At 39.3% G+C, this 144,179-nt stretch overlaps 1 protein-coding gene across 2 annotated transcripts; it reads left to right on the top strand.

Annotated features, from left to right (window-relative positions):
- Positions 1 to 6,782: 6,782 nt before the first annotated feature.
- LOC111229380 (tumor suppressor candidate 3) lies at positions 6,783 to 75,955 on the top strand. 2 transcript variants are annotated; one of them, XM_022755695.1, is made up of 10 exons: positions 6,783 to 6,911; positions 32,201 to 32,370; positions 40,108 to 40,225; positions 44,615 to 44,755; positions 48,475 to 48,615; positions 48,871 to 48,960; positions 59,639 to 59,702; positions 64,893 to 64,967; positions 73,625 to 73,715; positions 75,707 to 75,955. In XM_022755695.1, the coding sequence occupies exons 1-10, from the start codon at positions 6,807 to 6,809 to the stop codon at positions 75,720 to 75,722; spliced, it is 1,011 nt and encodes a 336-aa protein (XP_022611416.1). In that variant the 5' UTR covers positions 6,783 to 6,806; the 3' UTR covers positions 75,723 to 75,955. The 2 variants fall into 2 exon arrangements, with proteins under 2 accessions (XP_022611416.1, XP_022611417.1); XM_022755696.1 differs by lacking the exon at positions 6,783 to 6,911 and adding an exon at positions 17,490 to 17,538.
- The last annotated feature ends 68,224 nt before the right edge of the window (positions 75,956 to 144,179 follow it).

A 144,179-nucleotide genomic window follows, 5' to 3' on the forward strand; every position in this document is an offset into this window, starting at 1 on the left:
CAGAGAGTGAAGTACTGCAAATCAGTCACGAAAATAGAAGTCCCACGGGCGAAGGGGAGGAGAGGGAAAGAGATTAAAAATTGAGACCAAGAAAGTTGGGGTGCTCACTAGAGTCTCAAACTCTGCTGCAACATCCCCTGGATTATTGTCAGGACTGGGTTATTAATATTCCACCACGGCGACGTATTTTCTCAGTTTCATTCCTCCCGGTGGGTCGCTTGGTAAAATCAGGACTCCATACCGTGGAGGTCCCCCCCTACCTCCGGTCCCCGGTTTGTCCGTGCAGGGGACGAAGGGAACAGAAAATAAATAGAAATAGAACAGAATGTTTAAAGCTGTGGCTTTTGCGCACTTGACGATCCGGTACGTCTTTTTTGTTGTTGTTGTGGTTGTTACATCTGAGTGAGAAATATTCCCCCCTCGGCTGGAATGAAGCCGGGATCTTAGTCTCTCCTGTCAGTCGTGAAACGGATAAATGCCGTTATATCCCGCTGAATCCCAGTAAATGTGAGTGTGGTGTTGTGTCTGCTCGTGCTGTGGTCGGCAACTGGAGAGAAGGAGTCCGGATCAGACAGCTGATATTGTGCCTTGCCTGGGCGACTTCCATGCGGCAAACCGCCAGAGATACCAGCTCCCCCCGAAAGAAAAGAGAAGGAGAGAGAGAGAGAGAGAGAGAGAGAGAGAGGGAGGGAGGGAGGGAGACCTGGTGAGAGAAATACTGAAGAGAGGAGATGAGGAGAGCTGCGAGAGTTGAGACGAGAGAAGGAATGAAGGTTTATGCTGTATATTGTTCCAATGACTGACGCACCGGTGTGTTCGTGAGTGTGAGTGTGTGTGTGCGTGTGTGTGTGTGTGTGTGTGTGTGAGAGAGAGAGAGAGAGAGAGAGAGAGAGAGAGAGAGAGAGAGAGAGAGAGAGAGAGAGAGAGAGAGAGAGAGAGAGAGAGAGAGAGGGAGGGAGGGAGGGAGGAAAAAAAGGAGGGGGGGTCTAATCAAGTAGATGAATCGAAAATGCTGCTTTGCCACAGAAGACAAGAAAGATTTAAATGCAGGGGCTGTTGGAAGGCTGTTGCAGAAAGTCTGGGGTTGTTGCCTCTTGTGCCTGTGTGTGTGTGTGTGTGTGTGTGTGTGTGTGTGAGAGAGAGAGAGAGAGAGAGCGAGGTAGAGAGAGAGAGAGAGAGAGAGGGATGTTTATGTGTACCAAACTGATTAGCTGATACAGTTATATTTTGCTATATGAATATATGAATAGATTATATTTATTTGAGTAAACAAAACAAAAACTTCTTTCTTTCTTTCTTTCTTTCTTTCTTTCTTTCTTTCTTTCTTTCTTTCTTTCTTTCTTTTTTATAGTGTAAATTTTCCTCGTCTTTCTCCTGTGTAATAAGGTGTCGCCGCCTGCCGACCACTAGGGCTGTTTATTATCTGTCATACACCTTTTGAATAAGGAGAAGAGCAAAAGAGAAGAGTCAGTGAGGGAAGAGCAGTGCTTAGAGGAGGAGGAATAGAGACAAAACACAAGGAGGCGACAAAATTAGGAGAGGAAAGGAGCTAAATGAAGGAGAGAAGAGCAGTGAAGAAGAGAGAGCATGAAGAGAGGAGGATGAGGGGAGGTGTGCTGGCAAAAGGAGCAGAGGAGAGGGGAGCAGAGTAGGTGAGAAACAAAAGATGGGAGGAGAGCGGTGGAGAGGAGAGAAGAAAAAGACGGCTGAGTACAGGGAGGGAGCAGAGATGGTGTGGTGACAGGAGAGGCAGGAGACGGGAAGAGTGGAGAAAAATTTGGGAGAGGAGAGCAGTGGAGAAAGGGAAAGAAAGGAGAGGGGCGGAGGAGGTGATGATAAAAGGAGGAGATGAGATAAGAAAAAGAGGAGAGAGGGTAGAAGTCAGGTGACAAGAGGAGAAGAGGAGTGGTAGGGAGAGGAGAGACACACTATTAATGTCCATCTCTACAGTGTCATTCTGTGTTAGTGACAAGTTCTGACCACCATCCTGTTATTATTTCAGTATAAGGCAGACTACTTTCTTCAGGGTCTGTGATACACACATTAAGTTTTATGATAGAATGTCACAAGATGAATAGTGTGAAAAAATAAACAATAAACTGAATTGCCTTAGAAACAAATTAAAAATGTTGGAGGGCAGAATTTTAATATTCCTTAAATCATTTAACACCACACTATTCATAAGTCAGAATATGAAATTTAATTACCTTTTTTTTGATAAAGTGCTGATTGTGGTGTGTAAATCTGCAGACCTCTGCTATCTTCAGCAGTTGTATTTTGCTCATAGTAATTTTTACTCCTGTCCTCCTGACCTATCATATTAGATATGACAACTGCAGGCGAGGCAAGACAGGTAGGATATGCTGAATAATGTTCTCTCATAGACTCAGACCTCCTCTGCTAGTCAAGCGGAAAACACCTTGCCATGCTGTAACAAGGAGGGATATGATTATCACTTCACCCAATCATATTCTGCTGAGGATTTCAGCCACACAAATTATCATCCTTTTTAGAATTTATATTTCATTTACATTCTGTAAGTCTGTAAAAATCCAAACATTGGGTGTTTAGGTTCATCACCAGTTACCTTTTATTTCCCAAAACGGTGTATTCCAGTTCATAATATATAATTGAAAAATAGAAGTCAAATAAAGTGTAGTGTATAACAGACCACAGGATATCCTAAAACCAAATGGATGTATGTCTGAGTTTGACACAGCCAAAAGTGCAATTTATTTAGTTTCAACACAGTTTTGTTGATTGACAACCCCCATGACGCCATCAATGTTTCTCTTCCGCGAATATTTTTCTGCTGCAGCTTCAAAGCCTCTGCATTAAGGTTCATTTCAGCCCTTTCTGCTTTATGCTGTTGTGATGTCCTATAGGCTTCAAGTACAATTGGCTTGTGTTCAATTTAATGCATTTGCCTTTGAGACTGAGCAGACATGTGTTCACACTGAGGTACTTGATGAACACACACACATAGGTAAACACACACGCGCAGCCATAGGCCTATTGAATTGCACACGAGAGAACACTGAGGAACATTTGTTGAGGGAGTCAGTCAGAGATAACGAACATCATATTAATGAATGCCTTACTCATTCTCTCTGCTCCTTCTTCTCTCTTCTTTTCTTTCGTAGCTCTCTCGATACATGACTCTCTCTCTCTCTCTCACTTCCCCTCTCACTGTCTGTCTCTTTGCCTCCAATCCCTCTCTATCCCCAGATCTCTCTTGCTCGCTCTCTGCCTCTCTCTCTCTCTCTCTCTGTTTCCCTTTTGATGTTGCACTCTCTCAACCTCTCTCTCTCACTTGCGATCCTTTTCTATTTCCTGCTCCTCTGTAACTCAGGGACCCCCACTACCTCCACCTCCCCACCACCATCTCTCTTTCTTTTCTATAAACTTTGTGCTGTCGGGCAATTAATCATTTTTCCGAGGCCTCGTTATTTTTTATAAGGGAGCGGCTGACCTCGGATATGGGCACCCAGTCCTGTGCCAGCTGGAAATGACATCACCCGTCTCTCCCCTCCTTCTCTCTCTCTCTCTCTCACTCTCTCTCTCTCTCTCTCTCCCCGTCTCCAATCTCCCCTCTGCCTTTCCCCCTGCATTTTAAAAAACCATAAACAGTTTTCTCTCCTTCCATACTGTCTCTCACTAGGCTTTATATCTCTGCTGCTTGCCCAGATATGCAAATATACAGAATCACCCTCACTTATTTCAGTGACTTAATTGCAAAGTTAAAGCAAATATGGCTAAGTACTATACTAAATATAATTTCCTGTACAAAAGGCTCATGAATCTATCATGTGAAACCATTTTCTATAGGATATTTTCAACCAGGCAAATGTGGTTTTCATGTGTGAAAACATGCGTTTCACAGTTGCCCTTCCTTTTCTATGGATCTCTCCTTGCTCCTTTGCCTCATGGTGTACTGACGGCTCCATCCTCGTGGTATTTTACCTGCCTCACTATACTCTCAAGAACCACGATGCAGCTGTGCAGTGGCAGTAACAGGCTTCTCTGTCTCTCTCTCCATCCCTCTGCTCTCTCCCTCTCACAATGCTCCTCTAGGCTGTGATCAGATAGGAGCTTTATTCTTCTGCTCAAATGCAAAGTGCAGCTGTTTGCTTTGCTAGCTGTAGAGAGAGCAAAAGCTCATGGGACGGTCACATTATTCCTGTTGCCATGCAGCACAAAGTTTGACAGCAACTTGCAAGTTACTGGTTAGCATTAGCTGGCTTATAACATATTGGATGCACATGAAAACAGAGATGAGTCAGCGATTGCTTTGCTTGTTGTTTAAGACGAATGACTGAGGGAGTTCCAGGTTTCCTCAGTAACCTTAAGAATTATTCATTTTCATTAGTATTTCATTCATGAAATAAAGCGAATTAATGTTGGGAGAAGAAAAACTCTATTAATTTTCTTATATAGACCAAATACTTAATCATTTAACCTTTCTTAGATGCAATCTTTGGTACAGCCTATTAACTTATGTGACCTTTACATTAAAAAAGTTCAGGAACATCAATACTATGTAATAAACATGTGAGGCAATTCCAAGGGAATCATTTGACAAATTTTGCAACCAAGCCCAGCAAGTCTGGGAATGTTTCCATGATTGAGCTGCTATGAAGCGAATGAACTGTAGATTAACAAGACTGCAACACGTACTGATTGTTTCACAGTGCATTGGCTTTAATATTCCAACATGCGTTTCTTTTCTGATGTGCATGTATGTGTGCATGTGTATGTGAGAGAGAGTTTGTGTATGAAACAGTTTGTTCTTTCATACATACATACATACATACATACATACATACATTCCAGCTGGTCATTAGACCTTGCACAAGCCATTCATGCATCTATTACTGAGCCATTAACCCCCATCTTTTCACTCGCTTGCTGGAGGGATTCATTCTCACTGCTTGTTTTGCTGTAACATATCAGCACACAAATGGCCATCTACCATAACATCTACCTCAGTGTCCAATTACATTGATTTTGTAATCAGTGTTTTTCATACCTGCTTGTAAGGTTATACATTAGCACTCCCTGCTTTGCTGAGAATGTCCAGTACTATTTTCAATGCATATGTGTGTGTTGTGCATGTTATTGTGCATGTTATGGAATGAGATGTTCCAAGGGAACTGACTTTCAAGAATGAAATAAATTGGCTTTTTTGTCTGTATTAGCTTTTTTTTCTTAATTTAAGGCTTTGAACAGGTCTATCAGCACATTTCCAATACAATTTATTACCTGGGAGTACTATTATGTGTCTAAGAGCTGAATTGAGTCAAACGAGTGTGTACCACCTCAGTAGGCATGCAATCTAAAAGACAGACAGGAAGCCTTTTTTGCACATCAGAGAGTGAATGTAACAAAGTAAACTAGATTAGGCACTTCCTCTCTGTTGCCTCTGGGTTATAGATACAGGGAATTATGCCAAGTAGCCAGAAAAGTAGAAAACCATGTCCAATGCAATGCAATTCAGTACAATATCCATTGTGATACTTAAAGGCGTAATGGTTATTTTTTGCTGAGAGTGTGTTAAGGTAATGGGGTAGTAGTTTCTTGTGGTGTTGCATTGGACTGCATGATACTTAAAGGTGTATAACATCTGTATACATGTGTCAATTACAGTATCAAATAAATTAAAAATCCACAGTCTGCACTTAGGGGGATGAAGGTAGTGACTACTCCAGCCACAGAAACTCTGGCGTTTCCGATTGATGGCAAATGACCCTAACACAGGTGCTCTAAGTGTGAAAAGTTTTATGCACTCACACAATATTACACACAATATTTATTGCAAGGCTAATGTACTGCATTACATTAGTCACGAATTGCTTAGGTGTAATTTCATGGGGAGACAGGGAGACAAGTCATCCCCAATGGTTTCACATAAATCATTTGTCCCCCTCAATTAACTTTATCAAGTGTCTGTGACAAACTCACCCCTCCCAGAACATATGAGCAAGAGAAACAGAGAGACAAAACTCTGCGGTCCTTGGCTCAGGCATCACATTCATTCACACTTTTGACAAATTGCAGGCCCAGGTGCAGACCAGGAACTTAATCAGGGGGAAACTTTCACTCAGTCACTTGTTCTGAGACTGAAACACATTCACAATAGAAAATTAACCAAATGAATTAATCTACAAAATGGCAGCATGTTGATTAAAATAATATTGCTAATCTTGTATGGTGACTTCTGATGAATATTCATAGACAACTCTCAGTCAGCTGATGTGGTTCAGAAAACCCAACCTAACATGGTGGTTTCTGCTTTGGATTCCAACCAGAAACTATATGCAATTATTTATACAATCAAATCAATTAAGTCAATAATCATTGACAAAGCCACTTGATACTGCTTTTTGTTGTTGCTTTTTTTCTTTTTATCATACAGATCAGAATTAGGCCAACAGCCCTGTTGTCAATACACTGTTTAGGTCAGGATGTTAAGTGACAAAGTATTATCTAGTCCTACATACTACAATGTACGCAGTGTAATAACATTACATATTTGTAAATATCAGGCTGTAATTACTGTGGCCTTAGCAGTTTCCATTAGTCTACCACTTGTCTAATGTGTTATTAGTTGTTACTAGTGTGTTACTATCATGTACAATCTATGTACACTCTATGGTTAGTATAACATTTCTGTCAGTAGCGCTGGCAGGCTCAAAAACTACAAAACCCAGAGGCGTCGGCGCTTCAATCCTCTTTACTCTGATTGGTCGAGACAAAATCCAATCCGCGCGCGGAGACGTGTCTCTCAGTCAGAGCATCCTTCCGTCATGGCGTCTTTTTGGACGAAAACCTCCGCTAACCTGTCGGTCCTGTCGGTTTTCTTCCTGCTGCTGATATGTCTGCCACCCGGGGGAGGACAGAAGAAGAAGGAGGTAACGATTCAACCGTCTGAATTAATTTTTCGGCGAATATTGTTGTGTTGTATAATGAAAGGGGTGTACAGGTTGAATCTGCTGCTGTGCGTTAAACTCGTGAGGGTTAGCCAGAATAGACAGGAAGTTAGTCGCGGCTAATCTCTGGTCATCTAGTCTCTGGGGAAAAATAATTGCTACTCATATTATGTAAATGAAAAAGACACTGCTTACATATTGTCTTTTTAATATTTTGTGGTGTGTGACTGAGCTCTACTCGCTTTCTGCATCAAATATACGTACACGGTGGTCAGGATAGCAAGCTAACCAGTTAATGTAGCCTAGCTACTGTATTGTAGATATAGTAGGCTATATTGTTATAAACGCTGCTGTGTGGGGGAGCACCACTAACATATCCCTACGTGTTTACATTGTTTATTCTTTGAGAGAGATTGAGATTAGCTTCACTACTTCAGAACATTACTGCATTATCGCCAACAATGATTTTATTTTGAAAATCGTGAATACAGGAAGTGCTGTGTTTTACTTCTCGGTAGCTTAATAGTGATGTTAGATGATCCTTGCGATAATCACACAATAATCACAGTAATGGCTAGCTGCCTGCTACCCTTATTTCAGGTTGCTGCACAGCTCCGGAACAGCTGCATTTCACTACTGCTTGTTTAGTGTGAGAGGCTGTCTTGCGGTCATTTTATTGAGGTGAAAGTAGGTCTGTTTCAGCTGAGGAGGAAGCTGTTATGGCTTGCTTGCTCGATATGACATTTGTCGCTGAGCTGTAAAGGCTGTGTCTCTTCACCTGCTTGTAAGCTTTGTGAATCGAACGTAGTGGCTCATGATGTTAGCAATATGCACCCTTATGATAGTATTGTCACTCATAATCAGTATGTATTGGTGATAGGTTTGCATCTTGCGGTGTGACAGCAAGATGAGCGGGTGCTATTTTGTATGGGAGGCCCAAAAGAGAATGAAATCTGTTACATAGAGAAGTTGTGATGATTGAACAGTGGTAATCTTTGTGATTATTAATCAGATTTATTGATATGTCCATGCATGCTCTGATCTTTTTAAAACAATTGGAGTAAACGCCACTATCTGTCATTCATGTAGTACTTTATCATGTATGTTTATTTGATGACATGAAACAGCATCTTTATTTTATTAGAGTATGTGCTGGTGATTCCTGCTTTTTGTTATTGATATTTGTTATAGATAATTTTCTTTATTTTAAATCATAGACATTGCTTCATATACTATACTATACTATACTATACTATATACAGTATATACTATACTATATGTTTTAACATGAAAGTACTTTTGAAGGTACATGAAGGTACTTTTTTTTACCTGTGAGACCCACATTTTGGTGCCATTTTGGCATCTAAAACGAACATCTTCTGTGATGTACAAACGTCAGATTTCACACATTTATTTAAAAAGAAATAAAAAGTGTGTCCTCATCATAGTTTAGTAATGCACCTGCTAATGATAGGTCCTAATGCTCTGTGTGGCACCTCTCCTACATGGTTTGTGACAGCACTTTTAGCTGAAATGGCAACCACATTGGATGGTAGCACTGGAAATGGTTCCTGCATTCAGTATTGTAGCTGTGCAGACAAGAGTGTGAAGAGAAACACAGTGAAGACAGAAGCATCACATTGCTCTGCTCAGGTTTCCAGTTAGATAATTTTGCGATAACACTACAAAATCTTTGTAGTCAACCATGCTGTTATCATACACTGCCACAGCAAATGAAAAAGTCAGTTGCTTCACCTGTTAACATGAGGTTCTAATCTGGGGATGGTCGACATTTAGTGGGCAGCCTTAGTTTGTTTTAATATCGTGTTATGGACCAAGGGCTTTGAACCAAGTCACAGTGCTGTTGTGACTTTACAGTTGCAACGCCTCATCAACACCTTTCTTCTCAGCTGCTTTTGCATATAAATAGAAATTTGATTGAGTGGACAAATTGTGGAATGAATAAATGAAGGAGTACATGACAGGTGAACAAATATTTGAATGAATAAAGTATTGAATATGCCAACAAATGAATGAACAAAGAGCTGACTGAGTGGACGAATAACCTGATGAATAAATGGACAGATTAACCATTGATGGAAAAGCATTTGAATGAGTGGGCAAATTGATGAATATAATTGAGACTGACATATTTGCCCTGCAGTTCAATGTAAACACTGCATTTTTTCTATCACTGATTTTGATGGCTTGCGTGATGTATGTGTAATTAATACGTTATAATCTTACTTCTTGTAATTTTGACATTTAGGAGACTTTCTCAGATAAAACAGCGACATCTTTAGTCATGTTTATTTTCTTATTACCTGCATCAGGGAGTTATAGTATAGACACGGGGAACATTTTCATTTAGAATGATTATGTAAAATCAAAATTCATTTGAATTAGAATTATTTATTAGATAGATAGATATAAATTATTTATTAGAATTACAAAAATTTCTAAAAATATAACATATCGTTATGTCTTGCAAAATGAAACACAAAGTGAAGACTTAAATGGTATGTCTCTGTCAACGCTTTGTGGTAAAAATCAAAAAGCACTGTCTCTAACACTTGCCATTAGAAGTTTAAAACTTCAGTTTTACTTTCATTAATGAATACTTCCTATTTTAAACTCTTTTAACCCAGGGACAGTCTGCTAACATCAGTGCTTATTTTCAGCAATGCCTCCCTTCACATTCACAAAAGTACACTAGGGAACTGCCCATTATAGCCACAGTCTGCTGTTAGGCAATGCCCGTCTCAAGGACACCTCTACATTATCTAATGAGTGACAGAAAAAGCATTTCTCAATCACTTACCCAACTGAAATTTATCCAGCTATTATTAGTTTGAGTCTCTGACATTGAGACAACTGTCTTTAAAACTTAAATTTAGTTAACTTTGGTCCGTCCAGTCTGAAAGATCTGAGTTTGACTCTGCACCTTGTAGCAGACAGGGACTGGGTACACATGCTTACACAAGCACACATAGACACACACACACACGCAAACACACACAGACATACTTTCAATGAGCCACAGGAGAGATATTGAGGGGTTATAATGTGAGAAATGTACTTTCCCCGTTGACTGCCTTGGGCCATGGCAGAGAAGGTGGAAGAGGCAGAGGAAGATCTTATTTAGCTGAAAATGGACAAAATGGTGAAGCAGCATTTTGTATTCATCTCACCAACTTTGGCTCTACCTCAGTGCCCTTCATCTTGCCCTGGCCACCATATTCTTTAACTCTCTAAGCTGTAGGGCCGGGTAACATGGGCTAAAAGTTATAATAAAGGCCGTCCTTTAACATCAGTTATATCAGTATTTAAATCCTGAGTTAGTTTTCAAAGCACTGTATATTTATGTGTTTATGTGTCCCATTTCCTCTCCCAGTTTCATCAGTTAGTCAATCATTATAATAATTAAATTACTGGTTTAACAATATGATAACTATGTAATTATTATAATGGTCTAACCATATATGGTTAGAATGACAGCTACATGGTAAGCTAGATCATGTCTTTTTTTCACTGGCACACTTAATGCATTTGCAGTCCAGTCTACCTAAAGGGGAAGGGTTGAGAAAGAGCAGAAGAGACTTTTGATTTAAAAACATTGGTGTCATTTTGTTTTGATGTCAAGTAGGAATTGCTGCTGTTTGGATTCATTTTTGTTGGCCACTTTTATAGTTTTACTGCTCATCTAACAGATAGGAACCTAAGGCCAGGAACACACTGGATGCGTGTCGTGTGTGTGGTGGCTGCAGAATTTTGGTGCCCATGTTAATGGGTTAGAGCATCATGGCTGCGTAGCATGATCTAGAGATTCAGCCTCTCGCCTATTTTTCACGTGTGATGTGTGCGTCTCCCAGTAGAAATAGAGAAAAGACCTGTTGATGTCATATTGACACCATACCAGCAACATTACATGAAACTGACACTATCCACTAGGGATGCCGCAATCACGTTTTTTGCTGCTAGAGCTGGCTGTAGCAGCAACGCAGCAGAGATGCAGCCGGTGTGAACACACATTCGTACTTCCCTGCAGCACTTCAGCATTGTCAGCCGCCAAGCTCATGCAACGCAGGCAATGTTTTCCTGCCGTAACTGTGTTTGTATTTACTCTTATTTGTCACACTTTAAGCAAGCAGAGTGTAAGACCAATTCATATCAAGCAAGGACATTGGTCTTGGTGGCTAATTTAATGTTGTCTACAGGAGGTTACAGTTGTATTTATAAAACCATTTTTAGTTGTGTAATGTCAATTGACTCTGTAATGTTGATTCACAATTTCTTTGTTTTTCACCAAAATCAAATGGGACCAAAACACTGCTGGGAAGGTAATGAAATCTAACAAAGTAAGGAGGCACAACTACAAGTCCTCTACATGAAAAAGCAGTAGAAAGTGTTGAGTTTGTGTTACTGGTGCAAGGAATGAATGGTTTCACTACAACTCTGGATTAAATGCATTGGTGCCTCTGTCTGTCAAGAGCAGGAAAGAAGGAGAGAAACAAAACTCTCCATAGCCATTCTACTTCATAGCGGCATGCTAGTCTTTTAAATACCTCCCATCGTTGCCTGCATGAAATCACATCTTCAGCAAATCAGTTAACTGACAGAGTTCAGTTGAGGGTGGTCACTGTCACACACTGGCTTCGTAAGGGCAGAGTGTGTTGCCTTGGGAATCTTGCTTCATGAGTTTGCAATGGAATTTCAGATCAGCATGGTACAGTACAACAGTCTGCAGCAAAAGTGTGCTGTATCATGCTGATGGAAAATGGTATTACTGTCAGAGCCAGACCTCAGAGCACTGATAGTGACAGTTTTTGGCCTATGTTATTTATGCCCTAGGAAGTTTAATGTGAAAGAAAGCACAGGAAACTTCCTTTTTTCCTTATTTTCCTTTCCTTAGAGCTAATAAGGATCGACGTACTGGTGGGTGGAATATAAAGATAAAAATGGAATCTGAAAGGGAGAAAGTTAAGTATCAAAATTGTGACAGATGGTAAGAAAGAAAGAAATAAATTAAAAGAAATAAAATACGAAGTTAGGGCAGCAGTGTTGGACCCCTGCCTTTTTAAATCCTGCTATATGCCCCTCAGGGAATGAAAGAAATAGTCATGGAGAGAGAAATAATATTTATATCCCTTCAATACTCCCTCGTTCATCACCCCAGCTCTGCTAGATATTATATCTAGCTTGTGTTGTGTTTCTGTCTTAAGGCTGACTACAGCACAAAGAAAGAACCAATGTAAGCACTTCCTATACCTAGGCATATGGAGTCAGGGGAGGTAAAGAGAGAAAAAAGTCCAGGGCAGCGAGTCTGAGGCAAGGAGAATTATATATCTAGAGAGTTATATATCTACAGAGAGATAGAGATTGCAAAGTAGCGGGCTTGCTACCACACCCAGGGACCAGTCTAATAAGTGGATCGGAATAATAAGAGACTGCTACCTCTGCACACTGAGGCGCAATAAACTACCGGGTGGGCCCTTCAGGGCATAACCCAAGCCACTTGCTGAGTTTAGAGTTGGGCTTATGAAGCTAAACACTATGTAAGCACTATTGACTCTTGGTTTTCTAGGTGACCCGTTCATCGAAAAAATAAACCATAGCGCACTGTTTACACAATCTGCACTGTGTCTTTCTGCCCATGGATTTTTGAGTGCAGGCAGATACTATGAGAAACATAGCCATACCCATTAATTAGCTCCTTTTAATATATATCAAGCTTTTGACTTGTTTTAACAATGTGATGTCATGGGATTGTGTTTAAATAACATGCCACTCGGGGGACATTTCGCATGTCATGGCAATACATTTTAAACTTTAAGCTCGTCATTTAACGCTAATGTGGTTAGGGTAAGGGATAGGAGGAGGGTCGGGAGTTAGTAGAGACATGACATAGCATCAAATGACAGGCAAAAAAATTTATCAGTATGCATAAATGAATACAGATAATGTGCTAAATGACATTAGGAAAATTACATGTTATTCATACGCATTTGGTGAGAGCAGGCTGGTTTTAAATGTATACTTATGTAAAATAACTAGCATCATTTTCTCCAGACCATCTCTGTTCTTACAGGGAAAATCTGTTGCTTTGCATTCAGACTGTGATGTAGATATGTTGTTGCTAGTGATCATACTGAGTGTTATCCAGCATGGAAATTTCAATACTTATGTGTGGTGTGTATACTTGAATTTGTCAGCTCTGTCTGCCTTGTCTTCCCTTGTCAGGAAACATAGAGAGAACAAGTGGGAGGACAATAGGGTTGTCACCAGAACCGATACTTCAGTACCAAGTCGATGCCACGTGACACTCGTGGTATCGAAGGTACCAAAAAGTACCGACACATGACTAGATTGATAATCACCCTCTTAGGAAGTAACATAAGATCACATGCACATAAGATCGACATCGTGTTCAGGGAGGCAGTTGAATAAAGTGCGTGCCACGCCAGTCGCGCATCAGCTCTCATTGCGCACAAGCAGGATGTCATTAACTATATGAGCAACTTATCTCATGGTGCAAAAGTGTCTTACCTCAAAAGTGACAGTAATCTACCAAAAACATGTCTAAAAGAACATTAACACTAATTGCATCACTGGCAACATTTGAGTGACTCAGAACACACGTGAGCACAGTTTCTCCGAATGTCCACCACCAGGCGCAGTCAAGCTGCAATAACAACTGGAAGATGCCGACAAGTTCAGGCACACAACTTGGTCCAGCTGCAGCACCTCGGCTCTCGTCTCGAAAGAAAAAGCCAGAAGAGTCGCGTATGGAAATATTTTGCTTTTCGAGGCGGATGATGAGGGGTTGATTTTAGACCCGCAAAAGCCAGTTTGTAAACAGTACCTTCGCACTTTCCAAACCACAGTTGAAATGCTGTGCAATAAAAAGTTTACCGCTTATATTTTAGCAAAGTATTGTTTACTTTAAATACTTGAAGGCTACATGCCACTGTTCTTTTTTGCAGTGTCAAAAGTTTTTTAATTTTAAATAAAATTAATAAAAAATTTTTATTATATTTTAAATTCTTGAAGGCTACATGCCCCTGCTTCTTGTTTTTTTATTCGTATTTTTCAATTAAGGAGTGAAAGAGAGTGCATGGAATTCATTGTTTGTTTTTTTGTTTTTGTTTTTTTACTGTGGTATCGAAATAGGTATCGAGAATCGTGGAATTTCACTGGCATTGGTATCAACTACTACATTTTTGGTATCGTGACATCCCTAGAGGACAATGCAACAAAGGTTCCTGGTTCCTATATTGAATCATTGCACTTACAAGGACACAGGGATGCCCATCATAAATAATTAGGCCACTACTTTCAGTAGTCATAAAAAATATTTATGAATCAGCCCTAGAGACTTAAGAGTCCTTTCAACTGCTCCAAGCTTTCCACTGACTTGGGAGCTGTTTTAGCATGTACTAACATTTGAGTTTTAACATTCATAAATAATTCATATGAGCTTAAGGGCTGTGACATGTTTGTGTTAGGATGAATACTGTAGGACTTGAGCTAACATAGGTGTGACTATTATTCAAACTATCAAACTAAACATTTAGTTTTAACAACTGCATGATCACCAAACAGTTTATTGACCAATGGAGTTCAGGCATACTAAAATATTCTGCACAGCCTCCATGTAAAGTCAGCTCTAAACTTTGTATTCATGATGTGTAGGGAAAGCGGATTGTAGTTCCAATATTGCCCCATGCTGTGTAGGTGCTGGTGTCAGTGTGTGGAGTGAGGATGAACAAAGTTGTTTACTGTCTGTGCACCTGCATGTGTAAGTGTGTGTTAGTTACAGTCATCTGTCCAATGCCAGACACCACACTGGGCTTGATTGCTGCCAAATAGCACTATCTAGGTTTGTCTTTACATTTGTTTTTGTCTGCTACACCAGGCATTTCCATTGTTAGTGCTCTCACCGAGATGACAGACTCTCCTTTCATTGTTTAGTTTCCTCTTTTTTTTCTTTTCCACCTACTTTATCACAGTCTTTGTTAATTTCTTCCCATTTCTGTCTTTTGTCAAATTGATCTTTTCCTATGGTTTTCCTCTTTTATTCAGGGCCCAGTTTTGGTTGATTCTCTCTGTCCCTTCTTTCTCATGAAAATAAATGTGGATGTTTCAAGGGCTCAGAAAAAAAATGAATACTCTATCCAACCTCTTTCCCTTGTGTGTTGCCAATATAGCCCAAACTGCAGCTAAAAAGCAGCCATAATGGTGCCATATTTTGCTCAGTGAAATGTTTCAATGTTCTCCCAGTGAATTCAGGGGTGATTTGTTTGGATCTCGCTCATTAGCCGTAGTCATCTGAATTATTGATGCAGTAGTGTCAGGCCTGCTTTCCCAATGACTGATGGCCTGTGTTCCCAAGTCATTTTCCTCCTCTGTTATTCCTCCCTCTCCTCCTCCTTTTTTTCCTCCCCTTTCCAACACTTCTGTAACTAATTTTCTGAGTGGCCAGAGGATCTCTATCTACCGCCCTCAGTCCCCTTATCCACCCCTTGTCCCTCCTGTGTCACCTCCCCTCTATTTTTTTTCCTTCAACCACCTTTTCTGCACACCTCTTTGACATTTCTATAATTATGTAGTGTCATGAAGTGATTTCTCTCTTTCCTTTCACTCTGTTCTCTACTTTTCCCCTCTACCGGGTCCTCCCCTTGTCCTCTTTGCTCTCTTCTTCCCACCTCTTGTCCCTCCCTCCTAACGCTTTTTCCATTTTCCTGACATTTCTCAGGCTAATTTCTGGAACAGCCCTGTTAAATCGTAGAGGAGTGTAGGGTATGTCCTTGTTGTTATGACCATTAATTTCTCAGTGCCATTAATCAGAGGTATAGGAACTTTCTCCCTCTGAAATGCATGTATGTATGTTATCTTTTGCTTTTGCTTGGTAACTATTAAATCAGTCATTTACTCAATCAGAATTTCAGTCTCTTACTCAATAAATATTCAGGCATTAGGCCTACCTCTCAATGTCACATACATTTGTTTAGTCATTCTAGTTAACTAGGGCTGCCCCTGACTAAAGATTTTCCTGATCGTCTAGCAGTTGTTAGTTCAAGCCGTTAGTCGAATATTTGTTGTACATTTATAATATTTATATAATTATTTAAATATGTATATACCAAGGGCGTGGTTAATGCTGTTGCATCATACTACGTCTCTATGCCCTGTTCATTATTTTATCATTAAATATGCCGAGTGAGACAAACCCATGCTCGATTACATTACTGTCTAATAACTGCTGGGACCAGCTGTGTAAATGATGTCTATACCTGACTAACTGAGTGACAGTGTCACCAGTTACCAACCAATCAAAACCTCAACATTGAGTTTGTATTTTCTGAGATACATTTAAGTTGACGCAAAAATAATATGGAAGGATGCCTCATGTAAGCCAGTCATTCGACCTTATGAAAACCATATTTAATTTTGTGCTATGTTTTCAATGCAGCATTTTGAACCCTCACTTAACTAACTCTACTTTCTTGACGGCGATGTTAACCTTGCAAGTTGCATGGGAGTCTTTCCTATCTCTACGTGAATGTAGCAATAATCTTTCAGTTAGTCACTGACTCGCTGATTGACTTCTGTTTGACTGCTGAACTCGAGCATGCTAAGATCTCAGTGTTGTCTGATGGTTGTGTCAGGCAAACTAATGCTGAGATAGATAGTAAGACCTTTTGGTTACTGGACAGTCTGTCTAACCGCTAATGGCTAACATACCTCTTCTCTGATCATTCATCCCTGCCTGTCTTCATCATTCCTTATCTCCAGAGGGAAATGTTGTCATAACAGTAACCCCCCCCCCCCTTCCCCCATCTTTCTCTTCTCTGTCACTTTTCTTCTCATCCCATTTTTCATTTTCTTTCTTTATCCCTGAACTTTCCCCACTCGTCCCCCAATGCCTCTACTCCATTCCTCCCTTTGCTCCCTCCTGCTGTTCCCCTGAACACCCACCCCAACAGTGACAGTCCTTGCTGTATAGCTGATATGAGGTGGCATGCCATCCTACTGTGTGTGTGTGTGTGTGTGTGTGTGTGCGTGCGTGCGTGAGAGAGAGAATGTGTGTTTGTGTGTCTGTCTGGCTTCTGGCTGATAAGACGTCACACTCTTATCCTCCCAGACAGACCTGTGTCGCCATGACGGTTCACAGGCCACACACACACTCGCATACATACACACAGGAATGCATACAAACACACAAGTATACAAGTTAACACATATGCACTTATATATACGCAGTCTTGACTGTGCACTGGGTTGTTAGATATAGTGGAGCTTTTCCTAATGCTGTGTATGTGTAGCTGTGTGTGCTTTTGAGACTGTGTGACTGTGTGAGTGTGTGTGTGTGTGTGTGTACGTGTGCGTGCATGTGTGTGTGTGTACATGTTGCCTGTCACCGATATCTGATGATTCTCTCTTATTAAACTCTTAGTCTTTCTGCTTCACTGGCAGAAAGCCTGTTAACACTCTGCACAGGGCTAAAGACTATATGTGTGTGTGCGTGTGTGCGTGTGTGTGTGTGTGTGTCTGCATGGTAGAGAAGCTGTCATAAGACTGCCTTATTGAAAACACTTGTCATGAGAGGGTAAGTACAGATGAGAAGGGGGAGTGAGGGAGGCAGATTTCTTCTTCCTGGAGTTCTGCCTAGTCTTATTTGACCTGAGGACAGTGCTCTTGTGGTCAGAGTGAGTTCTTGTTAGGTAAAGCTACACCTACAAACAATCGAACTGGTTATGAATTATTGAATTATGTTAACATAGCCTTTTGAAAGTATTTATTTGTCCAGGGAATGTCAAGTAATCACCATGGTCTTTCTAGCTCTTCTCCTGCTTCTCATTCACTCAGTCAAACACAGTCACACCAGGGAGAGCAATATTACAGATGCAGCAGGAGGAAGGTGTGGTGAGGTGGTGGGGTGAAGGAGGGGGGCTCTAACCTCTAGGCTTCGTTGGTTATTAAGGTAGAAAAATTCATCTGAAAGTGAAAGTCCTGAGAGAAGAAGTTAGAAAAGTACTCTCCCTCCTCTGCCTGGTTGCATTGAGATTTATTAGGAATTACAATTCTGTCTAAGCTTGCCTGTCTAACTGACAGGTTATTTATGACCCCAAAATAAGTTATTAAACACACACTACACGCACACACATGCACACACACAAACACGCACGTGCGTAGCGATACGGTAATATAACGTGATGAACTGAAGCAGTTTAGCATATAGCTGTAGTCAGGATAAATGCTAAATGCCATTTAGTGTCAGACCTGGTCTCTTTCTCTTTCCTTCTCAATTTCTCACTTTCACTCCTACTCTTTTTCTCAACCCCTTTTTTGTCTTTACTTGTTTTTCTCTTTTAGAAAGGCACGTCATTGGAGTGGTTGTAAACATGTAGGATACGACATTAGGACTTTTTTTTTACACAAGATAATTTGTTGCAAGGCATTTTAAAGGCATTCCTGAGATTTATTATAATTTTTATTGGCATTTACCTCTACATGATAAGCAATGTCCATAAGTAATCTGTATACTGTATGTTTATGCTTATGTTTTTATGATTGTGATTTTGTTTCATTTTAATGAATTCAGGGGGCATGTTAGATTTGATGAACACTAAGACTCCCTTTTTTCCTGGCGAAAAACAGGGCAAAGGTGATGCATCAGCTGTTTCTTTACATGCAGTACTGAGGCCATCACTTTCCATAGTCTAATTAAAACATTTTTTTTAATTCTGTGACTGGAAAAAATGACTATCATGGTATTAAAACTTACATTAATGTGGCTTAGTGGTAAATATTAAAATATATTCTAACTGATTATGTAAAAGCCAAGTCTTTAATGAATGTGTTCAATGCGATCACCACTCAAAACAGACCTTGTATGCACTGTAGTGCCTAAAGATAGAAATAAAGCATGGATGGAGCCAGGTTCTGAATTTTTCCAGAGTGAGAAACGTAGGTTGTCAGTGCAATGCGCATGCAGTGATGGAGTTGCTTGTTAGTAAGGAATGAATACTAATATTGATGGCATTCAGGTGTGAAAACGATGGCCGTTATATAATTGAAACCAAATGCCATTGTGATAAAATTTTAAACCATATAAGTTTCTCTTTGCTGCTTCAGTCAGACCCTGACACAGCTAGAGCTTTAAGCCATGTAGCATCTAAATGTCAGTTATTTCAGACTGAGTCTGATACAGTGATGGAGTCAGCAACTTAGCTATCACTGCATAAACCCTGCTGCATCAAACTCAGGCATGTGATCAAATTAGGAGGCAAAGTTGTTTTTTCAACACCTCCAACAAGCCCACCATCACTTAACTTATCACTGCAGCAGAGGAACAGGGGACAGTAAGTGATGAAAGGAGGGAAGCATTATGTATTGATAGACAGTAAATCAAACACAAGCAATAAACATTATGAATATAATCATTTTCAATCTTTGGGCTCAGGGAATTCATGAAGTCATCTGTTCCATATTCTTTCCATTTCTACTAATGGAGGGATATTCTCAGGTGTCTTTGACCTGATTTATTTTAAAACATGGTCAACAACAGTCTCTTCTTGCTGCAGGAAACAATTCAACTTTTGGATGCATGATACATAAAATGTGGTCAAAAACAGTTTTCTCAGAGTTGACAAACGCCCAGCTGGAATGCAGTAAAAGCTCATCATGATTCTAACTATTGTCTTCACCGAAATAAACAAGGACAGTAAGAGAAGGCTCTTTGAACTATGGCTGATGGCATGGCAGATCATGTCTTTAATGAGGAGCTTGATTTGTGATGATTGTTGCTCCCCTTGTTTCAACCGAGCAACTGGTGGTCACTCCCCTTTCCAGCTGTTCAGATTATTGACCAGCCAATTAGTCTCACCAGCAGAGCTCAGAGCATGATATGATTAGTGCAACTAGCTCACCATCTCCCTTGTGAGACTGACACCACTTTGCAGTTGGCGGTAAGACAGCTGTAGCTTGCTGGGCTAGAAGAAGTTACATTACTGTTACCACAGCCTGTAAGTCTGCATTCAGCGTAGTTGGGCAGGGAGTGAAGCTTTAATGCATGCATTTTTTTCCAGGCAATAAAGCAAGAAAGGTTCTGGACAGCAGTTTTTCTCTAGTGGTTTTATTGCCAGCTCATTCTGAAATGAGCTCTTTAGTCGGGGCACTAGCCCATTCAGGTCTAACTGCTTCATCAAACCAAGGTTGTGATAAAATGTCAGTGCAAGTGTCTGGTGGTCATTATGTAAGACGTTCACAGGATGTCATGTTGTACAATGTCTTCTCTCAGTTCTCAGTTTTTACAGTATGTATGAACAAAAGTCTTAACAAAAGAGACAGCCTTCATGTAGCAGCAGTCTTCCTATTCTCCTCCTTTAGCTTCAATTTTGCAGTTTATTGCTCATGGAAAATAACTGTACGCTTCTCAGCCATAATTTTTTTCCACAAATTGCACACCACTCATCGTTTTTGGCAGCCTGTTTACCTCAGGTAAAATTCTATTTTAAGCTAACTATATGATTAATAAGTGTTTCCTTTGCAAACTCAAGTTAGTAATACTTCAAAGTCAGAGAGAAGAAGAAAACTCAGGTCTGTGTGTCACTGAGCCATATCACTTTGTTTTTTGCCACTAATAGTTTGCATGTAAAGACAATGAATAAAACCATATGTGCAAGTAAGTGAATTTTATTCATGCCAAACGTTTCAGAAAAAAAAGCTTTAAAGGGAAACAAAATGAGACAGGCAGACCAGACAATATGTAAAACATAGATACATACAAACTACAAAGTAATATCATTAATTATGGAACTTATCAAAAAGGCCAATTTCATTTTTATATGCTTTCCTAAAAATTCTTTTCATAACAGCTGTCCTCATGCTGTCCCCTTATAACCAGTGTTGTGACATACTCTTTGTAAGGTATAGCTAATCCTCCTAACTGCACTCTGCTCATTGTTGTTGGCAGCATATTTACCTGGGGTAAATTCCTGTTTTAAGGTAACCCATGTAGGTAGTTAGTGTTTCCTTTGCACAGTAAAGTCCGGTATGCGTGTGATATTTTTGGAGCTTTCTAAGAAGCTGCTATTCTTCCAACAGTCTAGTGAGACTGAATGCTCACCTAAGCAGAAGCAAATAACAAATGTGAATGGCTTATAAGGCTAATTAGGAGCACATTAAGCTCGTAGTTATTAGGCACTAATACAAGTGTTGGCTTCCAGAGGCTAATGAGGTAGCATACAAGGCCAATTACACTTGTATTTCTAATATCCTTATACTGTATGTGCATTGTGTGCTTGGCCCTGACTTTGACCATAAAAAATGATCACTGCAGGCAGATTGGCACAGTCTGCTTTGGAGGACAGGTGCATAAAGTTAAAAGACAGATAGAGAAGAGTAAATGGAGGGTTTAGAGCTAAAGGTCACATAGTAGTGAGACACAGTACAGCTAGGACGCAGAAAAGAGGAGGGCAACTGACCTGATAGTCAGACAGGCTCGCAACTTCATGACCTTTAGTGAGTCTAAAACCCTCACTTCCACACCTCCACATTTTCTCTGTCTTTTGCTTTTCACATAAGCCGGCAGTTGCCACCTTTGTGTCTCTGTCATCTTGAGTTTCCTTTTGAAACACCAATTACTGTTGGTACAGTACTGCACACAAGCAAAGTGAAATCAGGTCAGTCCTTCTTTTGTACCTCGAAACAAGGATGTGACAGTTGAGACTTTTTTGATTTTTGTGTTTGATTGGACAAAGATCCCCAGTGGTTAGGAAGGAATGATAAATACAACTGAGATGTTTGCTTTAGTCACAAAATTGATTTTATAATGCAAGCATTTAACATTCAAAAGTTTTGATACCTGTTCCATAACCTAACATAAGTGACTGTGATCAAAGTCTGTGAATTGGGTATGGTGCGAGTGCTTTTTAATACAACAGGTAAACAGTATTGCTAATCTGCTGTATGTGTTCTCGGTCTGATATTTGCCCTAACATTTGTCACGTCCCCCTTTTTCATCTACTTGTTTACTATAGCTATTGTTTTTGTTTTTTTTACCATACCTTTGTCAGAAAAGCATAGAAATGCTGTTTATCCATTTCTTAGGCCTACTTGTACACACTTGGGCGTTAGCTGCTAAGGCTGTAGGAAGCTATAGTCCCTTCCCAATAAAACCTTTAAAGTGAGCAATGACAGAAATTAGAATATTTGTATTAACAATACCTCAGAGCAAAAACTAACTTTGATGATTGTTGATGGAGATTAGTGGCTTCTTCGTCATGATTAAAGGAAAAAAAAGAGATTAGCATTGTAATAAGCTCAACCCCTGCAGTGAAATTATTGCAGCGTTGAGGTAATGCTGGCCCCTCAGAATTCATACTTAATTATGGGTAACAGCACTTGTATATATAAATAATTTTCACTTCTTTCAAGTCTAAGTTTAAGCTTTCGAGTGTCAATTCTTTTTATTGAGATACATCTAAACACTAAATGGAAAGTACACTAACAACTAACCCCTGCTAGTTCTGTTTTCATATTCAGGAGAGACTATGCTTTGCACCATAATGGATTTATAAATATAATGAAGACCAGCTAAAATGGGGAAAAGTGACTGAAGTCCCTTCTTTTCCTTCTTTCTGGTGGCATCCTTCCATTTTTAAACTGTGGCATTGAACTGAGCTCAGTTTGAACATCCTTTTTCAGAAGTACTTCTGAAATATTTTTCATTCTAATTTTATGTGAGATGGATTAAGAAGGATGCTGCTGTACATCAAGCTGTGCCTCATTTTCAGTTTTCTCTTCAGTGCTTGATTAAACCTTAAGACCACCCACAGATGACCTGTGCTACTGAAATTACTAAGTGAACGGAATGGAAAAATTGGGACTCTTTCTGCCTGAATCATTTGATCACATAACACACACGCGTAAATGTTTGAAGCCAAGCACTTAATGTAGGCAGACGAACGCTTTGCACACACACAGCCATGCTGAGAGTGCGACCCCAAACATGCAGAGTCTGGAATTTGTATGATTACTCGAACATTCATGGATAATTCTGTCCAGAGCAGCAAGTTGATTATGATTTTACTTTGGCCCACTTCAGAGTAAGAGGGAGAGTGAGCTGAAGTAAAGATAATAAGGCGCGGAAAGACTTGATGGTAACATGTCCCCTACATCGTGATGAATTAGCCATGTCTCGGGGAGATGAAGGAGCCCTCATATTCGCTTTGTGTTCCTTTCAAATTCAAGAGAATGGCTCTTCTCTGCGACTGACACATCTCTAGGGCTTCATTTATGTCTTCTTTTTTAAAGATTCCCAGTAGGTTTCAAACTAGTTCCAAATACATTTTTCTTTATCTCTGTTTTTGCCCTCCAGTTGGTTTTGATTGTTTTGTTCTTTCCTTTTAATAAGAGTAGAAAAGTATAATGTTGGCTATGCTTTGGATGCTTTCTAAAGTGTGATTATTTGTTTTTACCTGAATTAGAGTTAGAGTTACTCTTACCTCCACACAAAGGAACGTTTCTTAATATATTGCCTCTATGCATTTTAGGTCAGTTAATTTCATAAATGTGTAGCAGCAGCCATGTGGAGAAGTTGCATGGCTTGCATGACGCTTGCTTCCCTGGTACCTGGCTTAAAGGTACCACAGATGTTGCTGTACAAGACAGAAAATGCATTTCTTAATGAGCTGCTTTGCATTCCCGCATAGCCCTTCAAAGAATATGAAATCGTTTTTTCAAATCCCATGATGCATATTATTATTTCTTTTATTATTTGTTGGTTTTGGGATCATTACAGAAATGTAACAGCGATGATTGTCCAGTTGTTGGAGCCAAGGTGAACATTTGGTACGTGGCGTTTGCGCTTAGACATTAAACACATTGCAGACTGTGTATAACAGGCATAACACGCATGAAAAGTATGTTTGAGACACTGGTACTGGAACTGATTTGGAGCTTGAAGGGTATTAAAGAAATGACATTCCAAAACTGTCACATTAATATTGTCTTTGCCCAGTAGATGTTAGCAAAATCTCACTTTTAGCATGATTTTATTATAACATTTTGCAGCTATAATCATGTTTAGTTGTGTTTGGTATTACCAGCAAAAATACTTACATTAGCTTAACCTTGGTATATTACCAGAAATACTAACATTGGCTGCATGTCAGTGCTGCATCACCATATTCGGCTGTGTAATTTATGTCTGAACTACTTTCTCGTCTTATTTTTTAACTTTCTATGTTTGTTCTTTTTTTGCTTTCTGTTTCTCTCTGTCTCTTTCTCTCTCTCTCTCTCTCTCTCTCTCTCACACTTTTAACTTGCCCAGGTGATTTTCCTTCTTTTTCTTTTCTCATCACTTATTTTCCTCCCATTTTTTCATTTACTTTCCTCTCCTCCCTCCATCCCTCCATCTCTTGGCTTTATTGCAGGGGAACAGTATAGTGACCATATGCTCCCTGAGTATTTACGTTGACTCACTATTGTTTTTAGAGTGGGACTGGCCCCTTGCCCTGTGTGTCCATCCCCAGTTTTTATTGGGATGCCTTTATAACAAAATCAAACTGCACTGATGCCCCATAAACCCAATTTGTGCTTTCTGCTTTCCCCAGAGAAATGATATCTGCAAACACAGGGAAAAGAAAGATAAAGGGGGAAGGAGGGGTGAGTAGAGGTTAAGCAGAATGACTAACAATTAGCTTCGGCATTCTGCTACTATTTTGTGACGGGTAGAATATAACTAGAATGAATTACACTCACTAGTCCGTGGATGGGTCAAATGACTGGAGCACCTGGTGTGGGTGTAGTTTGGCCACATCGTACAATGCATTGGGGAGATGAATGAACAATGCTCTTACCTTGTTCATTCCCTGCACAACAAATAACTTGGTCAAGCTGTGCAGATAGAAATAAAAATTAAAAGCTCAATTGGGAATTACAAAGTAACAATACCTAGAATAGAAAGAAATGAAAAAGTAGTAATTTTACGTGAAAATATGTCCACCAGAGAAGCTGTTAGTCCTGGCAGCTTGGGATGCGCCAGGAACATGCATGCATGCATGCATGCAACACACTACCAATGACAGGCACACAGAGAGGGTCAGTAAAGAGATTGCCAGCAAAACCTTTATGATTTTTTTTAACCAATGTAGCGGCCCACCACCGGGATTTGTTATAGCATACGTAGTGACCATTCCAATTGTGGCTGTTACTTAGGATGGGATGCTCATCAGCTGCACTTCATTCAAAGGATTTTAACCAACATTATATTAAGGTTTCTAACCGAACCATCCCAAATTACCTGATGCTAAGGCCTGGCAAGGGGGTCAATGTAGGCCCGATGGCGACACTGGCGGAAACCCTGATGTGATCTTAACTCAGAGACATAAATGTTTTTCAAATTTAGTTTTATGGTCATAATTGAGTTCTGTTGTAATGTGATGTTCTCACTGTGAGAATTCAATGCCACCATGAACATCTAGTGCATATTCATTTTATCATATTCACATTTTATTTCAGCTTCAAAATTAGACTTATATCTCCTAACTGGCATTTAAACTGTCTGGAAAAGTTTAAAAGTTAACTTGATAAAACTCGCAAACACCCTAAACCAACAAACACAAAAGACTTCGATGGGAACCCTAGGGAAAGGAAATGACAGAAGATTTAAAATGTCACACCATGTGCCTGGGAGGTTTAGAGAGAAGCTGTAATCTGTAAGCAAAAAAAAAAAGACAAATCTTTAGATATTCTATAAGCATCATGGAGAGAGACAACCGCTGGCACTAATGGGGGGGAAAGATATAAAATAAAATAACATCGCCGGAGGATGACGGACGGGAAGACACGTGGACAAAGGCAAAGGAAATATGCATTTTTTCAAATAATTGTTATTAGGCAGATAAGCTGACAAATCCTCCCTCACCAACACCCTCCACTGACAAGTCACGGTATTTCTGGGAATCGTAGATTATGGGCTGACAAATGTCGGAGCTTGCAAAATGAAAGCATGTTGGCTTGATTTAATAGAGGTGAGAGATGAAAACAATAACACTGACAGACAAAGTGACTCACACAGATATGCTATGAAAATGTGTGGTGGTATATGTTTTTACATCTCACCCTATTAACTACTCACAGGATTTCACTTATTGCCTCCAATGTTGTGTGTGCGTGTGTGTGGGTGGGTGGTGTGCTAGAAAACAAGCAAACTGCACCAAGACACATGTTAGCAATATGGTTGTTAGGAAAGCTGAACTGTTGCTTATTGTGTCCCTCTGCTCACTTGTTCATGCTCTCTGTCATCTTCACGTCCCCTCTCTCTATTGTCCGTTTTGTTTTTTCCATACATTTTCCTCTCTTCTCCTGTATTTACTCTCCCATTAATCAAATCCTGAGGTCCTCCTCCAGCTTCATAAACCTCTCGGTCACCTTCTTCTCCCATTTCTCATTTAATCCTTCCCTTCTGTTCCTTTAAAAAAAAATTATAGAAATGAAATAAAAAAGAACATCCAATTTCTGAGTAACTTTGCTTTTTTTCTCTTTCCTCCTTGTTTGTTCTGCCCTCCTGAGCTTCCTTCATGCATGTGTGAAAGTTTTAAGTATTTTTGCTTCAACTCAACACAAAGTCTCCAACTCATCATAAGGACACCATGATTACCAGAAATTGACTTGCAAGTTTTTGTTGGTTTTACAAAAGGGCTGTGTGTGGTGTGTGTGTGTGTGTGTTGGTATGATGTGTAGTCCGGTGGTGGGTGCATGGTGGGGGTGGGTGGGGGTGTGTGTGAGAGAGAGAGAGAGGGTGAGGGATGAGTCTTTGTTCCATGTTATACGAAGCCAATTTCCTGTAATCCCCCTTTCAATGGGAGAATTGGAGGAAAGTGTATAGCAGCCTGATGGCCAAAACTGAGACCCATTCACTTACAATAGACCTCTGTTTAGTCCGCTCAGAGCAAAGGATTGTGGACTGAACAAACACTTTGAGCTTTTCATGTGGAGGGTTCCCAGATCAAACCCATGGCTGGCTGGGGAAATCTAGACTACAACTACAAACTACAAGGCACTTTAAGGTATTGGGGGTTTGTCAGCTTTTAAAATACTCAATTGACTCATTGTTTGATTAAATGACTCAGCTGACTGACAGACAAACTAACTAATCACCCGACTGCCTGCTTAATTCACAAACTGAATCTTTGAATGACTGACTTCAGCTTATCGATTTACTATTTAGCTGATTTGCTAACCAAATAAATAATTAACTGGCTGAGTGGCTGACCATTTTTCTGACAGCTTTTGGGCCGGCTGGCCTGCTGGCAGAGTGACTCTATGCTTGAATAACTGCTTGGCTGATAAACTAACCGTCTTCTCTGATGCCCCTCCATAACCTCTTGCTGTGTGGTCATTAGTGCATGAGTCAGTTCTGCCTTACACTCCATGTGTCATCCTTTTATTTTTTGTCCCTTCATCATTTCCTTTCCTCACGCTTCTTTTATCTCAACTCTATATCAGTTTCTATTTTCTCTTTTCCTCAGCTTGGAGTGCTTTTTCTTTTCCAGTTGTTGGTCTCTTCATAACTCTTCCTCTACTAGTGAAAATATAATTTTTTTATTTTAAAGTCAATTTTATTGTATTTTTTTAGCCACAATTTCCGGTTCTCATCTACAGTGACTTTGTATTGCAAGAAAGGTGAAAACAACAGGGAGTTGCTCAAAAGAAGATAACCGGAAAAGAAAAAAAGGAAAAAAGACAATCGGAAATTATGTGGAAAAGTGGGTATAATGAATAAAACAGAATGAGAGCAAAAGAGTAAATGGGGAACTATAGAGAAATTTAGACCTCAGTTCAGTGCTACCAATACAGTCTGCTGCCTATAGTGTGTGTGTGTGTGTGTGTGTGTGTGTGTGTGTGTGTGTGAGAGAGAGAGAGAGAGAGAGAGAGAGTGAGAGAGGTCATGACATTCATAGAGTGAGTAACAGAAAATCAGACGGATAAAGCAGGATATCTACAGACCATTTGTGCATCTTACTCACTCACTCACTCACTCACACACACACGTGCACAAATACACATGGTAGATGTGATTCATTTTAGTGCCCTCTGTGCTCAGTGGGGTGGAAATAAATGTTTTTAATGGTCCCGGGCTGTTTGGAGTGCTTATGTATTGTTCGTGTTTGTGTATGTGGATCAGGTAAAGTAGGGAGTTATAACACTGATGTGTGGGAGTCACTTGAAGGTCTAGCATAAGATATGTAAATAGCTCTGTGTAGGGAAAGGTTCATTAAAAGTGTTTCTAACTACTTTGTAGTTTACAGGCATCATTTTGTCTTAATACGTACAACAGGCATTACTGTGAGCTCGCAGACGATGGCCATATTTACCTCAACTAAAGAGCGAACCAAGTCTATTATTGTTAGTGGCATGTATTTTATATCTTGTTCTCTTTGTTTTTGTAAAGGCAAATTTTAGTACGTTTCCCTGTTTTCTTGCCTGCTTTTACAGTATATGCTATTAATTTGCTGTCGATGGTGTTTGCTGGTAATGCAAACTTCCCTAATGTTTACTTGTTGTAATGCTAAACTCTGATGTATCTGATATAAATGTACATAGCATCCACAGCGGCATTACAACAATGTACTCATTCAGTACTCCTATTTCTGAGATTCTGTCTTTAACAATAATACTATTCAAACTCATTAATCAGTCCCATTTGTTTGTACTTTGCCATTCTTTTTCTCAATATGGTATTGATCACATTCGCCAACATGTTTCAAATGAAAAACCTACCAGTGCTTTATTTTTTAAATTCATTACCAGCCACCATAGTGCCGTGAGTTCTGTCCTTTGACTGCACAAGTGGATTCTTGTTAATTGGGAGACAGGGTGAGTTTGAGATGTGCTTTTTTATCATTATCATGGTAAAAAATTTTAGTTGGAATGAGTGTTTTTGATTTTGACACCAGCTTCTGGTAAATAATGTATTAATAGCTGTCATCATACTCTACAATAGAATTATCATATCACTTAATAAGGTGATAAATGTATACTGTCACACAGAGTTAACACAAGATATAGAAATTACACCCAACCAGTCCTAGGAGACCCCTGGTAGTGGGCAATTTTAATCCCAAATTTATATGGATGATGGCCTGTATAGTTGCTAGTTTTCAGTTCTTGAATTGGTAGGACAGTTCATTTTAAGACCTCCCAAGCAGGAGCTTATGCTTCAAAACATGCCCTATATTATAGCAAATATTCTCTCTTGCCAGCTGCCCTCCATTGTTTTTCAGCACCTTTATCATCACTTACACTTCCCTCACAAGTAGTACTTTGGTGTATTTTCAGCACTGTGTGTGTGTGTGTGTGTGTGTGTGTGTGTGTGTGTGTGTGTGTGTGTGTGCGCTTGCGCGCGCCTGAAAAACATGAGTAAGGCAGTGCATCATTACAGCATGATTGGCATCCAGGACTGACAGCTATCCTTTTGGGGCTGAATGCACATGGGCAAAAACTTGGTAGATAAATTCAAGGCAAAAAAGAAAAGGTGCACAGAAAGCACTTTGTACCTCCTCTGGATGTGCAATCCCATTTGTGTGTGTTTGTGGTGGTGTGGTGTACTCCTTTTGTGCAGTGTTTCTTAGTGAACCTCCCTCATTATACATGGCTTGTTGGTGAAGGAGTGTGTTTTGTCGGAGTTGAACAAGCAATACAGCAGAAACACGTGTCGTACTGTCTTTCCTTCTCTGTCTCACTCTCTTTTTTCTTATCCTCTTCCACTTTTGTTCTTTGTTTACTAGAAAGATTTAGTCTACAGCTCTGCTCTGTCTGCAGCCAAGCATATGAGCTTGTGTGTGTGTGTGTGTGTGTGTGTGTGTGTGTGTGTGTGTGTGTGTGTGTGTGTGTGTGTGCGTGTGCGTGTGCGTGAGACAGAGAGACAGAGAGAGAGAGATTTTGGAGTGAGGTGCAGTGCTAAATTATTTAGCTACTGTCTATTTGATCCAATACTAGTGGACTACTGGGTAGAGAGAGGGATTGAGAGGGAGAGATGGAAAGTTACTGTACATAGACTAGCTTGAGACACTCAGACCATCATGCGTTATCCTTTAAGACTGGTTCAAATTACAGACTGAAAATTCATTTTTGAAGCGCATCCCTCCTGTCTGCTGCCCTTCGGCTCTGTATTAAATGCCTCCCCCCCTGCACAAGCGAGACTTGCATGCACATGTTGGGTAGCAGCTGTGAGCGAGAGGCACGCAGAATGTTGTGCCCTAGTTGACAATGTCAGCACACTCAGCTGGCTCAGTTGGCAAGACATTTTAATAATATATTTATATATTTTGATCGACGCACACAATCTTGTGTCACAAGACCTCCCAAAACCTTAACCCACAGCCACCACTGGAGGTGCAGGCTGAGGAGCTCTCAAACTCATTTTTCATTTCACAATCAACACTACAACACATGTAAATCACAAAAGTATTCTATTTGAAGTTGGCACGAGCTGTATATTTTGGATATTTTACACATTACACCTATTTTGTTCTCTTATAACTGAGTCTGTCACGTGACTATTTTGGTCCAATGATCGAGTGATCTTGCCTGCAGTAAAAATTAGGCTAGTTTAATTAGCTCAAGATGGATAATGCGGAGCCCCTGGACACATTCAAGTCAGCAGATTTGGAAGATTTTAGACCCCCTCACCCCAATAAAACACCAAAACCAAAAATAAACAAGGCTGAACTGGACTGTGGATTTGTAAAGTCGTTACTCCCCTAAATCATATATGTTGATATATTAGTACACAGTGCACCAGTGTACTACTCTTGCCTACTTCCATTTATTCTCTTTCAACTGGAATGTAATCCTTTTTGCCTTGTCCAACATCACACCAAGGTTAACTGTATTACTACTAGTAGAATGAGAATGAGTATAATGATTTTATGAGTTGAAAGTGTGAAATGAATAGCAGACAACAACACTCTTTGGGTCATAAACATAAACAACATGTTCTCTACCCTGAGTTATTTATTCCTATTTAGAACATGGTAGTTGCTTTAAAGTAATGGGCAAGAAAAGAGAAGAGAGAAAAATATATTTATCAGTGTTTCTGTATATACTAAAGATGCAGAGATGGTGGACAAAAGTCTTTAATGAAAAATGTATGACAAACCCTCAACACAAATTTAGCATAGTCTAGTTCACAAAAAAAAAAGAGTTTTATGCTGTAAATTGAAATATACTTTCCGGACAGATTTTTTTGCTGTACAGTTTGATCAGCAGTGTTTGGGGAAACAAGTGTTTCATCAGCAGTCTTGTGTTTCATCAGCCATCAGTTCAGAGCTCAAGTTTGGCAAAGGAGATGCTAGTAGAGAGCAAGCAGTGTCCTGCTGAGAACTTACACATCATATAGTAGATTTACAGACACACACACAGTACAAGGACACTTGTGCACATGCATACACAGTCAGCCACATCAAATCATTACGTACCCCACTGCATAACTTTGCCAGAATAAGCATTTCAGCTTTAGAAACCTTGCAAAGGCACTAGCTGATGTGTTTGTGTACACATGTATGCTGTGTGTTGTTTGCCTTAAGCGTTGTGTTCTGACGCTAACTCTGTTGTGACCTTTTGGCTAAGCCGGACTGGATTTAATCAACGGCAGACTCCTACAATTCACACACAAAAACAACCGAGAACTATGGCTTTTCTGTGCATACGCACACACCTAGACTACCAAGTTAGGACTCCTTTTCTGTAAATAATGGTTAGGTTTGTTGTATTCCAGATTTTTTGCATCCCATTAGTCAATACAGGCCAGGAGTCAAGCCTATTAAAATTTACATCCAGGAACACCTTTCCCTGTATCAGCCTTGGACTCTGAAAGCAGCCAGTATTTACTGCAAGATACCTCCTGGTCATGTAGTAGTTGGAATATTATAGAATATAAGAGACATTGCTTGAATAAGAAGAATAAGAAGAAGTCAAGGATTTTGATATATTCTGTGGGAAATCTTTCTTGGGACTGTACAAATAGATCATGTTATATGAGGATACTAGAATGTCTTTGCAACTTCTCTATGCTGTCACTTGACTGTACATGCTTTTCCCCCATGACAGGAAAGTTTTTGACATTTTAAAGAATTAAAATGCCTTTATTTATTCTGTCTAGCTTTGTTGGACTCACAGGAATTACTTTTTCTGTTTGAGTCTGAAAATCCTAACGGGAAGCATTGTCCTCTCTGCCCTTTCACTGTCTGTTTGTTCAGAACCTGCTGTCAGAGAAGGTTGACCAGATGATGGAGTGGTCCTCTCGGCGTTCGGTCGTCCGGATGAACGGTGACAAGTTCCGTCGCTTTGTCAAGGCCCCACCCAGGAACTACTCTGTCATCGTCATGTTCACTGCCCTGCAGCCTCAAAGGCAGTGTTCTGTCTGCAGGTATACACACACACACACACACACACACACACACACACACACACACACACACACACACAAGGCTAAGGCACCTTCTTTAACGTGGCATACCTCCTACCATAACAGCCATTTCTCTGTCATTCTTTTGATTGCTTGAGATGACTCTCATGTCCTCCAAGTTTACTCAGTGCACTGACGTTCACCTACAGTGAAAAAATCTTTGAACTCTCAAGTCACACACACACACACACACACACACACACACACACACACACACACACACGCACACAAGCACAAATGTCCTAGAGCTCATCTGATATTTCACATACCCTGCTTGCATGCACATATATAGACTTGCACACCTTGGGAAACACAGAAAACAGTATTATATAATACAAACCTGTGAGTCACGTTGATATTTGGATCAAAGGGACTCCAGCCAACCATACTACTAAAGGCGAAAGAATAAGTTCCACAGAACAAGGCCAACAAGACCTGCTTACCCACTTGCATGGTCAAAGCATTTAATACATTGATGAGATTTTCCAAAAATCCCAGCAGCAAGCTTTAAATTGGATTTTTATTAACAAAACTAGGCTTGCATCATGTTTGCAGCAGAATCAACTGCAACATGGCAAGGTCAAACACTACCTCAAAATGCTGATACAAGATTAGAAGTTTGATTTTAATTTCTAGTTCCGAATATAAATGAATCCCCATCTGAGTCAAATGATTTTAACTGCATGTCAATCCCAGTGTTTCAGCACCATGGACAGCTGTGCACACAACACTGGTACACTGGACTCTGGAGCTGTCCGTGGTCCTTAAAGTTACTTTGTAGTCAGTGAAGCCATTAGAACCAGTGTTGGGTGTGGTGTTTTTCTAGCATCATCATGTCTCAGATGCCAGATGAGCACATTTACAACACTGTGTTCTGTCCTCTCATTATGAAACCAACTGGAGATAAGAGACAGACTACTGGAAATGCAGCATGAGGAGCTGAAATAAACAGTATAAGACTAAATGCAAAATTGGCTGCACTCATATACCGTAAATCTCGGACTATTGAGCGCACCTGAATATAAGCCACACCAGCTAAATTTTACAAGAAAATAAATTTTGTACATATATAGGCCGCACTTCACTATAAGCCGCAGGTTTTCATGTTGTAACATGAGATATTTACGTACACAGAAATACATTACACGGAAGATTTTTTTTAAAGATTTAATTCAAGACGTGCTTTTTTTCAAACTGCCTGTACGGCACCAACACGGCCGGCTTCTGCCGTCTTTTTACATTGACTCAGTTCTTCCCACTGCCACCTCCAAAGTCTCACCATCGATTCATTGATATCAAGCTTACGTGCAGTAGCTCTATTTCCCTCTTTGACGGCCAAATCGATTGCCTTTAACTTAAAAGCCGCATCATATGCATTTCTCCGTGTGTTTTCCATTTCCAGTTCAAAATCAAAATCAAAACTACCGTGTCTTCTTCGGTGCATAATCTTTCCCCACATGTCTGTCTCACTTTTGCGCTTCCCGTTAGAGCGCCCCCTGGAGGCCTTTGGCCAGTAAAAATCTATAATTTAGCCGCATCGTTGTATAGGCCGCAGGGTTCAAAGCGTGTGAAAAAAGTAGCGGCTTATAGTCCGAAATTTACGGTATTTATTGTAGACATTGTGTTTTAACATTTTGATAATCGTCCACTACAGTCTATGGCATCAAATGATGAAAAGGGACAGAAGCTACCATTTGGATTGCATACAGCGTGCACACAGAGGACCCAACTTTATTATTTTTGAATGTTTTTCACAGGGTCATGTGAATTGCAGTCAGTCCTGCTCTTTCTCTGGTAGAATTAGATTTGGTTTTTATCATTCATGCTTGCTTTGATTGTTTTTCATTTCATTTTTACTGTTGATTTCCCTTTTGCATTCATATTTGCATCTCTGTCAGGCGCTTTTGAATGGGAAATTTGCAACCAAAGATGGTAGCTGCTCTGATGTTCAGGAATTACTGATTTCCCTACAAATCACTGTGTCTCTTTCTGAAAAGTGTTATTATTTGGTAAACCTTGGTTCGAGTTGTTCAGACCCATATCAAGAAATAAACAAACGTGGAAACTAGGCTTGTCACTCTTTGTTGAGTTATGGAATATTAAATTTCAAGTTACTTAATACACATTCACCACACTGGAATGCATGTTATACAGTATGTTTGACCCATGTCCTGGTGTCCAAGTGGAAGTCTAGCTGGTTGATGAAATCAGTACTGACCTTCTCCATCCTGACCTGGCCTGTTACTCTAATCAGCCACTCTTGTATTTCATCAGTCACTTGATTATATAACTTATTCATCACTCATGTCAACACCCATCAGCTACCTCTCCTTTTCTCTGTGTGTGTGTGTGTGTGTGTGTGTGTGTGTGTGAGTGTGTGTGTGTGTGTCTCCCTCATTTTTCTCTTCATAAAATTGCTTTTTTGTTGAAAACAGGCAGAACTGACACTTACTGTATTATCACAAAAGACAGACAAACTTAGTCTTTTTTATTTCTCTTTTATTCCTGTGCTCTGAAAATTCAAATTCTATTTTTTCTTTATTGGCAGAGGCATAATTAAGCACACAATTGCAAAAGCCGGTTGTACAAGGAGGTTTACAATTATATTCACAAACACTCTCAAATCTTACCACTTGCTATGGGCTAATCTTACTCACTGGATGTAGCCTCTTGGTATGAGCCAGTCATTTGTGCACCTATTTCAGGCGTCATTCGTCTTCCTTTCCACTTCCCTTGCCTGTGACCATTTTCAAATGGAAAATGGCAAGTTCTGATGAAGATCTGAATTGTGCAATTGCACAGTCGACATATGGCTCTGCTGTTTTTTTGTGGCGTTTTCTTTGCGGGGATTAGCCGCTGTAATGACAGTGCTCTCCTCCCCATGTGCGAATGTTTGGCACCATTGCTGCATCCTGGGCTCATCGCCGCCCGAGATGATTGTGGTTTAAAGAAATGCAAACAAGCCAAAGCGTTTTTCCCTAGTGGCAGAATAATAATGGGTGCAGCCAGACTATTCTCCAGTGCTGACACAGCGCTGTGGAGATCATGGCTATGCAGGACTAGCTGTGGGCTGACCCTTGATACATGAAGACACACACACACACACACAGACACACACACTGATTCACTGATCAATCGACTGGTGATTGAAAAAGGCTAGTTTTCAGTCTGGTCGGCTCAGATATGCGATTCTCTGGCGGTCAAATTTACACTCATGCATCACATGATGGTTCGTCATGCACACAACAGCACAGACACAGCTACACACACACACACACACACACACACACACACACACACACACACACACACACACACAACATGCTGTTGATGTGGAAATTATTCATGATGAGTCCAGAAGACACAAAGCTTGCAATTTGGAATACTGGCCAACGTAAGCCATGGAGGAACAACAATGAAAACATTTGAAATGACAAACTCAATCAGACACTTAAAAAACATCAACTCGCAGCATGTTGAATTTCAAGAAACTAGCAAAGGCAAAACAGCTAAAACTAGTCCCGCATCGCTTACCTCACCTGTACATGATGGCGACCTCGCTTAATTGCTGCTGCTATGATACAATAGATTTTTCCTTTAAGAAGTTACAAAATTTTTGTGTAGCTGTCAATTATAGTTCTTAGAAAGAGGATCGGAATCAGCAGGTCAGACTTTTCAAAGAAATCTGAAATCAGAATCGGCCAAGAAAAATGCAATCAGTTTAAACTTGTGAGGCCGAGCATTTTGGTGTGGGTGTCGGACTCCACAGGTGTAGCGGGGCCCCAATTTGTGAACCTCACAAATATAGCAAAACAAGGCCACACACACACACACACACACACACACACATTTTAATCTGTTTATCTCAGAATCAATTTCTCTTCCTCTTAACAAGAAACCAGCCTACTTATTTCTATTAAATCACCAGATGCATTTGTTAATATCAATCTCTCATTCACCATTATTCCTGTCCTTTTACTCCCTTTCTTTACTTCTATCTGCTTCTTCTTCTCTTTGATTGTGTGCCAAACCCCCACCCCCACCCACCTCCTTCCCTGCCGACCGGCGCTTATTAACACAAGCGATAGCATCGAATCATTAGTGAAACAGAGCGACAGAGAGAGTAAGAGATGGATGTTAGATGGTGACCAGAGAGTCTGCGTTAAGAGGACCATCAGGCAGTGAAAAAGATGCCTAATTACTGGGGTCCTCACTCCCACATCACTCTTAAGCTTTGTCCCAGTTTCATACTACATACTAAGTGTTGTTTTCACACAAGAAATGAGACTAATTTAAGTATACTAAAAGATGACAGTTGTCACACTGTATTCATTTTTCAGCTAAGTGTCGATGGTATGGTGATGTTGAAGTATTTTCACAAAATGTATCAAGCGACTGGAAAAAAAATGGCAGATAGTGATGCAACAGTTCAGGCTGAACACTGCACCAAGAACAGAAGTAGAAGAAAAGTTTTCTGCTGGATGAAACTTGGAAAAATACCTCTTCGTTTAGTTGAATGATAACTACCGTATCCAGTGGGGTCCAAAAGTCTGAGACCAATATACTTGTATTTCTTCTTTGGTAACTAGGTTACATTTTGCAGGTTTCACTGCAGTTTTTGACTTATATGATTCAGTGTTATTGTTTCTCAGTAACTGCTAACAAGAAAATTTGAGTTTAGCATGACTTGACACACACACACACACACACACACACACACACACACACACACACACACACACACAGTATAAGCAGTTACACATGTACACTTACACATACATGTTGTTATGGTATAAAAGTTTAGAAAAAACTTAATAATAGTGGCTACATGATCAAAGGTGAGAACAACACGTATTGCCTGACAACAGTATGTAACTTTATTTTCTAATGTGTATCAGTTAAAATATGCTAATCATATCTTACTGTGGAGAGGTAATGTCTGTGCCCCACACTCATTGAACAGCCTGGCAGCAGTGAAAAAATATTTCCTTCTAAAGTTTTTAAGCAAGCTCCACCCTTCTAATCAGTCAGAGAAAGCTAAAGTCAGGGGTGGGAGCTCAGAGGTGTCAATCAATGCATTAACGCACTTCTGGTATGGCTGACTCATAGGCTATCAAGCTCCCATTTCCTGCATTAGCTGAGACAGCGATTATGACGAGGATTTAGGAGAAGGGCTGGGCAGAGTGCAACAGAGCAGGGAGAGGGAAGGGTGGGAGGAGGAGAGTAGCTTGATTTCGAATCTCATGCTAGCACTAGGCTGATTTCCAAAACTTGCATATTGCAGCTTTAAGCACAAGCTTCAGTCACACACATGACAATTTTCACTCCCACATCCAGCACATTTAGTACTTAGTAAATAAACACCTTGTCATAGAGATGATAGTAACACATAACACATATATAATATATAATATAACTATTATATTATTTACAAAATAACATAAAGAAGACAAAGGAAAAAAAGTAGCAAATATACAGTATAAGAGATAAAGACAGAAGACAGGTCACATCAATATATACTGTAAATATATAATTGATATAATGAATGTCACAATAAAAGACTGAATTAATGTTTTGAGTTCACAGTGGTCTGTAGCATTTTCATTTTCGCACTTGACCATAAAAAAATATATAGTTAAAAGACCTTTAGTCATTTTTAATTAATTCATATGCCTACCTTGTTTTGCTGGTTAATTTATGTTGCCTGGGTGAGATAGGTTAAGAGAAAACTTTGTACACATTGTCTTTTCCCTTTCCACACAAACCTGATGCTCAAATGTATTCAGGATTCAAGTACTGTAGTTAACACCGGTCAGGTTTGTTGTACACACACAGAAATGAGCAAAACTGAAAAGTAGCTTTGATGGATAAAGGTGAGTGCTTTTCTTGTGACTTGTAAAGCAAGCAGCAAGAATTTATGTTTATCATTTGTTTAATAGTCAAAGTTTTACAAGTTAAAATATTCTTTATGGTGAATAAGCAGATATTGTTACACTAAAATAAATAAATACATATACCACGAAATGTCATATGAGGAATATAGTACAAGCCATCAATTAAAAGTGGTTTAACATTCACAAAACACAATGTTTTAACTTCATTATTTTGCTTAATTATTGAATAAAAAAACTTAACCCCATCAGTAAAATATTCTTTTATCATTAGGACAGTTGTCAGGAAGCTAAATAAACAACAAATGAATAAATATCAGTACAGTAAAAAGCCAGATCTCAGTGTCACCTAGACAATTCCAGCAGAGTGGTGTTCACAGAAAGAGACGAGCACCACTGTAATCCCTGACAGTCTGCTGGCCTGAGTTTCAACTTCATCTCTGCTGACTTTTTTAAACTGTAGACACTTCAAAGGACCCATCCTAACATTAGTTGCGAAGATAACAATGTAACACCACTGCACATAACAGATCCTGACAGACGATTTCCCACTAATTAAAGCAACACAAAAGGCAGTTGACATAAGACACAATGTCAAATTGAAGTAGAGCATCATACGGGCCTAACTAAAGTCAGAAACAAGAGAGAGAGAGAGAAAGGGAGAAAAACAGAGGGACTGCTTCTTGGCATTTAACTTTTTATCTTGTCATACAGGAGGACAAGACTGATCTGACCAAGGCTGGTTAAAATAACTTCTTCATTAAGTGTAATTTGAAGTAAATAGAAATAAAGTGACAAATGAAAGAGATTACACGTCATAAGACATCACCATGGATCTAGATTACAGTTTCTTTTTCTCCCTCCATTGTTCTTCTCTCTTTCTCCTTCTCAGTTGTGGATTTTCTGGTGATATTGTCCTCCATTTTCATACACCTTCTGTCTCTTCATGAATAAATGCATTCATTTCATCCTTTGTGAAGTGCCTGTGCCCATGGCTTCTCAGAATCAAAATAACTCATCCTGTAAGACAAAGAGCAGCTGAATAAATGAAAAGACAAACAATATAACTGAGTACTTTTAAAACATAATTGACAACACTGTAAACAAGACATCTAGGGTACTTGGTCTATTTTGGCTGCCACAATATTGGTTCCATTCTGATGACAATACTAGATTTGCAAAAGATGATACAAAGAGTAATTGGTGTTTGTGAATAAGGAATGTTTAATAACCTTTTTCATTGCAATTATGTCCCTAGTATAAGTTTTAGTTTTAAGTGAAGTTTTTACTGCAAATTAAACATTTCTTTATACGACATGTCTGCCTTTTTTTTTTTTTTTTTTTTTTTTTTTTTTTTTTTAGGCTTTTAACTTTATTTTCACAAAACTTGAGAATCCACATTTTTTCAGCACTGTCTTTTCAGGTATGAAGATGTTCAGTGTGGTCTGGTGAAAAAACACCAGTTTGAATCAGAATGTTTTCCAAGAATTGAAAAGCCTGTTAAAACACTTCAGTACTAGTTTAAGGTCATTGTCGTGCTGGAAAATCAGTCCGCTAGACAATTGTTGTAATATAGGTCTGAAATTATGATTCATTATGTTTTTAGTATATGGTGACACCTGACTTCAGTGATGTCTGCAATCAACCAGGTTTATTTGCTACAGAAGAGATCATCTTGAATAGAGTCCTAATTATTGGCATGGTACTTGAAATGTGTATCTGAGTATTTACCTACATGTAAAAACATGAAATATTTTGTCTTGGCTTTTTTCTTGATATTTGTTTCTGTCTCATTGCCATTTTATAGGCAGGCGAATGAGGAGTACCAAGTTTTGGCAAACTCGTGGCGTTACTCATCTGCATTTTCCAACAAGCTGTTCTTCACGGTAGTGGACTACGATGAGGGAGCTGATGTTTTCCAACAGGTAACCAGTTATTTAGAGTTTTGTCAATCCCATATGTGTTCACCCAAACCTAATGCCATTTGTATACCAACCTGTGACTTGAATGAAACATGCTCACACAGTAGTGTGTAACCCACAGAAAACACCACTAGCACTTGCAGCAACTGCATTGATTGGTTTAAAATCTGTTGGCTTCCGATTTAGTTAATCAAAACTTCCCTTCCACCTTTAGAGAGGTGTTTTTTTTATGTGTCATTAGGATGATTCATTTCACAAAGATAAAAGTACTAGACAAACATATTAAACACAAAAAGCTAATGCTGAACGTGAATGCCGAAGGTAATTTGCTCCCTAAATTAATAGCTGCTTGTGTAGTAAAACTGCCTTTTTTTAAAAAAGAAAACTCCAGGGGTTGTCGGGCAGAGATTCTGGGGTAATATCAATCAACTGCAAATATGCCTTTTCTTTCTCCTCATCAGTCCCCATTCTCCTTTCCACTGTGGTCAGCCATTGTTAGACACAGCGCTTCTGCTGTTCCTTCCTCTCCATCATATTCACGGCCAACTTTTTCTTCTCGTCCTATCAAACCCTGTTATCTTCAGCATCTCTTCTCCTTTCTAAGTTTCATTCTCTCCTCTTTCCCTTATTCCCTCACTTCTACCCCCTAGCTGATAGTAAGGAGCTGCCTCAGAGCTTCAGCGGTAGTCCATCAAACAACCTCACAGAAAACCTTTGAGAAAAAGGCAAAAAGTACGCCAATAAAAAGTCACACACATACACACAGGTATTTATATGCATTGAACACAGTGCAATTCCTGGACACACACACACACACACACACACACAGACAAACACAACGCACATATTGATATGGACAAACAAGGAAGCATACAAGCACAAAGCTAATTAAATGCTGATAAACACATGCAATCAACACACATTACACACTCCATTCTGAAGCAGAGGCACTGGTGAGTCACCTGTGTCAGGTAGGTAGCTGTTTTCATTCCAGTCACGCAAGGAAAAGACGCTGACAAGATGTCTTTTGATTTACATTTGAGAAGCAGGAACAAGAGGATTAAAAAAAAACAAAAAAAAACAAAGACTTAAACTGTTAGAATACTTTCAGATTCATTTTCTGGTTTTCTACTTCGGCTGTGTTCAGGCTTAATGCCAAGCAACTTTCAAAGCTCTGACACATAAAGTGTCAATGGAAAGATGCAAGTGAACTTCAGTAATTGTAGGTTTTTTGTCTGGGAAATGTGAACTGATTCAAAGATGCATTTGTCAGTGACTGGTTTCATCATAAACATAAGGCTCACCAGTCTGTCTGTAATCCTTGTTTTGCACTTCTACTGTGCCATAAACAAGGGCTGTAGATTATTCTCTTATTAATTGTGTTCAGCTGTAGATGTGATCCACTGTGATGAAATGGATGGATGACTGAAATAAAAACAGGCTAATTATTGCTAATGCTAAAGCTTATTCCTTCAAATAGTGTCAATTTTTTACCTACTTTTGATCCAATGACATGCTTCTAAGTGTAGAAGCACACATGCCATTAATGGTCTACCATAGGTTTTGACTGAGAGGTAACAGTTATCACTTCATCATGATGGTCTAAGACTTTTGGACCCCTCTGTACATAAATTTGAGTTGCGTTCAACCAGTGAAACCAAAATGGAGACAATTAGTGTGCTCCCCAACAAACTGGAAACAAACAAACAAAAAGCTTTTGAAAAATCTAAGTATAAGTATTATTCGCTTTAAAGACATTTTTGTCACTAGAAAACTTCCTCTCTGTTTTTCTCTAGTGTGGCTGAGTAGTGCTGAGTAGGTTAAAAACTCTTGAACACAGGCAGTACCAGAAACAGGACACTTTCTTCAAGCAGCTTTACCCAAATACAGAAAAAGATACAAAATACAGAGGTAAATTCCCTGTTGTCCTTTGTTATACTACACTTTATACTCTTAGAACTTTAAATAGCTATCCTCAGTTAAAAATAGTCTGGTATTTAATATTTAAGTGTCTTTAATATTTCTTACTCTTTTTCCTCCAGTACTTCAATTGTTCCTTCTTACTCTTTGGGTTTCTTGCAACTTCTTTCGAATATTTCCTCAAAGCTGTTTCATTTTCATGACTCTATCCTCATCCATTCTTGTCGTGACAAAAAAGGCTGTTGAAGTTTGTGTTCATGGGTATTTTTGCATATGTTGTATGTATACACATTCTTACATGTGTGTGTATACATGAATGCATGCACACATGCCTCTAACACATTAATCCCCTTATTATCACTTAAAAGTTGGTGGATAGAAAAATAACCTACAACTCTCCTCTCCACTCATTATTTCTATGCGTTCCTCATTTCCTTCCTTTTCTCCTCCTCTCCATGTTTCTCCAGGTGCCTTGGGGAAAACAGGAGAGAGTAAACCAGTTGACTTTATTGTTGCTGATAATTGTAGGGAGTCCTGGGATTTGGAGTTAAATAGGTGTGAAACATAAGGGGGAGGGTGCGGATTTAGAGAAAGAAGATAATCAACATCTTTTGAAATTCCTACTATATGCAATTGTCTTTATTTAGCTGTGTGTGTGTGTGTGTGTGTGTGTGTGTGTGTGTGTGTGTGTGTGAGATGTGTTTATTTTTAATAGGACAGACAGGAAACAGAACAATGCATTTGTATAAAAGAATATATTTATGCTAAGATAGAATTATTGGAGATGTCTTTCTGTCCAGTTATTAGCTGTGATAGCCAGCACACACCCACTTGCTGTCTTGTAATTAGATCAGTACACACACGCATACACACAGAGAGGCATATAACATGATAGAAATACAATGCACTGGTGTTGTTCCTTATATCTACTGATCTTTGAGGGTTATTTTTTGTCATCGTTCCTGTGCCAAGTCATTTAGTATTGAGTATCTGCCCAGTGCAGAGTCTTGACTCGATTTTTATATTTCCAGTCAGGGTACAGCAGCATAGTGCAACTTTAAAGCCAATCAAATTTGGGTAGGTTGTTTTGACAACTGAATAGCTCTCCATAATATAATATAATGTGTATGACAACTTAATTGGTTTTCTATAATTTTCAAAGTGTCTTATAGTATTTTGTATAATGTACTTGAGGAGTGTGAATCTGGAGATGTTGTGGCTGGAAGGTTTGGACAGGATTTGGACAGCTTCGCTTCATTTCCCAGCAGGAACAAAATTTTAAATGCGGTTTCCAACCGACAGCAGTGCTTTAGAGGCACAGTGTACCTGCATAATGCCATTCAAAAAGAAGCAGAGTGAGCTTTGTTCTTTGATGCTCGCTGTCAGTAAGGGTATCTTCATTGAAATTGCTGGCTGATTTAGTTGTTTGTGCCACTTTGCGGATCACTCACTCACAAAACGTATATGTATATTTGAAATAGGTTCATAATATCCCACTATAGGAATACATACATACATGTGTGTAGTTATGACAAGTTATGGAAATTTAAAGATGACTGTGCTTGTCTGACGAAAAAAACAATTGCATTATTTCAAGTGAAAGGTACTGCTAGAATAAACCAGTTTTTTATTGTATTTTATTGTTTTATATATATTATATTTCTTACAGAGGCACTAAGTCTTAGTCCACAGGTAGACAGGTATTTATTAGAACATGGGATTTCCTCCTTCAGTCTTAAAAAAAAAAAAAAAAATCACTGTCCATGTGAAAATGTAAAACACGCTGTTGAAAGCATGCCAAACCAACAGGCGGCAATGTAATCCTAACCGCAAAAAACAATTTGTATAGGCAACGCTAAAAACTGAGTTTCTGAAAGTCTGCACACATGGCTGGAGTTCTGCAAAAGGTCCGTTTTCATTGACATAAAATGGAATTTGAATGTGGCTCAGGAGCGGATCATCCACTAATTGGAAGGTCAGTGGTTCGATTCCCAGCTCCTTCAGTTCGCATTTCCTTGGGCAAGGTACTGAAGGTGTGTAAGTGTGTGTGTATGGTAGAAAAAGGCCGCTGTATGTGAAGGAAAAGCGCTGTATGAATGTGTGTGTGAATGGATGAAAGTCAATTTTCAAAATTTCGAAACCTATGTACAGTGTATGTAGATTGTTATTTGATGGGCATTGGGAATTTTTAGCTTCTGATGTATAGAAATCAGGTAGAATCACATAAAAAAAAAGATCATAAATTTAAAAAGAGAATAGGCTTCAGAATTGAATTTTAAGGACAGCAAGCGATTAAGTATATAGGAATGATTAACAATGGAGACTAAAAACTTTGACACATACAGTATAATGCAAAGGTGGAGGTGAAGGTGAACCTATGATGATTAAGATATTGTGATCTATGACTGTTTGACAAGTCAGAGATGACATTAACTTCATATTTCCATCCTCATTTTCTCCCATTTTCTCTAGTTGAACATGAACAGCGCTCCAACCTTCATGCACTTTCCAGCTAAGGGAAAACCAAAGAGGGCTGATACGTTTGACCTGCAAAGGATTGGCTTTGCTTCAGAGCAGCTGGCCAAGTGGATTGCAGACCGCACAGACGTTCAGGTACTACATACACAGATGTTCACCATACAGAACATAGAGTAGGACACAAACACAAAACACCTCTGTATTAACTCTGTATCATTTTCTGATTGTCAAGCGAAAATCCCTGCAGTCACACGCTCACATGTTATGTGTTACTGTGGTTACCAAATTATCTTGCGTAAGTCTGTAACTTACAGAGATCTTTTTTAATTGTTGCTAAATGAGTGGAGACCTTCTTCAACAAACTGACCAATACAGGCAAATGGACCTGTTTTTTGTTTTTTTTCTTTTTACACTGCACCAAGCAGGTTAGGTGTGAACCACACTTTAGTATTTGTAACGGCAGATGCAATGTTGTCATAGCCTTTTAAGCTTCAGGGAACAGGGTGTTGCACATGGACATGCAAATGCCTTTCCTTGGAGGCACTTAAGTTGTTATCTCCTGGGAGATCAAACCTTCACCCTTTTGACTACAGTATCTGCTTTCCTGAGCAACATGTCAGCCAAGTATGAGCATACATAGTCCAAGTGTCCCACTGACTTTCTGGATCTAGATTCAAATGGCTATCTTTCATTGAAGGAGAGGGGAGCACTTTCACTAAGTGCTAGCTTTCAGGCACTTCAGTGTGACTTTACCGCATGAATAGAAAAGAAACAGAAAAGGAAAAAAAAAAAAAAAAACAGGACAGATATACGATCAAAAATATGTATAAAAACATACAGAGATGAGTAAGTTTGTGTTATGAAGGAACTGGAATGAAGGGGAGTAAGTGAAGTTTGTGTTTAAATTTAGTGCCACTATAGTATGAAAGGCTGACAATAAGGATAGATGGTGAAGGTGGAGAGCTTTGACTGCTGTGTGAACATATGAGACATTAGCTGTTCTGTTGCATAATACCTTCCCCTTCCAAAATAAAACTCAGAATGACTTAATGTAATATGAGACTCTTTAGGGCATTATTACAGTGGTTTACATACACTGTACATTATTAGAGCTCACCGTGTCTTTGTTGTATCTACTGTATCTCTGTTTTTTCTTCAGCTACAATCACAACATAAAAATGACTAAACATAGACCGTGTTGATTTTGCTCTTCTTGTGTTGGCCAAAAGAATTAGAATTTTAGTGTATAACAAAATAGTGAAAGTAAAGCAGCCTGACTACTTTATGGCACCACTGTATATATTTTGTAAATTGGAAAGGGATGCATCTCTTTCATTTTCTTCTCATTTCCTGGATTATAGGTGAGGCTGCAAACTCGCACAGTATGTGACATAGAGACTAAATCTCGTTTTCTCTCACTTTTCCTTCCTGAATTATGCATACTTTAAATCCAGTAACACTTCAGCTGCAGCAGATGGTACACATATTTTCAATGGTGACATAATCACTGTTGGTGGCACATACTCTATGTGTTGTATCTTTTCGAGCATTTTTACCATTGCATCTGTTAGTAGCAAGCACAGCATGTTGTCAGTTTAGCTCTATGGCCCCACACATGCAGTTTCTTTTTGGGTGCACAAATGTTTCCTACCTATTTAGTTTAAGGTGAGATATATTTTTTTTCCCCTATTTGACACACAAATGAATGTGTGTCAGGTAGGAGAAACCTTTACTGGTAAGAAAGAAACACAGCTTCTTAATGGCTGGTCAAACACAATCTAAAATGTGTTCCATCACAACTATCAAGCATGTTTGTTACAGATTCAGTTACCCACTTGGTTGCAGCAGGGTGCCAGGTTTCTCACAGGAGGGTGGTGAAAGAACCTGAAGAACCTTTTTTGCAAGAGAGAGTAAGAAAAAACAAAATGATAAATAGGTAAAATGCAGTATGAAGTATGAAATTCATTCCATCAATATTTTTTTTACTATCACTTGAAACTCACCTAAATGCTTGCTTTCTAAAGGGTCAGTTTACCCAAAGAAATAGTGCCTATAAAACTGCCAATACAGAGGTTTGTGGATAATCCAAAAATCAATTTTTTTTTTTATGTTTTCACAAATGTTTTCTAATAATACTGATATAAGATATCTTATAACCCTATTAGCAACAAGGGAGTTTCTTTTCACTGTGTATTAAACCTTGACCAAGTGTTTAGACCAGCAGCTTTAAGGGAAACACACCTGTCAACCTCTTATTGTACTGCATAGTGCTCTTGATGACGTTGTTTTGTTCCTACGATCGAAATCTAGAGACAAACTGTATTTATTTATATGCATATATTTATATTTAGAGAGTGAGAGAGAAACACATGAAAGTTATGATAGAAGAGTTTTAATATAAAGACCTGAACAATTGATATGATATGGTCATATGTTTATGGTTAATAAAATTCTGAAGAGCCATTCCTCAGAAGAACATTTTGTTATCTTTAAATTTTTTAATAATTTTTTTTCGATATCATCATTTTGTACCTTCTGAAAATGTTGTTTCCCCTCATTCTTATTTAGTCTTGTGAAGTCTTACCATTGTCTGTGGGTTATCACGGATGAAACACATTCCAATGTGTTCCAATGGGGGAATAAGTGAGGGCTTTAAAACAGTTGACAAAACTCATGTTTGAAAATGGTAAGAACACCATATATATATATATATATATATATATATATATATATATACGTATATATACAATTGAAACTGTTTATTGTTTTTATTGAAAAGACCTTTTCCTTAAACGACATAATGAACACATTCAGGGATCATTTTCAGGATAAGGACATGGTCATGCACTTGCCTGTAACCATGCAGTGACATTTAATGTTTCCTTTAGGTGTTTTTTTTTTTTTTTTTTTTTTAAGACTGTTGAAGCAAAATAGCTCACAGTTGGCACATTTGCACATAAAAGAAAAGCACTCTAATGCTTTTTTTAGTGTGAATGGCATCAAAATTTCACTAAGCTTTCCATGAATAGATATCCACAGCTTTGTAACCTTTTAAAGAAAAATTCTTTTATTCCAAATTTCTTTTGTGTCAAATGAAAAGAAAAGAATGAATCAAGGTCAGATTTAACATTGAAGCTTTAAATATAAATGCTGCATTGTCTCCATCCTCAACTACATTACTCTCTTCTTTGTTTATTTTTTTTATATCTGTTTAAGGTAACCAACGTATCTAATCTCATAAGTACACTTAGTAGCTCTTTGAGCTTTTAAAGTGGACCTTCAAAGATCAAGATGGAACATCCTTGTCCATGTCTGCTATGTTTGACTTTATTATATTACTTATATTATCTTATGTTACATTAAATTATATATTTAAGGTTTTCCTCACTTTATGTTGTCAAGACAGGGTCAGAAATCATTTTTGTATAATCAGGATCACACACACACACACACACACACACACACACACACACACACACACACACACACACACACAAACACACACACACACACACACAAACACACACACACACACACACAGACAGTACTACAAGTTATTATCCAGTTATTGTATTTGTGGTTTGCAAACTATCTATTTGAAGGGACAGGTGTTTCTCTTTAAGAGTTTAGTCAATAGATTATAGATTCAGACTGTGCCAAGTTTATTCATCCTGAATTTTAAAAACTTACTGGTTTCCAACCCTGCAAGCTCTTGATCCAGACTGGACCCATTGAGTTAATAAATAAATACATCTATACATTTACTATAGTGATATATACAGTGACTGAAAAATGTAAAAGTTATATTATATTCATATCTTTCTCTCTCTCTCTCTCTCCCTCCATTCCGCCAGATCCGTGTCTTCCGTCCTCCCAATTATTCTGGGACTATTGCTTTGGCTCTGTTAGTTTCTTTGGTTGGAGGTCTGCTGTATTTGAGGAGGAACAACTTGGAATTCATATACAACAAGACTGGATGGGCCATGGCTGCACTGGTATGACACACACACACACACACACACACACACACACACACACACACACACAGGGGTGTAACTGAACTGGAAACAAGTTGAATGGAGTAACGTTACCCCATAAGAAGATATACTGCAGGCTTTAAGTTCGATTTTATGTCATTTTGTTGAGATGGATAAATTTCAGACTGACTAAGATTTCCATTCTAATGATGTTTAATTCACATTCCCCCCTGTCTTTTTTTGTCCCTCTCTCTGTCTCTCTCTCTCTGATAGTGTGTTGTTTTTGCAATGACATCTGGTCAGATGTGGAACCACATCAGAGGTCCTCCCTATGCCCACAAAAACCCCCAGAATGGACAAGTGGTATGAATCACATTTTTCTTCCTTCCTATATATATCCATGCATTCATCCATCAATCTGTTTTTTTCTGTTTTCTTCTTTCTATTCTTTTACTTTTGTCCTTTAATCTAACCTTCCATCTCTTTACTACCTTCTTTTCTCTTTCGTTCCTTACCATCGTCTTTCCTTCTTTTCTTCCCTCTATCAGTATTTTCTCTACAGCTGGTACATGTGTTTTCAAGAAAAAGAAAAAGAAAAAAAATCATAAGGTTAAACTTAATCTGTCTTACAGTGTGGTGAGTGAGGCTGTTTTAGATCAGTGATAGGAACATCTGTGAGGCTTTTGGCCCAGAGTAAAATACACTCTGTGCCATTACCACCTGCTAACAGGTCAGTGACGGGACAGTGTGTTGTATATGTGCGAGTGTGTTACTGGGCAGGTGGGAGCAGTCATTGTGTGTTAATGTCACCCAAGAGACATGTCAGAGTCATCTTAGACCAAGCAGAGAGAGAAAGGAGGCAGAGAAAATGTCTTTCTTTCTTTCTGTGTGTTTTATAGTTACTCTGTGTTTTTGGGCAATTGCCACACACACACACACACACGCACAGAATTTGCAGATATAGTTTTGCTCTGGTCATCATTTAAGTTTGTTCACTCAAGTGTGAAATTAAAATAAAAATATGAACAAATCCTAGAAAATTAGGGAGGAGGGAGAGAAAGTAATGTGTGAGAAAGGTAGGGACATGGAAGAGAGAGAGGGGAAGTGAGTGAAGAATTTAACTTAAAAACGTGATTACACGTTTACGGTATTATGTTCTCTGATACACGCCTTGTGTGCATTTGCACGCGCACACAAATCCTTCCACAGTGAGTGATGCATGGGGTCACGGACAAAAACATACAGAGCAGTGCAGTTGTTGTGGCAAAAGTCAATTCACATCATGCAGAGACTGAGGAGGATTGGTTTTCCCTGTAGCCAGTAGTCTGGAAGATGCGCACAAACACACAGCAGAGGGGACTGCACACACACATTCACACGCTCATAAAGTCAAAAGGAAAGGCAAAAAACTTTTAAAAAAAAGAAAATCATCACAACCTCCCGCTGTGAGCAATATCAAACTATATTTGATATTAGGATCAGTGTAATAGTGTAGGGCGGTCGTCCAGTAATCGGGAAGTTCCTGTTTCGATCCCCGGGTCGTCCAGAGAGTGTCGAAGTGTCCTTGTCCTTGAAAAACAAACCCTTAACTGCCCCTAATGCTGTGTCATCAGTGCACAAGAGCTTTGTGTGGTCGATAGATACATTTTATTTCATTCCTTTCTCTGCTACCTTTCTCCCATGCATTCCTTCCTGTACCTGTATATAATAATGCGCTCTTTTTTCTCTTTCTTCCCAACTACTCTTTCCCTTTCTTCTCTTTGCCCTCCCTTCTTCATCACTTTTTCACATCTCTGTCTGTCTTCATACCATGTTATAGTCTTAATAAGAAAGAAGTGCTGTCAGCTAGTTGCTGCTTCGGTCCTGTCTTCATCTCTTGTTCTTGCCTTTGTATGGACTGAGCAGAGCGATGAGGGCAGCATTAGCGCTTTGACATACTCAAGTGTTGAAACAGCATTTTAAATAAAGAGAGAAATTAATCCCCCAACTTTAGAGCGCAATACCCCTCGGCATCTGATTCAAATGCAAAGGTGAGCAGGTCATAAAAGATTTATTATTGAGCATGCTGAAAACAAATTATACCAGTTAGGGCAGCAAGGCTGAGGATCTGGCGAGATGTTAGGGTATATATTAGGGCCACTGTTTGCCCTGTTTAAGTTGGGAAACTACTAGTTGACCCAGAAAGCTGAAAATTCATGGTTTGAGATTTTTCCAGCCACAAAGGCAGCTCCTGAAACAAATAAAAGGAAAATGTTTCCAAAAAAATCATAAAGATAGATGTCATGGCAGATGTACCTAAGGTGTACCTAATAAAGAGAGTTTTTTGTGAAATTATGTAAAGGCATTGAGAGCTGGCTCCATTATGCTTTTCTATTATTAACTTCTAGTTAAGTCCTATACAGGCCCAGCCCCCAAGGCCTCATTGTATAACCTTAATTATTCCTCTTTAACAGCAGTAGCCTCACTGATAACCCCAGTGACATACAGTGCATGCTCTAACCCAACCACATTTTCTTCAGCTTCCAGGCCAGATTGCTGTTTTGCAGCCATTCAACCAAAATAGCAGTGGGGATAGCTACATTAGATCCTGTGTAAATGGCCTTCATCTCCTTCTTATTTCCTCTCTCCTTTCACACCTTTTCCACCTTTATCCTTCCCCTATGCTCTCTTTAAATCCCTCTTTTCCACTCTCCTCCTCTGACAGTGAATAGCTTCAGCTGGGCAGATGATATTGAAAAGATACCTGTCTTATCTTTCCTGTTCTCCTTCCCCTCTTTTTTCATGTTAGTTCCTCTCACCTCCCTGTCTAATCTCCCACTCTCCTCTCCCTCCCACTCTCCCCAGACAGTGTAATTCCTTTAAAATGATGAGCGAGCGAGGCCAGGTAGACTATATTGAAAGGATTTGTCAACTGACGAATGTCATGACCAAGCAGATGAAATTGTAGTGAGCGTCTCACTGTGCAGCCAAGAAGATACCGCTGGCTCATTTTTGCTGACACACATACACACAAAATTGGACATAGACACAGTTTTGCTTGGACAAACGTATACACACACTACAACAGACACACATGAACCATACTCCCATGCACTACTACAAACTCATACTACAAAATATCACAAACATGGTCACACACACAATAAAAGAAAACAACGTTATGTATTAAATATTATACAATTACCAAAATTTATTTGAGGTACTGATATTAACAAACTGTAACATGTTCCAGCCTAGAAGGAAAGGGATCTCAGGCAAGCGACTCGATATGTAAACGTTAACATCAGCGTCGGGGAGTCCCTCGGCCAGTGTCTCTCTCTCTCTCTCTCACGGTTTTTACCATGAGCGACCACTTCCTTCTTTCCACACTATAGGCTGATGGCATTTCCATATTTCCAGCTGATTTCACATGATTGGTTGATGGCTTTTGGCAGCTGTTGGCAGCAGCCCTTTCTACATTACTGCTAACCTTTCATATTTTAAAGAAACACTGCTGTCACTTTTATTGGTTCTCTGCAAATAGTTGACTTTTGGCTTGGAGAGGGCATGAGTGTGTTGTGCGTGTTAGTGGGTGTGAGTGCTGCTTTATCTTTTTGCCTGTACCTGCACAACTCTTTGTGTGTGTGTGTGTGTGTGTGTGTGGGGGTGTGGGGGTGGGTGTGGGTGTGGGTGTGTGTGTGTGTGGGTGGGTGTGGGTGTGTTCGTGTGTGTGTGTGCGTGCGTGCATTTGATCGAGAGAGAGAATGCTTTTGTGTTTATCTGTGTGTTTTGGGCCGATATGGAGTGAATTGAACAGTGTAGTGAAGCAGTGAAATAAATTGTCCTTTAGGCTGGATATTTGTTCAGACCAGTAGACATTGACCATCCCTCTCTGTCTCTACACTCAGTTGCTCACACCCACACACACTCACAGCTGTATACAAAGTGATTGGAGCCATTGTTTTTTAGCAGAGAACTGTAATTAAGAACCATATATTAAACACATATGTCCTGAGAGAGAGAGAGAGAGAGAGAGAGAGAGAGAGAGAGAGAGAGACACAGAGACACAGAGACACAGAGACACAGAGACAGGTGTAAAAAGAAAAAAAATAGAAAGAGATAGAAAGGTTGTGACAAAACACAAACCATATAGTTCCTGAAAGAATACAAAAAAGGAAATATCATATTATATTTTAAAAAAAAATATATATATATATATTTTGTCAACTGACAAAAAATATATATATATATATTTTTTTTTTTTCTTGGCTGCACAGTGAGACGCTCACTACAATTTCATCAAATATATATATATATTTAAATGAAATTTAAATGAATGTACGTTTAACATATCATCATATTGGTAACACCAGAAAAGCCATCAAGGTGAAATATTTGGCTCTAGAAGCTTTGTGATGTAGTGATTACTCACAGGGCTAGTTGGTAAACTGCTGTAGCTCGCAGATGGAAGAACGCAGACACAGAAGATGGTAGCCAGCCAGACTAGCACTAGTCACTCACAATAATCCTCTGAGCTTCTTTTCATTTTTTCATTCCTTGGCCTCTTAGTTGCCCAGGCATTTTTTTTTCTCAGGACTATACACCATTTTAAAAAGTTGAGTTTCTAGTCAGCTAGTTAGCTCAGTTGCTAGTGGGACATTAGGTTTGCTCACTTAAATGAAAAAAGAATTATTTCTACCACTGACTCCTGTCTCATGACTGTCTGTGAATTTCCACTTTTGTGGAACAGTTTTTACTCAGACTCAGAGGAGGTGAAATGAAAGTGAATTGTGCAACACAGCCAATTAGCTACAATAGTTTCCTCTATTTTGGACTCTCTTGGGCCTTCTTCAAAGGTCAGTACCATCAAGACGGCTTGGTATTGATCAGTGGTGCAAATTTTTGAGTCAAAAGTTGCATGGATTTACTTTACCCTCACAAGCATTCCATTACAATTAATAGATTTCACTGCGGAACTTTGCAGTTTCAAATGCTGGTGGGACTGGGTTGTAGTAGGGTAGGTAGGAGTTGCTCCCTCTGTCTTATACACACACCCTTGGAAAATGAATGCTAGAAGAGCTGTTGGCCACTGAGAAGGTTTATTGGAGCAGTTGGGATTTAACTGCCTTGCCCGAAGGCACCTCAGTAGAGGTAATAACAGAGTAGCAAGTTTTGTTTGGTTGTCTGTTTTGTTTGTTTTTTCCTTTCATCCCTGTCTAGATTTATTTGAACAATCCATGGATTGAACCAGCAATTCTTGGAGTCAGAAGCCTGTGTGTGTGTGTGTATTAGTGTGTATTATTGTGTGTGTGTGTGTGTGTGTGTGTGTGTGTGTGTGTGTGTGTGTGTGTGTGTGTGAGAGAGAGAGTGTGAGTGTGAGTGAGTGAGTGTGTGTCCCAGAAAAACAAAACACAAATAAAACTTAGTCTTTGGAGGAAATGAGAAGTCACCTCATTTTACTGATTGACATATTTAGAAAAAAGAAAACGGGTTTGAAATGGCTTTAATTGACTCTTGGGTAATTAAACTGAACTCTCCATGGAGTGTGTAAACACTGAACTGCATAAACAGTGAGTAGATAATGAGAATTTAAAGCATCACCTGAATCCCTAAAACAGACTACCATATTTGTTCAAATGAAGGGTTCAGTGAACTTGCCCATAGTCCCTCTGCTGTTCTGGATAAATCATCGCCATATGCTCTCAGATCTGGTTAGTAAGACATTAAATCATTGATGTGTAGCACCATATTTCTCTTTTAACTGAGAGATATTTAAATTCCAATATTCTAGCTATCAATCAGAAAACGATCTATTATCTTCAACTTAATTCTTTCAACATTTTCGGTTGATTAATGACTGAGCTGTTTCGTGCTTCAGTACAGGTTGTGTGTTCATTGCCGTTTACAGGTCTGATTCAGTCTAGTTGTGTCATCCTGCAAACATCAGTCCCTCTCCCTTGTTTTTCACTTTCACGCTCTTGCTCTCATTTTTTGTTGTACGTAGTTAGCTTACTCTTACCCAGAGTACCTTGTAAGGTTCAGTTCCTAGATCGCCTATCATTACAGCCATTCACAGTAACACACACAGTCAAACCTATCCTTTGTTTATATAAATGAAGCATATATTTCCACTCCACCTCTCTTCCTCTCAGTTACTTACTCTTTCTCCCCTCTGTTCTTTCTGCTTTGTTGACTTTTCATTTATCCCTCTTCCTGTCTGAGTGCCTCCTGACCTTTACCAAACAAAACACACACAAACACACATTCACACACACACTATACACACAAATACATGATACCGGATGGAAAAGGATGAATATAGCTATTTGTAAAGGTTATCTGGCCCACAGGTATTAACAGCTAACACTACAGTGGTTTGGTTTTAAAGAGAGAGTAGTCAAGTCAAGAGGAGGGAAAAAGTTTGCTCATTGCTCATATGCTTTGAGTTATCAGTGTCGAATTAGCTTGTCACTGATGTCAACTATTACATTTTTACTAATACTTTTCTGTGATATGCAGCAAGGTGGATGTGACACGTTCAGAAAGTCATTGACAGCCACTTCCCAGAGCTTATTTTCAGCCTCATTTTCATACAATAATACACATGTGAGATGGCTATGACCTTCTTCCTCTGTGTGTATGCGTGTGTATCTGTGTGTGAATATAAAAGCATATTATATTGCTTGCATTGGTGCAGACACCTAATTTGCTTCAAAGTCTGACAAATGAGCTGTTTTATGCAGTTCTTATATAAACAAGATTTTTTAATGTCAATGTATTCAAATGAGTGCATGAACAGAGACACACACAGGCTGTTCACATCTTCGTGAACACACACATAGTGCATTCAGAAAGTATTCAGACCCCTTCACCTTTTCCCCATTTTGTTGTGTTGGGGTTGGGTTTAAGTCAATCTCACAGACACTGTCCTGCTGCCATAAATACTTTCCAGCGCACCAAATGTGTATAAAGTCTTAGTTAAAAGAAGTCCACTATCTCAAACAAGATAGTGGTGAAACACGACAGACCTCTTCTTAAAGATGTGCTTTTGAGGCATGTATTCACACAGTCTCCCAAATAAATTAAAGTTCAATTCAAACATCCACATGGTCAAATCCAGCATTTACAGATGGTTTAAGATGTATGTTTGAACCTGTATATTATCGACCATGATATGGAGCCAAAAAAAGCTGTTTTGTTGATGGGCTGTACATCAGTGAAGGTCCTTATGTGATTCCGCGGGGAAACCTTTGAAGTAAAGTTCTCTTGCCTTGTTTACAACAAGAACATGGTGGTAATTTGGTGGTAGAAGCATTGGAAGCTGTCCTCATCTATGTAATTGGGTGTCTTAACAGGTTAATTTGTCTCCGTCCATTTTCATCTAAACTGTATAATAGGTCCCTTTTTGCATCATTTCTGGCTATATGCAGCGCCAAACCATATTTCAAAGACTGCAAGTGTATGAGTTGGTATATGTAGGTAACCGGTATGCGTGATTAGGTCGGAGAGAGAGCGAGCTATAGAGTGTGAATGTTGAGTTACCAGCTCTTCCATTCATCTCCATGTTAGATACACGAGCTATGGTTTCTTTTACTACCAGACCACCTCGATGTATGTCCTTTTAATGAGCACACACACACACACACACACAGTTTTGTTCACATAGAAAAATGCTCCCTAAACAGTCCACTTCACAAACACACATTCACTCAGTAGTTTCCAGTATACACATGCATAGCTACACTGAAACACGCACACTCTCAGCTCTGCACACTAATGAATGGAACTCCTGCATTCTAATCCATCAGATTAATTGGAAGTGCCTGGCCATGGATTGAGGAATTTTTCATCCCCCAGCACTGCTCTTTCTCATAGCCTCTATCTGCATTTTCTGTTTATGTTGAGAGGGGTCACATGCAGAGAACAGTGTGTTGAGAAGTAGTATGAAGTAATGTTTGTTTAGTTTTGGTAATGAAAGAAAAAATCCCTCCCTTGGAAAATAATGCACTTGTTGTTCCTTGATGTGAGGTTTTTACGAGCTTTTCAGGAATTATTTTGTGATATTGTTTGTAATTATTTTTTATTTCTTTTGCCCGGTTTCCTTATTACCTGCCATATCTACTCAGCAATCATTTCCACTATCTGAGGGACTGAGCTCTTCTTATTCAATTAAAGTTTGCATCTGGAGTAGTTAGTTAGTCTTTTGTAACATGGCACAGCTGTGTCTTTTTCACGAAACAGCTTTGCTTCCTTACCCTGCAAGTATGTTTTTTTTTCTTGTACAGTTACTGAAGATTTCACAAATATTCCCTTTGTCTTTTAATCTTTCCTCGTTTCGAGATCTACAAAATCTCTACAATAAGTGTGGTTGTCCACATTTGCATGAGTATGCTACCATAAATAGGTAATATACCACAATATAAGAAAAACTGCTAGTAGTAGTACTGTTTGACTTTGATACTGTTAATTTAATGCAGTTCAATACCGTTATCAACTGTATCCTACTCAGTTTGTGTTCATAGAGAAGTGGTTATTCAACTCAACGGTTCTTTTGTTACACATTTCAAAGGCAGGGTTAGGTAGGATTTATTGCATTGCAATTGAGAGGACTGGATGTGGATTGATATAGCTTTATAAACTGGTAACTCGTTGAATGTATAGGCTGATATGAGAGTTGAGAAGTCTCTCATTTCAAATGAACAGTCGAGATGCATTTTCAAAATTTTCAACAGACAAGGGCATTTTACATTACATTATAAATCATTTTACATACTACCATAGTACCTCACAATATTTCTAGTCAAGTCATTCCCCTTAATTTCATGTGCATGCTTGTCCAAAGGCCAAATACCATTAAGAAGGTTGTGCCAGAAAGCTACAGCACTAGATCTGTCTTTGCTTGTGTGTTTGTGTTTTTCCACAGTAATTTACGGTCAATGTTCTATCATATTTGTGCTTGTGAGTTTTACCTTTGATTAACCTGGAATTTAACTAACATTTTGAGAAAATTAATAATGTATTATTAAGTCCAGCTTTTGATTCGAAGATAAATTCCAAGATTCATTTGCAGTTCTTTGTGTAGTGAATAGGAATGCAAGAAGTAATCTCCCGCCAAGTTCCAAATAAAGACAACTTTTTTTTATTGTGCTAATGAAGAGGCTTTGGTTTGTCAGTCAATAAGGAAAGCATCTTGATAACAATTCAAAAACCCAGGTTTGGTATTGAAGACAAAAGGATCTGTCTCAGCCTTGAGTCTTTGTCGTCTTAATGTCTGCTTTCAAGTGCAAAAATTCTCCATTTCTCTCCACTGAAGCAAGAAAAAGCTGTCCACCCTTTACTCCTCCTCCTTTGTCGTCTTCTATTCATCTTTCCATCCTTATTCCTGTCTAATAGCAAAAGAAATGAACACTGGGGCAGTCGAGCGGAAAAAGAGACCCTAGATGTGCTGTAAACCTAGATGCGAATAGTCTGCAAGGATTCAATGTGAAACAAACTGAAAGACTTTCTTCCTCTGTCTCTCTCTTCTTCTATTTGTCTCATTTCCACAAGACTTCCACTTTGTCTTCCTTTGTCTGTTTCTCTGCATCTCCCCATCAGTTAGAGGAAGATACCAGTAAAATTAGGCCTCTGTCATCCTACCAGAGAAGCTTGCTTGGGATTGGAGACACTGCGCCGTTACACTGAAGGAACAGTGTGTCCTTGGTACTGACTGTGACTGACAGTGATCTATAAAGAGAAAATTGATGTGATGTGTAAGCTTGGTTTGCTAGTTAGAACACCTTTACAGACAAATTCTAAGTGTAAGAAAATTGGTGAAGGCCACAAATTCTCTTAAATCCATCATATGGGCTTAACTCAAAGAGTTGCTCCCTCAGCTCCACATCGCTTACCTCTTCTTCTTCCAGCCAATAAAAATGACAACATGTAACTGCAACATTACTGATTCCAGGTAAATGATTGTGCCTAACTTAAACCATGTAAAGGGCAGACAAAAAAAGCCAATAATAACATCTTTTGTATCCTCAAAACAATCAAAATATAGATAGATGATCCTCTGTTCTGTCCGTTTCCTGGAACAAAGAAGAATTGTTGACATGCGACTTATTTGGTTACTTGTTTTGTTCTCTGAAAGATTTTGAAGCAGCATTAATGCAGGATAGATGCATTAAGTTTAGGTTGTACAGTACCAGCAAGTTTAGCAGTGGGAGTCTGCATTTCGAGGTCAGGCAGTGAATGTGAGTTATTGCATTCGTATGTGTGTCTGTGTGTGTAAGTGTTCCTGAAGGGTTAGATTGGCCTCCCTGCCCAGTCAGTGAAAAGGGAGCACCGCTATACACCTACACACTAGATGAAGGAATTCTTTGTGGCTCACAACACACACACAGGCACAGGCATGGATACACTGTTAAACTCGACATAATCTCCCTCATGCATTTCACAACACCATATGTGCTTGTGTCAGACACGTTTTATCGTGTCTGTCATGATAAAGCAAAGAATGAAATTAAGCCAGGAACACCATTGTGGCTACAACAAAGTCCAGGTTTGTTTATTTCAGGGATGGATATTGCACTCAAAAGATAAAGGGTTGTCGGGCATCATTGTAGATTCATAAACCATTAGAAGCTTCTCTCTTGGAATGGTACCAGATACAATTAAAAGTTAAACAGCTCGTTCATTTTGGATTTTTTTTTTTTTTTTTTTTTTTTTTTTACTTTTACCCTTTTAAATTTAAAAAAAAAAAAAAAAAAAAAAAAAATTTTTTTTTGTCTTATGACATTTACGCTCTGTAACTTTAAAAAAAAAAGAAAAAAAAAAAAGAAGAAGTTATGACCTTTTTACTGGTAATTTTCCGAAATCCCTTTCTTTCAGTGTTTCCAACATTTCTGCTGGGTATCTCCAACCATCCTGTTCTTCACTGTTCATGACTAAAATTATCTATGTTTCTTTATTTCTTCAATTTGGAAGTTCTACTGAGCATGTTACCCAGTGTAACTTTTTGACAGTTGAAAATGACAATGGTCACCTTACGTGTCTGTCTCTCTCTTTCTCTCTCCCACAGAGTTATATTCACGGCAGCAGTCAGGCTCAGTTTGTGGCTGAGTCTCACATCATCCTTCTCCTGAGTATCCTTTCACCGCCGTGTTTCAGGGATCTGCGTGATTAGAGTTTGTTTGTACGTGTGTATGTTTCATGTGTCAACATAAATGGAAACATGGTGCTGCAAAAATGCGAATCATCCAGACAAATTTAACTCTCAATGAAATGTCCAGCAGCTCATCTTGGCAAAAAATTTCTTTAATTATTCATTTGTTCACACACAACAGTTAGGAAGCCACCTTTTATATGTTGGACACAGCCTTCCAATTTTGCCATTCTTCTACATTTGTTTTCTCAACACGAAAACCTCTGTCATCTGTGTGCACTCTCCATAGGGAGGCAGCCTGCTGGACTGAACAAACAGACAATACAAAGACAAGAGATTGTCCTCTTTTAAGTTCATCTCCTTGCCTGATTTGTTCCAAATTCAACCCCTGATGATAGGCTGTGTCTGTGTGTATGAGTGTTTGCTTGTGTACTTGTTTGGCAGGATAGATGTTTCTGTTTGTGTTTGTCTACTTCTCTGTCTGCTTGTGTACCCGTGTGTACTTGCACTGGTGCTTTTCTATGTGTGCGGGTAATGATACTGTTCATCCCTAGCTGTTGTGTTCGTCCCCATGGGAAATAGCAGGTCCAAGGTCGCACCTGCTGCAGAGCAATATTTGTTTGTCCACGCTCACGCAGTTTATTTTTTTATTTTCTGCCCATCTGATTACATCTAAATGAAACACACACGCACACATTCACGCCTGCTGAAACGCCAACACGCCTACCCTGTTGTCTGTAACCTTGTGTAATTCCTCATACATGCATGTACACACACACAAGTGCCAAAGCAGTTCATTAACTATACCATTGTAGGATGAGGAAGAAACACAGATATACAGTTCAGATGCCAGTCCAGGTGTTTAGTCTCCAGGCTTTACATTCAGCTTTACATAAAATAATAGGTTTGCATCAATATAGAAAGAAACCTGTGGGGGATGTAGCCCTTTCAACACATAGTGCTAAATGTTTAGGCCTTCGTAAGTAATTGGACGGATACAAATGTAGTCAAACAAAATCACCCTAGATAACATTTTGTTGAAAATCCTGAACAGTCTGATTGCCGGAAGTCTTCAACCCATAGACATCACCAGATGTTTGTATCTGCCCAGGTGATGCTCTCCCAGGCCTTCGCTGCAGCCATCTTCAGCTCTTGCTTGTGGAAGCGTCTCTTAGTTTTTAGTCTGGTCTGTCAAGTAGAACGAAGCTCTGAGATCAGGTGACCGACTTGATCGATGAAGGATATTCCTCCTCCTCATTGTCCCACTGAACGATGAAATGTTGTCCAAGGAGTTTTTTGATGCATTTGGATGTATCTGAGCACAGAATACTCCTGTATACCTCTGCATTCATCCTGTTGCTTCCATCAGTATTGAAACCAGATGATGTGGTAGCTTTGGGTCATGGGCTGTTGCTTTTTTTTTCTTCACACTTTCCTTTTTCCATCATTTTGATAGAGGTTGATTTTTGTTTCATCACTCCATAGAACTTTTTTCCACTTTCTTTTTTTTTGTGAACTGCAGCCTGGCCTTTCTGTTTTTGAGGCTTACCAGGGGTTTGCATCTTGCGGTGAATCCTCTAAGGTTATGCCCATGAAGTCTTCTCTTGATCGTTGACAAGGAAACATATCCGCCTACATCCTGGAAAGCATTCTTGACTTGCTGTGCAGTCATAAAGGAGTTTTTCTTCACTGTGCAAATGATTTTCTGCTCATCCACAAGACTTGTGCTCCTCGGTCTGCCAGGTGTTTTGCCATTTTATATTTTTCTTATATGCACCTGCTTCTTCTAACATTAAAACAACACAGAAAGAAACATATTGTAGCCAAGTGTCTAATTGCCTTTGAGCCCTTGCAATTTGGGCACCATCTGTTAAAAGGGCTATAGTGTATCTCACACACAGTTCCTTCAATATTGACTTAAACCTACTCAAATTAAGGCTGAGACTTGGAACTTTAATGTGTTCTGTGTTGTGTTCTTTATTTTACTTGAAATTGTATGTGCTGAAGTACAGAGCCTCAAGAACCAATTCTGTGTGACTGTCCAAATACTGACTGTCTAGACTGTATGTATTTTTCTCAGGTGTACCTTCTGACACGCACACTGACATATTGACAGACAAATACAGCCATATCATCCCTCCAAGTTTGATGAGTTGAGCTTGAATCATGGCCCTCTGCGTCAACTGGAATTTCATTTTGTGCTTGCAGGGGTTTTCTCTGCGTTGTGCCTGCTTTATATTCCGATGACATCTTTAAACTTGTAAAATCAGTGTGAGTGGAGTGGAGTGGAGTGGAGTGGAAGCAGTTGATTGAAATTTTGTTGCCAATGAAAAGTAGAATTACAGCTTTCAGCACCCAGATTTTCAAACCTTTTGTTTTGTTGATTTGCACATTAACAAATATATGCCGGTTTGACTTGTATATCAACTAGTTAAGCAGGAAAAAGGTACATTTTTATTCCAAAGGTATAAAGCACACACAACTATTGTGTGAATATTTTCCAGGATGATTGGGTCGTGCCACGGTGGATACAATTAATGCAGATTGCAGAGCTGGCAATAGGATGATCAGAGTGGACAGTTGCCATGGTGGCAGCACACAGTGTTCTGTTCAATCTAATGTGCTTCACACATGTCTGATGTTCTGTTGCTGCAGACAGGTGTTGGTTTAGGATGTCTTGAGGCTCAGGGAAAAGTCTGTATTTATAATTACTATTCAATGCATTTGCATGGTCTAAATCTCTGTACTGATAGTTCTCTATTCATTATCATGACTTTACTATCATGCTGTCGCAAAGCTTCCTGTGACCACCTAAACTGGCACCTTCCATGGTTCAGTTCCATTGCTGTACATGGAGGTATCTCTAGTTTTTGTGTCTCACCAGCATATCGTGTCTTTTACCATATCATCAAGAGGATGCCTCGGTTTCTGCTCTGTATCTCCCCACGTAGCAGCCTTTGTTTGTGCACTTCATCAGCTTTTCTTCAGTTATGTGGATTTGTATGCAGAGCATGATGAAGAGAAGAATCTGTAATTAGGTCTGAAGCCATGTGAGGCTGTGCTTTTCAGTGATTGTACAACAGCTTAGACGTTGAATGGAGCAATGCTTGATGTTCACAGTATTGTATGAATCATAATCAAATATTTATGTTATTATCTCAACAAGACATACGGTATAACTCTAACAATAGCTAAATACCACGATTGCATTCTACCAATGTAAGTCTTAAAAATGATCAGTTGATTTTTGAGTCAAATCAAAAATGTCTCAAGGGGCTTTAGAGGCCCACGTCATCATTGGTTTCCCACACAGTCAAAGCTCTCTACAGCGAGAAGAGACACTCTCAAAACATGTTAAAACATGAAGACAACAAAAGAAATCCTTTCAGAGGAAATTCAAAGCTGAAACTGCAATCACAGATTGGGAAAAGCATTTACATGGCAGTAAAAAGGTATATTTGCAGGTAATTGATAAGTCAACATAGGCAGATGAGAAGTGATTTCACCTACACATACGTAGTCACAGTGACATTTTGTCACAAAATCCTGGCTGACTGGCAGTATGTTTTGTTCATCTTTGCAACAATTACTTTTTCATCCCCTCGTCAACAAGATTCAAAATCGGCTCAGTCAGGATTAAATTGCTTTACCTTTCTGCAACCGTGTGCAATTGTAGTGCATCACAATGTACACTGCTTGAGAGCATAATGTTCAACAGATATCAGGGACATGACCATGTAACATCAAATATGCCTCCTGTTTATTTGATGATTTAAATGGATATTTATTAGAGTTGTCTGTACATTTGTGCATTCGCTCATTCGTGTCTTTTTTTTTATATGCAGAGTTCGGAGGAGGCACACAGCTTCAGTCCAGGCATAAGGAAAAAACAGCTGCATTCATAATCTAGGTACTGTTGCAGATATGAAACAAGCATCACTGAGGCTGAATATCCACTAAAGTGCTGTTCTAATTATTGACTGTTAGTAACACATTTGAAATTTGAAAAACCAAAAGTGCTAAATGTTGCACTGTGTCTAACACTTAAGAATCAATATTCAGACTTTCACAAACTTTAACTTCTCAGAAAGACATAAATATTCTTGTCATGAATTTACATAATTTGTGCCACAATGTGGATGGGACACACTGTTGTAAGGCAAGCTTAAATTTGTGCCCAGTACACGGAAAGTATCAAAGTAAATAAAAAATAAAAAAGTCAATACATTTTCATTGTACAATGGACAAAAAATAGAACTGTTACTTCAGATGTCCCAGGAATGTTGAGTGGATAGAAATAAATTTCTCCCTTTCATCCGACCTTATATCTGAGAGAAAGTGTGTGTGTGTGTGTGTGAGTGTGTGTTCGTTCGTGTGTGCGTGTTTATTTTGTGTTTAAAGGCAAGGTTGTGTTGTATCACTGTGTCTTATTGTGTGTACATACATTGTAGTTTTGTTGATGTGTGCTCACAAAACACACTAGCAAAAGGACCCTTTGTTAGTGTGTTTTCTTTGCAGAGTTGACTTGACATCACCTTCTTTTTTTCTTTTTTTTCTTTTTTTTAAATCACTGAACTTGAAATCCATTGTGATGTTTTCCTTCCAAGGGTAAGGCTATACCACTGAAGATTTATTTGAATAGTTTAAAAAACTCTTTGTGTTGGCATGTGACCCCTTATCCTCTCCTGAAGAAAGAAAACACAAAACTGCCTGTGACGCTCCTTTTAAAATACTCAGGGAAAGGGAGAGTGTCCTAGGGAGAGTATCTATCAGCATTTCCTCCTCTTTTATTTTTAGTTTTCTATTACAACATACAGTATAATGCAATGCACCATTAAGTATTGGCCTTAAAATTAGCAGTTTAATTAACTCCTCTGACACAGTCTTAACAAACATGAAGGTTATGACTTTTTAATTAGTCTCTATTTATTCTACGACTGTTGTACTGGACTGCATATGTTGTTCAAGTGTTCATGTCATTGCGTCCACATCCTGTACATATGCTTAAAGCTACAAGACGACATGCCTGCTGTTCTCGCTAATCTGCTTGAAATGTGCACATCTGTGAGTGCATATGTGTGTTCAGCAGTTCTTACTGGGGCAGTATGTACTTCCAGCTTCTTCCTCTCCTGTATGGGAGTGTGTTGTTTCCTTGACAACCTTGTCCCAGATGCTGCAATCACCATGGGGATGGTGCTGCTGAATGAGGCTGCCACCTCCAAGGGAGACGTTGGCAAGAGGAGAAGTAAGAAGTTGTTCTCAGTATTCTTTTTTTTTTCTTCTTGTTATTCTCCCTTTTCTTTCCATTTTCAAGCTCCAGTTACTCAATTCTGAGTGAAGCAATTGTAATAAATGTGTTTAAGGTGGGTGGCGTAGTTGATCATGCTACCTTGTAATTACTAGGTAAGTGATTTATCCTTGGAACACCCAGTGTGTATGCATGAAAACCCATGTTTTAAGAAGTAGCACTAATGCTGGAGAGGTTCAAATTATTATATACACTGTAAAGCATTAATTATTATAAGATGCAAAATACAATAAGATGTGTTAGAACTGTAACTGAGAAAAACATAAAGGGACAGTAAAAAGTTAAATAATACACAATAGTAATGACACATTCAGATATTGTTTGTGTTTATTTCATTTTTCACTTCTCCAGCAAATTTTTCAGCCAGCCTCAATCAGTGCGTGTGCGTGTGTGCGTGTGTGCGTGTGTGTGCGTGTGTGTGTGTGTGTGTGAGAGATTATGAGTACATTGTACTATGAATTTAAATTAATATATGAGGTAGGGCCAGAAGAAAGAAAAAAGTGTGCGTGAATCGTGAATCTGAGTGTGAATGCCGTGTATTATGAATCCATGGTGTGTGGGAATGAAAAAAAAATTGAATAAATAAGTAACATAGATATCACCAACATCAATAGTCACAGTAATAATATCACAGATTTTTTATAACAGATATGTCATCAATATCATTGTAATATATATATGTGATTCTTTCAAATGAATTGGCTGTGAAAAAAATCTTATAACCAAAGGCAAGTCACAAGTTCAGCTAACAATGCTACATTATTCTGGCCACTGTTTTCAGGTTGGTTTCCTGTGAGAAAAGGTCATCTTCTGATGATAACATTAACAGCCACTCAGGAGATTATCTGTCAGACTTTCCCTGAGTGCTGAGAGCATTATCCTTCTTTAAGATTGGACTCGCCAAATTCATAAGCGCTTATGTCTTTGCGAGGCCTATTGCTATAACTCTCTATCACTGGAAAATAACATTTCATTACCTGGCTTCCCAACCACTGCAGGCTACACTGAATTGGACAAATGTTTTTTTAACTCCGTCTTATGCTTTGTGCTCACATGTTTTGTTGGAGTATATGTCTTGTTTGTGTAACTGACACTTTGACCAGATGCTGTCTCTTTTTGGGTACACAAACATCTTCTATGTGTTTTGTTTCAGCTGGGATGTTCCTTCCCCTGCTTGGCACATAAATTAATGTGTGTCAGGTAGGAGAAACATTTACTGGAAAAAAAGAAAAAAAACACAGCTTCTTAATGGCTGGCCAAACACAATCTGGAAGGTGTTCTATCACAACTATCAACCATGTTTGTTACAGATTCAGTTACCCACTTTGTTGCAGCAGGGTGCCAGGCTTCTGACAGGAGGGTGGTGAAAGAGCCTGAAAACCTGAAACACAGACAGATTTTCAAGCAGAATTATATTAACAGTGTTTCAGTGTCAAGAAAGTAAGATGGAAAAAAACAAAATGTTAAATGGACAAAATGCAGTCATTAACAAGATTAAAAAAAGTATACCATTCATTCCATTAGTATTCTTTACTATTAGTTTAGACTGCTTTCAATAGGGTCAGTTTACCCAAAGAAATAGTCCCTGTAAAAACAGTTCATACTGAGGTTTGTGGATAATCCAAAGTAACTGAGGCATTCTTTCTGGAAAGTCAGTTTGCTGTTGATTGTATTATGTATGTATGTATCTATATATATATATATATATAAGTGTGTGTGTGTGTGTGTTTTCAAATGCTTTAAAATGGTACTTCAGTTTCAGAAGATATCTTGAAATCCTACTAGCGAAAGGTCAGTCGTTTTTCACTGTGTAAACCTTGACCAAGTCTTTAGACCAGCAGCTTTGAGGGAAGCACACCTGTCAGCCTCTTATTGCACTGTTTGGTGCTTTTGATAAGGTTGTTTTACGAAGAAACAAGCATATTTATTTAGTTGTATATATTTCTATTATATGTATGAGAATATATATTTGGGTGCACACACACACACACAGGTGTAGCAGGTAAATTTATGTGGCTCTGTGGATATGTGGATTTAGAGCATGTGCACATGTTTGACAGGGAAAAATACAACATTCCCATGTAGGTGACACAAATGCCATGTGAGCAGAAATTACAGTTGGTATCCAGCTGTGTCTGTGTATGGTCCATATGTCCAATAAATGGCCAAAGAAATGCTACACCATGGCAAATAAAAATAATAATAATTACTCACTTTGCACTCACAATTTGCTTGAAATTAAGATAGGATCTACTACAATAGCAACTAATTACACAATCTCCAAGTGAAAGAGAGTTTAAAGGCACAGTTCAGTGGTGACCAGCATGCTCAGAAAATCAGCAATCAAGGACTCATTTTAGTTATGTCTGATATCTAATTAGGCTACTTATTAAAGAGGGAAAGAGATTATGAAACACTTCAGCTGAACTATGAAAATAAAGCTTATTTATGATTCATTAAAACGAGTGCTGCAGGAAATGCTGTGCTTTATAATAAAAACAATATTTAATTCTAAAGTAAAATAAATGTAATTACAATGTGAAATAAATGGAATAACACAAAAGCATGATCAGAAGATACGGAAAATACAAATAATTGCAACATTGCGGTTGACCACCACAGTAGAGGGAGCAGATCAGATCTGTTCTGAGTGCTGCAGACACACACACACACACACACACACACACACACACACACACACACACACACCCACACACACACCAGAGCAGGTGGAAGATATAATCGATATGGCTAATATCTCCTCCATATCTCCACAGTACCTGCAGCCAAATGCATATTTGTAAATGTCTCATCAAATAAGGAAAGTCCCAGTTGAGCTGTAGCACCTCTACTAATATATTCATATTTATGCATGCATGTCCCCTCCCCATTTTTGTGTGTCCTTGAATAATTATATATTTTACTCATTTATCATTTCTGCTCTTTGTCTTTCTAAGACACATTTCTTTGGTGTATTTCATGGTGTATTTTTTTCACCCTCTGTTTGTTTCACTGAGATCTACAGAATAGAGGGTGATCAGATGTTCTCTTACAAACTAATATCACTCTGCAAATTTGCACCTGCTCCTGAGAGGTGGAGAATTGTCTCTACAAACTGACTCTCGTAAACCTTGGTCATTCCCAAACAATGCACAATCAAGCACAGGGACTGTACATCAGGGGTGCACTTCACTGATTACACTGATGGTGAATCTCCGATGACAATATATCTGAAACCACATATGCCACTCTTTTGTAACATATTGGGAAGACTTTTGCGTAGCTCCCTGTTTAAAGCAAGTAAGTAAGGTTTATTTGTACAGTACCTTTTAAAGGTACAAACTCACAAAGTGATTTAATTAGTTAAAAATGGCAATGACAACAAACAGCACAGGGCCGACAAGGTGAATCCACAGCAACAAAAAACAAAGGAGGATAGAGACACATAATTAAGTATAGAATTTGAGAACACAGACGAGGAAATAAGCCAAGTAAAAGCAATAGATGAAACGGAGCAGCAATTCCGACAGGCTAACCAAAAGCCTGTCTAAATAATGACGTTTTCAGCTGCTTCATGAAGATTTCGCTGGAGTATTTCGTGGAGGCAAAGGGAGAGCATTACATAAATTGGGTGCAACAGCCAGTAATTTTTGTTCAGAAGACCTTAGAGCCTGATTGGCTGTGTAAGGGAGGAGGAGGTCAGTAATATACTGGGGTGTTTGACCATGCAAGGCCCTAAAGGTTAGCGCCAGGATTTTAAAATGAATGCAGAATTGAATTTGACACAATTGGAAAAACATGAGTGAGCACATAAACTGGCTGACATAATTATCAAAAGACAGAGCTTGGTCAACGACCTCATATGCTGCTTGATGTTTTGGAATGAAATTTTCAGGAGCAATTATAAGAGCGTCTATCTTATTTACCTTTAATTGAAGGCAATTGTCAGCCATCCAAATCTTGATGGCATCCAAACATCCATTTAAAATGGACAATTTGTTACTCTCATCACGTTCAAAAGCGCAGTACAACTGAAAATCATCGGCCTAAAAATGATGACAGGAACAGTTAAGCAGATTTCTTCAGAAGTCTCAGCAAGTGGCATAAAATGTGAAATACAGAGGTCACAGTGGGGATGATTAATTGATGTCAAAGCTGTCGTGGAGTTTCTGTGAAATTTCTGTCATCCTCTCTAATGCTAAAAAGTTCAAAAGTACTGCAAAAGAAAACAAATGTATTCTAAAGCACAGCATCGTACTAAAAATGACAGATCTCTTGTGTGGAGGTGTTCAGGTTGTAACACAGTTTATCATTTGCGATGGAGGTGGTCACTTAACCTTATTAATTACACACTGGGTTTCAACATGTTTCCTTGAACATCCAAGCAGAGTTTCTGCATAATCTCCAGATTATGAGAGGGGGAGTTAGATATTAGATGGCCTGTACTGGTAATTACCTCAAACACATAGACGCAGTTACACACAAGTGGATTTAATTAGAGTCAGTGTGATGAAAAAGCAACTCGAGAAGCCTTTCAATTGCCTCTGTGAGGCCACACACTCATGCATACACACGTACACACACACACATACACACACACACAAAATCTAAAGGCAAGATTATCAACTTTTTGTTCTACTTTACCCATGAGTTCTCCTTGAGATGTTAAAGCTTGGCAATTAAAATGATAATGACTTTTTAACTAGCTCAAGACTTGTTTCTCAGTATCAGACTGAAGACGAACACTCGCACATACACACACATCCACATCCACAGACACATGCATTTTGTGCTCACATAATTATCATTTGTAGTGCTGACATATGAGAGGACTGTACACTTCTCTCTGCGCTCCATCGATGCCATCAATTCCATCAGGTGTCTCTCTTCCTTTCTTTGTTCATCTTCATCCTGTCTTTCTCCATCTCACTCTTGTTTCTCTCCCTCTCCTTTCCTTCTCTTCTTAGGTGCAGAAACTTGTATTTTGTAATATATCAGCTATTTTAATTCAACCTCCTCCTTTGCATAATTACCACCTGCTAAATTTGATAAACTGAAGCAAACACATCATGCAGATTACATTTTACTGCTGCGCAAGCATACTAATGCTTACAGAAACCTGTTACGTAAAACACACACAGTGTCAGCACACAAGCATGAATAGAATGAGCAATTTTATGTCCCACACAGCACTGTCACTGGAATAACATGCACACATATGGACACACAAATTAAATAAATGCATTATAAAGCAGTATAGAGAATGGTCGTCTGTCAGTAATAGAGAGAGGATTAAGCTTGAATTGTAGTGTAATCACTGGCTGTGGGTGTTAAATCCCTGGCATATAGCTTCCATACTGCTGAGTGCAGCCACATGAAGTTATCTCCTGCTTCCATGGGCATCTGCACCAGAAATCACAGCACTCGCACTGTTTCTCAGCATGGGAGTTACTGAATGAGTAAATGGGAGTTAAAAAATCACTGCATATACAATACCAGTGGATGTATGTGTGGTGGGTTGAGAGAGTCAGAGGGAGAGGGAAGGCGAACGAGGATGAAATGTGAATAAGAGTGAAACGTCAAGTAAGGGGAGGAGAGAATGGTACAGAGAAATTGAAGAGTCAGGAAAAAGTGCAATGGATCGGCGAAAGAACAAAATAGAGTAGAGACAACTTTAAAATACGGCCACAACCCAAAAATTGCCATATCTGTCTGGTGAAATGTCAGCATGCAGTATAGAAGTACCACGTCCAAGACAATGGAAACTCTTAACTTCTAATTGAAATTCAGCCAACAATAGGACATGACCCCAAAAGGCAAAGAGTTAAAGTTTTTCTTCTTTTTTTTTTTGTTACACTGCAGAATAACTATTCATCTTACTGAACCCTGACAGACAAAAGAAAAGGCTATCCATGAGGTCTAGTAGTTATAGTAGTTATGTGACAATGGAACAATATTCATTATAAGTCTAAGTTCTGCCTCAAAAACTTGTTTAACTTAAAGTGCAAAAGCCTTATCAGCAAAATGTACTTAGAGAATGACAAGTAGAAGCACTCGGCAGTATCAGTCATATTAATCTATAATGTGTTTGATTATTATTATTACTGATGCATAAATGTGTTAATGGATTTTTGTAGTTGGTCGAAGTGAAGTTAATTTTAAATGGTTATCTATGATCCGACATGTCCATCTATTACTATGCATCAGATTTTTTAAACAGATTATATGTTTCTCTAAAATAAAAAGTACATTGTTTCCCTCTGAAGTGCAATGGAGCAGCAGAATAAAGTAGCATCAAATTGAAATATTCAAGAAAAGTATGTAGTTGTATGTAACGTAGTTAACTTCCATCACTGTCAACGTTCAGTTATTTCTTCATTTGTTCTCCTTACGAGAGGATGCCGAAGGGGAGAAATTGGTTTTCAAAGCCTGCACCTTTGCATGGTTCCCTTGGAAAACATACAAATGTTTTGTGTGCAGATGTGCACAGTAAAAGCAACAAAGAATTGTGAGTGATTGTATCCAGAGTTTGAGCCACTTAATGTCACTTGCAGCCAGTTGCTAATCAGAGAATAAACTGTTAAGAACCATTTAGCAACACAATATCATTTCATATTTGTCCTCCAAATGAGATAGGCTTAAATTAATATGTGTATTGGCTTCCCCCTGCTTGGGAAATGTAAGTCTATTTTTACCATGCCAATATATCATGATTTGAATTGAGCCAAGTCATACAGTCAAAAGAGGGATTACCACCTTTGTCATTGAGGGACATCATTCAGCTTAAACAACTTGTCATTTCGCCAAGGTCATAAATCTCTTAGCATATTAGCATGCTTAGTGTGTGTATATGGGAGTGTCATTATCCATGGTTGCACACTAAGACATCTCTCAGTCATAATTGATGAGCTATGGGAAATACATCCCACTATGCTTAATGAAGATGCACAGACGTTGTGTCTGTCGCTCACACACTCACAGGCTCTCTCACACGTAGCAACCCAGGGAGCACAGGGGCATAAGGGCTTTCCTTGAAGACACTCTCAAATATGCAGTGCTCTCAATCAAGTCATTCAGGCAATGTCACACACACACACACACACACACACAGTTTGTATTAGAATAACCATCAGGACATTGTCTGGAATTAGTTATCAGCATAGCCTTTATTTAACGCCAGATCTGTCATCTAAAAATATATTTAAGTAAATAAGAGTCCTCACAAGAATAGAAGTTGAAGAAAATGCACACACACACACCCACACACACTGATTGCTGATGGGGCCTCCTGTGCATTTGTGTATGTGTGTAGTATCAATTGCTGTCTCTCTCACACATACAGTGTGTGTGTGTGTCATGATTCTCATGTTAAGTAGTAAATGGATGGTATGCGTAGAAAGTGAAACAAAGAAGGAAAAAGGGAACAGTTATGGAGCTGACACTGAGCGATGGCAGTAGACATAGTCGTATACATACATGCATTACAGATCACAATACACACACACACTCATAGACAAACACAGACACACAAACACTGGAGCCCTGAAGATGAATGACAGCACATACACACAAATTGACACTGAGAATCTGTCTTACATTTTCCCAGCCAAATCTTTTGTTCTGACATTGCCTCCTCTCTATTAATCTCTCTCTCTCTCTCTCTCTCTCTCTCTCTCTCTCTCTCACACACACTCACACACACACACACACACACACACACACACACTGGCAACAAGCGGATATCTCACTATTTAGTCTCCAGGAGAGGTCCTCATCCTAATCCCTGATTAACAATATCAGTCGGTGGTGACAGTTTAATTTAACACAGTGCTTCTCAAGGATTAGCTGCTACATAAGGGTGTGTGCATACACTCACACACCCACACATACAGACACACAGACACGCATCACGCTTATGTATATTTCACTTTAGAATAGCCACTGAGGAAATAAGATGATAATAGAAGCAAACACAATTTTCTGCAACACCACAAAATAGATAATGAGAGAGGGGCAGTGGCATATACGTTGAGGGATTTTCTAAATAAAAGTAAATATTAAAGGGTTTTGGCACGATGATGAGCTCCAGGAATTGTTTTAGAAGTTCTCTCAACTAGTTTTTAGCAAAGGTTTTTATGTTATCATTCAGAGTTTGTATGTAGGCCTGAGGAGCTGCTTCCATGCAAGTGTTTGTGTGTGTGCCTGAACCAACCAGCATGAAGAGAGGCGGATGTTTTTAGTGTGTAGTCTGTCTAAACCCTGCAAGCACATTCAATTCAAACAGAGATCAAACAGAGTTGCATCAGTGGTTATAATGTGCGTGAAATGATTTAAATGGATGCCTTTAGCCCGGAATCGAATCGCAGGCCATTGTCTAATAATTATTATGCATATATCAGGGTGTCTGCAGGACCTGCAAAAAGTTTGGGAAAATATTTAAATTCCAAATCATCTATTGTTTAGATTACTTTTAAAGATGCTGCAGTTTTTTCATGCATTGTCTTTATTCCGCCCTAATGTTATATTCTGATCCTGCCATTCTAACCAGCAATATAGCCTGATGACCTTGTATGTGCATGTGTGTGTTTTTGCAGTCATCTGCCTGGTTGGCCTTGGCTTGGTGGTGTTTTTCTTCAGCTTCCTGCTCTCCATTTTCAGGTCCAAGTACCATGGATACCCTTACAGGTAACTATAGCAACGATACAGTCCCACTGTACAGATCCCCGCACGAGTTTCATCCAGTTTACTTGACAGTTATTCAAACACAATATACAAGCATACAATGAATCTTAAAATCACTAAAGTTGACATAAAATCATTGCAAAGGTATTGCAGACACGGTGCAAAAATCCAGGCCAAAACAGGATCCATCCATTCCCACTATTCCTTTGATTTTAAGACAGATGCTCGATTGAAAACACTCCCTCCAAGATGTACAAGCCAAAGTTCCTTCTCCAGAGACCAATCTTCCCGCCAAAACTTCAACAGAGATTTGCACTCTGACTTTCTTTATGCATTACATTTCTTCGATATTTTGCTGTACACTCAATATACAGTGTGTTCATTTTTTTTTCCTTCTATACGCCTAATATCAGAAATCATGGCTCTGGCTTGGATGTTTTCTATAGGTCGTCACATACTGACGGTGCTTGGAAACTAAAACCCTGCAGCTTAGTGAGCCAGAACAGCAGCAATTTAGTCCCGCTTTGAGCTAAAGGTCGCCACTACATAAAAAAGGTTCAATGTGTGACAGAAAACACTCTGCCGGTCTGCAGAGTCTGGGTCCAATTCATCGCCACTGGAGCATCTGTAGGATATTACAGCACGACAATAGAGCACATCCAGCTGCAGAGACTCACCTCTGGAGCTGAAAGGGATTCAGGATGTTGAGGGCACTTCACCGGGGCAAATCATTTATTGTAGTGGGGGCTTGAAACTTGTTGTGACCTTAAGCTTGAAATAGGATCAAATTGCAGTATGCCTGGTCAGTGGGGGGCCTTGAAGTCAAGTAACTGTTGTCTGCAGACTTAAATCACCAAGAATTTCCCTGTAATTCAGTACTAATTGCGTTGAAAATGGGGAACCCCCCTTTAAGTAGAACATCAATTCAGAAGTTTATTAATCATTCATTTATTATTTTATTCCTTATATGTGTTGAACTGTATGTTAACTGTTACAGACAATTTGTGCATGTGCAGTTGACCTGCTGTGCATCGACCAAAAGAATCTCCAGGTTACAACAGCTATTAATTGAAAAGGAATTTACTTCAAGTTTAGAAACTGAACAGTCTGTGTTCCCTATAATATTTAGCAAATTGCAGAGTTTGATCCAGGACACTTGTGCCGGAAATTATGAAGATATTTGAAAATGGCCCACACCTACAAAATACAATGTTGACATGATCGCTACAGTATCTGTAGTGGAAATGCTCAGATAGAGTCTTCTCTGTTCCTCCCCTTTGTTAATCACTTCAACTATACAAAAAGAAAGATTACAGAAATATTGGAGTGAAATGTGATTTGTAGAGCACTAAAGTTGTGGCTGGTTCTTGAAATGAAAATACAGTTTGAGATGGACTGCAAGGGTGCATTTTTAAATTCATCTAAACTAGATCAATATACCGATACTTACTGTGTACTTATTGTTTTATATGGAACATATAAACATTTCACATGTTTAGCAAAAAACTAATGAGGAAGCAGTGAGTGCCATCTCTGTAGTGGCATAATAAGTTCATGAAGCAGATGTGTATTTAGTATAATTAGATACGCTAGTACACTTTATTGCTACTCCAAGAAGTGTCATTTTAAATTGATTTTATTTACATTTGACTGTGATTTCCATTTTATTAGTAAAGTGCATGTTTTGAATTTTGATTGGCATATAACCATTTTTAAGGGCTGATTAAGTCAGCTGCTCCTGAATTTCCCTTCCCCTTTTAATAAACACAAATGCGTCCTCAGCAAGCGTTTGAGCAATTTTGCCTGATTACATGCTTCCACAAACTGTTAGAACAAGTATTTTCTATTCTCTCTTGTCATTTCTCTGCCGTATGCTAAAAGTGTGTTGTGTAAAAACAAAATCATATATTTATATCTGTTCCTTCTTCTCTCCCTACTCTCTACTTTGTTCCTGTCTTTTCCCTATCTCTACCTTTCAATCCTCTGTCTCTCAGCTTCCTTATTAAGTGAAGAAAAGACAGAAGAGAAGGTTAGAGATAGCGAAGAGTCAGTAGGTGAGGAGAAGAGGAGTCGAGAAGATACTTGAAGAGGCGGAGGCAGCGTTACAATTGAGTCTAGAGTGCATGGTTCATAGTCTTTTTTTTTTTGTGAGTTTTTTTTTATCGACTGCTATCATCTGCAAACTGAATAGAAAATAAATTATTCTCACTTACACTGGAAAATAAAGATGTCTGGCATGTCTCTGTCTGTATCTTTGTCACTTCTTCGTGGTTCTTTTCACTAGTTGAGTATTCTGTTTGGGTAGATACACTGACCTGTGACTGTGTCTGTGCTATTTTTTAATCCATGTGCTGCATCTTATTTATGAAAACTGTGTTACAGGTGAAGGGAGAGTAAGAGACTCAGCAGGTTAGAAAGATGGTGCTTGCTACAATCTCTACACATTCAACCTTTCCAACTGCTTCTCACATCTTTGTCTTTTATGATGATACATCACGCAGCCCATGGAGAGGCACAGATAAAGATCATTAGCATCGTTTTCTGGGGTTGGAGCTCAGTCTGATTCAGTTTCAGGTGCGAACAAAGTTGCATTAATACTGTATGGCTAAAATATTAATCACTAAAACAGTAAAGTGTACATAGATGTATATGGACACAGACATGGTAATGCGGAAGCCCAGTCATTTATAACTGGGTTTATAGGGCTGTCTGATCTCAAATGAAAAAAATTGTCTGAGGTTCCGGCTGAGAGACTTTACTCTGTCTGCAAGTTTACATCTTCTTGACAGGCTGTGTGGTTGCAATTGATTTTCTTGGACCAGGACCAAATTATGTTATCTTGTGTCCATCCCTTTAATCTCACAAAACGTTCATTGTATATGTATCTGCAAATCGTTCACTGCCAAAGCCTTTCAATTGAATATATACTGACAACTAAAATAAAGTTCATGTTAGGTGGTTAAAACCACTCAGATGAGGTTAGGCAAACTTTGGGGTCATGGTTTAACAGGATGTCAGTGGCACCAAACTTAAATCAGTGATGCAAATACTTGAACCAAGGTCACTGAAGACTGGCTGCAAGTGGTGAAACTTTTCTTGCCCAGTGTGAGAATCATAGGTCATTTAGAGAATAAATACATTTTTCATTTTTTCACTTGTGGGCTGCCCATAAAAACACTGAGTGGGCTGGAGCATTGAAACCATTTATGTAACCTGCTGTGCGTGGGCAGACAGAGGAATGGTGCTGCAGATGGACCAGTTTGGACAAATGTAATAAAAATATTCCCTCTCAGACTTCCCATTCTTGTCTATTTTTGTTTTAAATCGTTTGTAGAGTATGTGAGTGCAAGCTGATCTTACTAAATCACAAATGCTCACTGAGGACTGAATAAGCTCTCAATCAGTCACTGAAACTGCATCAGACTTTCAGAGTTTCTTCCCTTCTTTGGATTTTTCATGTAGTCAGGGACCGCAGTATATTGAACTGACACTAAAAATTCAGTTGGCTATTGACTTGCAGAATAGTGTATTTTGAATTTGCCAGTACATGCAGGAAATAGAACTAACTAAAAGTTTACTGAAGACATTGTATAGAATAACCAGGCTTACCTTTAGTAAAATGGTAACAACCATAGCTACCTTTGAGAGATGTGAGATAATTACAGTGTAAAACACTTGCCCACTTACAGGAGAAGCACAGTAATATCCAACTTCAGCCATGCCACATTCAGTTCAATTGAGTTTTTCTGTAGATAATATGATTTTGTGGTCTCAGGTTTGTGCTGAAATAATTTGAATGGTGAACTATGCTGATTGCCAGTACTGAGAGCAGAATTTCCATCTGTTTCCCCTCAACTGTTGGCCTTTACGTTATGGAAGGAAGTAAGCAGAGCAAATGTCACCTTCATTGGGGGGTTGGGGGTGGAAGTACTGGCAAATGGAGCGAAATCAATGTGGATATTAGAGGGCAGTTGTAGAACAAAAGATATAATGGCATAGAATAATTTCTCCACTGCTTCAAAAAGTCATCCCAGCATAGCCTGCTCCTATTAGCCGCAAATATTTTGCAAATAGTTTGTATAACTGTAATTAAAGAAGCTACTGTTGAGTTTTGCTATTGCCTATCTGGACCATCTTGTCACATTCTGATAACCAGTCACTGTAGTGTCCAGTCTGCCCTGAAGAAGTAGCGCTGCTAAGAGGTGCTATTATAACCTCTTGTACTGTAAAGGCAACGATAGCTGAAGCTCTCATCAAGCAGCCATCACCACCACTCGCTCCCGGCAAGAAACCACATTTGGCAGCAGACAAAACTGACAACTAGCCCTTTCAAAGGTTTGTATTAGAGTGCTTTTCAATTCTAATGTACAAATGTTATCCTGCATAGAATCATGTTCAGTCAAACTATGTTCTTAAATCTGTTTGTGGTATCAGGCCTCAGTGCAGGCATTCAGAAACTAAAAATAGACCCTATAGGATACAGTGATAATATAATCCACATAAAAAGTATGAGAACTGTATTTGAAAAAAAAATGTTTTATGTTACTGTAATTGTCCAAAAATGCATAATATATACTTGGTCTGTGAAACCAGATAATTAATTGATTATGCAATTAATAATGATAATAATAATGAAAACATTGAATAGCTCAGGTTATATGGCATTTAGTGTTATTTTTGTGACATTGTTTTGAAAATGTTATAAACAGATTGCACTTAATGGACTTGTACTTACTAGAAAGAAGAGAAGTGGAATAATGAAGGGGTTGAACTGGTGTAACCTAACAAACCTGATCAACATCTATCAGTGACATGGAGACCAATCACAGTAAATACACTAAATACAGTTAAGTTTCAGTCAAATTTAACCCTTCAAAATGGTTTTACTTCCACTGTTGTATGTGTAAAAAAATAAAATGTTTTTTCTTTTTTTTAATCTTCAAAATGTTTTTATTTTCTTCTGACTTTATATATAGGAAAATATTGAACTGGTAACCCTACCCCTTGCCAAAAACTGGACATCTGATGAAAAAGGCATTACTTGTGTGTTACAGCAGCATGCCTTCCCAGTGTTTTTTGTCCTTTCCCTGTCCTGTCTCCCCTATAGCTCCGCCCAGCCCCACCCTGATTACTTCATGAGATGCACCTGGAGAGGAAGGCTTGAAAAACTCTGGTCCCAGCAGCAGAAGTGTGGAGGCTTTCAGCATGGGGCTGGTCTGGTCGCTCAGCTGAGAGTTTTGTTGTGTTCTCTTGTGTATTTTGTTGTCTTAATTGAGTGTCCTGATCCTTTTGCACATTTTTATTAAATAAAGCCTTTATTACTTTAGAGGAGTTTTATGAGTTTGTTGGGTCACTGGTGGAGTTTTGTGTGCCCCTTAGGGCCACTAAAAGGTGGGGCGTAATATTGTGTTTGTACTGAGTTCCCCGTTTGACCTCCCAGGAACAAACTGTTATGCAACTGTCAAGTAACAAAAATCGAAATACTCCTAAAAATCTCGGATCACAGCACATGCAAATCCAGTAAATTACACAATTTTATACAGCTGGAGACCCCAAACAGAAGTAATGTGTAATTTTCCGTGAGAGGTGTCATCAGTTCTCACAAAACTAGGAAAAAAACCAATAACAGTACTATAATACTGTAACCATTCATTGATTAAATAGGCTTACAAAAGAAAGTACTGGTACACTAGTTACATTTAGGGAGCAGTTCTTTCAGGAAATAAATATTAAAACCGCACATCATTGGGTGGATTTGTCAATAGGTGTGAATAAGTAGGATTGCTTGTCATTTTCCCTTTGAGGTTCAAGCAGCCCCATTCAGTGTGCCTTCAGCCAAGTGCATGCTTGGATTCGCTTCTGCCACCGGGACTAGAGAACATTCATAAATTCAATGGAAATATGTTGTACAATTCGAAGGCATTACCCATTCCCCATAAGCGTCTACAAGTGAAATCAGATGGGTTAACTAAAATAAATAGGTTTTCTGAACAACAAAAGAACACATTCACAAGAAAAGAAATCTTTCAAAAATACATTAGTACTGTGTGACTGGCTGTTATTGTCCTTTTGTACCTGCTAATGTTTATTTCCATGCTTCCATCTGAAGAAAAAAATCTAAGAAATTCAATTGGCATTTGGATGGTGACAGCAGGTTTGACATTTATGGAGGTCATGGTGGATGTATTTTATAGATAAAAATTCACAGACAGCTTCAGCTATTCTAGGAGCCTCTTTCTCATTTCCAATATCCTGTTGCAGAGTTGTTTCTTTACAGTCTGGCCCAATAGCCAGGCTGCATCTTAAAAACACTGATCACTTGGGGGTGGATGAAGATTTCAACTTAAAACCGACAACTTCTCCTAAGGGTTTAAGTGCCGAGGACTCCGAAGGATTCACAGATAGATTTATTACAATTCAATAACAAAAAAGGGTGGAACCACCCAAAAAACAAAAACAGGGTTAATAGTCTTAAATAACACTGAGTAAAAAAAAAAACTGAACAGCAAGAATAAAAGATCCTACAAAAAGGCCACGTCTAATCCAGCCGGGCCCCCCCTGCGTCCACGTCCTCGCCCTTTGTTGCCTGATGTCGCTCCTCTCTTCCACGCCAGCTGCCCAGGCACTCCAACCCCGTTGGATCTGTGGAGGAGTAGATCCAGGGCGATTAGTGTGTTCCTGATTGCTAGTTAGATATTCCTGGTCCCAGCTACAACTCTTCTTGGCCTGCTCCATTGTGCCCAGCACCCATACCTGCCAGAGGATACTCACAGTTTTCCTGGGTGGCAGCTGACCCAGCTCACTGTACGATGGTCTTTTTTCTTTTTTTCTTCTTTTAACAAAATTAGAGGATAAATATGATAAAATATACCAAGGTAAAGCTTTCAAATCTTTAAAATAATAACTTGCATAAAGGCAATTTCTGACTCTGTCACACACAGCCAACACTTTTTGCTATCTCCTAATGAATCACAAGGTGACAGCAGGTCTCTCATCAGTCTTCATTTTTTTACTGTTCAATGGAATTTTGCTGTGTGGTGTTGGGAATTGCACCCTTGACAAGTTCTATAATGCTTCCCTTACTCTGAGCTCTGCCATTAATGAACTGACGTGGACTCGGGTTCCAATCATTGGCCATGGCATTGACCTTACATAACTTTTTAAAAAGAAATGTTTGGTTCAAGGAATTCTGAAAATATCTTCAGCAGTTTTGCTGAACTTTTCAGTTTTTATTCATCTTTTCTGACTTGATACATTAAAATTAATTCTAAATAAATTCACAGCCACTGATGCATTGTTTCTCAGCAGTTGTGCTGAAAACTGCTGTCTGGTCTGATTCGACTCTGTAGTCGATGTTCCTGTCTTATCTGACCTGTGTCGGCTGCACCACAACAAACTTTGAAGAAACTCTTATGCTGCCTGTCTGTTTGAGGCATGATGCCACCTCTGTGTGGACCAACCTCTCCTCTCATCTGCAGTCCACAAACACTTTCTCCAGGCATCCACACCACAGCTACAGTAATTATCATCATAGTGCTGCTGCAGTTATTGCTGTTTTGTTGCATCAGTGTCTGTGTTGTGTGTGTGGGTGTGTGTGTGTGTGTGTGCGCGTGTGTGTGTGTGTGTGCGCGTGTGTGTGTGTGTGTGCGCGTGTGTGTGTGTGTGTGCGCGTGTGTGTGTGTGTGTGCGCGTGTGTGTGTGTGTGTGCGCGTGTGTGTGTGTGTGTGTGTGTGTGTGTATGTGTGTATATTCAAGTATGTGCATGTGTCTGTGAGTACCGGCCTATGCATGCTTTTTTAAATTGGTTGTGTAAATTGGCGTGTGTGATTTTAGAGGACACAGCCATATGAGATTGAGGACCATATGGTTGCATCTCTGAGTGTGTCATCCTCTCTGGAGGAAATATTTCCCAGTAAAGTTTCCCTTGCTCGAGGAACATATGATAAATGAAATGACTTGAATGGAGATCCTTTCTTATTCTCTCCTGTGTGTGTGTGTGCTTGTGTGTGTCTGTGTGTGTGTGTGTGTGTGTGTGTGTGTGTGTGTGTGTTGTGTGTTGTGTGTGTGTGTGTGTGTGTGTGTGTGTGTGTGTGTGTGTGTGTGTGTGTGTGTGTGTGTGTGTGTGACAAGGTCTAGGTCAGAAATCCTCACAGGCAGAATCTAAAGATATCTTTCAAAGTGTCTTCACTTGTGTAAATGTTCTCCGCTATCATCAGCTGTGAACTGTGAAAAGGTACATGTACTTAACTCATGTAACTCTGATCCAGGTTTTTTCGGTCACCAGATCAATCAACTGGTAAATCCTCAATAACCTTAAAGAAATGAAAAACTGTAATAGTTTCAAACATTCGAGGCTTTGCATTAAGTCATGTAAGCATCACCATGTGTAATGTATGGCATCAATCTCCAATGTGTATGAAAAGCAATTTATTTTCATTTGACTCAATCTCTGCAACATGTTCGAGGGCCTGCGACCACCCTCTACAACTTCCTACAGTAATCACGGCCCTGATGAGAAAAGATACTTCAGGAAACTCATTGCAGGGAAGATAATTCAGCAGAGTATTGCCTTGATTCCACCTCGAACCCTATGCCCACCACATGAAGCCGCCATCACCATTCCTAACAGACCCTGCCAGTTGATAAGCCTGGATCTGCCCTGAAACATAATCACTAAGATTTACAGCAATCACAGCAGCATTATCTGAGAGAGAGAGACAGAAAGAGAGAGGGGAAAGCATGCAGTCTGTTAAGGGAATGAAGAAAAGGCATAAATAAAATGATACGTCTCCAGATAATACTGGATGACGCTGTGATGTGACAGCATCTGAGGGTGGAAGATTCAGAAGTACCATTTACCACATATGACATTACCACTTCTATTTGCAGGGGAACTCATTTTGAGGAGAGATTTCACCTCAGATCTATTTTTCTGATGAAAAATAGATAATCACAAACAGTAAGGAAAAAAATCTTTAGAAAACGCTGCAGGTGTACGTGTAAGCGCGTGTGTGTGTGTGTGTGCATGTGTGTGTGAAATTGAGGGAAGAGGAGATGTAATGTTATCTATTTTGTGAAACTCATTATCTTTTTTTCTTTCTCTTTTCTTTTTGCAAAACATCTACTCATTGCATTGAAAGTTATTAAAACTTTCTACTCAAAAGTTTTTCCAACTCATGTCCCTCTTTCATCAGGCAATAAACATTAATTTTATTTTACTTTATTTTATTATGATTAAGCTTAAATGTATAATATGAAGCTAAAAACAATTTCTTTTTACCTGAAAAAATTACATTCATCAAACAGGAACTTTTTCTAGTGTCTGCCAAACACTGATGTAGTCAGGGCTCTTTATAGTTATATTTCAAAGCCTACTCCTCATACTCATACTGGAAAAATTAATTAACTTTATTACATACCATGTATAAAGTATAAGGCTGGTGTTATTCAATTGCAGTTTTCAGTGAAATATTGGCAACATTTCTATGGTACAGACATTCATGTCCCCATCAGACTGAATTGTAGAAAAAGTCTGGTGATCCCTTAACTTTTTCTCTACTCAAGTCAAAATTTAAATTTGTCCAATTCTTTTATTTATGACTAAATACCTGCACAACTAATAGCATTCCCATCAGCCTTATCTGTTGGCCTACTTTATGTTTACTGCTAATTACCACGTTAGCATGCTGATGTTAGCATTGTGCTCAAATACAACCTGTCTGAGATACTATTAAAGGCTCAGTAGTTTCCTGAAACAGCTGTAGATCTGATCAAACATTACTCAAACAGGAGTAAATAGTGCATTTGCTGGGGGACTATTTTTAACTGGGAATTAATATGTCCTAGTTCCTGGAATAATTTTTTTTTTTTTTTTTTTTTTAAAAAGAACAACAAAAGTGAAGGTCAAAAAACATCGCACATAGGCTGTCATAGAGTTCAGTTTAATCAATGAAGTTTCATTAAAGATGCAAAACAAACAAAAAAGAAACGTGACAGCAAGTAGAGAGCAAGAGAACTGCTGTCTAATGTGCATATGTTTGATTATTAATAAGCTACACACCAATTTCAGCTGGTCTTTTAAAAATGGGTATGAGAATTGACTCGTCTGATATGCAGTTGTGGAAAATTACAGTCTGATTGCTTCCCAGAGGTATATTTTGTTTTTTTCTGTAGCATGAATACCTGCAGGACTTTTAATTCTGAAACTGACAATTTGCACTATTAGTATGCATTTCCTGTTCCACAGGAGCAGACACATGTTTTGAAATTACAGGAGTGCACAGAACATGCAGAGTGTGCATGAGGCCCTCTCTTGCCCGTTCTCTGCTGGTCTGAAACCAGCTTTACTCTTCACTTCTTCACCAAACAACATCCTGAGCCGCCCGTCAAGAGACAGCTGTCAACTTCCTCAGCAAGTCGGAAAGTTTCCTCTCTCAGAGATCATACAAGCTGTTGTCAGTCGAGACCTTCCATCCTATAACACCACAACACTGTATCCATGGCAACCAGTGCCCTAAGACCTATATGAAGTGCACTTATCGTAACAGTATGAGTATGAGAGTAAGTGTTTGTGAGAGACACAGGGAGAAAGTTAGAAGAAAAACAAGGTAGTTACACAAGTTGCCCAACCAAAACACCATTTGCATTTTCTTCTCATGTCTGCTAAATATAACTTTTACAGCTTTTAATTACGTTGCATTTAAACAGGATTTCTCTGCATGTTTTTCCTTTCCTTTTTTAACAGCTAATTTTCTTTGCAGTTTCAGACTTGCAGAGGTTTAGTCGAGATTTTTTTCTCTGGCTCTAAAACTGTAATTGCTCTTTGTAACACACACACACACACACACACACACACACACACACACACACACACACACACACACACATGAACAGACACCTACACAGTTATATTCACATTCACACTGAACCATGCAGGCTGTAATTACATGTTGTTACAGTGACGGCCTTAGGACCTGTCAGGCTGCTGTTTGTTCCAATACCTCAAGTAGGTATTGCGACAAACAGCAGCCTACTAATACCTCAAGTAGGTACACTGTACAGTCTCACACACACACAAACACACACACACACACACACACACACACACACACACACACACACACACACACACACACACACACACACACACACACACACACACACAAAGTCACAACTCGTGCAGGAAGGTTAGGTTTCAAACTGTTGGCTCTTGACAGACCCGATTCATTTTCTGTGAAGTGTACTTGTCGTGCAGCAACATGTAATACACAGTAATTGTCACTCTTTACTCCTCTTCCGAACTCACTCACTCTCCCGTTCCCACTCTATTATCACTGTCTCTCAATCTCTCTCTCCAATTCACCTTTCCATTCCTCTGAGGACATGGAAGAAGACAACAATCACAACTCATCAATTCACCATCAGCTCCTAATTAACAGTATAATTGTGCCTAATTAATAAATTGATTAAAGTGCCTAGGCAGGAACCAAACAGATCCAACCCTTCGTCTCCCAGAGAGTTGTTAGGGGTGAAGCCTCCCTCCCCACCCCGAACACAAACAAACGCCTCCCTCCATGACTTCAAAGAGAGGAATTAGATAAGTCAGTGACCGTCCTGTGAGGGAGCAGCAGGCTAATTTTCTTTCACAAACAAACTGTCAAAACACACGTTTCATACGACGACCGCAGGGGTCTGAGATCATGATCAATGTTATGACTTTAAAGAGAAGTGCTTTTTTGGCTGTGCAGTGGTTGGGTGTTGAGAAAAGAACCCTTCAAAGGGTAGCCTTCAAAGGGGGTTTTAATTATTACATGGAGATTCTCAGTCTCTGTTGTCATCTCTCTCTTTTTCTCTCTCTCTCTCTCTCTCTCTTTACATATTTCCCTGTCTCTTCCTGAGCAACAACCTGCCAGATTTAGATGAAATCAGGTGAAAAAGTAATAACCCTCAAAATTAGTTTTTAATTATATCAGCACTCTATCTCTTGTCACCCACCACCACCTACTTCTCCAACACCTGCCAGATTCACTAACAAGGTGGAAAAAGTATAGTGACACCGAGTTAAACACATCAAGGCACACACACACACACACACACACACACACAGTCACGGTCTCATTCTCTTTTGTTCATTTTTTCTCAGCCAAAACCAACCAGACTCAGTAGCTGCACTTAAGCCTCCAACCTAAAAGACCATATTGGTTGTTTGTCCATATCCTCGCATATGACCCTTAGGAGCATCTCCTGAAAGTACTCGCTTGTTAGACAGCCTTCGTTGCTAAGGTTATGGTTGTGGAACGGCCATGGATAAGAGAAACAACAATGACTTGGTTTGCAGTGGGAAATAAACATCCATCTCCCTTGTCAAAGTGCTGTGTTTTGTCTACCTATCCATTCACCCCAGTCCTCCTAACCTGAACTTTATCGCTCTTTATACATCACTTGACTTTCCCCTTTGTTCCCGTCATAATCACTATACTAGAGGTCACCTAACAATAAAAACTAACTATAGGTCGTGATAAGCTGCTGGCACAGACAACCTGTTTTTTTTCTTGTGTGGGCTTGTTTTGTTCAGGAGGGCAGGCTTGATTTTTGAAAGCTGATGACTGTATATACTTATTTATTTGCTTTTATATTTACAGTATGTATTTACTGTTCATAATCTGACAAATCAGTAGTAAGAGACAGTGTTTAGTTAAAAAAAATATTTAAAATTTAGTGCAAAATTCTGTTATGTGCATGAAAAGGCTTCTGACCCCGAGGCATTATTTTTTGTGGCATTTTGCCTTTATGACCGTGACCTAAAGACAGGAAACTTGGGGAGAGAGAGAGAGGGGTACGGGTTGGATGTGAACCTGGGCCGCAGCGGTAAGGCCTAAGCCTATATAACATGTGCTCTACCAGGTGAGCCACCAGGGCGCCCCGAGAAAATATGTCATATCTAATTAAAATTTCACATAATAATCAATTTGCTTAAGATTATGTCTTTTGTATTTTAACATTCAGGAATATTAAAGGGTCATATTTTAACCCCTGTCTGCACAATGAATGTACTTTATATATATTCATATTATAAAATTTGATGTTATATAGTTATATAGTCAACGGTTACATTTTGTTTTCTCTCCGGTGTTTCCTCTGCTAAGATACAACATAAATAACTATGCTTTGCGTTCTGATACGACTTCTAGTCACCGATTATGGTGCACAACAAACTCCTCACCCCTCAACACACTCCTGAGTCTGTCTGACTGAGGCTCAAATGTGTCGATGAGTCTCATCCACTAACCATCTTGCTGCCCTTTCACCTGTCAACATAGGGCGAGCAGCACCAGTGGGCTGGTCACAAGGCTAGATCCAGAATTTCTAAGTTTCACTTTTTATGTAACCATGCATGTTAAACATAATATTGTAGTAGTGTAGAAAGAAATGTCGTATTGATTTACAGCGTATGTAACTATGTCTTTATGGCACAAAGCAGGAGTAAGGAACTATGCTTGTTTTGCTGATCTAAAATTTATTGACTGATATAACATTTTGAACACATTTTGAGTATCCCCTCTATGTTTTTTTCTCACTCTTCAGTAAATATTTATAGATAATCCCAAACAATGTCTCCCTTCTGCCTCTCTAGTGTCTTCCCAGTCTCTTCTCCTCATCTGATCCACTTTTAGAAGACATATCTGAACTCTCGAAAACCCTTGTCTCCCTTTTTCCCAGCTCCCTCTTCTGGTTTCCTTGGAGATCCTTCCTTAACAACCCCCCGAGGCCCTAGTAACTGAGACAGCCGTGGTTAGTGTGAGACAGTGCAGGGACAGTTACCGTTCTCCTACAGAGAGATGCCGGACAAAAATAGTCAAGGAAATCAAATCTGGGTGGAGCTATGCACCCATACACAAACACACACACATACAGACGCACAAATAGAAAGAGTAAGGTAACACTGCCTGGTGACCAGCACTTCAGAAAGGAAGTTGTTTCATGGGTTACCATGGTTACAACAAGACCAGGGTAAAACACTGGGCCTCATTTGCATATCTGCAATTTGAATATCACCTCTGTCATTTGTTCTTGATGCTGAGGATCCTAACCCAATTAACTTGTCTTTAGTCTGAAATTTGTCCCCAAAGGTAGCCTATGACACACACACACACACACACACACATCCAAGAACACGTAAACAGACTATCTAATGTAAAACAGTTAAGACGCAGACACAGAATGAAACACACATGGACAAACACACAAACAAACCCAAAGCTGACTACAGATGAAAAGAAAAAACATTCAGAGGAAGAATCATGACATACACAAAATACACACTGAAGACCACACACACAAACACACAAAACACAAACACACTCACCCACACAGAAGAGACAAGCATGAGATTATAGCTAATTTTGAAAGCAATTGGCATCTCTCTCACTGTGTGTGTGTGTGTGTGTGTGTGTGTGTGTGTGTGTGTGTGTGTGTGTGTGTGTGTGTGTGTGTGTGTGTGTGCGTGTGTGTGTATAACTATTATATGTAAAACTTTATCTGCAGCACAGATTGTATGTGTATTAATTCTGTCAACAATGTTAATATGTTGAATTCAAAGTGCTTGATTTATATTTATAGTATTTATTTACAGTATTTACTCTGAGTCTTAAGATTCCACTTCAAGACTTGCCTTAATGATGCATGTGTATATGTGTGTATATGTGTGTGTGTGTGTGTGTGTGTGTGTGTGTGCTTGTATGTGCACAGCATGCATAGGTATGTGTGCTGTGTGTCTTTGTTTAAAGCTCATTGCACATTTAGCCCAACCTATTATCTGCTCTCTATAGTAACAAACAATCCTACCATCATAGCTGTCACTCAATCAAATTACCATTAGTGTAAAAAAATAAACTGCAGGTAGAAATGAATACTGTAGTAGAGAAAATCTGACATTTTGTTTAAATTTTGTGGTAATTTGTACTTGTGTATGAACTTTTCATTGAGTGAGTGTTGGTAGCACACAGCGTGTACTTGAGAGAAAAAAAAAAAAATTATATCACACATTTTAAGCCACATTAAAAGTCATGGTGCTGGCTAATAACATGAAAACATGAGGAAAGAACAAGAAACCACAAGGATATAATTTCAGTCCTACCCTGCATTAATATAGCTTCTCAGTGAAGTGTCCACACACACGCACACACACACACACACACACACACACACACACACACACACACACACACACACACACACACACAGAGTTATAAATACAGGCCAACGACATCCCACTAAAATGTAACTGGAGATGTAAATCAAATAAAAAAACATACTGTGGATATGGTAATCTTGACACAGGTCCACAAATGCATAATGATACACACATACACTCAGAAACACAACATGTGGAAACCCACACAGTGCACAAGTATCAGTCCCTCTCTCTCTCTCTCTCTCTCTCTCTCTCTCTCTCTCTCTCACTCTCTCTCACACACACACATATATACACACTGGCATATATACATGCAGACTCATTACAGAGTGAATACTGCCTCATCTTCTGACTTTATATCGTTCTCATTAGTTCAAATATCAGCTCAGTGAACAGAATGGTAATGGAGGATCGGGCAAGGAGGTGAATGTCAGATGAGAGGGAAGTGAGAGTGAGGATAGAAAGTAAAGGACCTCAAGAGGGAAAAGGAGTGGGAGAAAATTGCCCCAGAAGGTGATTTAACACCTGTTGGCAGCCATATTCTTGGACAAGGGTTACTTGCAAGGGCTTGTTCAATTGCTAAGCACAGCCTACAAACTGCACCGAATCCATAGTTAACATACTGTTAAGGCAGTTACTTTGTGTGGACATCAGATCACACAAGTGATATGATTCTGTGTTGAGGAAGGAAAAGTGAGGTTGTAAATGATTTGATTTAATATTTAACATAAATTTCTCTATCATACTCTATCATGCAGTTATTTGAATCACAATGTTTAGTTGTGTTTTTAAAACTAGACGTCTCTCTTCACAGAACAGATTTCATGGGTGTTACTCCAAGATGCTATAATACTCTAATGCTTCTGCTGCTGCTCTATTACCCACTGCCTTCATTTAATACTGTTTTATTATTTCATACTGTTTTCTTTTTATGCTATTTGCTTGTTTTTTTTTTTTGTTTTTTTTATGCCTCCACACCCTCCTTTCCCGCCTTTCTGCCACCTGACTCTTCCCTGCACACCGTCTCACCAATTACCATTTCCCTCATCAGTTCAACACGCCCATTTCCACTCATTCCCTGCCAGATTGTCTATTGTACTTTCTAGGCTGTAGCTTTCCAGCAATTTTATGCCTCAGTCTGTTTTAGACTGCCTGTTTTTGACTGCCTGCCTGTTTCTGGATTTTGCCTTTGGCCTGGTGTGTCTGAAGTTTTAGGACACCAGAGAAGTCAGAATTTCTTGCTAATAAGCTGAGTTTTTTTCTGTTCAACACAAAGTAGTAAGAACACTTTCAAAACAACATGAGCAATGAGTGTTCTTGTATTTGAGTCATGCCCACTGAGTTTACCTCAGTTAGTCACACTTGCTAATTTGCTAAATTACCCTTCTTGCTTAGATGACACAGCCAATAGTTACCAATTGTTCACTTGTTGTGAGACTGAGCTGAAGCTCTGCAAGCTTTAGCTTTAGCTTAGTAAATTTACCTCATGTATTTTAGCTATTCACCTCTTGCTTTCACCCCTAAACTTTCTATTGGTGATGTTACATTTTATGATAACTTGTACAGCCCAGTAGCAGTTTAGTTAATGAGAAAGACCAAGAGGAAAAAGAAAGAGTGCATAGCAACAAAGCACACATTTGTATACTTTAGAATTGTCAGACAAACTGCAATCTCAACATCAAATCTGAAAGCTGTGCATGACTTGCGAATAAGCTATGTAATTTATGCAATGCACATACATCAGTGTGTGGTTTTGTTTAAACTTGAAGACTGAAGGCAATATCATTAAAAAGCCAAAGCTTCTAGGTAAACACACCATTAGAATCTATTTTCAGGTTAATGTGATTTTCAGAAAGGAGCCATCTTGTTGTATACAGTGCACTTACAATGTATTCTCAACGCCTAATAATTCAGGTCATGCATAAGTTAACAAGCTCACAATTACCCGCTGGCAGCAAATCACCCTGTTGTAAATATGTTTACTAAAAGCTGTCACTTAACATTAGTAACAAACAGGGAGACATTGACAGAGCCAACATGCTCAATCTATCTATCTATCTATCTATCTATCTATCTATCTATCTATCTATCTATCTATCTATCTATCTATCTATCTTGTCAACAGCAATGTAAATGCATCTGATGAATGCACAAACATGGATTCAATCATTTTGTGTTTCGTATCTGTACAGCAGTATACAGTTGTAAAGTAAAGAGGTTTTCCCTTGAAGGAATTATTTAAGGAAATGTACTATGGCAAGCCAGCTTTTCCAAAAACTGCCCAATAATTGGCACAGTGTGTCATTAAGTTTTTCTAAATTGATAGATATCATTTCGATTGCATCTGTGGCCTCAAATAGAATCGCTGCAGCCGTGGTGAATTTCTTTGAAATGTTCTTTGCAAGCCTAAAGCAGGCAACGCTGTCTGGTTTATGAATGAGTAATGGGATTTTCTGGTATAATTAGGTTTAGCAGGTATTCTCTCTGGTGTACCCTGGATAACGCTGTTAATTTGGGACTGAGATTAGGAGTTTTTACTGAAACTGTTGTTATGACACCTTCACTTACTTTGCCTTAAACGGTGGAGTATTTCACCTGTCACTCATCTGAATTTACTCTCACTGTTAAGGGATTATGTAACTCTCAGAGAAACCCTGAAGTAAAATGAACTGGCATGGTTGGAGCAAATTGGATGAATCATTCTTCTATTTCATGTGGCTAATCAGTTGTCATGTATAAAATAACTGATTTACATTCTCAGATCTTTTTGCTTAATTTACATGTTTTCTTCTGTTTTGATGTGGGGGTTCTATTGCTAATCAACTCATCTGCTCTAACAACAAACAGAAACAGGCTTACTTAAATTGTTAAAAATTTTCAATTTGACACCATAATCAATGTGAAGGAATCTCTTCCTTTAAGTCTATTTTTTGGTCTGTATTCTTTCATTCAGTAAGTGTCTACACACAAGGTCATTCACAGGTCAACATAGCCCATTATTTATCTCTAGCCTGGTCGGAGCGCAGCTGCTCTACTCCCTTTAGTTTATTTGAGAGTGGGTGTAGAAAGATACACACATTCAAGAGAAAGCAAGAACCATCTTTTGAGTCCATGGGACAGATAGTATGCATCAACTTTTACTAGTCAAGAAGGATCCTCAATGTAAGACATGAGATCACGTCTAGGTTTAAGTATCTAGCAGACGTTGCACACATGTATGTGAGAAATATAGAACAGCCTTGACCAAATGACAAAACAGGCTTCATCAAGGGATGACATTCCACTAACACTATCAGAAGACTCCTAAATTTCATAAAGATTCCAAAATGCAACAAAGCAAAGGCAATCATAGTTTCACTAGACCCAGAAAAAGCAACTGATATTCAACTGGACTTTCCTCTTCACTGTCTGACAAAAGTTTGTTTTGGAGAATCATTCATTCGCTGGATAAAAAAAGTTCACACTGCACAGGGGCACTGGACAGGTTTGCCCACTCTCTCCCTTGTTTTTTTTTTATATTTTCATTGAACCCCTTGCGTATGCCTTGGACAAAACCATAAAATGAAAGGAATTTACACTGCAAATAAAGAACACAAAATTCATTTATATACCAACGATATCCTACTCTATCTTCAAGATCAGGATTCGGGATGAAAATCCTACCTCAAATCAATTACCTCTTGTAAATGATTCTAATAAAACCTACAGTCAAATGATTCCATTTATTCAATTCTGTCACAGTTTTACTGGAAAAATAAAAAAGCCAAAATCAGTCTTTCCACTAACTTTTCCAAGTTAGGGGTGGCCCAGATGCACCCAGTTTTCTCAATCATTACTATCGGGCAAAAATGCAATAACAAAAAAATCAATGCTCTACCCTTCATTAGCTCAATCATCACAGTTACTTCAAAAACACACTTGTTTCCTCAACTCTGACAGCCTGGTGGAAAACACTTGAAATTAGCAAATCACAATTGACACCCTCTCTGCTACAACCCAGTCTTTCAACTCAACAAATCTCCACTTCACTTCAACACATGGAGAAAAAAAGGAATCACACATTTCCACCATCTATTCCAGGGCAACCCATTTATCTGATCCAGAGATATGAGGTCAGAGATGGAAGTCTTCTCCAATACTTACAAATTAAATCAGTCTTTAAAAATAAAATCAAAATAATAAACAATCCACTCCAACCACCCGAGCTAGCTGAACAGCTCATGAAATTTCCCACACCACCCAAATTCTCTCAAACTTATATAAACTATTTTCCAATATAAATGACAATATCCACCTACCAACCACTAAATGCGTGAGATTCATCACTCCCCTCTAATACCAACCTCTGGATACAAGTCTGTAGAAATTCATCTGAAATGACAAAAATACAAATTTACAACTAAGCCAATATAAAATGCTCAGTAGAACACACACTCACTCAAAACAAAATGCTAAAATCACTATAACATGCATAAATGCTCACAACGCACTCTAGGTGCCTCCACTCCTTATGGCTATGTCCACCGGTACAGCACTATTGGTTTAAGGTGACACAGAAGATCTTCACAATCTTGGTTGCAACATTCCCCTCTCCCCCTCATTATACGTACTCCCATGAAAACAAAACCCACACTGGTTGCCCTCGCTATCGCCACGACAGTTATCCTTATAAACTGGAAAACCAAAACCAAACAACCAGTAAATATCAATCAATGACATATATCATACAGAACATTTATCAACCATAAATGTAACTGCTTCTATAAGAATTCAAATGTCACTCTTCTTGAAAACCTTCATTTATCACCCACTTCAATCTTAATATCAATTTTACCTTTTAGCAAATGCCACTAAACCACCACCAGCCACTTCTCCATACTCAGAATTCATACATACAAATGCAGTGGCATACGCATCATACGCTCATTTCACTATCAGACACAATTTATTCCTCAGTCCAACTACAATCTGCTGTCCTTTTTTTCTTTTCTCCTATCATTAACCATCTAATCCATTCATCCATTTTCTTTTCTCCTCTTTTTTCTCTCTTTCCCTCTGAACTTATCCAGTAAACATTCAATAAAATAAAAAGATAAAAAATAAAATGTATGTTACCATTGTTATCATTTTAATAATCAAAACAGTGGTATTATTATTATTGTTACTTTTAGTGTTGATGATAGTTGTATTATTTTACATTTTTTCCTCCTTGTCTACCTCACACACATCAACTTGGATTCGTTGGACTTGTGCATACTCTCACACACACCTACACACAACTACACACACACCATCAAAGACATATGCCCACATACACCCACACAATTTCTTTTCTCTTTCTTCTCTCTAGCGCTTTATTTTATCATTATTTCTTCACATTAAGATATTGAGGTCAATCTCTTCTTTTTATTCCCCTTCTTAATTGCTTTTTGTTATTACAATTATAGTGTTCACTCAGTGGGGGCGGGGTTGGATTAGGTGGAGCCTCTGTCCCTCCCTCTTAACACACAACAAAACAGAAAAAAAGAAAACAAAAAAAGGTTATTCCTCGATGGACAGACTCCCTTCCAAATGGGAGTGGTCAAAGGCAGGATAACACCTAAAATGAGCCAGCGTCCTCCTCAGGGCCTGGGTGCAGCTCGAAGTAAGATTCTCATCAAACTAAGAAATTACGGCTAAACCCCCAGATGGGGGGACCTGATGCTCCGGTCTTCATCAGCCTGGTTGCCCTCACTCTTCATTGCCACATATTATCAATTATTAGAGTAACCAATATTATATCGCTCACCAGATTTCCATCACTCTCCCACCACCACTGAGCTATGGTAAGTGTCTGATGTTTTTTGTTTTTTTCTCTGATTCTCAAATATTCCCAAGTATTCATTTTTTCTGTTGTTTAGTCTTCTTCACCTCTCGTCCGGCCCTATGGCCTGTGATTGTGGTATCTCTTTGTTAATATTCTGAGGATCCCGTCAGGTTTGACCTCAGGGCAACCCTCTGAAAAGATCTCATTTTGACTGGAAGCTACCAATAATAAAATTGTAAAGTAGGGCAAATAATAAAACACTAGCGCAGGCACACGCCACACACATAAACTACATACAGTATATGAAAACATGTGAACATATATATCTTGCATGTGCACACACATTCATTTACCACACCTTCAACTGCTTAAGCCTGAGAGTGTGAATGGATATGGTAAATCTCAGCAACATCAAATGCAATAAACTGAGCTCTTTACAATAAATGCAATGCATGGTTGCTGACACTTGACAGAATTTATTAAACAAAAAAGATGAGAATATTGCAAAAGATAATTTTTAAATAAGCTGGACCATTATCCATTTCTGTTTCCTGCTGTCTTGGTTTGGCCTGCACAAGGAATGAAGAACAGTGACTTCAAACAAGATGAATGTTTTCCTCCGACTTCATGTGGTTATTGCTCTCCTCAAAGACCTCATTCCTGCATACAAATACAAACAGGAAAGTCTCTGCACATACTGTATAGACACACAGTATATATCTTTAAAAAAATCCAATATGTATAAAATGTAACTGAATAAATTGTATAGTTAATTGTCTTGAGGCATATGCAAATCAAATTGTACAGTTTTTTTTTCATTATAAATTGACAGTTACAATCAATTATGATGTGTGTGTGCTTCTCAGTATGTGTCTGTGATGATACCGCAAACGTGTGGGTGGATGGTGGTATTGAGGGATGTTGCAAGAAATTACTGGCCTGGAAAATCGCTGTATTTCTTGACAGCTCTTCTTTATCAAGCTTTGGTATTGCCAGATTACTAAACCTTACGTTTTAGCCTACAGGCTTCATAATTCCCAAACTAAACGCCAAGGGATAATTGAATCACGAATCTACACAATCATATATAGCAATAACTGAACTTTACCAGGAACATAAGGCTGTCTCTGAACAGGTTGAGGTTTGTGGGAAAGAAACTGTTGTGGCTGAAAAACATCTCCAGCAACAATCAAATGCAAGGTGCGCTTAGCTGCTGTATAGTGTACTGTCTGATCCCTGATGAGAAAAAAATGAAAACATACCAGGCACTAGGTACTATCCACAACTTTTTCTTGATGCAAAACCAACAAAGGCGAGTAGAGTTGAGTCAAGTTGAGCTGGTACCATGCAGCAAAAGGGATACTGGTAGACTGAGCTAAATTTTCATGTTAAACTTAATTGATGATTCCTTTAGCCACTTGCAGGCAGCAAAGCAAGCTGTGAACATTCATTATTAAGTTGATATGGTAAATGTGTTAGCAAACAGTTACCTATTTACACATATTCACTCTCCTTTTAGCTCTCTTTGTTAAAAAATAAACCAAAAAAAAAAATTGCAGGCCATAAAAACCAAAACAATGAGCTGAAAGGCACTTAAAAGCTCCTTAGAGCTGACAGAAACTGAAGAGTTAGGTGATAATTCTTGTCACTATGAGTGAAACCTTTCACATAACACATCATCATTTGATCCAGAGTTGATATAAAAAAATTGGCTGGTACAACTCTAAGTGGACAGATTTTTTGACACCAATTACCACATAAAAAATTCCTTTGATTAAAAAGAAAAAAAAAAAAGATTCCCACTTTCCATCCTGAGATGATCTAACCATTTCCTCCCTCCCCAGAGTTTTTTTTTTTTTCAGATTCGTCATTATGCGCGTTCTCAGAAATTCAGTGACAGTCAATTATGGCTATAAGTTGAAAAAGAAAACCAAAACAAAGAGACACGACGTAAAGCTTCAGTTGTAGCGAAAAGGATATTCCCATTAATTCTGGGGTTTAATGGTCATAGATATGGTGGGAAGATAGAATGTGTGTGTGCGTCTCTGTGTGTACGTGGGTGTTCAGATGGGTATTACTGTAGGCCATGAAGGCCTGGGCCGTTTATTTAAAGAGCCACTATAAATGTTGAAGCAGTGATAATGGCTGCGGGGCTGAGGGATGACATTTTGACAAACACAGCTTATTATAGAAATGGTTTTATCAATGTGTTTATAGCACCATCCAAGTTGCAGATTGTGTGTGAGCGTGTGCGGATGTGTGTGAAAGGATGTGTCTATATGAAAATGTATGTGCTGAAGTGTGACAGAGTATCTCTGTTTGTATGTGTGTGTATCTTGCCACCAGCCCGTTGAATTGCTAGAAGTGGAGAGTGAGAAAGCCACGAAAAAGCACTAAATGTGCTTGTTTTCTCTCATTTATTTTCTGAAGTGGGAAGATGGAGGGGGAGGAGATGGAGAGAATAATCTAACGACTAAAAACAAAAGATAAAAGGAGGGAGGGGTGGAGGAATGGAGGAGGAGGGACGGCCAATTGAAGCATAATAACTTTTATACATCTTGTTTTGCTTCCTGCCGGCAACTTTTCCACTCTTGGTTTCTGGAACAAGGAAGCATCAATTGCTCAGACAGTCCTCCACATACACACATATGCAGCCTCTCACACACACCAAGATAGACGTGCAGGCAGTCACGTTCACGCATACACAAACATTGCATAGATCTTCCAATAACTGGTATGGCAACTTAACAACAGAGCCATTGCTGCCAGCTCTGTTAGCGAGGGTGTCATGTCATTTTAATGTCTTCTGCATTGTGTGTGTGTTTATGGGAGGTGAGGCAGCATTAGTATTATTACAGTCACATTACTGACGCATCATTACCAATTATCACACTACCATGTCAGGGCTTTGCACCGTGTTTGTGTGTGTGAGTGCACATACATGAGTTTGTGTCCCATCTCTGTGGAGTAGGTGAGCATTCATTTGCGTTGTGACTGTCATGATTTCCCCTGTTGGGTTGTCAGATGATGTCAGACACAGTCAGTCACAGGTGTTTGGGTTCGTCATACTGACAGCGTTCTGCGTTGGGTCTTTTGTGGGCCATTAATCTGCCTCTCTGTCGATCTTTCTCTTTCCTATCTGTCACCATTTCTCCTCCATCTGCATTCACGTCTTCTGCTTCCTTAAAAAAAGATGTGTAAACATTCATTAGGTAAGTTAATTACTGGATCAGTGGTGGCAGATAGACCCATTTTAGCATTTCAGAAAAATTCAGCCATTCTGCAGCGTCTGGGGTTCAATGAAACCAACCACAACATATCTGCTCAGAAGGTCAAAATGCATCACCGGCAGAGGTCAGAGGAGAATGGATTGACTTGTGTAAGTGAACAGGTGGCCCACAAATATGCACATAACAGCTTTTATACAGAAATGATGCTCTGAAGGGCATCTCAAGCCACACGACTCACTCAACCTTGAAGGAAATGTGGTATTGGGCTATTGTTTGATAAAAATTAAAAGAATTACACTGGTGTTATTTCTCTTCTTCACCTTGATTGTGTGTCCATGACCTTTTCTATGCACAGCTATTTAAAATGTAGTTGCACAACAAATTCTTTGGGTATGAAATCTCATTATCAAGAAAGATTAAATGGGGCAGCTTGACCACCTACTACATCAGTTTAGCTCATCTGCCCTGTGAGATAAGGCTGTCAGCCTCTGAAGAGAATGTGGCAGCAAATTGTGGGAGTTGAAAGGCCAACACACAAACATTAAGTGCATGGCAGCAAGCAAAGAAAGAGATATCGAGACTTAAGAAACCCGACTAATAGTGATCACTAGAGGCTGAAATATTTAGTACACCTCACAAACTGGTTGATAACACTAGCGATGCACTTAATGATGATTTTAGCATTTACAGAACCTTACTCTGAAAGTGGTGCTAAAGCTGTAAAGTGCATTTTACTATTTTACCAAATACATTTAACTAGACAAAAGGTCGGGCGTGTCACTAAACTCATTAGCAATCACGCTCTTGGTACCACAATTATCTATGCCAAATACTGAGGTACCCTCTTCAGGACCTAACTGTTTGACAGACAGGCAGATCAACATCATTATCCTTCAGCCCCATCAATAGCAGCATTTTATGGCTCTGGCTGCTTTTACAATTGTGCAGCCTTGTCATTCATTATATTTAGTTCTGCAGCTGGTAAAACTGAGAGCGACTGGTAAATGTTACAGGACACATTTGTAGGTAGATCAAAAGGTTAATTCCTCATTCTGGTTGTAACAGGAAAGATTGCCCAAAATTGAGTGATGGCAGAAGGGCCAGGACCTCTGTGAAAGCAGTTTTTTTGAAAACATGATGCCTCAAAAATGACTTTGAGCAAAAAGAGCAATTCAGGTGTATCGCATAAGTAAGTGCACAGTGTTGACAGTAGTTTTGGGAGGTTTTGGGATGACCATCGCTATCTTGGCAATGCCTGACTCCACTTAACTCCCAGCTTATCCCAAAAACATGGGCAAAGAGGTGGGGTGTGGATGGAGCTAGTAGTATTCCACCTAGCTTGAAGCTACCAAGCTTAGCTAGGCTGAGAAACTAGACTCTAGGCTGCTTGATTGGTACCGTCATACAAGTTTACATTACTTCAGGTAAGTTAACCTAAAACTATACAACAAACCTTGAAATAATAATTTGTTTTTTGTTGTTCTTTTGTTTTTTTTTTATTTTTAAATTATTAGATTTATATATATTTATTATCGCTGCTTTTTTTTTAGCCAATTAAGGAATTATACCAAACAATAAATTAAGAAATCTTTAGAGTTAGATTAGTCAGTTCAGTTAGATTTTCATTGTGGATACATGGGTGCAAAATTCCCTACTGAAATGTGATTATTACCTTGGATATGACTATTGATAAAAAACAGCACTTTCATATTTGTTTCAAGATGTTTCTTTCTTTCAGTACATCGGTCCTTGTTGAGGTCATAGCCACCTGTGATGCCTTCACCACACCTGCCTGCAACACACAGTGTAAACTTTTAAGTACTAGTCTTGGCTACTTGACTTACTTGAATTGTTTGCCTTCAAATAAAAAGGGACATCTTGCTCGAAGGCTAAGCCAGGGCTAATTCATTTGTTGGCTAATTTGCTAGTTAATACGTTAATCTAACAAGCTAAGTAAGGCTAATTGGTGCTAACATATAGATAAAATCATACTAGAATTTCTCTCACCTCAAAAAACTGGAGAACAGACTTATTAGGTGGTCTTTTAGTACAATTAACCGCACAACAGCCACATTATTTGTCTTTATTTGCTTTCCCAAAAGGCACCAATCCCACAAGCACGGCTGAGAGGTCGAATTAGCTGAGGTAACACCTGGCAGACAGCTAGAAGCTAGACACTGAGCAGCTAGCCAACTATAACAGCACCCACCTGTCACTCAAAGTGGCCACAGCCTCAATTATTCATAAACTCAAGCCTTACAATTTCATCAGGTGAGTTATATAAAAATTCACCCCCCATACAGTTGTCATGAAGGGGGGAAATTAGCTATGGTGACTAAAACCATTTTTTTGTACCAGGCTGTAAACATGTTTATATCTGCTGTAAACTGTACAGGCATTTTAACATTGGAGTCTGTGGGATTGACTTGCATTTGGAGCAAGCTTCAGTGACCATTCAAGGAAATGGACTTTTCATTGGCTTCATTTTTCAGCCCTGGAGGTTTCCTCTTGAAAAGAACACCATCTCTCCCTGCCTCTCTCTTCATCTCTTCCCTCTCTCTCCATCATACAGTATATACACACAAGAATGTTGCAAATACACACAGCAGAAGTATGATTACTTGTCAATTCTTCTTCTCCCATAGGATTATCCATAATTTGTTTGTCTTTCCCTGAAGACTACTCCCTGTCACACTGTCCCACTACAGTAACAAGACAGTGGTTTGATCTTAATTGAGTGTATCTTATGTAAATCTTTTTTCTGTATGCTCTTGAAATCAGTGCGTCACGCTTTTGACATTTCTGTTTTTTTGGCAGGGTCTCACCTCATCAACGCACTTGTGGTTCTCCAGTGCTTTTGCCAGATGCTACACGTAAAATATCCCCAGTCCAGCAGAATCACAGCTTTATATATCTTTCACTGCTGGAGGCACAAATATTGTTTGACTAACTGACAGAAATATGAGTGGGAAAATAATTCAGTTATTTGCCTTGTTTTGTGCAACCACAAAAACAAATCTCAATGGCCTCTCAGAAAGAGGGAAACTTAAGAAAGGAGACTTTCACTTTTTTGATGTTATACACAAACCGCACAATGACACATCATTGGTCAATTGAGTGCATAAGTTTGACTGTTAAATGGTACAGTGGTCGCTGATATTTAAAAGAATGCAAAATATGACTAACTGCTACTGGTTCAATTATGAGACACTTAGGAAAGAACTGCAAGGAAAAGGGTTCCATTTAATATGGCAATTATACTTTGTTTACTGCAGTATATTAGTGATAACAGGATTAATTTTACTCATAGCCAGCCTCTGTTCACCAACACACAATTTCACTGACCTCCAATCACAAATAGCACATTGACTCACTTCAACTCAGCTTGTTCAAGAGCTGAAAATCCATGGACAACATACATTTAATTGGAGAAAACAAGGTTGTGTTATGAATTTATTAAGCCAATTTCAATCGAGCAGAGAAAAACATTTGGTTGTCTCAGGATTTAATGCTTTTAAAAACTAGCTGAAGGATCGCAGAGAAGGTCTAAGCTTTTAATAAATGTGTGGGCTTTTGTGTTTTCTGCCAGCACTGGTTGCAATGCCAGCCGGTTAGCTGTACAAACACCTGGATCTGCTCTGGGTATCTGTAGTCATAGCAGAGGCCTCACAGTGACCCAGTAATAGTAACAAGAAAGCAGCACAAAGCCTGAAGGCCCGCAGAGCTCTATCATGGTAATCTGCTTGGATAAAACTAAGACAGTGGGATCCACGTTTCCAATCCTCCATGGTACTTTGAAGGAAGCAAAATCCTAAAATGTTGCTATAAAGGATTTGGTGTTTGTATATTTACCCATTTGTGTTGTTGCAAGCCTTCAACCCTGCTGTTTGACCTAAATCATACTGGATTTGATAAGCCACTTTTCTTGCACACCAGGCATATTAATCCGTTTTAGCCATGACTTCAGCCCCTGACAAATAGTGATGTCCCGAAAACTAGTGGATAGATTACCGTAAAAATTTGGTAAACACATTCCTTTCAGACTGTACTGATATGAATTCTGATCTAGTGCCATCATCGAGTCAAAATTCTCATTTGCCCATTATTTTGGTTTACCTTTAAAATGCCTGACATTCCAATAAGTCTATGTTGTAATTTACGATTAGTGCTAGTAGGCAAATTAGTATGCTACACTAAGACGTTGTACTTGATAAACATTACCTGCTAAATATTTGCATGTTACTGTTGTTATTGTGAGCATCCTAGCCTGCTGACATTACCATTTAGATTTAGCTCAAAACAGCACTGTGCAGTCTCACAGAGCCGCAAGCATGGTTGTAGACCAGTAATTATGAGATGAAGCTTCATGATGCCACATCATAATGGTTCAAGAAAAGTTTCATTTCTTGATGCTTCATGTCAACAGGACGACATCTACAGGCCAGAATGTAAAACAGGCAAAAACAAATGTTGTATATTACAAAGTAAATGTGAGGAAACCGTGATTGTGTTTTAGTTATTAGAGAGCCATCTTTTATTGTAGTTACTGTTAAGGCAATTGACATATTTTTTGAGAGTTAGGCTCAATATCTTTATTTTAAGTGAAGTGAAGAGTCAATGTACAATGTGGGTTAGGGACATATATGATGGAAAATGATTTTGCAAAAAAAACTTTATTCATTTTTATTAAGAAATAATTTCTCAACTGCTTTTGGACTAAGACGATTTCATCTTTTTGAAAGGATCTCCCCTGCCTTTGAGAACAATCTTTCGCAGGACACAGATCAGTATGGGGTACACATATTCCCCATTGCCATCTTGTAAGGGCGCGTATAAATTAATCTGTCTTTCCCATTATTTCAGTGGATCCTCAAGCTATCCAGTTATTTGGAGAAATAAGATCAAAGTGTTGCCATACTAGAGAAATCTTTCTTTTCCTTTGTTGATCCATCTCAAATACAACCAAGGCACCCATATGCAAAATGTCAATCAGAGACTAAAATCTGTGAAAATGTCTAATTTCTCTTGGTGGTCTTATAAACACAGTCAAATGTTGCTCTATGGTGTGAACCGTCACCAAAATGAGGTATGGATGAAAAGTGAGGCTTCACATGTCATCAGTTATGTCAAACGTCTGAAATGATACCCGCGTTGATATGTACTCCACTGGAAAAGCTCAGCTGAATTCAACACACACTTCGAAGTCTTGACCTCTCACATAACATCACTAGTGTAGACTGTGAGTGTATATTTGCAAGTCTTTTTGAAGAGCTTGCCTTGACATCCACTATGCGGTGTAAATGAACAGTTTAATTTGCATGAGACACAAAATGCTGAAGTGTTCACTTCAAGTTGAAACACACTTTTTTCCTTCACTTTCCAGTGTGTGAGTGAAATAAGTAGCCAAAATCTGAATTTGAATTAACTTAATTCAATAATAATCATAATAGCAATAATAACAGTGACACTAATAAAATAACACAAAACATTATCTGTTAATGACTGATGGTCCCGTAACCATTTACTGAACCTGTGCACTGTAAACCCAAGGCAATGGATCACTGTCTTTAGCAAATAGCAATAGAGAGAGTTTTTTTTTGCGGGTGACTGCAATTCCCCTTTTGTTTCCTGCTCAAAGCCTTGTGGATTGGAAACCCATTTTCACCCAAAGTCTGCACGTCATCCCTGAAGGCTCACACACACGTGCACACTCACACTCAGGCTGAGACACCCACACACAAACATGATGCACAAAACAGACACAAATTCTCCTGATGCTCCTTTTTACACTGACACACACACACACACACACACACACACACACACACACACACACACACACACACACACACACACACACACACACACACACACACACACACACACACACACACACACACACACACACACACACACACACTGTTCCTACCTCTGTTTCACACAAACAGCCAAAGGCCAGTGGTAAACAGCCATTTGCATTGGCCCGCCGTCCTGATAATCAACCTCTAATCAAGGGCTTATAGGATCGTTAAGGCTCGTTAGGGCTCGTTAGGCTCTGATTTATACAGTGTGTATGGATGGTTCCAACCCACTGCCTCATATTCATGGGGACATTAGGAGATGGACATTGGCATTTGCATTGATATATTGGTCTCGCATCCTCTAACCCCTTCAATTGGTCTGTGTTTGTATGCATGTGTGTCTGTGTGTGTGTGTGTTTCTGTCTTTTTTCCTCAACAGCTGTGTGTCGAATAGTAATCTTGATCTTATCCTGTAATTTGCTAATTACCATAATCACGCATGACATCGTGACAGTAATCAGACACACACAACCACAAACACACTCATGAAAAGACACACACACTTACCTAGGAACACTTTTATAGAGGTGTAATTGCTTCCAGCCAGTTGATGGGAGTCAGCTCAACTTAATACCCTTTTGTCTGAGATCACACACTCATGGTCTTTCTTTGATGTATAATAGCTCTTTGAGAATCACTGAGTGTGTGTTTGCATGTGTGCTGTTCATACTTCAGTGTATGATTTTTATTTTATTTTAGGGGCGCAGGTAAAAGTGGATGACACATCAAAGTGAAGAGAGGATTTTGACAGTGATAGTATGATATGTTATCAGCAGCACAATTGTTGTTTACAGAGTGGTGGTATCAGTATCACCAATGGACTAAAAAGGTGTGGCAAATGAGATGTGTAAGTGTCTATGTATCAGTTGCAGCTACTGAGACTTTATCACAGTTTAACATAATTCTATTGCAGATTAATTGATTATTGTGTTTGTTATTAAACAAATTATATTATCCTCAAATAACAAATAATAATTAAGCAAGAAATATGTTATAATTGCATACACTACATGCATCTGTACTATACAGGTGGTTTGTTATACGTCAACATTGTGTATACTTGAGACTGACATATTATCACTCTTTTTTGTGGCTAACATGGTGAAACAGTTTCTCATTACACATCCTGCAGACATTGAGTAACAATAGCATTCAGCTGGAGCTGTATAGTTTACAATAAAATTGATTTGTAGCTCTGTTTTTTCTCTTCACCGACTTTTGGGAGAAATATCTGGTTCTTCCACTACATTCAACAAGTAGTCTTTAATCTGTAAACAGCTGCCTGTTGCAGCTCAACATGATACTGATGAGAGCAGAACCAAAAACAATGTTTTGGGCCATGAAACCAAAACAATGAAAGATGCAACACAGTAGAGAGAGCAACTGCAGAGTTAGTTGATAACTCTCTGTGCGTCACTATGTACATCACTATGTACAGCCCCTTTCATATACACATCCTTTGATCTATTGTTAATGAAAATATTGATTAGTGCAGATGTAAGGTAATATAAGATACCATGGCGACCAGAATTTTTGTCTCTTTTAAACAGAGTCTGACACACAAGATAAAGCCATGATAAATAAAATGAGTATGCTGCCACCAACGAATGCTTAAGTTGTTATATATTAGCAGTATTAGCTTGTAACCCAACAGAGGTAACCCAACATTACATGCTTTACTTCCTACCCAGTACAGTACAGTTCTTCATTCACTTACAGTACACTGCAGCACCTTGACTTGATGAGCTTGTGTTCTCAGCTAACACAATTAGCAGTGACTCAAATAAAATAACTCCATGCCACCACACAAACTCTCTCGATAAAACTGATTTGTTAATTCACTGAGGCAGTGAATGATGCTTTGGCTCACAATACCGTTTCCCTATTCTGAACCAGTCGTGCAGAAGACAGACAATGAAACCAGTATGCTAATTACAAATACATATTCAAAATGTATCCAGCTTGTGTGCAAACGTCAACAAGCCAAAGTTGACGTCAAAGCCAGAGTCAAAAGGCAGGGCTGTAAACAGTCCAGATCTTAGCCAATAGGGCAGGAAGGAAATATAAAGAAAAGGTAACAATAATATCTTATCTCTTAGAACTGTGATTTTATGAATGTCAGTACTTGCCAATTAAAGAAAACCAAAAACACTGAAATCACAAACAGATTTTATTGACTGAAAAACAGTACTTTGTGATTGTTAATCTGACCCAAACATTATACCGACTGTCTTTGTGAAACTTTGTGAATATCCCTGTTGGCTTTTTACAAGGAGTAAGCGACCTAAACTTAATGTTAATTGATGTGTATCACACTGCGGCCTGGCCAGTGCACTCAGGGGTGTTCGACTAATGGCCTTTTAAGCTTAATGACCTTAGCCAAGCATAACTGAATGTTTATAAACCTCTCGTTTATCAGCAGAGTTTATTCAGGCGATCCTTATGGATGTCAGCTAAAGCCATGCTAAATGATGTGGTTGTTCTTTAAATCCGCTGCTTAAATGGTATTTACATCTACGGTTGAATGCAAAGTGAGAGAAGATTTGTTTTGTTCATTTCCTCTGTTTGTTTTTCTCCCAATCATTTATCAGCATAATGTTTCTCAGAGTAATAAGGTTTATAACACTGCTGTGAGTTGACGAACTTAAATGTACAAAAAAAATCAACTTTTCATGAGTGCAGGAACCCCAACTGAGCAGGCTGGCAATCCTAACATCATTTCAGAGTGGGCGTCAGAAGGGTTCGAGGGTCATAAATCGTTCCCAGTGCCACGTCACTCCCCGAGGACCATATAACCTTTTAATTCATCAAGGAAAAATTAAAAAAAAACACATGCTTTGACACAGCAAAAGGGGATAAGAGAGATATATGTCTGGGAGAACTTGGAAACCCACAGAGAAGAACAGCCTTTTTCCTCCAACGCTTCATGGTGAGAGACTTAACAGGATTGCATTGATTTTAACCCACTCTCTGTGAGGTGCAGTCACGACAATGAGCTACAAACAAGTTACCTTTTTTTTCATTTTCCTTTTAATAGAGTTTCAAAGGGCAAACAGGTAAATCAAAGGTAAAAAATAATGTCGGTAAGAAAAAAAGTTATCAAATAAATACAGCATTTGGGAAAAAATAGCAAGCTTAATTGGCTGCATGAATCATTGTTGTTTTGGAAGCAGATATTTCACTTTTTGTTTCTCTCTGTTTTTGTCTGTCTCTCAAACAAGATAAACAGAAACAAGGACAGGGAGTTACATAAGAAACTCCAGGACTCCAGCCTGTAATGAGCTGTAAAAGCTCCCTGGCTGTGCCGTCTCGGTCTCCATCTCTGCCTCTGTCAGAGTGTTCCAGTCAATCAGTCGCTGTATGATTTTGCTCTCGTTGCTTCATGCTAGGGGTCAGAAAAGGAGGACACGACCAATTCACAAAAAAAAAATAATAATAATAATAATAATAATGGTAATGGTAATAATGCAGCTTTTGACACACAGAAATAGATGGAAGCCGTTTAAAAACAATATGCTATTCACTGTTTAAAACCCTGTGTAGTGCCATAAGTGGGCCATTCAGGCCATTTCATGGAATACATTTATAGTTGATTCCACAGCCCTGAGGCATGCTAACACACTTATTTTTAAGAGTTTGAGAAATACAGGTTTTTAAAGGCCCATATTACCACTATAGTGCAGTGAATTCTGGCTCTTTTCATTCATTATAAAGTTTTTGTCTTTAACTAAGAGTGTTTTTACTTTTCCCTGAGCAATTTTCTCTGAAAAGGACCATTAGACCATAGATTGAAGTTTATGGATGTATTAATGGATATATGTAATATAGTGGTTGAAATTGAGGTTAGTTGTATGTGCCAAAGTACTTAAAAGCCTCGGCTTGTATTTGTGCCTCTCTTCTGATATTGGCTACATGGTGCGATCTCTCTATAGGTACACTAATGATGAGGTTTTGGGGTCGAGTTTGGACTATAGTAACTCGTGGACTGTGTAATGGTAGAGCTTTTATTTCCCATCAAGGAGGGCTGGAATGTTTTTGAGAATGTGTTTGTTTCTAATAGTCGTAAACAAGATATTTATTTAGTCACATCTTGTTCTTGGTCACAGCTACAATGTAATTATTTATCTAGGTTTGTCCTGTTGTTCTGTGTTATACTATGAAATAACAAATTGAGTGCTCTCAACAACTCCTGCCATAGGCTCTATAAACGTTTTCATAGATCTGTGGTTTTCAACCTTTGAGGCTTGTGACTCCTTAAAATAAAGCTATATACACTTATACACACATCATACCACGGCATATGTCTGTGGGTTAAGCCCAATTAATAATTTTCTCCTGGTTTTTTTAAAGTATTTTCAGAACTTCCTGATGTTTATTTGAGTTGTATCTTACAACTGGCCCGTCAGTAATAGCATAATAGTGTTACACTGCTTTGTATTGCTCTGTTATTGCAGTGAACAAAAAGTGAAAAAAAAAGCATATTGCTTAAAACTTTCACATTGCTTGTAACTAATCTGCTAATGATTGAACAGCAGTACCAATAAAACAGGTAGAAACAAAATCTTTTCAGTTTATTTACGGGGTGAAGTTAGACATCACAGGCACTCCAGGCTAATTGACAAGCATAACACAGTAAAGTCAGGTTTGTTTCTATTTTAGACTTTCACGGTTCAGTGATTTTATAAGTGACACAATAAGAGCATACAACAGAGAGATTTTCAGCAAAGATCTGTTTTTAAACATAACACAACAAAAACAACTTTTAGTGTGCTAATGCAAATGTAACCTGCTATAGTTCACAGCTCCACCAAATACCCATAATACAACATTTTTCCATGTCGATCCTGACGCTGTAAACACAAGTCTGCAGTGTCATTCTGGTATGAATAAGTGTCCTATGAAAACGGTCCTTGAGGCTCCTTGAGGTGCTCAGTTGTTTCAGACCTTATGCAGCAAAATGCAATTAGACTGACCTCACCTCGCCCTGTTCAGCAGTCTGAGACTTGCAGCAGCAAGTACACTTTAATGTTAAAAACCCTTCTGTCCCCAAATCTTTAAAGCTATATTCTCATCTCTTTGGTTATCTAGCAATTATTTAGAGTAGTTCACTGACAATGTGGCAGAAAAATGTGTATCATTAAAGCTCAGCTAAGCTAGTGCAACCTAGTCTTTGGGCTGACATTAAATTCTGATACGGTCATAGCAAGAAATTGTATTGTCAATGAGTCAGTTTTATTCTTGTCCAATGTGGCACCACATCAGGGTCCAACATAATGTCATCCTTGAAAGAAGCTATAATCAGTTTAAAAAACAAATTTTCATTTAAGCCCAATTCTCATTGCATCAACACAAATTGTAAAATACAAATGCCTCAAGACACTCCTTTGTGGGATGCAACATCATAGATTCTTCTTTAAAAAGAAAATGGTAGTTTTGTTGCACCACTGGCCTTGGCAGCTGCATCATTCATCTCCTGTCTATGAGTGACAACAGTAGCATTTTAAAAGCACTGCAATTTTGCAGTTTACCTGTTTACTTTGTTTTATTCCCTGCCATTACAGGCCTCATGGTAGTTTTTCTTGCTGGGAGCAAATTAATCAAATCAGGCTTTCCAGACTTTTTCATCAAATACAATCAAGGCCAATTTACATTCATCCTCCACTTCCCGAGGTTTTGTTGTGTCTTTGTGTTTGTAAAGTTTCATAATAAAGACATACATGTAAACTCACTGCTGGCAAAGTTGAGAGCAGACCATTACTCCGCAGCCAGAAACATATTTAGCAATGTTTATGACAAGGGTCAGCGCTGTGGGGCGCCAATGAATCCAGGGTGAATGTAGATAAACATGTAACCGCACCTTCTACAATGTATTATCATTACATGATAGTTTTTCCATTTTATAAACCATTTTACTCACCACCCTGCAGGCTCACACAAATAAGGTGAGTCACATATGTTTGTTTGTTTTCTTGTTTTTTTCAGTGACATGAAGAAGAACCTCTGTTATAATCATGAATAAGCAACCATATTTACTTCTGTCCCAGTCAAATTTCCACTCACCTTTTGTCCTTTTACGTGATTGTTTGTCTTGGATAAACTCAAGAATGCCCTGACTGTGCTGTGTGACTGAGGGTAGGACTTTAAATAACACAGTTTTTAATGTGATTAGTGCGAAATACTGCAGGAAACAGTTTGGCCAAGGCAGAGAATCTGTCACCCTGAGGAAGCAGGACACGCGTTATCCCCAACTATAACCCTGAGGGGTAAAGAGGGCTGACTGTGAGAAAGGAAGGGCAAGGCTGATGAACACATGAATAAAATATCTCTTGTTCACCGAGGATGGCCTCTCCCTCTTGCTGATTCTCTGCCCTTCTTTCATCCTGACCTGAAAAAAAATCTATTAAATCAGAAGCTATAACATCCCAGTCCTCAAGATAATACTGCAAAAATGATCTACACGGCTTACAAACACCACAGGTTTCAGCCACAGACCAGCTCTGAACTATCCATTCACAACATGGGGCTTGAGACAGACAGTGAGTATGACTGTCATTCTTCCAGAGAGATTTTTTCATCATTCATCTGTTTAACAGAATCCCATCACTATAACAGCAGGTGGGTGTGTGTATAAGTACGTGCTATCACGCCTGGATGTAGAGCATTTCTATGCAAACATATAGGAGAGAGTTTCTGTCAATGGAGGCTCAGCATACAGCTGCATTGGGGGATATAGAATCTCAGCATCCTTGATGTTCTTGCATGTCAAGACGCTCAGACAGACACGTCTACTTATGAGACATCATCACTCCGAATGTAAGATAAGAAGGCAAACAGAATGATGCAACATGTACTGAAATGCACTGGGGCCAATGGTCGTGTTTTCATGTTTCAGAGTCAGTGAGTGAGCCAGTCTCTCAGCAGGTTGAAATGGCCCCTAAAGCACAGTGCTCACCTGACTATAGCTCATACTTTATTTATAGCCACAGCAGGCAGCTGTTTCCAGAAAAAAAAAACACAGACAATTAGTGACTAGTTAACATAGTGAAACATTTAGCCACTAAAGAACCAGATATCTACCTCAGGAGTTGGTGGGGACCAAAACAGAGCTAAAAGGAGAGTGAATATTGGACTTCATGTCACCATTTGTCAGGTGGACAGAAACACAACTTCAAATGAATTCTAATGTTGTTCTGTGTCTGCTAGATGTGTAAATTGTAAACTGTTTGCAAAAAAAAAAAATCATTTAATTTGTAAGGGAATAATTATCAAAGATATTACTTGCTCAGGTTGACATTCACATGAATATTGTAATATGAGTGACAAGGATGCTCACTGGAGATTTAGTGATACAAGCAACTCTTTAAGATAAGCTTCTCTGGAAGCTGAAATGTTGTTGGTCAAACCTCATTGGGTGAGGTTGAAAAAAGCTAAAAGTAAGCTCAGCTGACCTGACAGGTTCACATCTGTCATAGAGAGGTAAATGTGAGGTTGCTAGCCTGCAGTCATTCCAAGATCATGAATCCCTTGATCTTCAGTGAATGAAAAATAGATGTCACTAGCATTTGAAACCTCAGTCTAATGAAATTCTATATGTAGGTTAATAATACAGTGAACTCTATTTGCCAATTACAACATGTCAGTGGTGTGAAAAATTGTGTCTTTTTCTCCACCCACTGAGGCTCACTCCAATGCCTGAAATTAATTCTGTCTGCAGAGCAGCTCTGCCTTCAAATGTGAAAGAAGGATATGAGGTATGGTGCAGCAAAAAGGAACACTTACACATATTTTGCCTTGGTGTGGTAGACAGGAGTCAGCACTAAATCTCGAATCAAAGTTGTGCGTAAAACACCCCCAGCCGAATGTATCTGCCGTAACCAGAGAGAATAATGGGGATGTGATATTGTTGTCACTCGGGATGTGAATGAGAGTTTGATATTAAAGTAACCCTAAAGGAAAATGGACAGGTGCTGGGATGCAGTAGGTGGGTTTGTCTGCTTGGTGATATGTGAAGAGAAATGATTAGATGATTGGATGTTACCTGCCTTGGGAGAGAAAAAGGTTTGGAGAGGTGTGTGTTAAAGTGCGAGCCGCTGTGGGGCGAGTAGATAAGTAGGATTTTGGAATCTTTCATCCTGCACTTTTGTCATGAACCCCTAGTAACATGACTTCACTTTCACACACACACACACACACAGACACACAATTACACACGGTACCACTCTCAATTTTGGCTGCCCAGATTTTCTACTACTGTTGCTCAGAAGGGGAGAAGACTGCACGCATATACTGACACATGTGAGTCAAATATTCACACATACATAATATTTTTCCCCCAAAACCCCCACCATAATATATTCATTCTGGAGAACATACTGTTCATTCCATTTATTTCAGTAAAACTGATAAATTACGGTGAATTCTTAACAACTGTGGGCCTGACACACCAGATGAATATCTGCACATCCAACACACACGCACACAAACACAGTCACGCTTGCTGTTATGCACACAAGCAAACGCATGAACAAACAGGCATGTACACCCACACACATTGACAGTACAAGTCTCTAAGCTAAGCCCGAAAGCTTCTGTTTAAAGTCGTATATCAAATAAAGATGGATTTATTGTGAAACCATGCAAATATATCTATGCATTCACGCATATACACACCACAAACATATAACCATGCTGGATACCCATTGTGATCAGTCACCGTATTGTGGCACACCACTCTGCAAACCAATATAACAAAATCACGTGGTCTTGAATGGAAGGCTCTGATTGGTTAAATATGTTATTTCTTGGGTTGCCATTTATTTCATGTTGAGATTTGACCTTGGGCTGTGGCAGTCTTTGCATTATCACAAACTCATTCATTTTTTCCCTGAGCCAAGGGTGGAGAAAAATGGATTGCTGTATTGAAGCATGCGAGTAAGAAGTGATTTGAGAACTTGAATTAGAGGAAGCACTGTCCATGGTAACTAGGAATTTAAGAGGAAAATTGGGGGGAAATTACCTGCACACCATTTCAGATGCTGCATTTGAACAAATTACCCATTGAGCATGAATGATGTAGCCATTTGGATAATGATGAGCATATTTTAGGCATCATTAAATGCTGCTCAGGGTGGCTTAATGTTTAAAGATACCAACCTTCAACCTGAGGACCCACATGCAGCTCTCTTTAAACCACTACAGATTATTGTCACAGAAGGGAGCTGTGACATCAAGTTACTGTAAATTGGTAAAGCAGGTTGGAGTGTCAAAAGAGCTGCATGTTTTTTCTAAGAATCATTCACCCCCCAGCGGACATTGACAAGCCAAAGACTGGAAACAGCTCACTGATGAAAGAGGCAAAAGGAAGCTGGCACAAATTGTGCCAAGCAACAGATGTCAGCTGGCAGACCACCACAACACTGATTATAAAACGGCCATGGAGGAATCCGCAGCTTGTCGTGCCCTGACAGAAATGTGGTAGGCAGCCAGGATTCTTGCAAAACTTCCACTTCACTCAGCAGAAACACAGGACAACACTAGGCAAAGGAGTAAAACATCAGGTAATGAAGGACTGTATGGTACTGTATCCAGGGATTTGGTGCCTTGTATTTGTGGCATTAAGGGAATATGGTGTGTGCTACACAGCAGTTTGGCTGAGGTTGTGCGGTGGTGTGGCATGGTTTTTTTAATAATAGTGAAACAAAGAAAATTAAAACGGCACTAATATTTTTGTTTTTAATCAACAATGGATCAAACATTACATTACATGTAATGGTTAAGTGGTAACTTGTAGTGTTGAACCTGCAACAGAATTATCACCCAACTCTGCAGTTCCCCTCAGCTCCTAAAGCTATTTAGCGTCTTTCAGCTCATTGTTTTGTTTTGTTTTGGTACTCTCTTGCTGCTCCGCTATCATCAGTAAGAGTGTAGCTACAACACACTGCAAACAGCTGTTTTCAGCAAACAGATCCAGTGTTTAAAATTAATGCTAATGTTGTGCCGTTTGTGCTGGATGTGTAAATAGGCAACGGTTCGCTAATATGTTCGCCACAACAACTTCATAAGGAGATGGTATTTCAGTGTTGTGTTTACAGCTTGTTCCGCTGCTCTTAAGTGGCCAAAAATCAATTAATACTGCTTTGAACTCCAAATTCATTTATTTGATGGGAAGCAGTCCTCAATCAGAATGGAAGAGGAGGCTGTGTTTTGCTCACATCATGGCTTGTTGATAAAACTTACTGTATGAACTTGCATGCTGAGATACTAGTATAACAAAGAACACTTTTTATTCTGTCTTTGATTAATTCTGTGATAGTAAATCCTATTCTGGTACTTCCTAACTGGAAGTATTGTCTTGATTTAATCTGATCCCCGCTGCAGCTATTTGTGTAACTATTTTAGAATGCAAAGTACCGTGCGCTTTTATTGTGCATAACTCTGTCTATACAGAATGATGATTGTTTTGTCAGTGCAGCAAGACATACTTATAATTGCAAGACAATACATTGTTAGCCTCTGGTCATTTCTCTCCTCCCTGGCTCTCTGGGGGTAGAGAGGATTTATCAAATGGTGTCATCAACAGTAGCATCTTGGCTCGGTGTTTACTTGTGTGTTTGTGTGTTTCAGACATGTTTACTTTCCCCCAGGCAGACAGAGCAGAGCCCCTGCAGACCCATATGGCCTGGCATATGGCTCACCCTCTGCCCCACCCCTCTTCTTCCAACACACACACACACACACAAACCCCAACATGCTGAGGAGAAATAACACTGTCGTAATGTAGCCATGCAGGACACTATGGCATGATGCAAACAGGTAGACAGAACACCTCGTCCTGCCCTCAATCCAACCGCTGTATCTGGACTCGGTGGGTGTTCAGAACAGAATCAGACACTAGTTCATTCCCTCTCCTTCGCTGTCTTTTTCTTTCAACAGAGATGAAATATTTCATTTCATCTCTCTCATTGATTCAGGTACATCTATCACTGACTTTGGATCGCTCTCTCTCCCCAGTTTGATCTCCGCAGCGGCCTCTTCTTCTAGTTCTGCATAAACAGTGAGTCTGCTGGACTTTGATGAATCTTTGGCAGCCTTGTAGGCATAGTTACTGCTACTACGAAAAGTTCCCCCTGCGCAGAATTTGGAGGGAGGCTAACCACTGACATGTACTTGCATGAGAGCACACACACTCTCAAACATTCTCACCAGAAACACATGCAAACATAATTTCCCACTTCGATCCATTACTCTGCAGGGTGCAAATGCTCTCTCTGATGCAAATGTGTTGCAAACCCCCTGATGAGTGTGTGTGTGTGTGTGTGTGTGTGTGTGTGTGTGTGTGTGTGTGTGTGTGTGTGTGTGTGTCTGATCCTCCATTGTTAATGTTTTTGCTGTTAAATACAAAATTGACTAATATAACTGTAATTAATAAACACTAAGGTCTAGCGGCAAACACTAACCACACACACACACACACACACACACACACACTCACTCACACACACGCACACACACACACACACACACACACACACACACACGCACACACACACACCAATTGCATGTGACCTGTCCATGCACCATTCATGTATTTTCTATTCATCATAAATACTGCAATGGGAGCACGCCATCAGCTGAGCGGTATCCGCTAACTCTTACTGAGATGAATGAACATCAAAAACAAGTCAGTGTTGCTCTTCATTATCTTATCTTCTCACTCTTTCACCCGTCTGATCCTTGATGTCACTGCTGCTGCTGCTGCTGCTGCTGCTGCTGCTGCTGCTGCTGCTGCTGTTACTGGTTGTCACTGTTTGATGCCTCAGGCTTCTGTTACTGATTATCCTGATGTCTCCCTCCATCACATCTTCCTCTCGTTTTGGTTTCTTATAAATCATATTTGGTGGCATCTCTTGCCTTGTACAACATGTATTTTTCATATCTCCGTAATAAGTGTTTGTTGTTTTCAGTTCTTGTTACCCCAGCGGGGTCTCTACCTCACTCCCTGCTGAATCTCACTCCGTGGCTTGAATTCCTTTGGGTAGCAGAGCCTATTCCAACTGTCTACTGATTTATTGATATGAAAGGTTGGATCTACATTAATGCTCAGTAAGATTTAATAGATTTTTAAATCATAAATTACATTAATGGTAAACTTGCATGACGTCTGTAAGTGATAAATCGGAGTTGATTTGATTTTATTGGGAGCTCTTTAGTTACAGCTCTATTGAGTTTTTTTTTCTCTTGTGTTTCCTGGTTTTCCCTTGTTTCTTCCCTCTCCCCTCATGTGTGTGTGTGTGTGTGTGTGTGTGTGTGTGTGTGTGTGTGTGTGTGTGTGTGTGTGTGTGTGTGTGTGTGTGGGCGTGGCTTCTCTCTCCTGGCATCATTCCACACCTGCAACCCATCAACTCATCAAACAACCTGTTCAAAGAATCCCGGCCACTCCCCAATCGTTGCCAGATTCTTCCATCCGTTTCTAGCTGTTCCTTTTCCTACCTGTGTTTAATGTCTTTTTTCTCTGTGTCCAGAATCCCAGCCCCAGCCAGCCACTGCTTTTACCACCACTGCCAATCCTTCCGCCTTCACCCCTGCTTTCACACTCAGCTGGTCTCCACCATTCCCTGCTTCAACCCTCCTCAGTCAGCCATCAGCCCTCTCCAGCCATCAGCTTCCCCAGAGTAACACTTTTGTCAATAAAACCACTTACCTTACCCCACCTTAGAGTCCTTTACACTTTTACAGAGCTTGAACATCTTTTATCTCACAACTCCAGCCCTAGGAAGAGTTTAATTAAGCCTCTGTTAATCCTGTTTTCCAGATTCTCATGCTGAAGAAATCAAATTGTGTTTTTGACAAACTAGGCCTTAACTAATGAATTCTTGTCAACCTTTTTATGTAAACATTTGAATGGCACAACTTTCAAGGTAAAACACTCCAATGGCCAAATCCACTGTTAAAATATGCTGCACAAATGAAAAGCTTTTGTATGCATAGTCATATTTACCTTGAGTATTAAACAGAGACACTTGTCTTGGACTGTTAATTGATTTAATTAATTTCCATGGCATGATTATTCTAAATAAGCTAGTTGTCAGAGTTATTAGCACACTTTGTTGCAAATTAAAGTTGTCCTACAGTTAATTTGATTTTTGGTAAATGTAGTATAATTACTGGAGGTATAATTCATCTAGATTACAGAGTGGACGGATACATTTTCTCTGTGTTAAACATCATCTGCAGTATTTTAACCTGGATCTAATTTCATTTCAAATCAAAATCATTTTTAATTTAACTATGTAGAGCACATCACATCAGACAGGTTATTAGTATTCAGCATGAATTCATTCATAATATCAGATCATATACTGGAAGCCAAGGAGGGCATATGCATCCTGTTCAAGAAGTGATGGCACCATCAGTGTGATTAGCACCACGTGAAGCAATCAGAATGACAGGTATGTTGTGAGCATGGAGGCAATAAGGGAAACAATATGCTGCCCTCACACGTGTATGATTACATAGAATGTGCTGCTCTCCATGTTTGGATGATGTGCTCTGCTTTTCCAAACCTTTTCATGACCACGTTGATGACCTGAGGCGAGTGCTCTGCCACCTGCGAGACCGTGTTGTTAAACTATACCCCAAAAAATGTGAGCTATTTAAACATCAGGTATGTAGTGACCAGGGAAGGTGTTCAGATCGACCCTAAAGACCATGAGGCAGTGGGGCAGTGGAGAAATAACCAAGGAATGTGGGAGAGGTCAGAACCCTCCTAGGGTTTCTAGACTATTACAGAACCCTACAGTTTTTTAGGATAGCCAGGCCGCTGTTTCAGATCCTAGAGTGTCTTAGTGAGTGTCGCCAGAGACCCAGCCCAGCTAGATCTAAGATCAAGCCAAAGTGCAGGGGTCAGCTTCCATCCAAAGCACCTATGCAGTGGACAGCAGAACACAGTGCTCTAGTGTCATGCCTTGTTGACATATCAACCAGTCCACCCACCCTGGCCCACCCAGATTATAATTTGCCCTTCGCCCTTGGATCAAATGAAGGTCTGTGGGCAGTGCTCTATCAGCAACAAGGGGAACAAATTCCATGCTATTGTTTATGGTTCAAGGACCCTCACACCTGCTACCATCTCCATTCTGGCAAGCGGGAGTTCCTCACATTGAAGTGGGTGATCTGCAATAAATTGAGGGATTATCCGAATTAAGTGCAGTTGGACATCCTTGGGTGGGTGAGTTTGCTGACTTCCACTTCCTCATACAGTATCGGCCAGGCAAGTCAAATACTGATGCCGACACCCTCTCCCAGTGCCACTCCAAGACTTCCTTAAGGAATACACCTAAATCATGCCCCCAGAGGAGGTCTCTGCAATCTGGCAAGGAAACAAAGTCATGAGAGACAGTGATGTGTCATGGGTGGCTGTGCTGCAGCTGTGTCCTGGTGCTGATGATATACCCCCTGCAGGCATGCCTGTTATCACTCCAGAAAGTATTGGAGCTGCCCAGAAGGAAGTAGCTCCCATCTGTGAGGTGATAAACCTGAAAAAAGAGGATAGATATTTGATGTTACAGACAAGAGACAACTGGGACGAGAAACACACAGACTAGTACATGAATGGAACAGACATACTTGACAAGGGAATACTGTGCAGGGAGACAGGACAGGGGAAACAGTAAGCTGAAGTTGACTGTGCTAAAAACGCCTGCTTGATGATATGGGACATACTAGTGCTGACAAAGTCACCTGCCTGGCAAAGGAAAGGTGTCATTGGCCTTTCCTGCAATATGAAATTGAAGACTGTGTCATTCGCAAGTGTATTTGTGTCAAGCAGAAGCAGGGGAACATTCTGGAGTGAGCACTAATGGGCTCAATAACAACTAGTGCCCCCGCTGAGCTCATCCCTGTTGACTATCTCCATGTCGAACTGAGTAAAGGTGGCTAAATCACTTGACTCACTTCGCATAAGCCTATCCAACTAAGAACAAGTCAGGCAAAACGGCAGCTGAGAAGATCTTTTATGATTCTATCCCACGCTCTGGGTTCCCTGAAAAGCCAAAGGGCCTTGAGTTCAAGAGCAGTCTTTTCCAGAGACTTGAAGAGCTGGGTGGAACAGGCCATTCTTGAACTACCCCCGATCACCTGTGGGGGGAATCCTGTGGAGCGCCTGAACAGGACACTTTTCCAGATACTCCGCACTCTTCATGAGGAGAGAAAGTCAGCATTGAAACTGTCTGCTGCCTGTAAATGATTTGCCCTTGGAACAAGGTGAGCAGAGTCAGCATGTACGCTGGAAAAGACAAGAGACACACAACAACGAGATGAGCAGGAGTCTCACCATGCTGATGGAGAAGAGGAATACACATATTGCCTCAGAACCATACCTGTGCATGAAAGGAGGAGAGTTAGACCTCAAAAGCCTCAGCTGAAAACCACCCAGTGAGCTCAAAGCTGTAGCTCCAGAGTTTCAGCCAGTGAGACAAGTAACAGAGACAGTTGAAGTGCGGCAACAGAGTGCACCTCAGCCAGTGTGCCTTTGTGCTCCTTGCTGCTGGTCCAGATATCCGCTAGGCCTGTTCTATGGAGTGTAGCTACAATATATATTAAAATCATGTATGTGCATATGTATGTGCATATTCATTTACAATTTCCTCTGTGAATAATGAATGTAGAGTGACATTCCATATATTTCACATATATCAAAAATATTTCATCTCTTCAAATAATGTTCCATTAATTACAATGTACCTGAAGACTGAGAGATGGAGTGTGAGGATGAGAGGGAGTGAAGGAAGGAGAAGAAGAGTAATTGGTGAGAAAATGAGTTGGTTTGGTAAGTGAGCAACTGTCATGCATGTCATCATTTGGTATAGGAGATTTTTTTGTTGTCGATGAACTGGCCCCATGTATTTGACTTGCTATAATGAACAAGAAAGAATATGATTGAGCAGTGAAAGAAAAGTATGAGTGTGTGTGTCGGATGAGAGACAGGAAAAGACAGACTGAGAGTGACAGAAGAGTGACAGAGTGTCTCATGGAAGCATCAAATTACCTTCTGTGGGTGCGCTGCAGAATGGAGAGATGATGCATCAGGGGATCACCTGAACAGAGTTTTGAGTTTCACCACCAGAAGTAGTTGGTTAATATTATAGATATTATTTAATATCTATATTACATCTAATAAATAATAAATATCAAATATCAAAATTTGATTTAAAGTTATTTGGTTCCATGAGGAAACATTATACCCTGGTTACAGCAACCTAGAAATTCACACCATTGGTGTCAGCAATTTAAATAAACTTAAATCTTAAACCAACCTTTAGGGTTTGCTCTGATTTACCATACTTTCGACACTGACTTACTGCAGAATGATGGAAAAACTGCACAAGGGGACCATATCAGGCATTTCTTGTTATATGTTTTTAATAGATGTATGCCAGCCAGTCAGGAATTAACATTTTCTTTGGCCGTTGTAAAATATTTATGACTGTCAAACATGTGTTGTGTGCAAAACAAAGGTCAATGGATAAATAAATATGAAAGTGTTGATCAATTGACTTTTCATCATGAGGTGCAAATGTAAATTACTCAAGCAAAAATAATAATAATTGTATTAATCAAGCCATTCTTTCTGGATATAAGTGATTCAGATTACCCTTTAGAAAAGCCTTCCCTGTGGTGAATACTCACGGCCTGATTATGATCACAAGCACCAGTGTGACGACGGTATATTTCCATTAATACAGTTAATTTGCTGTGTTTGACTCAGATTGTAATTGCTACTGAAGGAAAATATTTTTTTTATCACATTTAAATCAGGTTTACTGTTGCTGTATCTACGTCACAGTACTTCATTAATGTTGCAATTAAAACCTTCATATTGTTGTAATCAGCCCTTACTGGACTATAATGACCTGTTGTGAGATTGCAATCATTCATTAGATTATCAGACAAATATACCTGACCATAATTGCAATTATTGTCGTTCTGACAGCAAAAAGTTTTAATATGCAAAACAAACAACTCAAACTACGACTGTGATGAGCAACAAGGTGGATGAGATCAGCCAGTTCATTGCAAAGTTAAGGACACTGAAAAAGGCCTTTTGTCTAGAAGAGATAGGATGACAGGGCTGTGTGGTGACTCTCCAGAGGAAGAGGCATATCACCATCTTTAGAGCAAACAACAACAACAACAACAAAACTACAGCAGTGATGAAATGTGACTCCCTTGAAAATGATTTTTCCTTCAACAGATGCAAGGAGGACACCAGAACAGGAGTGCATGCTGTGTTAAGGTTTTTGCAGTGGTCATGCATGAGCAGGATAGATAAGAGGTAGATTGAAGATTTACCAACAAAAATACCATGAGAATATATTATTTGGAAAAGATCACCCCACATGCCTGTGACCTCACCGTAACAGCCTAATCAGCCATGGGGCTAATGGAGCTCCACATAAGAACTGCCCTAATCACTATATGGATGTATCTCACAGAATATTATGTGGAATATATCTCAGACGAAAAAACAACAGAGAGACAAGCTAACATGCTATGACTGCTATTTTATTCGAGCCAGGAGAACATCTTCGCACTTTAGCAGCGCCTTGCATGCAGTGAGCCCAAAACAGCGCCCCCTTTAGGTGATAAAAGACCACAACATAACACCCTAAAACAGCCCTTGTTGTAACTATACATTGTTCTCTGGTTCAGCATTTTTACATACTTTTCACATACACCACAGATGTGAAGTGTTGAATAGATGCATGCTCAAAGCACAATCTTTGCGGGAGTGAGCAACCTTAAGATGAGATGGACTATCAGTTGTGTAACATCAACTGTTAAGAAAGGAAGCAAGGACCACGGGAAGACTTCTTCTATAGATTCTGCAGGAATCATACCTGCATTCACCACAGATCCTGCTAAAAAATGAGCTCAGGCGTATATGGTTAATTGAAAGGCATCAATTATTGGTTTATAACATTGATTATTGGTTTATAATAGATGAAATTTTCTGTTGTGAATTTATCACATTATAATTTACAGGTTTTATAATGTACATTTCTCCATACGAATAGCTGTGTGATTTTTTTAATTATTATTATTGGGTCACATTAAGTAATGACTAATGGGTAAAGCATAATGGGTTCCAGCCAGTTCTGTTTATACATTTGGTCTCACTCATCATTGGTCATTCAACATCAGCATCTCATCATCATTCAGGCCAGGTTGCCCATGGGAATATATGAATAATAAATGGAGATCACCTTTTATACAAGAGGATCTGCAAATCATGTTTACACCACACTATAAAAAATGCTTTCAAAAATGGATGATTTGATTTTAATACCACCTGTTGATAAGCACACAGTGACTGACCTGACATTTGCGTATTCTTATAGCACAGAGGCCAACAGTAGTGTGAATAATAGAAAAAGTACTAAGAGAGAGATTACCCTTACGCAGCCTCCAATAATGACAGGATCATATATATGACTCAGGTAGTGGGTGTACTGATCTGTGTTCATGGTCCATTTTTCCTGTGATGAACAAATGAGAAAAATGAGAAGTTAGCTGTGGAACTGAGCTGAAACCCAATACTTACATTTAAAAGTGTCATATTCTGTGTTGTTTGCTGCAATATTATTTTTATTACTGGTGAGAAATGAATCTTGGGATCGGTTGGGCCATGAAGGATCCACCCATTGGAGCCTTGGTTGCCCAGGAAAAGAAGGCCACATTTCTCGACTGCATTTGAAGGAATGCCTACTTCAAAATTGTAATAGTCATCAATTGCTTCACAAGGGATTGTTTCAGAGTTAAGTAACTACTTCAGCACTGCAAAGGCCCACCAAGATTTAACTTAAACTTGAACCCTGTCTCCACAGGTTTGTTGATAATCCTTTGGTCCTCACCTCGAGTGTCAGGGAAACCTTTCAACCACTATTCCAGTGTAGCTTTAAAACTTTTGAAAAATTAATGCCAATATCATTTCAGAGCCCTATCTGCTTGAGAGGGAGAGCCCCTTCAGAGCCCTATCTGCTTAAAAATTGGTATCAATTTGATGAATACTTGACAGAAAATGTAATGCATACGAAATGAATTGATCAAGGAATAAAGAACATTCAAAGCAAAATCACTTACTCTGTCTTTGATAGGAAAAAGAATTTATTCAAGTCATATTTTATGCAGATTGCATTGTAATTTATATGAAAATTTCCACAAAATATTGGAGACACAGTTAATGACACTAAAATGCCATGGGCCTTATTTCTTAATTTGTAATTGCAGGAATGTAAGAATTATGTCTGGAATTAATGAAGAGGCCTTTTTGAAAAGGCTATTGGTCGAGGGCTGTGTTTTGTTCTGTGTCAGGTATTTTCTGTATTCTTCATTTATTTCATTCTCTCTTTGGAACGGCAAATTAATGCACTTCTTATAAGCAAGGTGATAAGAATGTATTATGAATCGCCTGCACTTTTGAACCACAGTATGTGAAAATGCATTAAACTTAGTAGGGATAGAGGAAGACGGACCAAAAGAAAGAGTGAGACAGAATGAGGGAGGATAAAAAAGGAGGAAATTTCATAATAGTGCGTCGTCAGCAGGAGGAGGACTGTGGTATTACATATTGATGTGCGCGTGTGTGTATATGTGTGTGTGTGTGTGTGAAACCTGTATATCAGGCATGATACAAGGTTGACTACCAGGGGAGAGTAGAGGATGATGAGGTACACTGTAGATGTCAGTGTACACACACACACACACACACACACACACACACAGACACACACACACACACACACACACACACACACACACACACACACACACACACACACACACACACATATCAACTCTAACTATTAAAGAGACTCATACTTGATGTTGGTCATTACTTCAGTGCTGTATCCGTTCCACTTATCCCATGAATAGCTGCTTCAACCCCCCAACCCCCCGCACTTTATCTCTCACCCCCACCCATGTCCCCCATACTGTCTCCCATATAAGAGTTTCACTTTTACCCACTTTCGATGACATTTAGGCACTCTCTAAAATGTTTTGTCATGGCCTCGCTGCTTCCGTTCACTCTCCTCTTTCACTTATCTCAATCTGAAGTTGGAGGACCCTACCCAGTAATTCATTTCCCACTAATTGTTTGAAAGTCTCATTTGTGTCCAAGCAATGCCAAAAAATAATCTGCCACTTTTGGTGGCAGTTTCAGAAAAGAAGTAGCATGATAAGCTCCACTGCATGGCTTCATCAAAATACATTTTTGCACATACAGGTGTGTTTATCGCGATTCTTCAGAACTGTTGAAGAAAATCATTATTGCAGGATGTGTCAGGTTACATTATCATCCTATTTCCCGCTCAAAATGTGTTTTGCAATGCAGAATTGAAGAGAACATAATTTGTCCTGGTGAAAATATAGTTTTCAATTTCCTCTCCCATCTCTCTGTCTCTCTGTACTCTCCTGCCCCTACTTAACACTCTTCCAGCAATTCATTTACTTTCTTCAGAATGAAATGACAAAATTATGTGAAATGAATTGGCTGATGTCTCTATTGGAAAGAACTGGATTGATCAGGTCAGGTCATTTATTTTTTATCAGAGATACTTTCATGACACATATCATTGATATTGACCAGTGATTTTAAAATATAGAAAATGCTGAAATTAAGATAGGAGGAGAAGATGTTCTTGTGTCTCAGTTACATGGGCCAGACATGGCCATCAAACAGACCGGGGGGGGTCTGGCACCAAGTAGTTCCTAGTATATATGACGACGTTTAAAAAAAGAAAAAAAAGAAAGAAAGAAAGAAAATCTCAAGTTTTCAACTCCTGTGCATTTCATGTTAATTCTCAATAGACTGGGTTTGCTCAGCTGACAACATTTGACTGAAGTACTTTTTTGTATTTTATCTATTCATTTATTCATTTTGTCAAAGTATGTTTTTCAAGTCGTCAAATTAACTTTCACACTCAAATTATATTTTCTTTGTTTTTTTTCAAGAAATGTCACAGTTGAAACCATTCAGACTCATTTCTTTGTCTGTGTCCCTGATCTTTGATGGAAAGTTTCTTAAAGTAGAAAATGTGACATAAGATGAATAAATAACTGAATTAAAAATTCAAAAACATTCTCTTATATTTATTTCATTTTATTCTTTTTTTTTTGATGAAATCTCACATACAGTAGGTAAAAGGAAAAGCTGCCTGACCTTGCTTTCCTTTTTTTCCTGCCAATAACTCCTATCCTGGAAAAAAGAAAGTCATTAGTGTTCTATGATATCACTTTACAAATATCATATGAATAGCATGAATCCACATTATGTCTGAAAACGTGTGTTTTTGTTTGTGTAAGAAAAGGTTTGCATGTGGGTTTGGGTAGGTGTGCAAGGGCACACGGGTGATTGCTGGGTAATGTGTATGAATAAAGGCACTCATGTGTGAGTGTCGCTTTTCAAAAGTGATGCTCCACCGGCCCATAATCATCATTCATCGTGCCAGAGATTTGAGCACGGAGTGGCAGAGTCATCTCAAAGACAATTAGGGAGAGAGTGAGCATGTGCTCAGGTCTGTGCATTAGTGTTTGTTGCTGTGTGTTATTGTACCTCTGTTAGTGTATGTGCTAGTATGTGCTTGAGTGTGTGGGAATGGATTTTGAGCCATAAAGGCAACAAGAGCCAGCAGATTGGTAGAGGCTTTGCAATTTCTTGGCATTTATCTCCAGCTTTGAAGAAAATGATCTCTTCATCGTCATTCTTCATCAGCTCTTGCTCCAAAGAGAGAGTCATGTAACATACTGCTCTTCTATGAAAATCAATGCAACTCCATTTTCTGAACTTTTTAATTCCAAATGCTATTTCACATATACTACATCGTCTAATAGGCTCTTGCCCACTCTGTGGATCAACACACTGAATGATGCATGTAGCACTTGTTCAGCCAATCAGGATCCATCCACCAGTCCTGCGTGACATTGGCTGTGTATAGTAAGGGGATGTCTACAATAAATGCATTTCATCCATGTTTTTCCCCTAACTACAGTTATTGTGTATTAGACCTGTGAGTGCTGCCAAGCAGCTTGTGGGTAAACACTTGTGTTGTGCCCAACTGAAGCTTCTACTGTGCAAGTGATGAACTACTTCTGTGTGAAGACAAATCAAATTCTAACGAGACAACTCATACGACTGCCCACCATCAACAATGAAATGACAGAAGAAAAATCTGCTTAGTTTGCCTCTGTGGGTGATATCTGCAGGTAAAAGGAAATTCTGCTTGTCCCAAGTACATGGTCAATTAAATACTTTTGCTTTGCTGCATCCTGGTTGTCCAGGATCTAGTCACAGTCTTTATGAGGCAGATGTAAATGAATTTCATCTACCTTCAGGATAAAGATTGGGAGGTTGGTTGCCCTGTTCGTTACCTCGTGCTTCCTCTTCAAGCATAATGTGAGCACCTTGTTTAATTAACACACTCAACTATACTCTTAAGCTGGACCTTTCCAAACCTGCCAAGTCTCAGCACTCAGTGGTGAGCACTATTTCTGCAGAGCAGACGTCTCTGCTTGTGCTGCTGCCACCTCTGAAATGTCCTTGTGTTGTGGAACTAAGTAGTTTGTGCAGCCAGAGATTGAGCCTCAAATGGCAACACAAAAGCCACCTCAGTCCCAGTATCTTAATGCCTCTTAATTTATCCGTCCTGCTGAGAATACAACCTGAGTGCTGCTGAGACGGACTGACCTGGAGACCTGGCTCCTCCTTCGTATCTCCTGCAATTTTTTCTTGTCCTTCTCATTGTTGAGAGTTCTGTTCAAACAAACACATCACAAAAAAAATATTAATAATACTAGGTCTCAAAAGATCAGTTGCCTGAATCAGTTTCTTGTCTTGGCAGGAATTGGGAAATCTTTAATATCACAATATGGCACATATGAGGCTCACCTTCTCTGCTTCAGAGCTGCGCTAGCTGTTCAGCTCAACAACTTCCTCTCTCCATGGCAAATGGACCTTTGTGCTCCCTCAACTGTGGTAGCCAAGAGAGTGTCCACATTCAGGTTGTGTGCGAAAATAATTTGTTGTCTCACAACAAACAAGTGTCTGTTCCCAGCACAACTCACTCCTCGGTTTCTGTGCAGTAAACGTCTGAACTGAAATGTGTGCTCCCTGAATGTGATGCTGATGCTACAACTTATTGCCACAGGATGCATTACACACATGTCTGTTCATGGTTTGAAGCACACACAATTAAAAGTGAAATTTCAACACATCAACAGGCTGGGGGAAATGTGGTTTTAGGATTTAGGGGCATTGTCTGGCACAAAAATAAAATCAAAGGTGTCCTCTTAATTAATCTTTCACCCTTCTCTACTTCTGAGCATCTGTGAGCCATTCGCGGTTCCAAGAGAGCAGCCTTGCTGTTAGTCAAATGTGTATCCCAGCTATGAATATATAAATGGCAAACAGGGAGTGTTCTCTTTTATGAACACAGTGTCCTCTACAACCTGTTTGTGTGTGTGTGTGTGTGTGTGTGTGTGTGTGTGTGTGTGTGTGTGTGTGTGTGTGTGTGTGTGTGTGTGCTTGTGTGTGTCTGTCACTCCATAATGTGACAGGTAGCAGGACAGCGAATACATCCCTGCTGAGCCAGTGCCCTTGTCATTTATTTAGTTGTGTAGATGTGTACTTGCATGCATGCAGGTGTCTGTGTGTGAGTATGTGTGGTCTGGCACTGCTACATCTCCGTGACGACTGTTGCCACGGACTGCTTGATTGACAGCAGCTACGCCTCAGCAATGTGGAATCAATCACAGTATCACGGTAGAGCTTGTGTGACGAGAGAGAAGAGAGCGAAAGCTTACAGCTACAGTTTGACTTTAACAGGCTCTGTCTTACCTCAGCACAAAGTAATCATTTTTAATTATTATACTGTTTTCAAATCCAACCTGCAAAAGCTTATGTCTCCAGTGGCTGTTTTCTTTTTTTCTGATATGTATTAATTACTTTGTCTTGGGGCCAAATTCATAAAATTCTGTACAGGTTCATAACTAAAACTCGAAAGTTGCACATCCACTCATTGCATCAGATTTATAATGCTGTGTGCACACAGGCCTGATTACTTTCAGAGTCAACTGCAGATGGATGTAGGCATGCCTTTAATCAGCCTTTTGCATATCTATACCTCTGTATGCTCCACCAGACAGCATAGAAGAAGAGGGGCAGTTTCATGGATCGTATGTGTCACGTTGGCTAAGTCCTCCAATAATGCTCGAGCAGTAATCCCTCTGTATAACCACTGTTGCCGTCACCAGTGTCACCAGCACCGATAATCATCAGATGTAGCTGTAAATCATCATCATCAGTCATATCTGCCATCGTCATCATCAAATGTCGGCGAGGTAATCAATTATTTAGTTTACAGTGCAAATATAAAAACAAAGTATTTAAGAATAAAAGTAGGGAACTAAAATGATGACTGCCATGTAAATACCATCATTATTCATTAAAATGAAGTTTATAAATGTGCCTTTCATTAACCTAAGACCAGTCAGTGTGTGGATGAAGCGCTTAATATCATTAACATCTGAAACAAATAATGTTTTATTACTAGTTTCCCTCTTTCAACTCATTTTTGATTTCCATTTTGCTAGAAAAACATGTATGTATGGTCTGAAGTATGCCCTGGAGGTGTGCACACATTTTGATTTATGTGTGTTTTTTGTGTTCATACCATTTATACATGTAATCCCCGGTCTCCACACTGACGTTTCTCTGCAGGATGTCTGGTCTCATGCTCTTTCACAGGGGACAGGATCTCAGGAGGTTGGGAGCCTTCTAGAGTAAAAGGTGCCCTATCTCCTGAAGAAAAGCATGGGTAACATGTCTAATCTGAACCAACTGTCTTTCAAGTCAATCATCTTCAATACTTGTGTCCTTCACCATTTTTTTTTTTTGTTTAATCTGGGTTGAGAGTGAGACCTGTTAATTAATTAAAAGTGTTAATTCTCTATTGTGTTGAGCTGGCTGTATTGATTACGGCACTGTTTGTAATACAGAATGGACTTGTACATTAGGCGGCCCCCCTTTACCCTATAATCTTCCTAATTTCAAAAGTTAATGTTCAAAGATATCCAACAGGGTCTGACAGGAAGGATAAAGGTTGCAGGGCAGAATCAAGCAAATTATGTCGTCAGCATTTTTTTTTCCTCTCTGATCTTTCATCAACAATGATAGCCTGTGAAATTACTGTACTTTGTCTGACACCCAACAACACTGAGCTCACCCACAGAGATAAAAGACACTCCAAGGTTGTCACAGAGAGAGTGTGAGAGTTAAAAAGGGGAAATGAGGGAGAGAAAGACTGTGACAGAAAAAGCGAGGGAAGGGCAGATGTCCACAACGTTGGAGTCACTCAGCGGTCGCTCTCATTAACTCACAGTATAGGCAGGCTGAAAACAAGGCACATATGGGCACACACCCACTCACACACGGCATTTCGCTGACCTAGAGCTGTGATGCTTGCTGCTCACAACATCTTTGTTATTGTGTAATTACGCTTTGGTTTCTTAATTAAAGCCTAATTTTCCAAGTACTTAAGTACCTTCCTAATTAAACAGTGATTAACTCTGAGTTACTATATTAGGTCCTTAACATCTATAAATCACAATCAAATGATATTATGATAAATGTATGTAGATGTAAAATGCAATCTAAAATGACTTGCCACCTTTTTTATTTAAACTAAACAATCTATCTGGAGGAGGGGAAATAATTAAACATTAAAGTTCCTAGGGAAAAACCTGTGAATGATGAACTATGCTAAACAGTCATACATGCTGAGCTGCATTTATTCATAATTTACAAAGGATCTCTCTCACAGTGTGTCTCACTCTACCAGGTGTGATGAATGCACAAAGTAATTAAGTCAACGTGGAGTGAGCTGAGGAGAGGTGAAGGAACAAGAGAGCAGGTAAACGAGCAAACATAACAAATGTGGTGTGAGCGTGTGCGTTTTTTTAACGCACACTCGAGTGTTATGTATGACTTGATGTTCTCATTTGCCATTAATGGGCAGGTGCATCATTACGTGCGTGAGAAACTTAGAAGTATGCACTTTTCTCTCCTGGACAAAATTCCCTCTAGTCCCTTACTCCCACACAGCTAAATCTGGGGCAGAGAAAACAGCCAACTCTAATGTTATAATAATGTGATGAGCATTGACTAGTAAAGACCTCGTGACGTGAAAAATGATTTCTGGAGGTGTTCAACAATACATATCACCCTAAGGGTCTCCAAGGAGATGATAGAGGCTGAAAGTTTCACAAAAAGTTTACCTGTTAGAAATTTGCGCGAAAAGACCCCAAATCATTTTCTTTAACAGTATGGTAAATGTACTGTGAAGTTCTGATGCGATGTGCTCCACTGCCCATCAGCTTGCAAAACCCCTGCCTATTTCCTTTTTATCAGGTCCACTTGTCATAAAGTCAGTTCCAATCTCCATTTCATGGGTTCTTTAACAAGGCATATTGTTTTGAATTCTTCTCGAGCCATTGGAAAGTCATTTTTTATTCATGTGTTCCCAACTTCAACTCAATTTCAGTCTCTAGTTATTTCCACTATCTACGTAAGATGAAGATGCTTCATGTTTCAGAATGGACACATGATTTAGTCATTACAACATTTCAATGCCAAATTCAAAGATCAAATATAAACACAGACTGAGGATGAGAAAGTTTTTTTTTATTGCAAATTGACTGACAGATGACGCCAGATCCTCAAATCAAACTAGGCAATGCGATGTTTGAGGTGCTGGGATTCAAGAAATGTCTGTGTGAGGCTCAAGTCTTTTCAGCACATCCAGTGTTATGGATTTTCGCCTGTCCTCCAATCAGAGAATCTAACTGTGACTCAACAATATTTTAGGATTAGACTAATCATACAATCCTGTGTAACTCGCATCCTTTAGGAGGTACATGGAGTGAGAGGGTTAAAAGAACATGTCGGGAAAGAGAATTTATCCCGTGGACTCTTCACATGTGAGATTTGTACATTGTACTGTCTGTTATTTGAAGAACAAAAAATGTGTGATTCAGTATTAAATTTCCACCTGAGTCTTTGATTTGGTTCCTACAAACCTAGAAGTGAATGTTTGATACCATCTGTTGAAGAGTTAAAGAAGACAGAAGAAAATCCATATTATTTGGCGAGCCAGCCTGGAGGGAAACAATCCCAGCACAACAGTGCCTGCGGCCACTGACCGAGGGGGAGATTGTGGCAATAATACAACCACCTTCATACTAAGGTGAGCAGAAACCTTTTCTAAATTCTGCAGATTTTGTAGTGTTGCGTCTCTTTCCCTTCAGTGCCAATGGTCAAAGTTTTGTGGCTGACACACTTTAACCAAGCCAAACCTAGACACAGACAAAGACAATATATTGATTGATATGGGAAATATGTGATACAGTTATGAATCAGAGAAAATCCAACCAACAGGCGAAGAGAGTTTTATTTTTGTATGCTTTCACCAAAGAGGGCGAAGGCAAAGCTTGCGTACACAGGAGGTGTCTTAAAAGAGCCAAAGGGGCCAGAAATAGCAGTAGCTAGGAAAAGACCTACATGCTGGTACAATAGCATAATTGTCTCTGCTATCTCTAGCTAACCTTGAAAGATAAAAGATTTGCTTTCTCTGCAGGTCAAGATGATCTTTTTCTTTTCCACCACTCTGTGCATCATTTCTATCGACCTATAAGAAATGTGCTTTATTGAATACATATTGGACCAAATATTGACTACATGAACATCACAGTTTACTTCAAGAACAGCAGATCCACTGTAAATACTGCAGTGCCCCAGTCAGGGGAAGTCCCAATGCCACCTTTCACCTGAATACTCTTTTATTTTTCCTGTAGGTTTTTAATAGTATAGTATATAATATATGCCTCAGAAACAATTAAAATGTTTCATTAAACTAATCCTCAAGTGTACGGGAAGATATGAGGAATTTTGTCCATTAAACTCAGGTGTGTAGTTGATTCTTAACAGTGCAACCAAATATCCAACCAGCTTCCACCCATATTCACTATATGTTTTGTATTGGAACAATTTTAACAGAACAACTGTCAAATCTGTGCATACTCCCTGAATGTCTTATTTTACACTGTCATTTAATCTCAGAGAGGTGCAGACACCAATGCATAACACATTCTGGATACCTTATTCTCTATGCCATTAAAAACAAACATACTCCTGTGCAGGGGTCAAGGTGGGATTTGGTAGGTGAGGGAATCCTTATATCAGATGGGGGGGGGTGGGGGTGGGGGGGTTGTCATGTGCTCCCTGAATGACAGACACAAAAAGGGCCAGTGAAGAAAAACATAGGTCAAGTAAAAACGCCCCCCAATGTGGCGTCCCACTTGGATTTGTCCCACTATTTCCAATGGCCAGTTGTACTCTGTCTATTGGCAGTAGCCCAACTGTTCACACCAGAAGTGCATTTCTCCACACAGGTCAAGCAATTCTGCTCCTCTTTCCTAATAACATAGGTTATTATGTTAATGTTACTGAATTCCCCCAAATTAGCTGTGTTCATGTCTATGCAGGTGCATTCATGCAGGCGTGGGTCAAAGCCTTCTCTGGCCATACAGGGGTTAATCTATGTAAAGCTTTTGTCCCCGAAAAAAAATGTTTCACAAAGTTCCTAGTACATGAATGATATGTAATGATGTTGCTTTGTTTCATATTAACTCCACTCCATTCAGGAAGTGTTTGGCGAAGGTTTGATTACTGTATATTCACTTTTAGATGAGTTTTCCATAAGAGAATGAGTGGGCTAAGATTTTTGTGTAGCCGTTTTGCTAGCTTTAAGCTTGCTGTGTTTTTCTACTGTTTGTATTGAATTTTGTACGGAATTCATTTAAAGAATTTTGTTGGTAAGGAAGCTGACTTTGAACACAAGACCACAAACAGAGCTCACAGTTTTTGTTGTATCTTTTGAATATCTAATAGGTATTTAATTCAAAGTGCGTGGGTCAACTCGCATTGTATTTATTTTTCATTTGTGTTTGAAACTTAATCATTGTATAATAATAATGATAACCAATATATTATATATATTGTTGATTGTTTATGATGAGTGAAAGAGCTGGCTTTGGACCTGAGGCTGCACACACAGAGCTCACAGTTTTTGTGTTTTGTGAATATCTAACAGGAGGTGCCAGTGACCACTGACCCAGTGTTGTCTCCTGACCCATCCAACACACAACACAAAGAGAGACACGCATATGAACACTGGTTACATCAAGCTGATCTTTATAAAAAACCTCATGAATTTAGTGTATAACATACAGCTTTTTATGTTTTCCTGGATAAGTGGGGTCTGTATCAATGAAGTTAAAAGGACCATCACATTGTGTGACGATCTGCGAGTGTGTATGTGTGTGTGTGTGTGTCTGCTCATCTCTCTGACTCTGTTTATACACCAATGACAAATGAATGAGTAGTAATTTAACTAACTCATACCTTTATTTCATACAAGCCACATTTCTGCTTTTCAAGAAAACAGCTATGCTCCATGCATTACTGCGTGGCCTTGAAACAGAATTAGCATTTTATGGAAGCCAGGCATCTGGGCTTTGTGCATACCCAGTGCTTCTATTTTTAAATGATGCTTATTATGAGCCTGAGGTCTACACTGGTGTTGCTTTGTCAGAAATTAGAAGCAGGGAAATGTGCACAAGAAAATGTGGTTGGGCATGCGCCCATACACACATGTGCATGTATAGGAAAATGTGTGTATCTGCAGTGTTATTATTACTCATCCCTGACTGAATTTACATTGTCCTCTAAGTCAGCAGGGTGGTGTAATATAGGTGTATATATGTGTGTGGGTGGGTGTGTGTATGAATGTGTTTGCACATGCTGGGCTATGCAGACTGACCATGCATTGTCTTGCTGCTGTGTTCGTGTGTGTGCTTCACTGTGGTCTACTTGACCTCCTCTCCACCTCTTCCCTGGTTCTACCGCCTTCATTACCATAAGCATGCCTCACACTGCTGCTGTCTGCCCACACACTGGTGCATATACAGGACTCAATTCACACACTCACACAACAGCATGACATCACAGAGGGACAGCTTTGCACATTACTCTCTGTGATGCGAGGATAGGCGGACCAGCAGGCAGCAGGGCTTCTGTCTAACGAATCACCCACAAACAGAGAACAAGGTAGTGAGAGAGGAAAGAGGATCGGTAGCAGTGAGAGAAATGATAAAATAAAAGGGCAAGAAGAAGAATACAGGAACAGAGTGATAAATGGAAAGGAAGATGGGGACCTAGGAAGGGAGGAAAAAAAGGGGAGGTGGGAAGAGAGATCCCAATGTGTACAGGTACAGTACATATTGATGCTATAGGAAATGACAGAAGAATATAGGCATATGAAATGCAGCAGCTACTATATCGAAACTATTCTTGTTCATGTAGTAATGCTCAATAATCACATTACATATTTACATTTACAAGCAAGCCCATGTACTCATGCACATTTTTTGTAATTTAGTTTTGTTATGTAAAATGTTCTTTCTGGTCAATTATTTAATTGTTACCAGTTTTTTTATTTCTTTTAAACTTTCAAGGTTTAGTGGAGATCATTCAATGCATGTGAAATAAAGGCAATTAGGAAAATTCAAGGCTGTAGACTCACCCCACTCACCCACTTCATTAAATGATATTTTGACTACATTTTCCATTTGCTTACGCTGGACTTTTATCATGCAAGACGAGGAGCATGCTGGATGTTTTTCCCCCTTTAATGAATGAATGTCATCTATAAGGAGGGAAGAAGAAAAACAAGCAAGCGGTTACAAAACCACTGGAAAATTGCAAGGAAAACAAACAAAAATGCACATGCACGAATGTCCTCATCTTACAAATATTTTCCGATAATAAAAAAAAAAATCTTTTCACAGGAAAATACTGTGGCTCAAAAATATTTCCATATAATCTAAGTCAGAATGACAGGCTCACCCCACCTATAAAGATGCGACACTCCAGGAAAGCTTAGCTTTTCCAGTGTGGCAAACAAGTCATACAGCATTGATCCTTTTAAGTGTAAATCCACCTTGACCCCACCAATACCAAAGAAGTGAAGCAGCTCCTCCACAAAGAACAGCAGGAATTCCAGGCAGAGATCATCCACTGGAGATTTGACTGACTGAAGAGTAGATATGTTTTTTAAACACACACTTCTAGACAAATACAGACACAAAAAAAAACATGAAACATAAAGTAAAAAATAGAGAATTAGAAATATGAAAAATCACCATCACCCAAATCTCGTGGCATCATCCGCACCAAGGCACAAAGACATTCCTGCGTGCGATTCTGTTGTACACGACTTTATAAAAGTATAAATAGACACAGTCACAGTCTTTATCTACTGCTCTTCTTTATACTTTTGAACAGCAAGCCATATACAGAAAGACCTTGACAACAGGAAACCTGTTGGACGCCACGTGTTGCTCTGAGCATATTTTATCATTTTTATTCAATCAGTTAATTTCACTGATGTCAAGGATCATTTTTGCAAAACTAACCTCAGTAGAGTTGAAGAAAAAAACATTCAAGGAAGGAACAAATACAACAAACATAGCCAGTCACACACAACAACATTACGAATACATCTAGTTTGAGCTGTTTATATATACGTATAATCATCTATTAAGTCATTTAATAGATGATAATAATAATGATTAATAAATGATGACAGATAGATAGAAGATATTTGACCTTGCTAACTTAAGAGGTACTTCACTGTGAGGAAAACCTGGAAAATACAATTTAAAATGTCTTTACATCTAATTATTTTGAGATCACTATTTTTGGCCTTAAATGTTATTCTAACCACTGGCACCACTGCAGGGAAAGAGCCAAATCATCTGCATACATAAAACAAGCCGTTAAAAATGGATTCCTCCTCTAATACTTATTCATGAAACTGTTATTTAAGAATGATTTGAGCAGGAGCCTAAAGGTGTGTTGACACAGAAAGCAAAGCCAATATTCCCCTTGTGTCATTTGGGCAAATTTGACCGTTGGGCAGTTTGTTTGTTTATTTCCCCAAACAGTCAATGTGCCAACTGTATAATCGTTAGCTGTAAGCTAGCTAACAGCAGACACCCAGGGTTTCTGTGGAAGTGTGTGTGTCTGTGTGTGTGTGTGTGTGTGTGTGTGTGTGTTTGTGGGTGAATAACAGAGCAAAAGATCCTTGACATTATTGTCCCCAAATAGTTACTGTGGCTGGTGAATGGGTCTTATAATGTAGAAACCCAGCATTAGAACCCTTTAATAATACTTCAGGTCCTAAAGTCATCCTCCTCCATTGCTTGTGTACTTGTGTGTGCTGCGTGTGTGCTGTGTGTAGCAGTGTGTTTTTCTTTTCTTCCCTTCATCATTAAAACGCCTAATTTTTATCCTGATCCTTATTTGCCTTGCCTGCCTCTACTCGACCAGAGAGATTGTATGTGTGTGTGTGTGTGTGTGTGTGTGTGTGTGTGTGTGTGTGTTTGCGCGTGTGTGAGCACGGGTATATGTGTGTATGTCTTCTGCCCCTAGATTATTGCACTTTGTGGACTGTGAAATGGCAGGTTAATGGAAGCCGCTGCGCCCACCTCATCTATTCACATAAAGAAAAGCACACACACACACATGCGTGCGCACACACACACACACACACACACACCTTTAACACATTGAAAAAGTGTGGGAGGTGATTGCTGTGACTACACCTGTAATCACACCACTTTATGGGGCCTCTAAGGCAGTCCCACGCACACGCAGTACATACTGTATATGATCTCTCCCTCTGGACTTTGTCATTATGTTGCATTACATCTGATTAAAGTTATTAAGGATCAGATGTCTGATGCCAGATAGTTATTTCTCACTACATTCTGGAGGCTAAGTCTGTGTTAATGCGTCTTTGAAGTTTTGGGCGTTCATTATTTGTTTCAAATGCTGTACATGTATGAGGTGAGCAGAGATGCAGCAGCCAACCTGCCTCCTGCCTTTTAGTCAGCGGTTTGCCAGAACATTGATACAAGCTGCTAATGCCCTGTCAATGACCTGCTTTGTTTTCAGGGGAAAAGTAATGTTTTTAACAATTAATTTCAAGGTTCATGCAAGACAGGAAAGATGGAGAAAAAAGAGGAAAAAAAGAGAAAATCTGGGAACAGCAGACAGGCCAGGACACATCCAAAATTATGCTTATGTAGGAAACCTTTAGTGATACTGATTGGGTGTACAAATTGCCGCAAGTAAATTATACTCCTGATGGATTATGCCTGCCGAGCACTGTCCTCCTAATTCATTATTTTTGATTTTAAACTCTAAATTTTAAACTTTATTGGCTGTCTGAAGGCATTTCTTAGTAAAGACATCAACTGTTAATTTGCTCCTATTTCATTTTCTTGTGTAAATCTTGTCATCGTTATTTCATGTTTTGAATAATAGGTTTTGAACAGTTGCAAATTGTTTGTCACAGAAAGAAAAATGTCCAAATATGGGACACTGCTCTACCCTCGACTTTGTTTGGCTAATTATCACATGGCTGCAGCCTCTCGCCTGTGATTTGAGACTTTCTGGCTCCAAAGTAACCCTCCTCTTGTAGGTGGAGTGGCTGGCCTGACATTGTGTGTATGAGGCTCAGATGAGGCAGCGCTGTTGTGTTGTTTTTCTGTTTATTTTAGTATGACATTGGCAACTTCCTATCAAAACTAAAAGCAAAAGGATTCATTTCTGTGGGTTTATTTGGTGAACACGCACACACAGATCTCCCCACAGATGCTGTCACTTGGTGCTGATCAACACTGGGGCTGTCAGTGGCACTGCCCAAGACATGCACCAGTGTTCCTAACAACATTGCCGCTGGTGCATAACTAGCGTTCACTGGCCATCATCAGGATGCACACACACACACACACGCACACGCACACACACACACACACACACACACATATATCCATAAAGTCTGGGTAACAATAGCAGAAAAAGACAAAAAATAAATTTGCTATATACATGTACATGACAAGATTTCAACCACAAACAATTTCCAGTCAAAATCCATGTTCTTCTTTTCTCTTTTAAGGTTTCACTCACATCAAACTCACAACCAAATTCATCCACGCAGTCTTTTTGCTACTTCCTATGTTCCTTGGTACTCCTTGTCTAAGATACAACTGCAGCCGAAACAATAGCAGTTTCTGTTTTGAGTTAACTTTTTTCGCTGTATGAGGAGAATGGAAGCAGTTCAGCAATACTTTCTTATTTTTTTCTGCTTGGAGAAATACATCAGTACATCGACACTGATGCATTTTAATATTCAATTTCCGGTGCCTGGTGGTCAACACTCGCGCCAATCTGGCATACATAGTTTTTTTTTCTCCCACATTGTAGAACTGAGTCGCTGCTTACTGCCCCTATGTGTCTGAATGAAGGATGAGAGCCCCCCCCCCCCCCTTCAGTAAAGGTTTTGTCAGCAGCTGAAACAATCTGGCATCAAAAAGACAAGTTAGTCTTTTTGTTTATATGTCTATATCTGTGCCTGTAGTGTGGCACACTTTTCTAAGTCCAATGCGTATTTGAGTGAAAAAGATAGAGAAGGGAAGAGAGAGACTGTGCGTAGAAAAAAGATGAAAAACAGTCAGTCATGCAGAAAAAGAAGCAGTGGAGAAAGTAGAGGAAGACGACCTGGATGACAGAGATGAGCGGTGACGTAAGGGGTTTTGCTGGAAGACGAAGCCTAGGCACTGTACAGGATGTCAGTCAGCAAATTTTTACACACACTGGGACACGCTCCAAACCTAGCATCCCGCTCTCTCAAGAAAGGACACCACAAATGTTACAGATCACGTTCCAACACAGTAGTGATGTAGGCTTCAGTTAATCTGTCTTTTGCAGGGATCCAACAGAAATTTTAGATTATTTTTAACACAGATTATTTTTAACATAATTTGAAACTGGAGCATGTTCCACTCCTACATCCTTCACAAGAACAACACGCGGATACAACTCTGTCTGTCTTTTTTGTAACATTTTGGAATGAAATTCAAATCAAAAACCACATGATCCCAATGAATATAACTCAGGGCAGCTGAATAGATAGACTCCCTAGCCTGGAGGGGCACTGGGAAATGTTTTGAAAAATGCTGTACGTTTACCATTGCTCCATTAGAAACTGCATTTAAAGGGGTACTCCGGCAATTTAGTAGAGCGCTACCATAAAGTTGGGGGGGTTGTGAGACACAGTCCAATGCAGGATACGGGCTGTGGAACACACTTCAAACTGCACACAAAATAAATCCTCTGGACTCTTTAAATTAAACTGCAAGTCCCAGTGGGAGGCACTGTCGAGAAAAGTGTGCTGACTGTGGGACACATTTCAAATTAAAAACAAGTCAATACAGCCAGACAAAAAAACAGTTTACCTCTTGAAAGTAGAATTCCTTTCTTTCTGTGCTCCAGACACACCAGTTCTCAGCCTGCTGTGTTTCTCCACTGTGCCGCACTGCAAACTGCAGCTCTCAAAATCCAGAGGATTTACAACCCAGATTGAAACCAAACAACAACATGAACGTTTTATTGAGCCACAATAAGAACTGTCATAGTTCAAGTAAAGTCAGTGATATAGAATAGTCAGACAAATATCTAGTCAAGAAAGGGTCATCTTCACTTTAGCTGTTCAGTTGAAAGGAACAGTGCACAGAAAAAGGAAAGATACATCACAGCCTGTTCACCTTCACTCAAGCTATCAGTACAGTTTGCATAGTGACATAACATAATTCTAATTAGCTTGTATACAGCTCAGTGTCAACCTCCTCCAAACAAATAAATAACTAAATAAACAATTGTTTCTTTCACATAATTAAAGTGTTTTGAAGCCAAACAACTGCATTGTCAATCTAAACTTACAGTATTTACCTCATTATTTCCCACAATCATTATATCATAAACTCTGCCACGAGTCACTACAGTATTAGCATAATGTGCTGCCTTCAAGTGGTTTTCAAAACATCCCAATTACAGTGCAGGTAGAGCATGCTTCAACCGAGTCAAATACACGTGAGACTTACAAATTTAACATACACGTCACAATGTTACATTCTCACTTTCTGCTTATTTACAGTGCATAATTAATTAAACTTAATTCAAATATCGCTTATAAAAGTTCTTTGTCATTTTGTCACTGCGCCACAAACAAGCTCTGCACCGTGTTTCCTAAAGCAGCAGAGGCTACAGCTCGGTTCAGTGCAATGACTCAAGTGTTTAAGAAAAAGTTTCCACCCACTTTCCACTAGTTTTTCTGCCACCACGCCGGCGACAGCCAGGGACAGAGGCATTTTGTTTTCGGGTTGTTCCTCCGTCTGTACGTCTGTATGTCCTTCTGTCCATCCCATTCTCGTGAATGCAATATCTCAGTAACGCCTCGAGGGAATTTCTTTAAATTTGGCACAAACATTCACTTGGACTCAAGAATGAACTGATAAGATTTTTCTGGGCGAAAGTCAAAGTTTATGGTCGCAGCGATCTCATGTTCTTGTGAATGCGATATATCAGGAAGGCCTAGAGGGAATTTCATTACATCTGACACAAACATTCACTTGGACTCAAGAATGAACTGATTAGAATTTGGTGATCAAGGGTCAAAGGTCATGGCCACTGTGACCTCACAAAACTTTTTTTTTCGCCATAACTCATGAATTCACACTAATTATGACACAATTTACAATTTGCTCCTTGAAAATTGTAAATTTTCAAGGAGCATAACAATTTGTTCTCTATCACTGTTGAGCGACTTATCATTTTCAATCCCTAGGTTATTCAGACCACTCACTCCACTTGTCCTGATGGTGAAATTGAGACTAACACCTCAGCACAAACCAAATCTCAAAAGTGACTTCCCCTAAATAAATCAGACAATCCTGGTAGCGCTTGATGTATAGAATAGGACAAGACTGTAGCTCTGTGTGGCACAACGTATAAATTAACCAAATCCACCTCAGTTTGGACGTTTCTCTATCAAACAGGGACTGACTCCAGACTTAACCACAAACCACTGGCTTGGAGCCAAGAGGCTGTGAGAAGAATTTCTATTTATATAAATCAAAATGAGTTTTTTATACAGCACATCTGCTTAAAGCTCTTAATGAGATCTATCTATTAACAAACGCATATTGCTGTAGTCACAACCAAAATCTAATTTAGTAGTAAAAAACTTCAAAGATTTAAACAGACATCAATAAGAGGAACATAAATATTTTGGCTCTGCCGTTGTTGTACGTGGTCAGAATCTACTTCCTGCTGGCCACAAGCCTGTAACACACTCCCCTGGGAGAGTGATTATATGGTAGGACAGCTTCCAGTTTAATATACAGTTAGAAAGACCAAAGAGTATCACAGAGTATATTGTATGCATACATACAAACACATAAATGCAGATACAGTGTGATAACAGCATAAGTGCAGGTTTAAGTGAGCCAAGTACCTTTAATACCTCTATAATGTCATGCAAAACTTGATCTGAGAGCTATTTATACGCCAAAATAAAGAGAAAAAACTGACAAAACCAACATATTTTTTGACTGAGCACAGCATATGAAAGATCTGAAGCTATAAACCCGCACGAAGAGTCAGGAAGTAATGTACTGTAAAAGGGCCACATGGATTTTCTAACGGTGATAATTTTAGAACAAAGCCATCATTGCAAATATTCTCTGATTCACCACTTAGGATATCTAATAGTTTTGAAGTCCTTGACATAGATACGACAGTGAGCGTTATGTGGATCATCTCAGTACCTGTTGATGCTGTACGTGGAGCAGACTCAGATTATCAGGCAACTGGCTCTGAATTGGGCTGCACAGTGGTGCAGTGGTTAGCGCTGTCGCCTCACAGCAAGAAGGTTCCGGGTTCAAGTCCCGGCTCGGTCGCGGGATCTTTCTGTGTGACATTTGCATGTTCTCCCCGTGCCTGTGTGGGTTCTCCCCGTGCCTGTGTGGGTTCTCTCCAGGTACTCCGGCTTCCTCCCACAGTCCAAAGACATGCAAATGGGGACTAGGCTGATTGGATACTCTAAATTGACTGTAGGTGTGGCTGTGAGAGTTAATGGTTGTCTGTCTCTGTGTGTTTGCCCTGCGATGGTACCTGATAAGCGGAAGAAAATGGATGGATGGATGGATGGTTCTGAATTAAGAAAATCTGGTTCCAAGAGAAACCTGGGTGACTGTTCAGTAGAGATTCACATGATCCATTTCCTCCTTTCTTTGGCCACCGACTTGGCGTAATCCCACAAACAATACACTGTCAGCATTTCATCTTATTTCTTTCACTATTTTCTTTCATGCACACATGCACACTTTATATCAGAGAGTGGCCAGGTTAAATCTGCTTCGTGTTAAATAATGATGAATGGTTGGGTTTGGAAAGCTTTGATTATTTGTTGAGTATACTGTTCCTGTGCAAGTTCAGGCTATTTTACCTGTAAAGTGTCAGCCCTGGTGTAGAGTAAGATGTGTGGAAATGATGAATCTACACATATGACACACACAGTCACAAACATGACCATCAGATCAGTGATATTTTTTCAGTCACTCTCACAACTCTCCTTTCATTTTCTTTGTGGTTTCCCTCTTGTCCCTTGCCTTACCTCTGTCTCCTCCTAAGGTTTGTTATTGTTTTTCCTGATGCCAGTTACAAAGATGAAATGTTTTTGTAAGATCACATTTTCAGGAACTATTTAGATTTTATTCAAAATAAATCCTTACCAAAACAGTCAAGCGCACTTTACACAGTATATATTCATAAATGTGTGAAGGTTTTAAAGAGGCGCCAGGCAATTTGCAAGTTGATGACTCCTGAAATCCTGCAAGGTGATGTCAGTAAGCTCATAGTGGCATGCAAATATTTTATACCAACCTGATGATTTACTGAATACTAGAGGGAAAGGAGAACCAAGGTATTATGTATACTGAGCTATACCATGCTTTCTTTGGACATACACCATTTTAGGAGTCATGACTGTTAAGTTTCAATTTGTCACTTCCTGCTGGCTCAGAACATTTCCCCACAGAGTCTATACCCAGCAGAGGAATTTAATTTGGGTAAATAGGGCAAGTCTACTGGGTCTGCATTAGAGGGGATAGGATGCTGTTGTCTGCTGAATCTCATCGTTTAGATTATAAAATGGGGGCAGTTTTACACGAAACCCTTGACTGTTGGCAGTTTTAACCATACCTCATGTCGTATTTCATTTTTCAGTGAAAAGCTTTTTTATTTAGGAGCTACACATTGCATGCTTTTTCAAAAATCATTTGTTTTGAAAGTGATTGTTACCATGTCTCATCTATTTGTTTTGTCTGTCAATCCTCATCTCTGTTTTCTCCGCCTGACTGTATCATGTCCTTATGTCCTTTTTCATCAGTTACAAAAAGCCCGTACTCCTCAGTTTCTAACTGCTGTTCTATCAGTCTGTCCACTACTAAACTCCACTATTTGGAAAAGTAAACACAAGCACACACGCACACACACACACACACACACTAGTGTGCAAAGTGTTTCATTATTATTTCAGGAAACTTCTGTTTGACTCCTGACTCCCGACCACTGTTACCTTCATAGCAGTTCATTTGAAGTACAGCAGGAAGGGAGAGTGATAGCATGGCACTGGGGACTACTGCCGCTGCTCCTGACACTGTATGCTACCTGATAGTAAAGTAGAGAGAGTATAAGAGAAGGACAAAAAGAGAGAGGGGAAGGAGTCAAAAAGCAGAGAAGAAAAGGGGAGGAAAAAAAGAGAGAGCGTTAATGTAAGGCAAACATCCCAGTCACTCAGTACCAGTGCCATATGGTATATTATAAGGAATATTATTAGGAATATTAGATCTAACAATACTACCTGTTGTTTTGGGTTTTTTTTTTACCAATCAGGTGCACAATTATTTATCTTTTAATGCAGGCTAGTGCTGGCTCGGCATTGCACAGTTATATCCATGATAGTGACGACGAACATTCATTGTTTGGGGTTAATTCAATTATTTCTCAAGGTCGCTAAATAACATGAGTCACATTCAAATAGAGTTTAGGAAAGTGTGGGTGGCATGGAAAAAAATGAGACAAGCGATTGCACTGATGAACAGAAAAAAGAGAAAAATGCAGGGAGAAGGAACAGTCTGTCCTCACCTGCTGCAGCATCTGTGCCCTTTCAAAGCTACGTTTCTTAGTATTGTGCACACACACACACACACACACACAAACACACACACACACACACACACACACACACACACACACACAATTTTCACACACGTTTTTTAAACTGTATGTAAAAGAAA

The sequence above is a fragment of the Seriola dumerili genome, unplaced genomic scaffold (genome assembly GCF_002260705.1).
Source record: "Seriola dumerili isolate Sdu_G_001 unplaced genomic scaffold, Sdu_1.0 BDQW01000230.1, whole genome shotgun sequence".
Classification (NCBI taxonomy): Eukaryota; Metazoa; Chordata; class Actinopteri; order Carangiformes; family Carangidae; genus Seriola; species Seriola dumerili.

Excerpts from the sequence above, each read along its gene's own strand:
- LOC111229380 (XM_022755695.1), top strand. The coding sequence starts at position 6,807 with ATGGCGTCTTTTTGGACGAAAACCTCCGCTAACCTGTCGGTCCTGTCG. Across the intron at positions 40,226-44,614 it reads GAGCTGATGTTTTCCAACAG|TTGAACATGAACAGCGCTCC; the intron begins GTAACCAGTTAT and ends CATTTTCTCTAG. Across the intron at positions 64,968-73,624 it reads AGACGTTGGCAAGAGGAGAA|TCATCTGCCTGGTTGGCCTT; the intron begins GTAAGAAGTTGT and ends GTGTTTTTGCAG.